This window comes from Coregonus lavaretus (genome assembly GCF_964263955.1).
Source record: "Coregonus lavaretus genome assembly, chromosome: 17".
NCBI lineage: Eukaryota > Metazoa > Chordata > Actinopteri > Salmoniformes > Salmonidae > Coregonus > Coregonus lavaretus.
This window is the reverse complement of record NC_140004.1, coordinates 14,439,975-14,544,470: the sequence shown is the minus strand read 5'-3', so window position 1 is coordinate 14,544,470 and position 104,496 is coordinate 14,439,975. Positions and strand designations below refer to the sequence as shown.

General features: G+C 43.1%; 2 protein-coding genes across 2 annotated transcripts; one reads left to right on the top strand and one right to left on the bottom strand.

Moving 5' to 3' along the window:
• Positions 1–9,705: 9,705 nt before the first annotated feature.
• On the top strand, positions 9,706–10,788 carry LOC311144701 (putative G-protein coupled receptor 21; the record flags this gene model as incomplete). The annotated part of the gene is made up of 1 exon (XM_084180799.1): positions 9,706–10,788. One exon carries the CDS (start codon positions 9,706–9,708, stop codon positions 10,786–10,788), a length of 1,083 nt encoding a protein of 360 aa, XP_084036925.1.
• A 34,936-nt stretch (positions 10,789–45,724) lies between these two features.
• On the bottom strand, positions 45,725–101,307 carry LOC311144430 (spermatid perinuclear RNA-binding protein-like). The gene is made up of 18 exons (XM_084180440.1): positions 101,192–101,307; positions 81,524–81,692; positions 80,521–80,759; positions 79,687–79,852; positions 74,862–75,006; positions 66,276–66,370; positions 65,961–66,056; positions 64,093–64,204; positions 63,805–63,902; positions 62,199–62,301; positions 62,032–62,115; positions 61,105–61,313; positions 60,612–60,773; positions 60,173–60,307; positions 53,958–54,098; positions 53,531–53,657; positions 53,373–53,423; positions 45,725–48,495 (listed from the first exon to the last, which is right to left on the bottom strand). The coding sequence occupies exons 2-18, from the start codon at positions 81,524–81,526 to the stop codon at positions 48,383–48,385; spliced, it is 2,079 nt and encodes a 692-aa protein (XP_084036566.1). The 5' UTR covers positions 81,527–81,692; positions 101,192–101,307; the 3' UTR covers positions 45,725–48,382.
• Positions 101,308–104,496: the final 3,189 nt, after the last annotated feature.

Sequence of the window (104,496 nt, the reverse complement as noted above, 5' to 3'; positions counted from 1 at the left end):
GCGCAGAAGCGACTTACAGGGATGGTAAAAACAGCTTGATTACCGTAGCAACACCAGGGAAACTGGGCAGAAGGGAGTGGTGATTCAAATACAGCAGTTCTGCAACATCTTTAATTAAGCCTCTCATTCTACTAAAGCCCCTAAATAAGATTTGGTGCAACCAATTACCTTCAGAAGTCACATAATTAGTTAAATAAAGTCCACCTGTGTGCAATCTGATCTGTCACATGATCTCAGTATATACAGTGGGGAAAAAAAGTATTTAGTCAGCCACCAATTGTGCAAGTTCTCCCACTTAAAAAGATGAGAGAGGCCTGTCATTTTCATCATAGGTACACGTCAACTATGACAGACAAATTGAGAAAAAAAATCCAGAAAATCACATTGTAGGATTTTTAATGAATTTATTTGCAAATTATGGTGGAAAATAAGTATTTGGTGACCTACAAACAAGCAATATTTCTGGCTCTCACAGACCTGTAACTTCTTCTTTAAGAGGCTCCTCTGTCCTCCACTCGTTACCTGTATTAATGGCACCTGTTTGAACTTGTTATCAGTATAAAATACACCTGTCCACAACCTCAAACAGTCACACTCCAAACTCCACTATGGCCAAGACCAAAGAGCTGTCAAAGGACACCAGAAACAAAATTGTAGACCTGCACCAGGCTGGGAAGACTGAATCTGCAATAGGTAAGCAGCTTGGTTTGAAGAAATCAACTGTGGGAGCAATTATTAGGAAATGGAAGACATACAAGACCACTGATAATCTCCCTCGATCTGGGGCTCCACGCAAGATCTCACCCCGTGGGGTCAAAATGATCACAAGAACGGTGAGCAAAAATCCCAGAACCACACGGGGGGACCTAGTGAATGAGAGCTGGGACCAAAGTAACAAAGCCTACCATCAGTAACACACTACGCCGCCAGGGACTCAAATCCTGCAGTGCCAGACGTATCCCCCTGCTTAAGCCAGTACATGTCCAGGCCCGTCTGAAGTTTGCTAGAGTGCATTTGGATGATCCAGAAGAGGATTGGGAGAATGTCATATGGTCAGATGAAACCAAAATATAACTTTTTGGTAAAAACTCAACTCGTCGTGTTTGGAGGACAAAGAATGCTGAGTTCCAAAGAACACCATACCTACTGTGAAGCATGGGGGTGGAAACATCATGCTTTGGGGCTGTTTTTCTGCAAAGGGACCAGGACGACTGATCCGTGTAAAGGAAAGAATTAATGGGGCCATGTATCGTGAGATTTTGAGTGAAAACCTCCTTCCATCAGCAAGGGCATTGAAGATGAAACGTGGCTGGGTCTTTCAGCATGACAATGATCCCAAACACACCGCCCGGGCAACGAAGGAGTGGCTTCGTAAGAAGCATTTCAAGGTCCTGGAGTGGCCTAGCCAGTCTCCAGATCTCAACCCCATAGAAAATCTTCGGAGGGAGTTGGAAGTCCGTGTTGCCCAGCAACAGCCCCAAAACATCACTGCTCTAGAGGAGATCTGCATGGAGGAATGGGCCAAAATACCAGCAACAGTGTGTGAAAACCTTGTGAAGACTTACAGAAAACGTTTGACCTGTGTCATTGCCAACAAAGGGTATATAACAAAGTATTGAGAAACTTTTGTTATTGACCAAATACTTATTTTCCACCATAATTTGCAAATAAATTCATTAAAAATCCTACAATGTGATTTTCTGGATTTTCTTTCTCATTTTGTCTGTCATAGTTGACGTGTACCTATGATGAAAATTACAGGCCTCTCTCATCTTTTTAAGTGGGAGAACTTGCACAATTGGTGGCTGACTAAATACTTTTTTCCCCCACTGTAAGTGTATGTAAACTTCCGACTTCAACTGTATATACACATGCTAATCAGGGGAAATGGGAACCAGGTGTGCGTAGTGAGACAAGACAGTCCGGGGTTGGTGACGCCTAGAATAGCGGTGACGTAGACCTCCGGAGCTGGTGAACAGAATGAGCAGCAGTACCGGGGGGATCCGTGACATTCAATCCTTGCCATATGAAGAGAAATTATAAATAAAACGTATCAGTGCTCATCGGTCATTGGACATAAACGTTACACAACAAGTTGTAAATCGCAAATTCAACAACGAGTGGTTTGGAAGGAATCAGTGGCTAACTGCAAGCGTTGCAAAGCAATCACTAGCCTGCTATTCAGTGGAGTGGGTGTGTGGTCCAAGTCTGGGTTTAAGGGTCTCTTATACAAGCTTAAAAGGATAAACATTCACATGCCATGGGCCAGAAAAGGTTGAGTACATTGGCCATTCTGTCAATTCAGCATGACTTCTGCCGCGTTCAAAACAACTGGGAAATCTCCGACTTCAGTGAGTTCAAGACAACTGGGAACTCTGGAAAAAAAAGGTGCTCCGACTGGGAAGATACGTTTTCAACGGTCATCCAAATCGGAATTCCAAGTCAGGAACTCGGGTTACTTTCTAGAGCTCCGACCTGAAGATCACTGACGTCATGATTCGACCTTGTTTTTTTCAGAGTTCCCAGTTGTCTTGAAAGCACCATAAATCCAGAGAATGACAGACTTTGATGACTAAGTTTGATGCCGCGCCACCTTCCTGTTCAAGTGAGTACAGCACAACAAGGTGAGTCCAAAAATGTCTTGTATGCTGCTGCATAAATTATGTAATATGCCAGGGAGATATGTATACTGTAGCTAAGAAAGTCCTACTAAGTGTATTTTGTGTAGTAAGCTGTTAGTAGCCCATATGCCTCACCCTAATAATTTTGTCCCTTTCCCCCTCATAACTTAGCCTACTGTTCTGACATGGTGGTGCACATGTAGCATACGTATACAGTTGAAGTTGGAAGTGTACATACACTTAGGTTGGAGTCATTAAAACTTGTTTTTCAACCACTCCACAAATGTATTGTTAACAAACTATAGATTGCACATCTACTTTGTGCATGACACAAGTCATTTTTCCAACAATTGTTTACAGAGAGATTATTTCACTGTATCACAATTCCAGTGGGTCAGAGGTTTACATACACCAAGTTCACTGTGCCTTTAAACAGCTTGGAAAATTCCAGAAAATGATGTCATGGCTTTAGAAGCTTCTGATAGGCTAATTGACATCATTTGAGTCAATTGGAGGTGTACCTGTGGATGTATTTCAAGGCCTACCTTCAAACTTTGCTTGACATCATGGGAAAATCAAAAGAAATCAGCCAAGACCTCCACAAGTCTGGTTCATCCTTGGGAGGAATATCCAAATGCCTGAAGGTACCACGTTCATCTGTACAAACAATAGTACGCAAGTATAAACACCATGGGACCACGCAGCCATCATACCGCTCAGGAAGGAGACGCGTACTGTTTGGCCATAATGACCATCGTTATGTTTGGAGGAAAAAGGGGAAGGCTTGCAAGCCAAAGAACACCATCCCAACCGTGAAGCACGGGGGTGGCAGCATCATGCTGTGGGGGTGCTTTGCTGCAGGAGGGACTGGTGCACTTCACAAAATAGATGGCATCATGAGGAAGGAAAATTATGTGGCTATATTGAAGCAACATCTCAAGACATCAGTCAGGAAGTTAAAGCTTGGTCGCAAATGGGTCTTCCAAATTAACAATGACCCCAAGCATACTTCCAAAGTTGTGCAAAATGGCTTAAGGACAACAAAGTCAAGGTATTGGAGTGGCCATCACAAAGCCTTGACCTCAAACCTATAGAACATTTGTGGGCAGAACTGAAAAAGCTTGTGCGAGCAAGGAGGCCTACAAACCTGACTCAGTTACACCAGCTCTGTCAGGAGGAATGGGACAAAATTCACCCAGCTTATTGTGGGAAGCTTGTGGAAGGCTACCCGAAACGTTTGACCCAACTTAAACAATTTAAAGGCAATGCTACCAAATACTAATTGAGTGTATGTAAACTTCTGACCCACTGGGAATGTGATGAAAGAAATAAAAGCTGAAGGATGAGTTTGCCCCATCAAGATTTACATGCTAAAATCCCCACTGCAAATGGGACGTTTGGGTAGAAATATAGCGCCCTTTGTTAAATAAGTCTTGTCTAGAAATGGCTCCAAATGTCTTGTTTTAGCACAGAACATCATCTATTTCATATCATTAGTCTCCCAGTGGAAGCTCTCAGAGTTCCTTTTGTTCTCTACTGGACATCTTAAGAATTTTTAAGAGGCTGTTTGTCTCACAGGATATGTGAATAATTAAAAATAATTAAAGAGCAGCAGTAAAATAAAATAACAGTAGGGAAGCTATATACAGGGGGGGTACCGGTACAGAGTCAATGTGCGAGGGCACAGGTTAGTCGAGGTAACTGAGGTAATATGTACATGTGGATAGAGTTAAAGTGGCTATGCATAGATAATAAACAGAGAGTAGCAGCAGCATAAAAGAGGGGGTGGGGTGGGGGGGGACAATTCAAATAGTCCGTGTAGCCATGATTAGCTGTTCAGGAGTCTTATGGCTTAGGGGGTAGAAGCTGTTAAGAAGCATTTTGGACCTAGACTTGGCGCTCCGGTACCGCATGCCGTGCGGTAGCAGAGAGAACAGTCTATGACTAGGCTGGCTGGGCCGTATGCACTACCCTCTGTAGTGCCTTGCGGTCAGAGGCCGAGCAGTTGCCATACCAGGCAGTGATGCAACCAGTCAGGATGCTCTCGATGGTGCAGCTGTATAACGTTTTGAGGATCGGAGGACCCATTTCAAATCTTTTCAGACTCCTAAGGGGGAATAGGCTTTGTCGTGCCCTCTTCATGACTGTCTTGGTGTGTTTGGACCATGATAGTTTGTTGGTGATGTGGACACCAAGGAACTTGATGCTCTCAACCTGTTCCACTACCACCCGGTCAATGAGAATGGGGTGTGCTCAGTCCTCTTTTTTTTCCCTGTAGTCCATAATCATCTCCTTTGTCTTGATCACGTTGAAGGAGAGGTTGTTATCCTGGCACCACACGGCCAGGTCTCTGACCTCCTCCCTATAGGCTGTCTCATCGTTGTCGGTGATCAGGCCTACCACTCACTGTTGTGTCGTCGGCAAACTTAATGATGGTGTTGGAGTCGTGCTTGGCCATGCAGTCATGGGTGAACAAGGAGTACATGAGGGGACTAAGCACGCACCCCTGAGAGGCCCCTGTATTGAGGATCAGCATGACAGATGTGTTGTTACCTACCCTTACCACCTGGGGGTGGCCCGTCAGGAAGTCCACACACCCAGCCCTGCTAAATTACGACTTCCATTTCCTACTCCTATAACTCTCACTTATTGTTCTAAATCAGAACCTTGAGATGAATTAAAAATGCTCCAGAATTTAATTAAAAGGATTAAAAAAATAACCCTTGTCTGCCAGCTGTGGCATTTAGTGTAGCTTACAGCCGGGGGGTTCCAGCCACAGTGTGTGTGTGTGTGCGCGCACACGTGTGTGCATTCAAGAATGCATGTGTGTATGCTTATGTGTGTGCATGCGTGCGGGTGTGCTTGTGTGTGTGTGTGTGCGAGCATGCATGTGTGCAGTATATATACAGTATGTTTGTGTCCTGCCTCTGTTTGATGTGGATAGCAGCACAATAAGACAAGTCACAGACCTTCAGGCTTAGTTCTTGGTAAGAAGCTGTTTGGGGAATTCTGAGTTAAAATTCCCCATGCTGAAAGATTGTTTATGTCACAGGGAGTAATCTAATCTAAAGCATACCTTTCTTTCACTCTAGCATAATGGACATTGATCCTTTTTGACATACGTAGATGAGTTCTGTTATACATGATCAAAAATGATGGTTCAAGTCTCCTCTTTCTTTAGCCTGTGTGTGTGTCTGCGTGTGTCTGTGTGGAGAGAGAGCTTGCCCTTAGAAAAAAAATCACATGAAAAAAATCACATGTGCTTTTCAGACAGGTGTGAACACCTGTGAACAAATCATGTGAACATTTTCAATGACATTTTATTTGTATTTTTTTAGACACTTATTTTTCGGACACGAGAAGTTTAACATGTTAACAAATCATGTGAAAATATTCAAGTGACATTTTATTTTAATTTCCATTTTTTTCACATCTTTATTTTCCACCACTTTCAGCTACATCTGGTCTCCCATCCAGGGACCGACCAGAGCCAACCCTGCATAGCTTCAGAGGCAAACCAGCAGTGGGATACAGGGTGCTATGTTGCTGGAAAGAATGTGCCAAAACAGCAACTGGGAAAAGGCAGCAAAAGCAAAGGCCATGGTAACATAATAAAAGACAGGGGAAATTGCAGGAAAGAGGGAGGCGTTTATTTAATCGCATTATCATAGAAAAAAATCACTGAAAATTTTTGTTTTCCATCCATGTACATTTCATTTATTCTCGCATTTCAAAATTATTTCCTTGCAATATTTTGTTTTGCTATTAATACTTTTGGGTTCATGTTTTGCTTTCAATATCATTCTTTTTGTTTGCAATACTAAGAATTTTGTTCTCGACTTCAGAAGATTTGCTTGATATTAATGGCACAAAAGTAACTCAGTCACTAGAGGACTGCACCATATAATAACACTATTACTCTATTAAAGGTGTTGAAAGCGGCAATCCTTAATTGAAACATTAACAAAGTGTCTCCCTGCCACAGTTTCAGTAGAAAGCTGAGGGATAGGGTTGGAGAAATGTAACCACTATTGATATTGATGCAAGGACTGACCATCCATGATATCAAAATTATAGTTTTAAACATGTTTTTAGGCTATAGAGTGGTTGTTTACATTTACTTTGTTTACAAACGTTGGAGTAAAACAAGCTTATATTGTGGGTTCTGATGGGCTCATCAGGCATTTATACTTTATATTCTTCAAGAATCAATGGGTACAAATGTAGGATTGCCCCTTTAACAGGCAGTGACCGTCATACATATGGAATTATTTTAAGATGGTCATACCAAGGAACATTTAGCTATTTGATTTTGAATTTTAAGACCCCTTAAGGTGTCAAAAAAAGATCCCAAAAAATGTTGGGATAAAACATTGAATTTGGCATTACTCCTATTAGCCAAAACAAATGCATTTAATAACAGATACACTACATGGAACAACAGATAGTCCAAAAAACAATAGAAAGGAAGTTTGTTCTGAAGTGTCTGTCCTATATCTGAGAGATATAAGAAAGACCAGGAAACTACTAATCCCCTTACTTTAGGCACTAAACTATCTCCATATATATACTTAACAAAAATAGAAATGCAACATGCAACAATTTCAATGATTTTAATGAGTTACATTCCATATAAGGAAATCAGTCTATTGAAATAAATTCATTAGGCCCTAATCTTTAGATTTGACCCATGGCAGGAGCGCAGCCATGGGTCGGCATGGGAGGGCATAGGCCTACCCACTTGGGAGCCAGACCCACCCACTGCGGAGCCAGGCCCAGCCAATGAGAAGGAGTTTTTTCTCCACAAATGGGCTTTATTACAGACAGAAATACTCCTCAGTTTCATCAGCTGTCCGGGTGGCTGGTCTCAGACGATCCCGCAAGTGAAGAAGCCGTATGTGGAGGTCCTGGGCTGGCATGGTTACACGTGGTCTGTGGTTGTGAGGCCCGTTGGACGTACTGCCAAATTCACTAAAACGACATTGGAGGCGGCTTATGGTAGATAAATGAACATTCAATTCTCTGGCAACAGCTTTGGTGGATATTCCTGCAGTCAGCATGTCAATTGCACTCCCCCTCAAAACTTGAGACATCTGTGGCATTGTGTTGTGTGATAAAACTGCACATTTTAGAGTGGCCTTTTATTGTCCCCAGCACAAGGTGCACCTGTGTAATGATCATGTTGTTTAATCTTGATATGGCACACCTGTCAGGTGGATGGATTATCTTGGCAAAAGAGAAATGCTCACTAACAGGGATGTAAACAAATTTGTGCACCAAATTTGTGAGAAATAATCTTTGTGTGCTTCTGGAAAATTTCTGGGATCTTTTATTTCAGCTCATGAAACATTGGACCAACACTTACATGTTGTGTTTATGTTTTTGTTCAGTGTACTTCCATTAATTTTTTCTACTGGTCCGGGGGCCCTTCAAACAGTCTTGTGCTACAGACAGAAGTTGGCAGAAGAGGCTGTACCGACTTCAGACTAGTCTGTGGGCGTCCTAGAGCAAACGCATCTTTCGATAGAGTGGTCATAATACTTTGTAGACCAAACTGTTCGGACGCTACAGACGTTTTTGTGAGAATGGTCTGACAAACACCGCTCTAGCTCTGCCACCTTTCACTGCAGATGTGGAAGGGCGATATCATCGGATGTGGTGGATTGAGACGCAGCCCATGCAAAAAAACAGATGGCTTAAACAGACAGATTTTGATGGGGATTTTTGTATGATGCTAATTGGATTTCCGCGGGGGCAGGTTAACATGTGAACTCTAAATTGAATTCATGTGAAAATATGGTTTCACGTGTGAAATTGAAGATCAACATGCGAAAACAGCTATTTCAAATGTGAAAATGTGATTTCACATGTGAAAATGTGATTTCCACATTTGAAAATGCAAATTTGACATGTTTTTTTGTAAGGGTCTACCCGGCTACTCACTGGCTGGGTTCGCAGACAGGGAGGAGCTCTTCCTCTCTGGTTGTTGATGCTGCAGGCATAGTGAAGGAAACAGACAGAGGGAGAGAGCGAGAGAGAGAGAGAGAGAGCGAGCGAATAAGGGGGAGGAGAGGACAGTACCATCGCTGCATCAGTGCCACAGCAGAGTGGAGCAGTAAAGGACTCTCGTGTCCTCCCTGTTCTTCTACTCTAAACACTCACTGGCTCAGCCTCACAAGAATCAGAGACTGGAGCTCCATGTGACATATCCATCACAGCTGAATGCTCTACTATCCTCTTATCCTCCTACTCTCTTGTCTGTGGAAGCTGTGGGATTTTGGATATTGAATACGTCTTTCTTTGCATCTCTCCTGCTAGACTCTGCTGCTGCTGCTACTTTTAGAGGTTTAAGACTGTTTTGGTTGGAATGTGTTTCTGGCTGCTGGTGACAGTTTTTGTCAGTGAAACCTCTTTCTATACTGGTTGTATTTTCACAGAGGAGTTATAGATCTAGACCTTTTGATGGCCTCCGGGACTCCTTGAACTCCACCTGCTGGTAATGTACAGGGCATGCACAGAAGTTGACATCCAGAGATTGTGTTTGTGTGCAAGCTCAGCTTTTCTCACCTCTGCAGCTTAATGGTAAAGAGAAAGGAATAGAGGTGGAACTGACACAAGTAGCGAGACAGACTCTACTGCAGCCCCTGTGTACTGTACACACCAGAGCATGCATCTGCTAGGTTAGCCCACCAGAAGGCTGGCCGGTACCAACACAAGACTCAAGCACGTACCCACACACACCCAGAGACACACACTCATACACAGCAACATCCTCTGCTCTTCTCATGGCGCAACAGAGGATTACATTTGCCGTAAGACCGCATTGCACTCTGGGGCCAGAAAAGTGAAAGAAGAGACGAGAAGAAAAGGAGCAGCAGAGAAGAGGAGGGGAAGAAAACGACCATCTGGTAGCAGCTCACCTCCATGGGGAAACTGAAGGCGAGGAGCACGGATTGATGAACTGACAGTTTGTTGAAAGAAAGAGAGAACGACCATTGGAGAGAGCACAGCTAAACTGACGGTCTGTCTAAAGAAAGAGATAACTGACGGTCTGTTTAAAGAGAGAGATAAAGACTGTAGTGAGATGAGAGCAGAACTGAACATGAACTCTTCGTCGTCCGATGTGAACCAAAGCGGATCTCCTTTCTGCCTGCTGGGCCTGGGCTACACCCACACCTTTAACACTTGCGTGCTGGAGGCGGCCGTCATTCTCTTCCTCACTATCCTCATCATCAGCGGCAACCTGGTGGTGATCTTCGTGTTTCACTGTGCTCCACTGCTCCACCGCCACACCACCAGCCACTTCATCCAGACCATGGCCTATGCAGACCTCCTGGTGGGGGTGAGCTGCCTGGTGCCCTCCCTGTCCCTGCTCCACTACCTCAAGGGGTTGGACGAGGAGCTCACCTGTCAGGTGTTCGGCTACCTGGTGTCTGTGCTGAAGAGCGTGTCCATGGCGTCTCTTGCGTGTATTAGTGTTGACCGCTACATCGCCATCACACAGCCGTTCTCCTACGCTACACTGGTCACACCATGCCGCCTGCGCGTCTGCATTGGCCTCATCTGGCTCTACTCCGCCCTCATCTTTCTGCCCTCCATCTTTGGCTGGGGGAAGCCCGGCTACCACGGGGACATATTTCGCTGGTGTGCGACCTCATGGCAGACAGATCCGGGCTTTAGCTCGTTCATCGTGGCTCTGCTGTATGCGCCGGCCGCCCTCACTGTGTGTTTCACCTATGGGAGTATCTTCCGTATCTGCCGTCAGCACACCCGGGAGATCACCCAGCGCCATGCACGCTTCGGCCCCCCGGAGAGCGAGAGGGGCGAGCGTTGTGAAGGGTGCCCGGATAAGCGCTATGCAATGGTGCTTTTCCGTATCACCAGTGTGTTCTACGTGCTCTGGATGCCCTACATCCTCTACTTCCTGCTGGAGAGCACCGGACTCTACCACCACCTGGTTGCCTCCTTTCTCACCACATGGCTAGCCATCAGCAACAGCTTCTGCAACTGCCTCATCTATAGTCTCTCCAACAGCATGTTCCGGAAGGGCCTGGGCCATCTGTTCAGGCAACTCTGGTCCCCCTTTCTGGGACTGGGCTGCTACATGGAGGGGAAAAAGGGTCCCGCTCTACCCAGGCCGCGCCCAGCCCCAGCCTGCCATGTGTAACAATCTCCTACAGACACTGTCTAGTTGGTTAGCTACCCACTGGGCACAGATGTCAATTCAACGTCTATTACACATTGGTTCAATGTCATTTCATTGAAATGACGTGGAAACAACGTTGATTCAACCATTTTGTGCCCAGTGGGTACAGTAAACTTTGGCCTTGGGTTTGGCTTCAGCCCCTGGTGAGTGCAGTGTATTACTACATTGCATGTGACAGGGTCTCTTGCTACATTAGTAGTACATAGAGACCCCTGTGGCCAGGCCAGAGGGGTGGTTTGCAGGCAGGAGCTGGAAGGGTCTTCTTCTGGAGTGTTCTCCCAAGAGGGGTTGCCTGTTTCTGGCTGGGTGGATCACCACCACGTGTGGAGGAGAACGTTTGTGGTAGTATATATGGATATCGGAATGGATCTGAGGAAAAAAGAGGCACACAGCTCTCTGTGGGTTTTGAAGAGAAGAAACTCCAATCTTACAGTTTTGGTGCCATGTTTAGGTGTCTTTGTTCTTTCAGGGTAGACATTAGTGATGCATAACAAGTATTTAGAAACATAAAAGCACTTGAAATATACTGTTATTCTTCCCTTAAATTGCGACAAAATCATCTGATAATGATGTTGTGCACTACAGTAAGCTGTAGCATACAGAGAGGACTAGCAGTGTGAAAAGGACTGGTTACAGTTGGTTTCCCAGAAAAATACTTGAGGATTATTCAGTAGCTTGTGTGTATTTTATGAAAGGGATTATTCTCGTTTGAAGTTGGGTGTTAGAAGTGAGATCCAAGAACGTTCATGTAGTGTTTAGTTTCACACAGGAATGTTGATGTATGAATTAGCAGATTTTTGCAAGATGGCATTCTGGTTTATCATTCTCAGCAATGAGACAAGTTGATTTATTTGAGAATTGTATTCTCTGTCCATGTTTCCTCAGGTCAAACGTCAGTTGTTTGTTTACCCTTAATGGCTGATGCATTTAGACTGGTCTTGAGACTGCAAATGCACGATTTACTCATCATAATCTGACAGCAATAACATAAGCAAGATTTTTTATAGATTGGAATTGCAGCATGTTAAGCATGCTACTGATCCAGATGCAAAACACAAAAGAGAGACACAATCATTACCGTGTGTGTATTCTTACTGTTGAGCTACTCACTCACTCTGTGCTCCTAATACAGTGGCTTGCGAAAGTATTCACCCCCCTTGGCATTTTTCCTATTTTGTTGCCTTACAACCTGGAATTAAAATTGATTTTTGTGGGGTTTGTATCATTTGATTTACACAACATGCCTACCACTTTGAAGATGCAAAATATTTTTTATTGTGAAACAAACAAGAATTAAGACAAAAAAACAGAAAACTTGAGCGTGCATAACTATTCACCCCCCCCAAAGTCATTACTTTGTAGAGCCACCTTTTGTGGCAATTACAGCTGCAAGTCTCTTGGGGTATGTCTCTATAAGCTTGGCACATCTAGCCACTGGGATTTTTGCCCATTCTTCAAGGCAAAACTGCTCCAGCTCCTTCAAGTCGGATGGGTTCCGCTGGTGTACAGCAATCTTTAAGTCATACCACAGATTCTCAATTGGATTGAGGTCTGGGCTTTGACTAGGCCATTCCAAGACATTTAAATGTTTCCCCTTAAACCACTCAAGTGTTGCTTTAGCAGTATGCTTAGGGTCATTGTCCTGCTGGAAGGTGAACCTCCGTCCCAGTCTCAAATCTCTGGAAGACAGAAACAGGTTTCCCTCAAGAATTTCCCTCTATTTAGCGCCATCCATCATTCCTTCAATTCTGACCAGTTTCCCAGTCCCTGCCGATGAAAAACATCCCCACACCATGCTTCACTGTGGGGAAGGTGTTCTCGGGTTGATGAGAGGTGTTGGGTTTGCGCCAGACATAGCGTTTTCCTTGATGGCCAAAAAGCTCAATTTTAGTCTCATCTGACCAGAGTACCTTCTTCCATATGTTTGGGGAGTCTCCCACATGCCTTTTGGCGAACACCAAACGTGTTTGCTTATTTTTTCGTTAAGCAATGGCTTTTTTCTAGCCACTCTTCCATAAAGCCCAGCTCTGTGGAGTGTACGGCTTAAAGTGGTCCTATGGACAGATACTCCAATCTCCGCTGTGGAGCTTTGCAGCTCCTTCAGGGTTATCTTTGGTCTCTTTGTTGCCTCTCTGATTAATGCCCTCCTTGCCTGGTCCGTGAGTTTTGGTGGGCGGCCCTCTCTTTGCAGGTTTGTTGTGGTGCCATATTCTTTCAAATTTTTTAATAATGGATTTAATGGTGCTCCGTGGGATGTTCAAAGTTTCTGATATTTTTTTATAACCCAACCCTGATCTGTACTTCTCCACAATTGTGTCCCTGACCTGTTTGGAGAGCTCCTTGGTCTTCATGGTGCCGCTTGCTTGGTGGTGCCCTTTGCTTAGTGGTGCTGCAGACCTTTCAGAACAGGTGTATAAATACTGAGATCATGTGACAGATCATGTGACACTTAGATTGCACACAGGTGGACTTTATTTAACTAATTATGTGACTTCTGAAGGTAATTGGTTGCATCAGATTTTATTTAGGGGCTTCATAGTAAAGGGGGTGAATACATATGCACGCACCACTTTTCCGTTATTCATTTTAAATCCTTTTTTTAAACCAATTTGGACTATTTTGTGTATGTCCATTACATGAAATCCAAATAAAAATCCATTTAAATTACAGGTTGTAATGCAACAAAATAGGGGATGAATACTTTTGCAAGACACTGTAGCTGTACAGATGAGCTGAGTGGCAGAGTAGCACATGTAGGCTCCCAGAGGGCCAGATTGTCTTTCTAGAAGGCAGAGGGGTCATTAAGACAATGTGTTTCTAAGGGTTTCATGCAAAGTAGGTTTATGTGGAACTACTCTGGGTCTCGAAGGCATTTATGGAAAGTAGACTTGTGGATTGCTAATAGGTTTTTATGTGAACTAGGTTTATGTGCAAATATATGTAAATATATGTAGGATAGGAGACAAAGACCTTGGACAGTGTACACTTCACTGAAACATCATTACAATAAAAGGTGCAGAGGTGATTGTACTGTATGTGAAGGAGTCTTATATGACAAACCTATATTTTATATTTTATTTATTTTACCTTTATTTAACTTGGCAAGTCAGTTAAGAACAAATTCTTATTTACAGTGACGGCCTACACCGGCCAAACCCAGACGACGCTTGGCCAATTGTGCGCCGCCCTATGGGACTCCCAATCACGGCCGGTTGTGATACAGCCTGGAATCGAACCAGGGGGTCTGTACACAGTCATAGACAATCACTCCATCACACACACAGTAGAGCAAGCAAGGGTCAACCTACTGTGGCAATTAAGCAAGGAGAATATGAGATGGGTCTGCACTGCAGCACTCTGTATTCTTATTCCCAGGAGTGATTGCATTCCATTCGAGGAATATTCTAGAATCACAAGCACAGCATGACAGCATCTTTGCACTATAGTGTGTATACAGCTCTTATATACAACATTTGTATGTTTTTTTTAAATATCTGTTGCAAGAATAGTGCTTAACTGTGGTGTTATGACTTGATACCCCAGGATAATCTAGAATAATGATTGGGTTTTTTACAAGATTATTTCAGAAATTGTATATGCATGATGGTATTTCAGCCAGTGAGAGGTGGGTGAGATGATCAATACTAATTTTAGGATAATGCTCCTGAAAGCAGTTTTTTTGCCTATAGCCTACACAATTTTCTTAACATTATAACCATTGATGATGTTGTGTAAATAGCAGATTATATTTCCTTTAGGTCATATTTTCATTAATTTCACCTTTCCGGGAAAGACCTTAGTACACTCTAAAAGTAAAAGGTTTCTGGAGTATCCTTTAGGGGTTCTTCAAATTGAAACTGTGGAGGAACCCCTTTAAGTTCTTCAAATAACCAATTTTAATGGATCCTCAAAGGATCTATTATTATTATTATTATTATTAATACACATAACAATAAAACAATATTTTAGTTGTCAGTGTTTATTATGATTTTAGTGGCAAAGCAGAATTAACACATCTAAATATGAGGTAAACTCCCAGCAGAGCCCTAAGTCCAATGGGTATATCCTCTGGCGTGTTGATGTTCTCTGTATCCATAGCCAGAATTATTTTGCAGTGCATGGTGATCGAACAGGTTTCTTGTTATATTCATCAGAGGTGTAGGGAGGGTGAAGTCTGTGAAGCCACAAAATTGTAATTATACAGATGCTTAACAAAACATGCACACGACAGTATTCATATTCTGGTTTTTGTGGTAAATGTGAATTTAAAAAATTGTTTTGATAATGGTTTCATACACATACCTTGTCCATAATGTAGAGGCCGGTGAAATTTTCATTGAAGAGGTAAGGGAGGAGGATAGTACATGGGATCTGCACAACATACCATTACTAATTGCATACCTTTGTATGCCTCCTCGTCTGTATACCTGCAGACACAGACACAAAAGTGAGCAGTTCAGTCATCTGCACCCAATACAGCTAGCCTTCAACATATTCTTATACCATACACATTCTTACCTCTTTGATGATTGATATCCATAGAATTGTGTCCATTTTCTGTTTTAGAAAGTTTGCACATATGAAAAGATAGATGGTATCATCATAAAACAATATCAATTTAGATCATATAAGGGACAAACCTTACCTTAAATTGAGGAAATGTTTACATTGTTCAGTTGAGTGCCTGTACCTGCTGTCCTTTCAAATTGAAATCCAAATGTTTCAGTTGGGCAGTTAGGTTCCTGCAAGAACCCCCACCAACTAAGGAGGTTCCTCGATGAACCCCACCTCCTATGGGGTTCTTGGAAGAACCTTTTGGGGGCAGTTTTCCGTGCCAAGGTTCTTCGAAGAACTCTTGAGGATCTTAGAAGAAGCCTTGTTGAACCCCTAATTTTTAGAGTGTAGTTCAAGAGAACAGATATATTTTTTTATTGGTCTCTATGTTAGAAACCTTTTAAAGAGTGTGAATTTATTCTGACTTTTAGGAATATTTGGAAAGGTCTGTTTTTCCTCAGGGGGGCTGCTTGTAGGGCTTGTTTCCCTCTCCAGTCTCCACATGCTGCTGTCTGTCTGTCTCTCTGTCTGTCTGTGCAATACAAGTCTGTCCTCTCCCAACTATTCTCAAGACAATGAAAACATATCAGTAGTGGTATTACAAAAGGGCTCTTCTTGGTTATCTGACACAAGCCCATTGGTAAACTGCATTATGTGCATGTGATATCTATCTGTATCTGATTGGAGAGTAGTTGTCGTTTATTTGGCCCACATGACTGTTCTAGAATGTGAGCGTGAAGTGTGTCTTCTATTGCGCTCACATGACCATAAACATGAGTGTTTGTTTTATTTTGAGATAACATGAATGCCCTTCAAATGGGAGAGTACAGTACTCAATGTACTTTATCTTTTTGTGTAATCAGCCATGCAGAGAAGTCTCACATTTTGCACTTGTCCAAGACGTTAGCAGCATGTTGCAAGTCTCTTGGAATTGCTGAAGATACTGTATGTTTGAAATCGCAATGGTTAATGTTGAGGATGACCTTGCATATTGATTTCCAAGTGACCCTTCCTAACTTGTGCATTATGGCATACTGTATGTCCTCCTCTCATATTTTGTTGAGCACGTTCCTTAATGCGCCACAATCAGCACATTATATAGTTCAGGTTCCCACTCACGTAAGTTCCTTTAGGCTTTGATATTGTAAAACAAAACATGTTATGTCAAAGAGCATGTTTTTTCCTGTGGGAAAATAGTAGTGTTGTCAGAATCGGATCAGAATCAAAAGCTACAGCGGTGATCTCAGGGGACCTGGTGTTTCACGGAGACCCGAACCGCAGTGCCAAATTTGGAGCAGTATTTGGGAGGAGGGGTCGGGTGGGGGTTGAGGGTTGGGGTGGGGGGTTGTAATGTATTTTGATTGGAACAGCAAGACTCTCCTTTGCTCCCCCCTCAATCCAACATTGACCAACACCACAATGGCAACTATTGTTTGCATTCTGACAAGGGATTTATGATGATTCATTCTGAAGAGTACAGAGGAGAGATAATGATCAAACTTCATGAAATATACAATTTTCCCTGGGGTTGTGTTTTTAATGAACATGTAACTGAACAACTAGTTCATTATGCATTTATTGAAAAGGAATGAGACTTTCGCTTTACTGCCACCATTAGAACCACCACAACTGATGTTTAATTGCACATTTTAACTAAAATATATTTCCCAATGTGAAAAGCAATCTCAGCTCTTCAACAAATATTCTGTACCTCACGTGTTGGGGACTGTACCTCATGTGATGATAAGTATTGTATGTATTTGCTGACAATTGCTGATTACCATTTTGATTGTGATTGTATTCTGCAACCATTGATTAAATGTGAAGTTACCTACTGGAGTGTATTTTGACCAAAAAAAATTGTATTTTCTTTAGCATTGTGGACAATGAGTCAAACGCTTTTCTTAAATCTTCACGCTATAACCCTATAATTAAAATCTCGACCTCGGAGCCAGTTCCACTGCTTTTTTTTCCATTCTTCCCCTCTAATCAGGGACTGATTTATACATGGGAAACCAGGTGGGTGCAATTAATTATCACATAGAACAGATAACCAGCAGTACTCTGGACCACCAGGGTAGGATTTGAATACCCCTGCCCTATAACATCACTGGATCAAGTTTCACCAAATTTTCCTTCATGGTCTTAGTCTGACTGTCACACAGGCACAATATCCGATGGAGAATACATACTCCCTCAAGAGTAATTACTCCAAACAATTCTTCGTTCATTTCTGATTAAAGCATTTCAGTATGAATGATGCTTTAAAGCTGCAATATGTAACTTTTTGGGTGACCCCGACCAAATTCACATATAAATTTGTGTTATAGAGCTGTCATTCTCATGGAAAGCAAGTCTAAAATGGTAAATCTGTTCTATGTGCGCAATTTCTATGCTTCACGTTCTTAAGTTTAGTTTTTGAGTCTTTTACTTTTGGATTTGTACACCAGCTTCAAACAGCTGAAAATACAATATGTTTGGTTATGGAAAATATATTTCACAGATGGTACAATGATTCACTACACTACACTTGCTTTTCCTGTCACATAAACTGAAATTAAGCAAACTATTAGAATTTTAGCAACCAGGAAATGGGCGATCGATTTCTGCATAGTGCATCTTTAAACTTAGCGTGGGAATTATCTTGGCTTGGGTTCTACTGGGGTTGTGTGGCCGTATAGTACAGGAAGTGAGATAGCATCACTAAGTACAGCTATCCCTGGAACCTGGGTGATGTGAAGGAGGGAGGAAATGCTTTTTTCATGCTGATAGTTATTCTTGGCTATTGCCCGGAAATGTAGCTGGTGCCAGAGCTGGAGCAATCTATATTGATCCTGACCTGACATGGCAGGGGCTCTGACCACACACACATACAGCTACCTGGAGTGTTTCTCTCTTACACGCACACAGTGTGTTGATATAGAGGTACAGTGGTGCACTAATCGTTGTGAGGTAACTATGTTGGAGTGTCTGTCAGGCCCTGATAACCCAGGCCAGAAACAGACGGAACATAAACATTGATGATTATCATGGCCAAAGAACACTGGCAGGCTGGCTGGATCGCTGGAAGCCACCAACCTGATCCATGCCTGAGCCACGGCCCATGGAAGGGACGGGCTGTGGTTGGTGGGAACCTCCAATATGGAAAATGTGAATTCCTTCAGCAGTACAGGCAGTTCTTTGTTTATTACCCTTTCTTCCTGTCATTCTTTTCTTGCTTTCTTTCTTGTTGGTTTGACCCTTTATCTAATCTAGAAGGGAACTGAGGTTCTGGCAGCTGTGTGTGTGTGTGTGAGTGAGTGTGAGTGAGTGAGTGAGTGAGTGAGTGAGTGAGTGAGTGAGTGAGTGAGTGAGTGAGTGAGTGAGAGAGAGAGAGAGAGACGCAATCTAGGGTAAGTTTGTCTTTTATGCCCACTTAATGTGGAGGTTCCCTCAGTACACAGGAATAGCCAACAGGGTTTTCAACTTCAATAGCCAACAGGGATTTCGTCTCTGATGTGAACCTGCTGCAGCCAGGCAGTACAGTGCATTCTGCCGGAGGCTACATGACTACATGCTAACTACAGTTACTATAGCCCTCCCACTGCAGGCTGACCCCTATACACAGTGTCTTATTAATGTGGAATGACCGGGCAAAATCACGACATTTCTTTTTACAGTTCTGAAGACACGTGCTATGGCAAAGAAGCATGTTAGGTGCAATGTAGGGGGTCGATTATTGAGTGAAGGTGTCCTTGAGATTAAATGAAAATGAATAGAAAAGTAGAATAACATTATTATAAACGCTCGCACACATCGCACCGAATGTGTCTCTAGCGTTCGTCTGCTGATCGTTTAGAGCGCAGTGTTTTAGGGACCACCCGCTGTAGATGTATTAGATGTATGACTGCTGACATTTTTCACGCTGATTCAACATGCACACTCGGTTCTCAAATTACGTTCAGAGGTGCTAAGTACTCTCGGCCAGTAAGCACGATTGTTGTGTCTCTCAGCCCAGTCTGCCAGCCCTCATCCACTTCCTCAGTACTTTCAGGGAACCCTGCCAAACAAGACGGTTTTATCTCCCAAATGCAAACAGACACGGATTTAAAATAAAACAATTTTAAAGACAAGGAATTCCTCCTTAAGCCGAAAAATAAATATGACGTGAAGTCTGAGTGTAGGATAAGAATTGAGCTGAGAAGTGTTGAGCTTTAGACTTAACACTCTGGATCCTCTCCACTTGCTTTGATCAACCCAGAGTTGCTGCACAAGATGGAGCCAGCCCCATCTATTATTCAAAGATGTGTTGCTGGTCCACATAAACAGAACATCAATAAAGGAGCAACAGGTAGTCATTGAAAAGAGCAGGATTGTAATCTATGTGACACTATTGTAGATGGTAGGATACGTGGGTGTGGGCGCCGGAAGACAGGCTACTGTAATATTTCATCAGCTCATCTCCCTCCCACATCACATGTCATGATGGATTCATGCTGTGGGAGCCTATGGAAATGCTATGGATTGCCATTACCCAAGACATTATCCTTTACTGTAGACCAGACTATAACATATGGCAGGCAATGCAGTTCTTCTGAAGCCTTGGTGCTGTAACTCAATAGAGTAGAGTGAGATGAGAACAGGGATTTATCATAGTAAACATGTAGACATCCAGTAAGAGGAACTCACTCTCAGGGAACAGTAGCCTAAATACAGTAAGTGTACAAAACATTAAGGACACCTGCTCTTTCCATGACATACACTAACCAGGTGACTTCAGTTCAAAGCTATGATCCTGTATTGATGTCACTTAAATACACTTCAATCAGTGTAGATGAAGGGGAGGGGACAGGTTAAATAATGATTTAAGGTTAAATAAGGATTTTTAAGCCTTGAAACTATTTAGAAGTGGATTGTGTATGTGTGCCATTCAGAGGGTGAATGGCAAGACAAAATATTTAAGTGCCTTTCAACGGGGTATGGTAGTAGGTGCCAGGAACGCTGCTGGGTTTTTCACGCTCAACAGTTTCCCATGTGTATCAAGAATGATCCACCACCCAAAGGACATCCAGTCAACTTGACACAACTGTGGGAAGCATTGGAGTCATCATGAGCCAGCATCCCTGTGGAACTCTTTAGACACCTTGTAGAGTACATGCCCCGACGAATTGAGGCTGTTCTGAGGGCAAAAGGGGGGGGGGGGGGTGTAACTCAAAATTAGGAAGGTGTTCCTAATGTTTGGTATATTGTTTGGTAGTCGAATTCATGTGTGGAATGGAACATGATTCATGCATGCGTGCCCGCACATAAATACATATATACCGGTACATACTAGTGATGAGCGTGGTCAGCTGTTTGTTCACCCGCACCCGCCCGCAATTGCTAATAACCCATTCGCAACCACCCTACTTTATGTGGTAAAGTGAAAATCTGATGCCCGCACCTGACCCTAACCTGCAAATATAGAAAATGTGCTTTACAGTCAGATATGCCGTAACGATTTTTGGGGGGATGCAGGATTCTTTAAAAAAAATTCTAGATAGGCCAGTTTCTGTTTATAATTTCTGACACTGTTGGTTGGCTATTTCTTAGTCAACTTGTCTATAATTACATACATGCAGCTTCTTTTCTCTTCTGTCATTACTTGTTGCCCTAGAACAGTGTTTCCAACTCCAGTCCTTGAGTACCCCCCAACAGTACACATTTAAATGTATGTCCTGGACAACTAATCATCAATCCCTCGGTGAGTTGAATCAGGTGTTTTTCCGGGGCTAAAACAAAATGTGTGCTGTTGGGTACTGGAGGAGGGAAACACTGCCCTAAAATACTAAATAAACCCTTGCTCACCAGAAAATGTGTCGTACATCAATACAATGAATGCTTCAATCTAGTTGACATCGGTAAAGTCTTCTCTGTCATCTCTGCTTTTCTCACGCAGTAAAGATGTTTAGGGACTGAGGAGAAAATGCAATTACTCAGGAAAAGGTTTCACCGGTTTTAAGGTTATGAACAGTCAAAATCCTGTTTGTCATTAAATTTGATGAAATTTGAAGGAAACCAGATCAAAGAATGATGACCAAAGTATGAAAAATGACTGTTGCTTCTACAGTGCCTTCAGAAAGCATTCATACCCATTGACTTATTCCACATTTTGTGGCGTTACAGCCTAAATTCAAAATGGATTAAATAAATACAAATCTCACCCATAACACACAATACCCCATAGTGACAAAGTGAAAATATGTTTTTAGAAATGTATTGAAAATGAAATGCAGAAATATCTCATTTACATACACTACATGACCAAAGGTATGTGGACACCTGCTCATCGAACATCTCATTCTAAAATCATTAACATGGAGTTGGTCCCCCCTTTGCTGATATAAAAGCCACCACTCTTCTGGGAAGGCTTTCCACTAGATGTTGGAACATTGCTGCAGGGATTTTCTTCCATTCAGCCACGAGCATTAGTGAGGTCGGGCACTGATGTTGGGCGACGAGGCCTTGCTCGCAGTCGGCGTTCCAATTCATCCCAAAGGTGTTCGATGGGGTTGAGGTCAGGGCTCTGTGCAGGCCAGTCAAGTTCTTCCACAACGATATCAACAAACCATTTCTGTATGGACCTCGCTTTGTGCACAGTGGCATTGTCATTCTGAAACAGGAAAGGGCCTTCCCCAAACTGTTGCCACAAAGTTGGAAGCAAAGAATCGTCTAGAATGTCATTGTATGCTGTAGCGTTAAGATTTCCCTTCACTGGAACTAAGGGGCCTAGCCCGAACCATGAGAGACAGCCCCAGACAGACCTTTATTCCTCCTCCACCAAACTTTACAGTTGGCACTATGCATTCGGGTAGGTAGCGTTCTCCTGGCATCCGCCAAACCCAGATGGTGAAGCATGATTCATCACTCCAGAGAACGCGTTTCCACTGCTCCAAAGTCCAATTGCAGCGAGCTTTACACCACTCCAGCCGACGCTTGTCATTGCGCATGGTGATTTTAGGCTTGTGTGCGGCTGCTTGGCCATGGAAATCAATTTCATGAAGCTCCCAACAAACAGTTATTGTGCTGACGTTGCTTCCAGAGGCAGTTTGGAACTCGGTAGTGAGTGTTGCAACCAAGGACAGACAATGTTTACTCGCTACGCGCTTCAGCACTCGGCGGTCCCGTTCTGTGAGCTTGTGTGGCCTACCACTTCGTGGCTTTGCCGTTGTTGCTCCGAGACTTTTCCACTTCACAATAACAGCACTTAAGAGTTGACTGGGGCAGCTCTAGCAGGGCAGAAATTTGACGGACTGACTTGTTGGAAAGGTCGCATCCTATGAAAGTGCCACATTGAAAGTCACTGAGCTCTTGTTGCAAACAGGATGCATGTTTTGGAATATTCTTATTCCTTCTTTTCACTCTGTCATTTAGCTTAGTATTTTGGAGTAACTACAATGTTGTTGATCCTTCCTCAGTTTTCTCAAATCACAACCATTCAACTCTGTAACTGTTTTAAAAATCACCATTGGGCTCATGGTGAAATCCCTGAGCAGTTTCCTTCCACTCCGGCAACTGAGTTTGGAATAACGCCTTTATCTTTGTAGTGACTGGGTGTATTGATACACCATCCAAAGCATAATGAATAACTTTACCATGCTCAAAGGGATATTCAGCGTCTGCTTTATTTTTTATTTTTCTCATCAATCTACACACAATACCCCATTATGACAAAGAAAAAACATGTTTTTAGACATGTTTGCAAATGTATTACAAATAAAAAACTGAAATATCACATCTACATAAGTATTCAGTCCCTTTACTCCCTTTGGCAGTGATTACATGATCGAGTCTTCTTGGGTATGACGCTACAAGCTTGGCAAACCTGTATTTAAGGAGTTTCTCCCATTCTTCTCTGCATATCCTCTCAAGCTCTGTCATGTTGGATAGGGAGCGTTGCTGCACAGCTATTTCCAAATCAAATCAAATGTTATTTGTCACATACACATGTTTAGCAGATGTTATTGCGGGTGTAGCGAAATGCTTGTACTTCTAGCTCCGACAGTGCAATAATATCTAACAAGTAATATCTAACAATTTCACAACATATACCCAATACACACAAATCTAGTAAGGAATGGAATATAAGAATATATACATATATGGACAAGCAATGACAGAGCGGCATGGACCAAGATACAGTAGAATATTATAGAATAGAATACAGTATATACATATGAGATGAGTAGTGCAAGTTCCGTAAACATTATTAAAGTGACTAGTGTTCCATTTCTTAAAGTGGCCAGTGATTTCATTAGGCAGCAGCAGCCTCTAATGTGCTAGTGATGGCTATTTAACAGTCTGATGGCTTTGAGATAGAAGCTGTTTTTCATTCTCTCGGTACCAGCTTTGATGCACCTGTACTGACCTCGCCTTCTGGATGATAGCGGGGGTGAACAGGCAGTGGCTCGGGTGGTTGATGTCCTTGATGATCTTTTTGGCCTTCCTGTGACATCGGGTGTTGTAGGTGTCTTGGAGGGCGGTTAGTTTGCCCCCGGTAATGCGTTCGGCAAACCGCACCACCCTCTAGAGAGCCCTGGGGTTGCAGACGGTGCAGTTGCCGTACCAGGCGGTGATACAGCCCGACAGGATGCTCTCAATTGTGCATCTGTAAAAGTTTGTGAGGGTTTTAGGTGCCAAGACACATTTCTTCAGCCTCCTGAAGTTGAAGAGGCTCTGTTGCGCCTTCTTCACCACACTGTCTGCGTTGGTGGACCATTTCAGTTTGTCAGTGATCTGAACACCAAGGAACTTGAAGCTTTCCACCTTCTCCACTGCGGTCCCGTCGATGTGGATAGGGGGGTGCACCCTCTGCTGTTTCCTGAGGTCCATGATCATCTCCTTTGTTTTGTTGACGTTTATTGAGAGGTTATTTTCCTGGCACCACACTCCCAGAGCCCTCACCACCTCCCTATAGGCGGTCTCGTCATTGTTGGTAATCAAGCCTACTACTGTTGTGTCGTCTGCAAACTTGATGATTGAGTTGGAGGCGTGCTTGGCCACGCAGTCATGGGTGAACAGGGAGTACAGGAGGGGGCTGAGCACACACCGTTGTGGGGCCCCAGTGTTGAGGATCAGTGTTGTTTCCTACCTTCACCAACTGGGGGCAGCCCGTCAGGAAGTCCAGGACCCAGTTGCACAGGTTGGGGTTCAGACCCAGGGCCTCGAGCTTAATGATGAGCTTGGAGGGTACTATGGTGTTGAATGCTGAGCTACAGTCGATGAACAGCAATCTTACATACAGTGAGGGAAAAAAGTATTTGATCCCCTGCTGATTTTGTACGTTTGCCCACTGACAAAGAAATGATCAGTATATAATTTTAATGGTAGGTTTATTTGAACAGTGAGACAGAATAACAACAAAAAAATCCAGAAAAACACATGCCAAAAATGTTATAAATTGATTTGCATTTTAATGAGGGAAATAAGTATTTGACCCCCTCTCAATCAGAAAGATTTCTGGCTCCCAGGTGTCTTTTATACAGGTAACGAGCTGAGATTAGGAGCACACTCTTAAAGGGAGTGCTCCTAATCTCAGCTTGTTACCTGTATAAAAGCACCTGTCCACAGAAGCAATCAATCAATCAGATTCCAAACTCTCCACCATGGCCAAGACCAAAGAGCACTCCAAGGATGTCAGGGACAAGATTGTAGACCTACACAAGGCTGGAATGGGCTACAAGACCATCACCAAGCAGCCTGGTGAGAAGGTGACAACAGTTGGTGCGATTATTCGTAAATGGAAGAAACACAAAAGACCTGTCAATCTCCCTCGGCCTGGGGCTCTATGCAAGATCTCACCTCGTGGAGTTGCAATGATCATGAGAACGGTGAGGAATCAGCCCAGAACTACACGGGAGGATCTTGTCAATTATCTCAAGGCAGCTGGGACCATAGTCACCAAGAAAACAATTGGTAACACACTACGCCGTGAAGGACTGAAATCCTGCAGCGCCCGCAAGGTCCCCCTGCTCAAGAAAGCACATATACAGGACCGTCTGAAGTTTGCCAATTAACATCTGAATGATTCAGAGGAGAACTGGGTGAAAGTGTTGTAGTCAGATGAGACCAAAATCGAGCTCTTTGGCATCAACTCAACTCGCCGTGTTTGGAGGAGGAGGAATGCTGCCTATGACCCCAAGAATACCATCCCCACCGTCAAACATGGAGGTGGAAACATTATGCTTTGGGGGTGTTTTTCTGCTAAGGGGACAGGACAGTCTCCAGACCTTAATCCCATAGAAAATCTGTGGAGGGAGCTGAAGGTTCGAGTTGCCAAACGTCAGCCTCGAAACCTTAATGACTTGGAGAAGATCTGTAAAGAGGAGTGGGACAAAATCCCTCCTGAGATGTGTGCAAACCTGGTGGCCAACTACAAGAAACGTCTGACCTCTGTGATTGCCAACAAGGGTTTTGCCACCAAGTACTAAGTCATGTTTTGCAGAGGGGTCAAATACTTATTTCCCTCATTAAAATGCAAATCAATTTATAACATTTTTGACATGCGTTTTTCTGGATTTTGTTGTTGTTATTCTATCTCTCACTGTTCAAATAAACCTACCATTAAAATTATAGACTGATCATGTCTTTGTCAGTGGGCAAATGTACAAAATCAGCAGGGGATCAAATACTTTTTCCCCTCACTGTAGGTATTCCTCTTGTCCAGATGTGATAGGGCAGTGTGCAGTGTGATGGCGATTGCATCATCTGTGGATCTGTTGGGGCGGTAAGCAAATTGAAGTGGGTCTAGGGTGACAGGTAAGGTAGAGTTGATATGATCCTTGACTAGTCTCTCAAAGCACTTCATGATGACAGAGGTGAGTGCTACGGGGCGATAGTCATTTAGTCGAGTTACCTTTGCTTTCTTGGGTACAGGAACAATGGTGGCCATCTTGAAGCATGTGGGAACAGCAGACTGGGAAAGGGAGAGATTGAACGTGTCCGTAAACACACCAGCCAGCTGGTCTGCGCATGCTCTGAGGACGCGGATAGGGATGCCGTCTGGGGGTTAACATACTTAAATGTCTTACTCACATCGGCCACGGAGAAGGAGAGGCCACAGTCCTTGGTAGTGGGCCTCGTCGGTGGCACTGTGTTATCCTCAAAGCGGGCGAAGTCGGTGTCGGCGATGTGGCTGGTTTTCCTTTTGTAGTCTGTGATTGTCTGTAGACCCTGCCACATACGTCTCGTGTCTGAGCCGTTGAATTGCGACTCCACTTTGTCTCTATACTGATGTTTTGCCAGTTTAATTGCCTTGCGGAGTGAGTAGCTACACTGTTTGTATTCTGACATATTCCCAGTCACCTAGCCATGGTTAAATGCGGTGGTTCGTGCTTTCAGTTTCGCACCAATACTGCCATCTATCCACGGTTTCTGGTTAGGGTAGGTTTTAATAGTCACAGTAGGGTAGGTTTTAATAGTCACAGTGCGAGTACAACAGTCGATATGTTGATAGAACTTCGGCAGCCTAGTCCTCAAATTTGCTTTGTTAAAATCCCCGGCTACAATAAATGCAGCCTCAGGATATGTGGTTTCCAGTTTGCATAGTCCAGTGAAGTTCTTTGAGGGCCATCGTGGTATCGGCTTGAGGGGGGATATACATGGCCGTGACTATAACCGAATAATATTCTCTTGAGAGATAATACGGTCGGCATTTGATTGTGAGGTATTCTAGGTCGGGTGAACACACACCTCAGCCCTTCTGCGGTGAGATAATTATTCCTGTCTGCACGATGAACTGAGAACCCATCTTGCTGGACCGATTTCGACAGAATATCCCGAGAGAGCCATGTTTCCGTGAAACAAAGTATGTTACAGGCCTTGATGTCTCTCTGGAAAGAAATCCTTGCCCTGAGCTCGTCGAGCTTGTTAACCAGAGACTTAACATTAGCGAGTGTGTAATGTGATGTAATGTCATAGAAATGATTATTTTTATAGCTAACGTTGCACCTGACAATAAGATTTTATAGGATGTAACATTAGCCAGCTTGCTATCGATATGGTTTCAACTCGAACTTGCTAGGTAAAAAGATCCCTCCTAGCTAACTAGCCAATTCATTTAAACTCGGACAAAGATATTGATAACTAACATGGATTTGCAAGTTAGGTAGCTATCTACTTTTATGAGAACGGGCATGTTGTTTTGGTTAGCACTTGCTCTTGATAACTCAGGCTTGACGGCATTCTGCCTTTACTGTAATGGAACTGGGAGTCATGATATAGAATGGTGCTGGAGGGAATAACACCAGTTTTACGGGCTCCTGACCTATTGTTTTGCGCGGATCTTAACTTTTTCTGTATATAATGTTTCTGCCATAATTTCCTATGACTGAAAAGAGCTTCTGGACATCTGAACCTCGATTTGATGAGGATTTCTACTTCAATGAGTCGGCGGGAAAGGACATACTGCTCATCTCGGACCAGGCCCAAATCCCTGATACTCGAAAAAGGAAGAGGCGCCATTATAGAGGCCGGCGTGCGGGATACCTGATGAGACTACATCGGCGAGTGGATAAACGGCCTCGATCCTCCGTTCTATTGGCGAACGTGCAATCACTGGAGAATAAACTGGACGAGCTCCATTCAAGACTATCCTATCAACGTGATCTGAAGAACTTTAATATCCTATGTTTATTAGAGTGGATGAACAAGGACATGGAAAATATAAATCTAGCTGTTTTTTCTATACATCAGCAGGACAGAACTGCAGCGTCAGGTAAACTCAAGGGAGGTGGTGTGTGTCTCTTTAACAACAGCTGGTGCGCAATCTCAAATATTAAGGAAGTCTCAAGGTTCTGCTCGCCTGTGTTAGAGTACCTCATGATAAGCTGTAGACCATGCTATTTACTAAGAGTTTTCATCTATATTTTTACTAGCTGTTAATTTACCACAACAAACTGATGCTGGCACTAAGGCCTCACTCAACGAGCTGTATAGTGCCATAAGCAAACAAGGAAATGCTCGCCCAGAGTCGGCACTCCTAGTGGCCAGTGATTTTAATGCAGGAAAATTGAAATCAGTCAAACCTAATTTCTACCAGCATGTCACCTGTGCAACTAGAGGTGAAAAAACTCTAGATCACCTTTACCACACACAGAGACACATACAAAGCTCTCCCTCGCCCTCCATTTGGCAAATCTGACCATAACTCTATCCTCCTGATTCCTGCTTACAAGCAAAAACTCGAAGTACCAGTGATGCGATCAATACGGAACAGGTCCGATGAAGCGGATGCTAAGCTACAGGACTGTATGGAATATGTTATTGGATTCATCTGATGGCATTGAGGAGTTTACCACATTCATTAATAAGTGCATTGACAACATCGTCCCCACAGTGACCGTACGTACATATCCCAACCAGAAGCCATGGATTACAGACAACATCCGCTATAAAGGCTGGATCTGCTGCTTTCAAGGAGCGGGACACTAATCCGGGCGCTTTTAAGAAATCCCGCTACGCCCTCCGAAGAATCATCAAACAGGCAAAGCATCAATATAGGACTGTTGATCGAATCCTACTACACCGGCTTGTCGGATGTGGCAGGGCTTGCAAACTATCATGGATTACAAAGGGGAAACCAAGCCGCGAGCTGCGCAGTGATGCTTACCTACCAGACGAGCTAAATGCCTTCTATTCTTGCTTTGAGGCAAGCAACACTGAACCATGCATGAGAGCACCAGCGGATCCAGACGACTATGTGATCACGCTCTCCGTAGCCGATGTGAGTAAGACCTTTAAACAGGTTAACATTTACAAGGCTGCAGGGCCAGACGGATTACCAGGATGCGTACTCAGAGCATGCGCTGACCAACTGACAAGTGTCTTCACTAACATTTTCAAACTCTCCCTGACCCAGTCTGTAATACCTACATGTTTCAAGCAGACCACTATAGTCCCTGTGCCCAAGAACGCCAAGGTAACCTATCTAAATCACATCTGTAGCCATATGAAATGCATTGAAAGGCTGGTCATCCACAAATTAACTTTTAAGAAGGCACACATGTTAATTGGAATGCGTTCCAGGTGACTCCCTCATGAAGCTGGTTGAGAGAATGCCAAGAGTGTGCAAAGGGTGGCTATTTGAATAATTTAAAATATAAAATATATTTTGATTTCTTTAACACTTTTTTGGTTACTACATGATTCCATATGTGTTATTTCATAGTTTTGATGTCTTCACTATTATTCTACAATGTAGAAAATAGTAAAAATAAAGAAAAGCAGTTGAATGAGTAGGTGTTCTAAAACTTTTGACCAGTAGTCTAATAAAAAAGTCCATCAAAATCTGTCAGTTTAAGCTAGAGATATGTTTTTTTGCATGGGCTGCGTCTCAATCCACAACTGATGCTGTGTTTGTCAGACCATAAGACATCCCGAAAATCGGTCTTCTCACAAAAACGTCTATAGCGTCCGAATGGTTTGGCCTACAAACGATTACTAACATGATGGTGTTCTCCGTTTTGCTCTATGAGTCCCACAAGTGTCACATGACTCGTCTGAAGTCAGTTCCGTCAATGTGCCAACATCTCTTTGTAGAGTCCGAACCGTTTGGCCTACAAACTAATGTGACCCCACTGTGGAAAGGGGAGATTCTCTCTATTTTGCTCTACGACCACCAGAAGTGCACAAGTCTCACAGGACTCGTCTGAAGGTAACCGGTACTGGTAAAAAAAAAAAAATTATGGAGGTAGTTTTGTGCCTACCCAAAAAGGGCCAAAATACAGTGGGGAGAACAAGTATTTGATACACTGCCGATTTTGCAGGTTTTCCTACTTACAAAGCATGTAGAGGTCTGTAATTTTTATCATAGGTACACTTCAACTGTGAGAGACGGAAAATCACATTGTATGATTTTTAAGTAATTAATTTGCATTTTATTGCATGACATAAGTATTTGATCACCTACCAACCAGTAAGAATTCCAGCTCTCACAGACCTGTTAGTTTTTCTTTAAGAAGCCCTCCTGTTCTCCACTCATTACCTGTATTAACTGCACCTGTTTGAACTCGTTACCTGTATAAAAGACACCTGTCCACACACTCAATCAAACAGACTCCAACCTCTCCACAATGGCCAAGACCAGAGAGCTGTGTAAGGACATCAGGGATAAAATTGTAGATCTGCACAAGGCTGGGATGGGCTACAGGACAATAGGCAAGCAGCTTGGTGAGAAGGCAACAACTGTTGGCGCAATTATTAGAAAATGGAAGATGTTCAAGATGACGGTCAAACACCCTCGGTCTGGGGCTCCATGCAATATCTCACCTCGTGGGGCATCAATGATCATGAGGAAGGTGAGGGATCAGCCCAGAACTACACGGCAGGACCTGGTCAATGACCTGAAGAGAGCTGGGACCACAGTCTCAAAGAAAACCATTAGTAACACACTACGCCGTCATGGATTAAAATCCTGCAGCGCACGCAATGTCCCCCTGCTCAAGCCAGCGCATGTCCAGGCCCGTCTGAAGTTTGCCAATGACCATCTGGATGATCCAGAGGAGGAATGGGAGAAGGTCATGTGGTCTGATGAGACAAAAATAGAGCTTTTTGGTCTAAACTCCACTCGCCGTGTTTGGAGGAAGAAGAAGGATGAGTACAACCCCAAGAACACCATCGCAACCGTGAAGCATGGAGGTGGAAACATCATTCTTTGGGGATGCTTTTCTGCAAAGGGGACAGGACGACTGCACCATATTGAGGGGAGGATGGATGGGGCCATGTATCGCGAGATCTTGGCCAACAACTTCCTTCCCTCAGTAAGAGCATTGAAGATGGGTCGTGGCTGGGTCTTCCAGCATGACAACGACCCGAAACACACAGCCAGGGCAACTAAGGAGTGGCTCCGTAAGAAGCATCTCAAGGTCCTGGAGTGGCCTAGCCAGTCTCCAGACCTGAACCCAATAGAAAATCTTTGGAGGGAGCTGAAAGTCCGTATTGCCCAGTGACAGCCCCGAAACCTGAAGGATCTGGAGAAGGTCTGTATGGAGGAGTGGGCCAAAATCCCTGCTGCAGTGTGTGCAAACCTGGTCAAGACCTACAGGAAACGCATGATCTCTGTAATTGCAAACAAAGGTTTCTGTACCAAATATTAAGTTCTGCTTTTCTGATGTATCAAATACTTATGTCATGCAATAAAATGCAAATTAATTACTTAAAAATCATACAATGTGATTTTCTGTATTTTTGTACCTATGATAAAAATTATAGACCTCTACATGCTTTGTAAGTAGGAAAACCTGCAAAATCGGCAGTGTATCAAATACTTGTTCTCCCCACTGTATGTGTAAAAAAAAAAAATATATATATATATGCAGCCCATGCATATTTCCTGAGCTTCTTATATCTCCTAGATATAGGGCAGACAATTCAAAACTTTGTTCATGATGATTAATATTTTGGCTGTCTTTTTTCCCCATTTATGAATGTGTTATTCAATGCGTTTTTATGGGCTATAGTAGTAAAGGCCAAATTAAATATATTTTTTGGGGATACCTAAAGGGGTCCTACATTTTTTATCAAACATGATCCATAGTATGACCATCTTAAAACAATTCCATATGTCAGCTTAGTGACACTTTGTTTGCTTAGCTAGCTAGCTACATGCCAAATGGATAGGCTACCTATCGCGCATCTGACAGTACATATACAGTGGGGGAAAAAAGTATTTAGTCAGCCACCAATTGTGCAAGTTCTCCCACTTAAAAAGATGAGAGAGGCCTGTAATTTTCATCATAGGTACACGTCAACTATGACAGACAAAATGAGAAAAGAAAATCCAGAAAATCACATTGTAGGATTTTTAATGAATTTATTTGCAAATTATGGTGGAAAATAAGTATTTGGTCACCTACAAACAAGCAAGATTTCTGGCTCTCACAGACCTGTAACTTCTTCTTTAAGAGGCTCCTCTGTCCTCCACTCGTTACCTGTATTAATGGCACCTGTTTGAACTTGTTATCAGTATAAAAGACACCTGTCCACAACCTCAAACAGTCACACTCCAAACTCCACTATGGCCAAGACCAAAGAGCTGTCAAAGGACACCAGAAACAAAATTGTAGACCTGCACCAGGCTGGGAAGACTGAATCTGCAATAGGTAAGCAGCTTGGTTTGAAGAAATCAACTGTGGGAGCAATTATTAGGTAATGGAAGACATACAAGACCACTGATAATCTCCCTCGATCTGGGGCTCCACGCAAGATCTAACCCCGTGGGGTCAAAATGATCACAAGAACGGTGAGCAAAAATCCCAGAACCACACGGGGGGACCTAGTGAATGACCTGCAGAGAGCTGGGACCAAAGTAACAAAGCCTACCATCAGTAACACACTACGCCGCCAGGGACTCAAATCCTGCAGTGCCAGACGTGTCCCCCCTGCTTAAGCCAGTACATGTCCAGGCCCGTCTGAAGTTTGCTAGAGTGCATTTGGATGATCCAGAAGAGGATTGGGAGAATGTCATATGGTCAGATGAAACCAAAATAGAACTTTTTGGTAAAAACTCAACTCGTCGTGTTTGGAGGACAAAGAATGCTGAGTTGAATCCAAAGAACACCATACCTACTGTGAAGCATGGGGGTGGGAACATCATGCTTTGGGGCTGTTTTTCTGCAAAGGGACCAGGACGACTGATCCGTGTAAAGGAAAGAATGAATGGGGCCATGTATCGTGAGATTTTGAGTGAAAACCTCCTTCCATCAGCAAGGGCATTGAAGATGAAACGTGGCTGGGTCTTTCAGCATGACAATGATCCCAAACACACCGCCCGGGCAACGAAGGAGTGGCTTCGTAAGAAGCATTTCAAGGTCCTGGAGTGGCCTAGCCAGTCTCCAGATCTCAACCCCATAGAAAATCTTTGGAGGGAGTTGAAAGTCCGTGTTGCCCAGCGACAGCCCCAAAACATCACTGCTCTAGAGGAGATCTGCATGGAGGAATGGGCCAAAATACCAGCAACAGTGTGTGAAAACCTTGTGAAGACTTACAGAAAACGTTTGACCTGTGTCATTGCCAACAAAGGGTATATAACAAAGTATTGAGAAACTTTTGTTATTGACCAAATACTTATTTTCCACCATAATTTGCAAATAAATTCATTAAAAATCCTACAATGTGATTTTCTGGAAAAAAAATCTCATTTTGTCTGTCATAGTTGACGTGTACCTATGATGAAAATTACAGGCCTCTCTCATCTTTTTAAGTGGGAGAACTTGCACAATTGGTGGCTGACTAAATACTTTTTTCCCCCACTGTATATCCCAACAAAAAGCCATTGATTACAGGCAACATCCACACTGAGCTAAAGGCTAGAGTTGCCGCTTTCAAGGAGCGGGACACAAATCCGTACGCTTATAAGAAATCCTGCTACGACCTCCGACGAGCCATCAAGTGTCAGTACAAGACTAAGATTGAATCCTACTACACCGGATCGTCGGCTGTGGCAGGGCTTGCAAACTATCACGGATTACAAAGGGAAACCTAGCCGCGAGCTGCCCAGTGACGCGAGCCTACCAGACGAGCTAAATGCCTTCTATGCTCTCTTCGAGGCAAGCAACACTGAACCATGCATGATACCGCCTATAGAGAGGAGGTCAGTGACCTGGCAGTGTGGTGCCAGGACAACAACCTCTCCCTCAATGTCAGAAAGACAAAGGAGCTGATCGTGGACTGTAGGAAATGGAGGGCCGAGCACGCCCCAATCCACATTGACGGGGGTGTAGTATAGCGGGTCGAGAGCTTAAAGTTCCTCAGTGTCCACATCACTAAGGAATTAACATGGTCCACAAACACCAACACAGTTGTGAAGAAGGCACAACAATGCCTCTTCCTACTCAGGAGGCTGAAAAGATTTGGCATGGGCTCTCAGATCCTCATAAAGTTCTACAGCTGCACCATTGAGAGCCTCTTGACTGGCTGCATCACCGTTGGTATGGCAACTGCTTGGCATCCGACCGCAAGGCGCTGCAGAGGGTAGTGCGTAAGGCCCAGTACACCACTGGGGCCGAGCTCTCTGCCATCCATAACCTCTATACCAGGTGGTGTCAGAGGAATGGCCTAAAAGTTGTCAAAGACTCCAGCCACCCAAGTCACAGACTGTTCTCTCTGCTACGCACGGCAAGTGATGCCGATGCACCAAGTCTGGAACCAACAGGACCCTGAACAGCTTCTATCCCTGAGCCACAAATAGCTCTTTGCAACTCTTTTGACTCATTACATACGCTGCTGCTACTGTTTTATCTTTCCTGTTCCCTGGTCACTTTACCCTTACCAATATGTACATATCTACCTCAATTGACTACACATTGACTCGGTACTGGTACCCTGTGTATCCAGTGCCTTCGGAAAGTATTCAGACCCCTTGACTTTTCCACATTTTGTTACGTTAGTCTTATTCTAAAATTGATGAAATAAATACAGATCCTCAGCAATCTACACACAATACCCCATAATGACAAAAGCAAAAACAGAAATACCTTATTTACATAAGTGTTCAGACCCTTTGCTATGAGACTCGAAATTGAGCTCAGGTGCATCCTGTTTCCATTGATCATCCTTGAGATGTTTCTACAACTTGATTGGAGTCCACCTGTGGTAAATTCAATTGATTGGACATAATTTGGAAAGGCACACACCTGTCTATATAAGGTCCCACAGTTGACAGTGCATGTCAGAGCAAAAACCAAGCCATGAGGTCGAAGGAATTGTCTGTAGAGCCACGAGACAGGATTGTGTCGAAGCACTGATCTGCGGAAGGGTAGAAAAAATGTCTGCAGCATTGAAGGTCCACAAGAACACAATGGCCTCCATCATTCTTAAATGGAAGACATTTAGAACCACCACGACTCTTTATAGAGCTGGCCGCACGGCCAAACTGAGCAATCGGGGGAGAAGTGCCTTGGTCAGGGAGGTGACCAAGAACCCAATGGTCACTCGGACAGAGCTCTAGAGTTTCTCTGTGGAGATGGGAGAAACTTCCTGAAGGACAACCATCTCTGCAGCACTCCACCAATCAGGCCTTTATGGTAGAGTGGCCAGACGGAAGCCATTCCTCAGTAAAAGGCACATGACAGCCCGCTTGGAGTTTGCCTAAAGGCACTTAAAGGACTCTCAGAACATGAGAAACAAGATTCTCCGGTCTGATGAAACCAAGATTGAGCTCTTTGGCCTGAATGCCAAGTGTCACGTCTGGAAGAAACCTGGCACCATCACTACGGTGAAGCATGGTGGTGGCAGCATCATGCTGTGGGGATGTTTGTCAGTGGCAGGGACTGGGAGACTAGTCAGGATCGAGGAAAAGATGAGCGGAGTAAATACAGAGAGATCCTTGATGAAAACCTGCTCCAGAGTGCTCAGGAACTCAGACTGGGGTGAAGGTTCACCTTCCAACAGGACAACGACCCTAAGCACACAGCCAAGACAATGCAGGAGTGGCTTCGGGACAAGTCTCTGAATGTCTTTGAGTGGCCCAGCCAGAGACCGGACTTGAACCCGATCTAACATCTCTGGAGAGACCTGAAACCTAATAGTTTGTAGGCGCCGACGAGGATGGCGGCCTCGTGACTAACTCTTAGGAAACTTTGTGGTATTTTGTTTTTTTATGTATAATTTTTTTTACATTATTAGCTCAGAAAGTGTTTTGTATCATTACATACAGCCGGGAAAAACTATTGCATATCAGAATGGCGGTAACTCACCAGCATTACGACCAGGAATACGACTTTCCCGAAGCAGATCCTTTGTTTAATCTCCCCAGGGCAATTGAACTGATTCCAGCGGCTGACCCAAAACATTGCCCGCGGAGGAGAGGCACTCGGAGCGGCCTGCTGGTTCGACTTAGGAGGCGTGCACACCACCCTCCGCTTCCAAGTATATTACTCGCTAATGTTCAGTTTCTGGTAAACAAGCTCGATGAGCTCAGGGCAAGGATTTCTTTCCAGAGAGACATCAAGGCCTGTAACATACTTTGTTTCACGGAAACATGGCTCTCTCGGGATATTCTGTCGAAATCGGTCCAGCCAGATGGGTTCTCAGTTCATCGTGCAGACAGGAATAAATATCTCACCGCAGAAGGGCAGAGGTGTGTGTTTCATGATTTACGACTCATGGTGTAATTGTAGTAACATACAGGAATTCAAGTCCTTTTGTTCACCCGACCTAGAATACCTCACAATCAAATGCCGACCGTATTATCTCTCAAGAGAATATTCTTCGGTTATAGTCACGGCCGTGTATATCCCTCCTCAAGCCGATACCATGATGGCCCTCAAAGAACTTCACTGGACTATGCAAACTGGAAACCACATATCCTGAGGCTGCATTTATTGTAGCCGGGGATTTTAACAAAGCAAATTTGAGGACTAGGCTGCCGAAGTTCTATCAACATATCGACTGTTGTACTCGCACTGCTAAAATCCTTGACCATTGCCATTCGAACTTCCGGGATGGTTATAAGGCCCTCCCCCGCCCTCCTTTCGGCAAATCTAACCACGACTAAATTTTTCTCCTCCCTTCCTATAGGCAGAAACTCAAAACAGGAAGTACCCGTGCTAAGGACTATTCAATGCTGGTCTGACCAATCGGAATCCACACTTCAAGATTGTTTTGATCACGCGGACTGGGATATGTTCCGGGTAGCTTGCGAAAATAATTTAGACGAATACACTGAAACGGTGACTGAGTTTATCAGGAAGTGTATAGGTGATGTTGTGCTAACTGTGACTATTAAAACCTACCCTGACCAGAAACCGTGGATAGATGGCAGCATTCGCGCGAACCACAAACATTTAACCATGGCAAGGTGACTGGGAATATGGTAGAATACAAACAGTGTAGCTACTCACTCCGCAAGGCATGTAAACTGGCAAAACATCAGTATAGAGAAAGTGGAGTCGCAATTCAACGGCTCAGACACGAGATGTATGTGGCAGGGTCTACAGACAATCACGGACTACAAAAGGAAAACCAGCCACGTCGCCGACACCGACGTCTCGCTTCCAGACAAGCTAAACACTTTCTTCGCCCGCTTTGAGGATAACACAGTGCCACCGACGAGGCCCACTACCAAGGACTGTGGCCTCTCCATCTCCGTGGCCGACGTGAGTAAGACATTTAAGCATGTTAACCCCCGCGAGGCTGCCGGCCCAGACGGCATCCCTAGCCGTGTCCTCAGAGCATGCGCAGACCAGCTGGCTGGTGTGTTTACGGACACATTCAATCTCTCCCTTTCCCAGTCTGCTGTTCCCACATGCTTCAAGATGGCCACCATTGTTCCTGTACCCAAGAAAGCAAAGGTAACTGAACTAAATGTCTATCGCCCCGTAGCACTCACCTCTGTCATCATGAAGTGCTTTGAGAGACTAGTCAAGGATCATATCACCTCTACCTTACCTGTCACCCTGGACCCACTTCAATTTGCTTACCGACCCAACAGATCCACAGACGATGCAATCGCCATCACACTGCACACTGCCCTATCACATCTGGACAAGAGGAATACCTACGTAAGAATGCTGTTCATTGACTATAGCTCAGCATTCAACACCATAGTACCCTCCAAGCTCATCATTAAGCTCGAGGCCCTGGGTCTGAACCCCGCCCTGTGCAGCTGGGTCCTGGACTTCCTGACGGGCCGCCCCCAGGTGGTGAAGGTAGGAAACAACATCTCCACTTCGCTGATCCTCAACACTGGGGCCCCACAAGGGTTGTTCTCAGCCCCTTGCTGTACTTCCTGTTCATCCATGACTGCGTGGCCAAGCACGCCTCCAACTCAATCATCAAGTTTGCAGACGACACAAAAGTAGTAGGCTTGATTACCAACAATGACGAGACCGCCTACAGGGAGGAGGTGAGGGCTCTCGGAGTGTGCTGCCAGGAAAATAACCTCTCACTCAACGTCAACAAAACAAAGGAGATGATCGTGGACTTCAGGACACAGCAGAGGGTGCACCCCCATATCCACATCGACAGGACCGCAGTGGAGAAGGTGGAAAGCTTCAAGTTCCTTGGCGTACACATCACTGACAAACTGAAATGGTCCACCCACGCAGACAATGTGGTGAAGAGGGCGCAACAGAGCCTCTTCATCTTCAGGAGGCTGAAGAAATGTGGCTTGGCACCTAAAACCCTCACAAACTTTTACAGATGCACAATTGAGAGCATCCTGTTGGGCTGTATCACCGCCTGGTACGGCAACTGCACCGCCCGCAACCGCAGGGCTCTCCAGAGGGTGGTGCGGTCTGCCGAACGCATTACCGGGGGCAAACTACCCGCCCTCCAAGACACCTACAGCACCGGATGTCACAGGAAGGCCAAAAAGATCATCAAGGACCACCCGAGCCACTACCTGTTCACCCCCGCTATCATCCAGAAGGCGAGGTCAGTACAGGTGCATCAAAGCTGGTACCGAGTGAATGAAAAACAGCTTCTATCTCAAGGCCATCAGACTGTTAAATAGCCATCACTAGCACATTAGAGGCTGCTGCTGCCTATTGAAATCACTGGCCACTTTAAGAAATGGAACACTAGTCACTTTAATAATGTTTACATATCTTGCACTACTCATCTCATATGTATATACTGTATTCTATTCTATAATATTTTACTGTATCTTAGTCCATGCCGCTCTGTCATTGCTTGTCCATATATGTATATATTCTTAAATTCCATTCCTTACTAGATTTGTGTGTATTGGGTATAAATTGTGAAATTGTTAGATATTACTTGTTAGATATTACTGCACTGTCAGAGCTAGAAGCACAAGCATTTCGCTACACCCGCAAAAACATCTGCTAAACACGTATATGTGACAAAGAAAATTTGATTTGGATTTGATTTGATTTAGGGAGAGGCTATGTATTTAGCTAGTTACATCACAGTATCATAGCTAGCTAGCCGCTCACCACACACCAGTCACAGCCATCATGTCGTACGTTTGTTGTATGTAATCCATTCCTTGCCATCTTGAGCAATATTGTGAATGCATTAGATGTTTGCACAAACTTTATGGAGCCCATTTTCACTCCTATGCTGAGCAAGTGTGCGTGCATTCCAGACTTGACAACATGTCCACAACACATGGCAGCTGAGGGCGGACCACACCTTGTCTCTGGGCAATTGGACATCATTGGCAAAAGTGGCCATGTAAGTAATCCATACCGAACCCATCAATACCCGTCGTGATACACTCACTTCCAAATCTCGTTTTGGACGAGACAGACTTCATGACCAAAATTATCCTATTTACACTTTGTAGTTAATTTGGACACTAGAATGAATGTTTCTGACTCAAATCGATGCCATATAGGCCATTTATAACCAGAGAAGTTGGTTCTAGGAGGCAGTTCCCATTTAAAGGTGCAAAATGCAGAAATCGCTCTGCCATTTCCTGGTTGCTAAAATTGTAACAGTTCGCCTAATTTCAGTTTGTGACAAACCAAGCAATACAAGCAAAAAGTGTAGAGAAACATTGTACCATCTAAACCGCTGTAAAATATATTTTCAATAACCAAATGTATTGTATTTTCAGCTGTTTGAAGCTGGTATACAAAACCGAAAGGAAAAGACGCAAAAACTAAACTTCAGAACGGGAAGCATAGAAATACCGCACATAGAACGGATCTACCACGTTAGACTGGCTTTCAATGAGAATAACAGATCTATAACTGACATTTCTATGTGAATTTGGTCAGGTCGCCCAAAAAGTTACATATTTCGCAGCTTCTTTCTACAATTTATGCTTTGGCCACAATTAATATAATATTTTCATATATAATAAGTGTAGGATGAGTCAACAACATTATTTGGGTATGTGTTAACATAATATGAAAAGTGAGATTTTCACTGGACAGTTATAAAAGGACTTCTTATAAACTCAACACAGTGCTAGTGATTTATAGTGCAAAACAAAGCAGCCCATTCACTCACTGCTGACTTTATATTACTACAGTAACATTAATCAGAGTAAGATGTTAATAGACTTTGTATGCTATCCATTGAAATGGGGGTGATAGGATCATGTATTGTACTGTGTATCGTACCTACTCAATGTTATAATGGATGTCTCAATACATTAAAAAACAGTTAAACATTTAAATAGTTAAACTGGAGAAAACCAGAGCCATCTAGTGGATGTGATGTATTACTGTACATTTTCAGGATACAATGAGGTGAATCCTATACTTCCAAGTTTTTGTTTTACTAGATACCAAAAGAAAACTGAAAACATTATCACACATTATGCATATTTCCAGTATGCACTACTGTGCAGTTTGTGTCTTGGTATGCAGCCCACCTCCAGTAAAATGATATGCACATTTTGATTTATTTATTTCATTCTCGCAGTCAACAAGACTGAATTATGCAGAATGCAAAGTTACATTTAGACAGTCTTTAAAAAACAGAAGATACTACATCTGCCCACTGCTCTCTGACTGTTACCAATACTAAATCAAAATGATTTGCACTGTTACCCTAGCCCAGTGTGACAAGGGGAGGATACTGGCCTTAAAACTACCTACCTACCAGCCTGCCAGAGAAACCTAAACTGGTACCTCCACTGACGACCCTGATCATGTATTGAGGCTGAAGGCCAGTAGAGGGGGCTGCTGACACACTCTACATCCAAACATAATTTTGGAACAGTGCTTTTCCCAGGTGTGCAGGCATTGGGTCCAGCAGAGCACTATAACATTCTCCTGCCTACCCAAAACTCCTTGCTCCAGCCAGTCGCTACGCCACACCCATGGACGTTAGTTTCTTCTCCGCAATGAGTCTGGATCTGAGTACATCCCCAACGATTTCTAGAACGCAAACACATTCTAATAGTTCTGATTGGTCCCAGAAACTGATGGGGTGGGCCAGAGCCATAAAACACGTGGGTAAAGCAGCGTTTTGAAAATGCGTCATAGGCTTTGATACTCTGATCGGTTAGAGATTATCCAATCAATTACGACATTGTTTTGTACAACATCCCTCATTTTAACGTCACTACAAACGACTTCAACGATGGCAGTCTCAGACTGAAGTATGTAGCAAACAGAGCAGCAGATGAATTCAGTTTATCGTCAAGCCCTTGACAAGTAGTTGACATTAGTTGAATCGGGTGTGTTGCTGTGCTAATAAATGGAGATTGAATGCAAATTGTTTAGGTAATCTCTGAGGTTATGTTTGTAATTACTAATTAAACTCTGCTGATGGGGTCCTGAGGGTTCTCATGAGAGCTGTTAGGTGGAGTGGAGACCACTGCTGGTCTGGACTGGAACCATATGACAAGTCTTGTTACTCTCTCTGCCTCTCAACAGTAGAAATCAATGCGTGGGCCTGTACACACTCTATGGGCCACTTTCCCAGACCAAGATTAATCTATTGAGAACAATTTAATCCAGGACTAGGGTTAATCTGGGTCCAGGATGCATTGGGATTAATTGACTGCGGTCGGCCATTTTGGCAGAAAAAAAGACCAACCAAAAAGGTAACTATGTGATCATAGAGTTGTAAGGGGATGGAGACGCTGACTGTGCCACAACTCATAAGGATTGTTCCCAAACCATCCCTTCTGGGCTCATTCAGTTCTCCGTTCTCAATGGTTTGGAGCAGAGTGTATATTTACAAAACACTGTTAAAAGGCTTTGCCTTGGGAGTGCTATTTCACATGCACATTTTTTTATTTGAACAGAGCCTTGCCCTTCAGGATGTTAGGATCCTGTTACACTTAGGGCCACTGGCCAACAGGAGGATTGCGATGATGCCCCCGAGAAACTGACAGCCCAGCATCTCCTTCATTGACCTGTGACTCCAGACAGGATGATCCTAGCTGCAAGGAGAGGCTGAAAGCATTTAAACTGGTAAACATTCTCAATAGGCCTATTCAATAATGACTTCCTTACAGTATCTAGTCTCCACTAGAGCCATAGACAGTACACATATGTATGTACACTACCGTTCAAAAGTTTGGGGTCACTTAGAAATGTCCTTGTTTGAAAGAAAAGCAAATTTTTTGTCCATTAAAATAACATCAAATTGATCAGAAATACAGTGTTGACATTGTTAATGTTGTAAATGGCTATTGTAGCTGGAAACGGCTGATTTTTAATGGAATATCTACATAGGCGTACAGAGGCCCATTATCAGCAACCATCAGTCCTGTGTTCCAATGGCACATTGTGTTTGCTAATAGGTTTATCATTTGAAAAGGTTAATTGATCATTAGAAAACCCTTTTGCAATTATGTTAGCACAGCTGAAAACTGTTGTGCTGATTAAAGAAGCAATTAAACTGGCCTTCTTGAGACTAGTTGAGTATCTGGAGCATCAGCAATTGTGGGTTTGATTACAGGCCCAAAATGGCCAGAAACAAATCGCTTTCTTCTGAAACTCGTCAGTCTATTCTTGTTCTGAGAAATGAAGGCTCTTACATGCGAGAAATTGCCAAGAAACTGAAGATCTCGTACAACGTTGTGTACTACTCCCTTCACAGAACAGCGCAAACTGGCTCTAACCAGAATAGAAAGAGGAGTGGGAGGCCCCGGTGCACAACTGAGCAAGAGGACAAATACATCAGAGAGTGTCTAGTTTGAGAAACAGACGCCTCACAGGTCTTCAACTGGCAGATTCATTAAATAGTACCTGCAAAACACCAGTCTCAACATCAACAGTGAAGAGGTGACTCCGGGATACTGACCTTCTAGGCAAAGTTGCAAAGAAAAAGCCATATTTCAGACTGGCCAATAAAAATAAAAGATTAAGATGGGCAAAAGAACACAGACACTGGACAGAGGAAGATTGGAAAAAAGTGTTATGGACAGACGAATCGAAGTTTGAGGTGTTCGGATCACAAAGAAGAACATTTGTGAGACGCAGACCAAATGAAAAGATGCTGGAGGAGTGCTTGATGCCATCTGTCAAGCATGATGGGGGCAATGTGATGGTCTGGGGGTGCTTTGGTGGTGGTAAAGTGGGAGATTTGTAGAGGGTAAAAGGGTTCTTGAAGAAGGAATGCTATCACTCCATTTTGCAACGCCATGACATACCCTGGGGACGGCGCTTGATTGGAGCCAATTTCCTCCTACAACAGGACAATGACCCAAAGCACAGCTCCAAACTATGCAAGAACTATTTAGGGAAGAAGCAGTCAGCTGGTATTCTGTCTATAATGGAGTGGCCAGCACAGTCACCGGATCTCAACCCTATTGAGCTGTTGTGGTTGCAGCTTGACCGTATGGTACGTAAGAAGTGCCCATCAAGCCAATCCAACTTGTGGGAGGTGCTTCAGGAAGCATGGGGTGAAATCTCTTCACATTTCCTTAACAAATGGACAACTAGAATGCCAAAAGGTATGCAAGGCTGTATTTGCTGCAAATGGTGGATTGTTTGACGAAAGCAAAGTTTGAAGGACACAATTATTATTTCAATAAAAAAAAATTATTCCTAACCTTGTCAATGAGAACATTTCCTATGCATTTTGCAATATTTCCTATTCAAACTCATTTCATGTATGTTTTCATGGAAAACAAGGACATTTCTAAGTGACCCCAAACTTTTGAACGGTAGTGTATATACAGTGCATTCGGAAAGTACACAGAACCCTTTACTTTTTTCACATTTTGTTACGTTACAGCCTTATTCTAAAATTGATTCAATACATTTTTGTTCTCATCAATCTACACACACAATACCCCATAATGACGAAGCGAAAATAGATTTTTAGAAAGTTTTGCAAATGTATTAAAAATAAGAAACAGAAATACCTTATTTACATAAGTATTCAGACCCTTTGCTATGAGACTCGAAATTGAGCTCAGGTGCATCCTGTTTCCATTGATCATCCTTATATATATTTCTACAACTTGATTGGAGTCCACCTGTGGTAAATTCAATTGATTGGACATGATTTGGAAAGGCACACACCTGTCTATATAAGATCCCACAGTTGACAGTGCATGTCAGAGCAAAAACCAAGCCATGAGGTCGAAGGAATTGTCTGTAGAGCACCGAGACAGGATCGTGTCAAGGCACAGATCTGGGGAAGGGTACCAAAAAACTGCCAAACTGAGCAATCGGGGGAGAAGGGCCTTGGTCAGGGAGGTGACCAAGAACCCGATGGTCACTGACAGAGCTCCACAGTTCCTCTGTGGAGATGGGAGAACCTTCCAGAAGGACAACCATCTCTGCAGCACTCCACCAATCAGGCCTTTATGGTAGAGTGGCAGACGGAAGCCACTCCTCAGTAAAAGCAAGACAGCCCACTTGGAATTTGTCAAAAGCCACCTAGACTCTCAGACCATGAGAAACAAGATTCTCTGGTCTGATGAAACCAAAATTGAACTCTTTGGCCTGAATGCCAAGCGTCACGTCAGGAGGAAACCTGGGACCATCCCTACGGTGAAGCATGGTGGTGGCAGCATCATGCTGTGGGAGTGGCTTCGGGACAAGTCTCTGAATGTCCTTGAGAGGCCCAGCCAGAGCCCGGACTTGAAACCGATCGAACATCTCTGGAGAGACCTGAAAATAGCTGTGCAGCGATGCTCCCCATCCAAACTGACAGAACTTGAGAGGATCTGCAGGGAAGAATGGGAGAAACTCCAAATACAGGTGTGCCAAGCTTGAAGCGTCATACCCAAGTAGACTCGAGGCTGTAATCGCTGCCAAAGGTGCTTCAACAAAGTACTGAGTAAAGGGTCTGAATACTTGTAAATGTGATATTTTTGCTTCCTCATTATGGGGTATTGTGTGTATATTGAGGAAGAAAAAAAACAATAATCCATTTTAGAATAAGGCTGTAACGTAACTAAATGTGTAAAAAGTCAAGGGGTCTGAATACTTTCCGAATGCACTGTATATACTGTATTCTAGTCATTGAACACTGGTCACTTTAATAAGGTTTACATACTGTATTCTAGTCATTGAACACTGGTCACTTTAATAATGTTTACATACTGTATTCTAGTCATTGAACACTGGTCACTTTAATAATGTTTACATACTGTATTCTAGTCATGGCTCATCCTATATAACTACTGCTGTGTAAATCTTTTCTATTCATATACTGTCTTTACACACCATTATATGTATATATATTTACATACATCAGTGGAGGCTGCTGAGGGGAGGACGGGTCATAATAATGGCTGGAATGGAGTGAATGGAATGACATCTGAACACCATGTTTTTGATACCATTCCATTTACTCCATTCCATCCATTATTATGAGCCGGTCTCCTCTCAGCAGCCTCCACTGATATACACTATATATATACACAGTGAGGGAAAAAAGTATTTGATCCCCTGCTGATTTTGTACGTTTGCCCACTGACAAAGAAATGATGCGTTTATCTGGATTTTTTTGTTGTTATTTTGTCTCTCACTGTTCAAATAAACCTACCATTAAAATTCTAGACTGATCATGTCTTTGTCAGTGGGCAAACGTACAAAATCAGCAGGGGATCAAATACTTTTTTCCCCTCACTGTACATACATACATACATACATACATACATACATACATACTGCTATGTATATATTATATACAAAGGTACTTGATATAAATGTATTTACAATGTGGTAAAATATGCATTAATTGACATGAATCATAAATAAATACAAATCATACCCTAATTGGGTTAAACATACTCAAAAAACACACACACACATAATTACCCTGTGTAGCTCAGTTGGTAGAGCAAGGCGCTTGCAACACCAGGGTTGTGGGTTCGATTCCCACGGGGGGCCAGTATGAAAAAAATATATTTGTATGCACTCACTAACTAAGTCGCTCTGGATAAGAGCGTCTGGTCAATGACTAAAAAAGAAAAAAATTATACTGTTGTGCTGATTAAAGAAGCAATAAAACTGGCCTTTTTGAGACTAGTTGAGTATCTGGAGCATCAGCAATTGTGGGTTCGATTATCTGGATTTTTTTGTTGTTATTCTGTCTCTCACTGTTCAAATAAACCTACTATAAAAATTATAGACTGATCATGTCTTTGTCAGTGGGAAAACGTCATTGATGTCACTTGTTAAATCCACTTCAAATCAGTGTAGATGAAGGGGAGGAGACAGGTTAAAGAAGGATTTTCAAGCCTTGAGACATGGATTGTGTATGTGTGCCATTCAGAGGGTAATTGGGCAAGACAAAATATTTAAGTGCCTTCGAACAGGGTATGGTAGTAGGTGCCAGGAGCACCGGTTTGTGTCAAGAACTGCAACACTGCTGGGTTTTTCACACTCAACAGTTTCCCGTGTGTATCAAGAAATGGTCCACCACCCAAAGGACATCCAGCCAAATTTGACAACTGTGGGAAGCATTGGAGTCAACATAGGCCAGCATCCCTGTGGAATGCTTTCGACACCTTGCAGAGTCCATGCCCTGACGAATTGAGGCTGTTCTGAGGGCAAAAGGCTAGGGTGCAACTCAATATTAGGAAGGTGTGCTTAATATTTGGTATACTCAGTGTATATCACATGAATATTGCAGTGTTGTGCCAATCCATTTCCACTATTTCCAAGTAGATTTGAAGTTTGCAAGTATTGCAACACATTGGGAAATAATTCCAACTCTGATGATGTATTGCTTCTTCTTCTTCTTCTTGGATTGATGTCTGCTCAGAGAGATGGGTCCCAATTTTCCACCCTAGTGTGCACTTGCACAATTCGTGAGAAGGGTGGAGGTGGAGAATCTGGACACAGTCTTAAAGTGATACGTTGGGATTTTGGCAATGAGGCCCTTTATCAACTTCCCCAGAGTCAGATACACTCGTGGATACCATGTTTATGTCTCTGTGTCCAGTATGAAGGAAGTTAGAGGTTGTTTCAAGTATGGGTAGCTGCATCCCAATATGGCGACCAGAGTATGGGCGAGTGGGTGGTGTGTCGAAAGGAGTGGGTGTATGGAAAGCGAATCAGCTAATTGGGCAGATTTGTTGCCACTCAAGACCGTTCTGCGTAGCTGATTGGGATGCACTACGAGTCGCTACTAAGCCAACCACTGCTCCGGTGGTTTGCCTGCCGACTTGAAGTGCTTCCTCCTGGGTATCATGGTCTTGTTGCCTGCGGTAACTACGTGGCCATTTTCTTTCTCTCACGTGATTTTATTTCAAGTATGATAGCAGCCTACACAATAAATAATTAATATTGATAACCATATAGATGTCACCTTGATACATACAGTCTACTACTCAATGGGGAGGGCATGAACGGCAACAACACCGGGACACAATGCCCCTTCGCTCCCGCTTGACAAGCACTACTATCCGGCAACGCGTGGGAAGTAGCTACCTATAAGCCAATATCAGAGTGACAGTCACAGTAACTAAGCACATGCATACAACGCATGAAACTGTACACCCATCATCAATACTTTTAACTAAAAATAAACTATCTTCAGTTTTATAAGAAAGTGTACAATTATTTGAAATACGACTCAGACTCATCCTCTGGCTTAAAAACAGAAGTCCAAGTACGGTAGCTCAATGTATGGTAGTTGCATGGTAAAAAAACAACAACAGCTAAATCAAAACCATCTAAACTATAGCAAAGCGCTTTCTACACATGCACTCCTTTCCACACACCCACCACTTTCCTTTTGACACCAACCTGGTCTCAGAGCATTTTGTATTATTCTGTACGTAAATCCGAGATCATGTTGATTATTCTCTACGTAAATCCGGGACACTCCTTTAAGTGGATGTCCATCACCCATCACCCATGAATTACAATTCGTACTATACTGAACAAAAATACACGCAACATTCAACAATTTCAACGATTTTACTGAGTTACAGTTCATATAAGGAAATCAGTCAATTGAAATAAATAAATTTGGCCCTAATCTATGGATTTCACATTACTGGGCAGGGGCGCAGCCATGGTTGGGCATAGGCCCACCCACTTGGGAGCCAGGCCCACTCACTGCAGAGCCAGGCATAGGCAATCAGAATGAGTTTTTATCCACAAAAGGGCTTTATTACAGACAGAAATACTCCTCAGTTTCATCAGCTGTCCGGGTGGCTGGTCTCAGATGAACCCGCAGGTGAAGAAGCCGTATGTGGAGGTCCTGGACTGGCGTGGTTACACGTAGTCTGCGGTTGTGAGGCCCGTTGGACGGCTTATGGTAGAGAAATTAAAATTACATTATCTGGCAACCGCTCAGGTGGACATTCCTGCAGTCAGCATGCCAATTGCACGCTCCCTCTAAACTTGAGACATCTGTGGCATTGTGGTGTGTATGACAAAACTGCAAATTTTAGAGTGGCCTATTATTGTCCCTAGCACAAGGTGCACCTGTGTAATGATCATGCTGTTTAATCAGATATGCCACACCTGTCAGGTGGACGGATTATCTTGGCAAAGGAGAAATGCTCACTAACAGGGATGTAAACAAATTTGTGCACAACATTTGAGAGAAATACGTTTTTTGTGTGTATGGAAAATGTCTGGGATCTTTTATTTCAGCTCATGAAACATGGGACCAACACTACCTGTTGCGTTTATGTTTTTGTTCAGTGTATATGTTACAAATTTGCTAAACGTATAAAATGTTACGAATCTGCAAAATGTGTTATAAGTCAAACATAGCAAAAACGTACAATATGTTACGAATTTGTAAAACATTTGATATGTTACGAATTCGTGCTAGGTGGCTAATGTTAGCTAGCTCGCTAACATTAGCTAGGCTAGGGGTTAGGGTTAAGGTTAAGTTTAAGAGTTAGGTTAAAAGGTTAGGGGAAGGGTTAGCTAAAAGGGATAAGGTTAGGGTTAGGGAAAGGGTTAGCTAACATGCTAATTAGCTAAAATGCTAAAGTTGTTTGTGATGAGATTTTAACTCGCAAGCTTTGTGTCTAGTATGAACGTCTAGTAACCCAGAGACATAAAAATGGTATCCACGAAGTACATAAAGGGCCTCATTGCAAAAATCCCAAAGTATCCCTTTAATAAGGCAATGAGAGCCTGGTCAGACAGGAAACTGGAAGCTAAGTCAAAACGCCAAGTCATGCCCTGAAGGCTCTGGAGGGCAGAGGTCAAAAGAGATCCCCTGCTGGCTGTGGAAGTCAGAAGAGATCCTGAGGACCCAGGTGAATTATAATAGGAGTGGCAATAGTCTGCGGCTGGTAAAAGGCACTGTCAATGTACAAACCGCCTACAGAGAGAGCGGGAGAAAGAAGGGGAGGGAGCAGAGAAAGACTGTGGTTACAGTGCCACGGCCTGTAGGAGGTAGTGTTACACAGTCGACAAGGCACATTTTGGTAATGGTAATGTGGTTTGATTATGGAGTGATTGTGTGTTTGATTAGGTGAAGAATGGTAGAGGATTGCAGTGGATATGAAAAAGTCGTGACATGGGGCTAGCTGTGAATTTCAGAATGCTTTGCAAGTCAAGAAGTACTGGTACTCAACTGATGAATAATATATACACAGTACCAGTCAAAAGTTTGGACACCTACTCATTCAAGGGTTTTTCTTAATTTTTTACTATTTTCTACATTGTAGAATAACTTTGAAATAACACATATGGAATCATGTAGTAACCAAAAAAGTGTTAAACAAATCAAAATATATTTTATATTTGAATTTCTTCAAATAGCCACCCTTTGCCTTGATGACAGCTTTGCACATCCTTGGCATTCTCTCAACCAGCTTCACCTGGAATGCTTTTCCAACAGTCTTGAAGGAGTTCCCACATATGCTGAGCACTTGTTGGCTGCTTTTCCTTCACTCTGCCGTCTGACTCATCCCAAACCATCTCAATTGCGTTGAGGTCGGGGGATTGTGGAGGCCGGGTCATCTGATGCAGCACTCCATCACTCTCCTTCTTGGTCAAATAGCCCTTACACAGCCTGGAGGTGTGTTGGGTCATTGTCCTGTTGAAAAACAAATGATAGTCCCACTAAGCCCAAACCAGATGGGATTGCGTATCGCTGCAGAATGTTGTGGTAGCCATGCTGGTTAAGTGTGCCTTGAATTCTAAACAAATCACAGACAGTGTCACCAGCAAAGCACCCCCACACCATAATACATTTACATTTTAGTCATTTAGCAGACGCTCTTATCCAGAGCGACTTACAGTTAGTGCATACATTATTTTTTTATTTTTTTCATACTGGCCCCCCATGGGAATCGAACCCACAACCCTGGCGTTGCAAACACCATGCTCTACCAACTGAGCTACATCCCTGCCGGCCATTCCCTCCCCTACCCTGGACGACGCTGGGCCAATTGTGCGCCGCCCCATGGGTCTCCCGGTCGCGGCCGGCTACGACGGAGCCTGGATTCGAACCAGGATCTCTAGTGGCACAGCTAGCACTGCGATGCAGTGCCTTAGACCACTGCGCCACCCTCCTCCATGCTTTACGGTGGGAAATACACATGCAGAGATCATCCGTTCACCCACACCGCGTCTCAGAAAGACACGCGGTTGGAACCAAAAATCTCAAATTTGGACTCCAGACCAAAGGAGAAATTTCCACAGGTCTAATGTCCATTGCTCATGTTTCTTGGCCCAAGCAAGTCTCTTCTTATTATTGGTGTCCTTTAGTAGTGGTTTATTTGCAGCAATTCGACCATGAAGGCCTGATTCACAGTCTCCTCTGAACAGTTGATGTTGAGATGTGTCTGTTACTTGAACTCTGAAGCATTTATTTCGGCTGCAATTTCTGAGGCTGGTAACTCTAATGAACTTATCCTCTGCAGCAGAGGTAACTCTGGGTCTTCCATTCCTGTGGCGGTCCTCATGAGAGCCAGTTTCATCATAGCACTTGATGCTTTTTGTGACTGCACTTGAAGAAGCTTTTAAAGTTCTTGAAATGGGGCTATCCCCCCCCCCCCCTGTCACAACACAACTGATTGGCTCAAACTCATTAAGAAGGAAATACATTCCACAAATTAACTTTTAGGAGGGCACACCTGTTAATTGAAATGCATTCCAGGTGACTACCTCATGAAGCTGGTTGAGAGAATACCAAGAGTGTGCAAAGCTGTCATCAAGGCAAAGGGTGGCTACTTTGAAGAATCTAAAATATATTTGTTTAACACTTTTTTGGTTACTACATGTTTACATATGTGTTATTTCATAGTTTTGATGTCTTCACTATTATTCTGCAATGTAAAAACTGGTAAAAATAAAGAAAAATCCTTGAATGAGTAGGTGTGTCCAAACTTTTGACAAGTGTATTTCTAAACAAACATTACCAGTCAAAAGTTTGGACACACCTACTCATTCCAGGGTTTTTACTATTTTACTCATGACAGGGATTACGAGAGAGAAAACCTACAAAGAAAATAACCAAATTGTACAGTCCATCTATTCAAATTAAACTTAGAACATGTATCACTATCACTAAAGTATGGATATAAAACGTGCTGATACAGTGCCTTCAGAAAGTATTCACACCTTTGGACTTTTTCCACATTTTGTTGTGTTACAGCCTGAATTTAAAATTGACAATACCCCATAATGTCAAAGTGGAATTATGTTTTTAGAATTTTGTACAAATTAATAAAAAATGAAAAGCTGAAATGTCTTGAGTCAATAACCACTTAGTTAACGCAAGCCTAAATAACTCCAGGAGTAAAAATGTGCTTAAAAAGTCAGATAGTAAGTTGCATGGACTAACTCTGTGTGCAATAATGGTGTTAAACATTAATTTTGAATGACTACCCCATCGCTGTACCCCACAAGTACAATTTTCTGTAAGGTCCCTCAGTTGAGCAGTGAATTTGAAGCACAGATTCAACGACAAAGACCAGGGAGTTTTTCAATGCCTCGCAAATAGGGGAACCTATTGGTAGATGGGTAAAGTTATTAATTACACTTTGGATGGTGTATCAATACACCCAGTCACTTCAAAGATACAGGTGTCCTTCCTAACTCAGTTAACGGGGAGGAAGGAAACCGCTCACGAATTTCACCATGATACCAATGGTGATTTTAAAACAGTTACATAGTTAAATAGCTGCGATAGTTTTATCCTGAGGATGGATCAACAATATTGTAGTTACTCCACAATACTAACCTAAATGACAAAGTGAAAAGAAGGAAGCCTGTACAGAATACAAAATATTCCAAAATGTGCATCCTGTTTGCAATAAGGCACTAAAGTAATACTGCAAAAAAACGTGGCAAAGAAATGAACTTTTTGTCCTGAATACAAAGCATTATGTTTGGGGCAAATCCAACTCAACACATCACGGAGTACCACTCATCATATTTTCAAGCATGGTGGTGGCTGCATCATGTTATGGGTATGCTTGTCATCGGCAAGGACTAGGGAGTTTTTTTAGGATAAAAAGAAAAGGACTAGAGTTAAGCACAGGAAAAGTCCTAGAGGAAAACCTGGTTCAGTCTGCTTTCTAACAGACACTGGGAGACAAATCCACCTTTCAGCAGGACAATAACCTAAAACAGAAGGCCAATTATACACTGGAGTTACCTACCAAGACAACATTGAATGTTCCCGAGTGGCCTAGTTACAGTTTTGACAAATCGTCTTGAAGATCTTTGGGAAGGTTTGAAAATGATAAACAACCAACTTGACAGAGCTTGAAGAATTTTAAAAATAATAAATAGGCAAATATTGTACAATCCAGGTTTGCAAAGCTCTTAGAGACCCAGAAAGACTCACAGCTGTAATCGCTGCCAAAAGGTGATTCTAACATGTATTGACTCAGTGGTTGAATACTTATCTAGAAGTTTTTATTTAATTTTTTATTATTCCACAGTGACATTAGAGTATTTTATGTAAATCGTTGACAGAAAAAATCTAATTACATCCATTTTAATCCCACTTTGTAACATAACAAAATGTGGAAAAAGTAAAGGGGTGTGAATACTTTCTGAAGGCACTCACATTTGACTGTTCGGAGTCTGAGCACCCTCAGAAATCAGGAAAGCAGAATATGGCAAGGTGAGGTGGAAAAGCAAGCGCATGCATGCGTGACACTGTCCAGTAGCTGCTGGTCCTGGCTCTGGTATGAACAGTATGCTTACCATAGGCAGGGAAGGGAGCTGCAGTACCATAACCATATGGAGCTCCATAGCCTGAAAACAGAGGTCAGGGAACTTTAGTTACAGGCGCAGTGCTTACATAGCGACAACCTAACGAACACACCCATTTACACACACACACACCAAGCCCCGGGTCTTACCTGTTGGGAGGTAGCCATGGGTGGGGGGAGCGCTGATGTAGGGTGCTCTATGCATCACTGGCCTCGTTCTAGGCCTGGAATGGGCATGGGCTGGGATAGACACGGTTGACGACACAGTTCTCTTCACCTGCAAACAAACACACACTCATTACATTCTAGTCATTTAGCAGACGCTCTTATCCAGAGCGACTTACAGTTAGTGAGTGCATACATTTTCATACTGGCCCCCCGTGGGAAACGAACCCACAACCCTGGCGTTGCAAGCGCCATGCTCTACCAACTGAGCTACAGGGGACAATTACAGGGGACAATTACGGTTCTAGCGTCACCTTTCCATACATTTCTATACTTTCGGACGTATGCTGCACGACTAATAATGATAGGCTCATTTGAATTCTATGGATGACAGTGAGGTTTGTCCACCCACCGGTGTGGTGGGTCTCCTCTTCTTGTTGCGGGGGTCTTTGGAGTCAGAGAAGAGTCTCTTCAGAGCAGCCAGGGCGGCGCTAGCCTTTGCTGCTTTCTTATTGGGCCCCAAGCCTCTGAACTTCTGTTTATCAACCTCCACCTACAGTACAGTACAGACCAGACACTCAATCATTCAGAACTATACTGGGGCCATTTGTCCTGACCTACTGACCCGCTCAGTGGAAACACTGGGCTCTAGTTTAGTTTATCTTGGTCAGGTCAAAAGACTATAAGAAAAGTCAAGCAGATGCTAGGCTGCTGGGAGTGTGTGCACGTGTGTGTATGTCTGTGTATGTGCGAAGCACCGCTACAAATAGTTATATTTTATAGCAAATGCTGCAGAAGCAAACTCCTTCGTAGGCGACTCTTTCATCTGCACACACACGCACGCACACACACGGCTGGCGCGCCCCAACTGTCTGTTGCGCCGCGCCCGCACACACAGCTGGCGGTGTAAACCCGCCTGAAAACAGCCTATACTATATCTTTGTCTATAAAACATCATCTGTGCTGCATGCGACTGAACAAGTCACAGGAAGCATGCACTCCTTTTGTTACCTTCCTTGTTAGAATAAAACAGGGTTGGGCGGATTACTTGAAAAATGTACTACCTAATCTGTTAGCCTACTAATACATGTATTGATAAATAAAAAATGTGCACATATTCAATAGCCTAGAAGAAACAAATAAACCAAAATCAAAGTTATTTTAACCTGGTAATAATAAACTGTTCTTTCAATTTGCTCCAGAATCTATTTATCAATAATAAAACTAGGCCTACAATATTTCCTTGAAACGTTGACTCAAACAGCATATGTTGGAAAGGAATTGCCTTTATTAGAGATTCTGCACAGCGGCTTGTTCTGGCCGATCCCCTCGATCTTATCAGCAGCACACATAATCTCTCCATCGATTGGAGGAGTATCAGGCTACTAGTGAATGGCACCAATATGTAAAGTCTGACTATAGCCTATTAATAGGCTAACAGTTTAATTGTTTCTATATGAAAAGAACGAATGTGACTGACCTGCACAGGTAGGAAAGTGTCCAGATGATTGTGTGCTGATTGACTAGTACACTAGATGTGAATGTTCTGAAAGATTCATTCTAATCAATCTGAATAATTTAACAGCCCCATTCAACAGCCAACGGGCCATCAGCAGAACAATAATTATTGCTTAGTCTATGAGAGTTTTGCTGTATCCACATTGGATTCAATAGCACCTTTGGCAGTGATTACAGCCTTGATTCTTCTTGGGTATGACGCTACAAGCTTGGCACACCTGTATTTGGGGAGTTTCTCCCATTCTTCTCTGCAGATCCTCTCAAGCTTTGTCAGGTTGGATGGGGAGCGTTGCTGCACAGCTATTTTCAGGTCTCTCCAGAGATGTTCGATCGGGTTCAAGTGCGGGCTCTGGCTGGACCACTCAAGGACATTCAGAGACTTGTCCCGAAGCCACTCCTGCGTTATCTTGGCTATGTGCTTAGGGTCATTGTCCAGTTGGAAGGTGAACCTTCACCCCAGTCGGAGGTCCTGAGCGCTCTGGAGCAGGTTTTCATCAAGGATCTCTCTGTACTTTGTTCCGTTCATCTTTGCCTTGATCCTGACTAGTCTCCCAGTCCCTGCCGCTGAAAAACATCCCCACAGCATGATGCTGCCACCACCATGCTTCACCGTAGGGATGGTGCCAGGTTTCCTCCAGACGTGACGCTTGGCATTCAGGCCAAAGAGTTCAATCTTGGTTTCATCAGACCAGAGAATCTTGTTTCTCATGGTCTGAGAGTCTTTAGGTGCCTTTTGGCAAACTCCAAGCAGTCTGTCGTGTGCCTTTTACTGAGGACTGGCTTCCGTCTGGTCACTACCACAAATGCCTGATTGGTGGAGTGCTGCAGAGATGGTTGTCCTTCTGGAAGGTTCTCCCATCTCCACAGAGGAACTCTAGAGCTCTGTCAGAGTGACAATAAGGTTCTTGGTCACCTCCCTGACCAAGGCCCTTCTCCCCCGATTGGTCAGTTTGGCCGGGCGGCCAGCTCTAGGAAGAGTCTTGGTGGTTCCAAACTTCTTCCATTTAAGAATGGCCACTGTGTTCTTGGGGACCTTCAATGCTGCAGACATTTTTTGGTACCCTTCCCCAGTTCTGTTCCTCGACACAATCCTGTCTCTAACCTCTACGGACAATTTCTTCGACCTCATGGCTTGGTTTTTGCTCTGACATGCACTGTCAACTGTGGGACCTTATATAGACAGGTGTGTGCCTTTCCAAATCATGTCTAATCAATTGAATTTACCACAGGTGGACTCCAATCAAGTTGTAGAAACATCTTAAGGATGATCAATGGAAACAAGATGCACCTGAGCTCAATTTCGAGTCTCATAGCGCAAAGGGTCTGAATACTTATGTAAATAAGGTATCTGTTTTCTGTTTTTAGTCAATTTGCAAACATTTCTAAAAACCTGTTTTTGCTTTGTCATTATGGGGTATTGTGTGTAGATTGCTGACGATTTGTTTTCATGTAATCCATTTTAGAATAAGGCTGTAACGTAACAGAATGTGGAAAAAGTCAAGGGGTCTGAATACTTTCCGAAGGCACTGTAAATAAAAAGTATTGATCATTATAATCATATTAAGAGTTAAGAAAAGTAATACATTTAGTATGTAAAGGAAAATAAACAAAAATAAGTGAGCCAACCTCCCATCCCGTTCCCTAACCCCACCCATCCATGTCTCCATCCATCCAACCTCACCACCCTGAAACCATGTTTTCCACCCCTTCAGAGGCATATCCCTGTAATGCTTAGAGAAGATCTCATGTCAAGTGTTATTGAAGTGTGGTTGCATGTTCACCTGCCTCATCTAAAGCCTATTATTTTAGGGTGTTGCTATAGGCCACCAAGTGCTAACAGTCAGTATCTAAATAATGTGTGTGAAATGCTTGATAGTGTATGTGATGTAAACAGAGAGGCCTATTTTCTTGGGGACCTGAATATTGACTAGTTTTCATCAAGCTGTCCGCTCAACTTGTAATCTGGTTCAGGTTATTACTCAACCTACCAGGGTGTTTACAAACACTACAGGAACAAGATCATCCCCATGTATTGATCAAATTTTTACTAATACTATAGAACTTTGTTCTAAAGCTGTATCCGTACCCATTGGATGCAGTGATCACAATATAGTGGCTATATCCAGGAAAGCCAAAGTTTCAAAAGCTGGGCCTAAAATATTGTATAAGAGATCATACAAAATATTTTACTGTGACTCTTATGTGGATGGTGTTCAAAATATTTGTTGGTATGATGTGATTAATAAGGAGCATCCAGAGGCTGCACTTCATGAATTTGTGAAATTGCTTCTTCCAATTATTGATAAACATGCACCTGTTAAAAAACTGACTGTTAGAACTGTTAAGGCTCCATGGATTGATGAGGAATTGAAAAACTATATGGTTGAAAGAGATGGGGCAAAGGGAGTGGGTAATAAGTCTGGCTGCACATCTGATTGGCTGACTTACTGCCAATTGAGAAATTATGTGACTAAACTCAACAAAAATAAACTGTATTATGAAGCCAAGATCAATTACATAAAGAATGATGGAAAAAAAACTTGAGTACTTTAAATGAAATTATGGGCAGAAATCAAATTAGTATTTAGAGAGCAAAATCATTTAAACATTATGACTTGCCAATAAAGAAAAAAAAAAAGTATATTGTGGGAGAGGTTGATTTTTTGGGGTTATCGATCAATAATGACAAACCTCCTGGCATAGCCACTCCCATCTGTCATATCTTTAATCTGAGTCTAGAAGAAAGGGTTTGTCCTCGGGCCTGGAGGGAAGCCAAAGTCATTGGGTGAGACATTCTTACTAATCTGCTAGAGAACCAGTTTGGATTTAAGTATAACTTTTGTATGACTGACTCCTTTAGTGAGAGGTCTAATGCTTTAATATTTCATCATTTCTGCCCTCCAAATTCATATTATATAAATAGGCCCATTAACAAGTCACTAGGTGTAGGCAAGGCCATACGCAAATAGGTAAACTGGGATATGACTAAAGAGTTAATCAGGGTGATTTTTCCACAAATAGACAGGTATTTTCCTTTCCATGGTAGCAAGATCTTATCTATTTTTGCCAACTTTCTATTAAAATGTATTGTTGTGAGATAATTTCTTTCTTTTGGGATATGAATACCGAGTATGTCCACTTCACCGTCAGACAATTTTATCTCATGAAGCTGGTTGAGAGAATGCCAAGAGTGTGCAAGGCAAAGGGTGGTTATTTAAAGAATCTCAAATATAGAATATATTTTGATTTGTTTAACACTTTTTTGGTTACTACATGATTCCATATGTGTTATTTCATAGTTTTGATCTCTTCACTATTATTCTACAATGTAGGAAATAGTCAAAATAAAGAAAAACCCTTGAATTAGTAACTTTTGACTGCCACTATACACACATACACATATATATATATACACACACAGTGGGGAGAACAAGTATTTGATACACTGCCGATTTTGCAGGTTTTCCTACTTACAAAGCATGTAGAGGTCTGTCATTTTTATCATAGGTTCACTTCAACTGTGAGAGACGGAATCTAAAACAAAAATCCAGAAAATCACATTGTATGATTTTTAAGTAATTAATTTGCATTTTATTGCATGACATAAGTATTTGATACATCAGAAAAGCAGAACTTAATATTTGGTACAGAAGCCTTTGTTTGCAATTACAGAGATCATACGTTTCCTGTAGGTCTTGACCAGGTTTGCACACACTGCAGCAGGGATTTTGGCCCACTCCCCCACTTAAAATCCTGCAGCGCACGCAAGGTCCCCCTGCTCAAGCCAGCGCATGTCCAGGCCCATCTGAAGTTTGCCAATGACCATCTGGATGATCCAGAGGAGGAATGGGAGAAGGTCATGTGGTCTGATGAGACAAAAATAGAGCTTTTTGGTCTAAACTCCACTCGCCGTGTTTGGAGGAAGAAGAAGAATGAGTACAACCCCAAGAACACCATCCCAACTGTGAAGCATGGAGGTGGAAACATCATTCTTTGGGGATGCTTTTCTGCAAAGGGGACAGGACGACTGCACCGTATTAAGGGGAGGATGGATGGGGCCATGTATCGCGAGATCTTGGCCAACAACCTCCTTCCCTCAGTAAGAGCATTGAAGATGGGTCGTCGCTGGGTCTTCCAGCATGACAACGACCCGAAACACACAGCCAGGGCAACTAAGGAGTGGCTCCGTAAGAAGCATCTCAAGGTCCTGGAGTGGCCTATCCAGTCTCCAGACCTGAACCCAATAGAAAATCTTTGGAGGGAGCTGAAAGTCCGTATTGCCCAGCGACAGCCCCGAAACCTGAAGGATCTGGAGAAGGTCTGTATGGAGGAGTGGGCCAAAATCCCTGCTGCAGTGTGTGCAAACCTGGTCAAGACCTACAGGAAACGTATGATCTCTGTAATTGCAAACAAAGGTTTCTGTACCAAATATTAAGTTATGCTTTTCTGATGTATCAAATACTTATGTCATGCAATAAAATGCAAATTAATTACTTAAAGATCATACAATGTGATTTTCTGGATTTTTGTTTTAGATTCCGTCTCTCACAGTTGAAGTGTACCTATGATAAAAATTACAGACCTCTACATGCTTTGTAAGTAGGAAAACCTGCAAAATCAGCAGTGTATCAAATACTTGTTCTCCCCACTGTATATATATATACACACACACACACACACACACACACACACACACACACACACACACATATACACACATACATACACACACAATATTCTGCCCATATGAACTAATTTAATTTATGCCAAAAAAACAGCCATACATGATTTACAGAAAATCAGCAAACATACCATTTTTTTCTTCACATTCTTTAATAACAGACTCATAAACATAAACACGCAATAGGCTACAGCTCGATTCACAGCTGTTTCCCACCGAAATTTGGGGAAACTCGAAGTATTGTAGCCTACAATGCGAGGAGGGTGAGTGCGCTGAGGGCTCTGTACGCAGAGTTCGACCCTCACCGAAGCGTTTTGCTCGACAAAAAGCAGCGCAAGCGTGTATGTTTGTATAAAGACTCCTGGAGAACAAGAGGAAGAGGAACATAAAGATATTATTTTACTATGTACTGTAAGATCAAGACTTGCCTCCATGATGAAGCGTTTGTCGTAGCTGCCGCCTGTCTCTGATAGCAGTTGGTACTTCAGGCCTCTGCGTTTCTCGTTCAGCTCCATCACTGGGTTCTTGCCCCCTGCTGTCAGGAGAGGGCCTGGGGTGCGGGACTAGGGATAATAATAAGAGGAAATCACTAACTCTGTATAATTGTAAGAGATGGGGTTCAGTCGGTGAATCACACAAAACAAATCCATTATGGATGTACACCAATTTAACAACTATCGCATATACTTAGGCAATCACAATGAAAGCCTCCGGACACAATCTGGACCTGAATCTAAAGCTTTCAAATGCTGTTAACATTTATAACAGGTTTCCATACTAGTGTGACAGTTGTGTGGTTACCTCATGTTGTTAGTGTGATGGTTGTGTGGTTAGCTAGTGTTGTTAGTGTGACGGTTGTGTGGTTACCTCGTGTGTGTCTGTAGAGGTGACTGAGTTTCTGCTGGAGATGGTGGACATTCTGTTTCTGTCACTTCTATGGTTGCGTCCCTCACCGTCAGACCTCTCGTCAGCGCTCAGGGAGTCCAGGTCCACATTGAAGACAGCTGGGTAACCTAGTGCCTGTAGGACCTGGAGAACAGGAACATAAAGATAGTAAAATAATATGTACTGTAAGATCAAGAGGAGCTGCACTTCCTTGGACACTGTGTGCTATCATGGTAGAGTGCACCCAATAGGTGTGTCATATCTGCCATGTGTCAATGTAATGTGTCACAGTTCTACAATACATGTACAGATGATTCTACATCATCTTTCTTAAAAATCTTCTTCAATCCAATCCAATTATTCTCTCATGTTACTGGCCTCTGCCTGTCCTAACTGTTAGTCCTCATCATCTCGTAACATGCATTCCTCTATTTAATCTTCCCATGCCATTTACTTAAATAGGTTTGTTGGGTACCTTAAGTGCTACTTGTAGTTTGGCCGTCTTCTTGGAGGCGCCGGAAGCCTCGTAGACAGTGCCGTGGACGTCCACAGACATGGTGAAGACTGGAGCGTGGACCGGGCCGGACTGGGACAACAGCTTGTACTGCAGCCCCGGGTGGACCTGGTTCAGTCTTATCAGGGAGTTCATGGAGTGGTTGGGGTCCATCATCTTACTGTCCAGAACTAGGAGGAGGAAACATGGAGACCATACAGGGTTTCAATGACATAAATGAAAAGTCTATGGAATAGATTGTGATTCTGAACAATTGAGTAGTTTGATTCTGTACAGTACTTTGCTCATTCTGATTCTGTACTAGGTCAGCATGGCAGGCGTCAAGGCATGTCTAATCTATATGCCCAGGCAGATGTGGAGTGATATTGAGGAAGAGAGCAGGTGTGTCAGATAGAGTGGCAGAAGGTGGTGGTGCTAATAGAAGGAGAGCGTCCTGTAGTGTAGGTAGGGTGTCCTGTGCGAGGTAGCGAGGTGTAGAAAGATAATTGTGTGCGAGACTACCTGGAGGGGGGATTAATCCCAAGTCCATTTCAACCCCCTATCTGTCAGTCACCTGCTTTGAACTGTGGGAGATCAAAGTCCTGTGGGATTGGAGTCACAGTGAGGGGGGATTTAATTACTGTGACACAGACAGCCTTACTAGCCATGAGGGGTAGGTGAGAGATGGTATGAGATAAATACCCCACTCAGAGTGCTATTTTTCGGTATTGACATTCTGGAATGTACCAGCATTCTATTATAGAGTTATTATATGGGCAATGGGTATAAGCTGATCTACAGAAAGACTATGCATCTAGATGACATCAAGTAGTTCTCCAGGCTGAATGGAGAGGAAAGGGATTTCTCTACACTCAGGAAAGATTTAGCCAGAGCAGCAGTGAATCTGACCTCTCATCAGGTTGTGTTTCATCCTCTTGAAGAGCTGTCTGTCGTCAGTGTGTCTGTCTTCGTGCTGCCTTTTACGACAGGTTCCTGTGTAATACAAAGTATGGTTTCACCTTCAGGAGAGCAGAGACAACCCGAGATCTCGCACACACACTCGCACGCACACACACCTTTGTCCGACCCGGAGAGTCTGTGTGACGGTTTGGTTGGAGTGAGAGGATTCATATTCAGGACCTTATAAAGCTTTCCAAAGGCCAGGAGGCGTAGCGCATGCTGAAACAAACAGCAGACACAGTATGAAATACCAGACAGAATGAGGGCACAAAACAAGAGTCAAAAACACCCACAAGCCCTCTAGGAAAGAGCAATTCTAGAAATACCTACTAGAATGTAATCAATGGGTGAATTAAATAGGAAACTATAGATCAATAGTATGTATTTAAAAGGACACTTCGAGATTCTGCTATTTAAGGAAGTTAGCGGTAGTTTCGCAAGCCAATGCTAGCATGCGTTAGTGCAATGACTGGAATTTTACAGGTACGGTAGCATTGCTATACCAAAATCTCACAGTACCCCTTTAAGTTATTTTATTAGATTTGTATTTTATTAGGAGCCCCAATTAGCTCTTCCTGGGGTCCAAATAGGAAACACAACACAAACAAAATACATCATATACAAAATACAAAATATATAAAAATGGCTCTATTTAATACTGTGTTTCCCAGCCTCTGTTCTGGTCCTTGGGACTGTGAAAAGACCTCTGGCTGTATGTCTTGTGTGGTACCGATGAGTGCCAACTGCTTGAACAGACAGTTTAGTACCTTTAACCCATCAACACCTCGCACAAAGACCAACAGTGATGCAGTCAATCTCTTTGAGCCAGGAGAGATTGACATGCCTACCACTGGCATTCACCCTCCGTGTACATCTAAGTGCAATAGGTGCTGCTCTGTTCCAACTGTAATTTTCCTAGATCCTTCTTTGCCGCACATGACCACACAACTGGACAGTAGTCCAGGTGCGACAAAATTTGGGCCTGTAGGACCTGCCTGGTTGATTTAGATGTCAAGAAAGCAGAGCAACGCCTTATCATGGACAGACCTCTTCCCATTTTAGCAACCATTGAGTCTACATGTTTTGACCTAACAGCTTGCTATCCAGGGTTACCCCCAGCAGTTTATTCTCCTCAACTTGCTCAATCACCACATTATTCAGTAAGAGATCTTGGAGAGAATTGTTACATTGGGAGCATATACACACTTGCAACAACCTTGACTTACTGCATACAGATCTCCTTCTGCCTGGAGCGAGAAACCGAGAGATCCTCACCTTCCTCTATCCTCCCTATAGCCTTTCATTCTGCTCAGGGCCAGGGGCAGTCTAGAACTGTTTCATGTAGTAAGCAGCAAATAGCAGTGCTGGTGCTCTGGGAGTGCTTTCCCACGCTCATTAGTGGGATAATTAGGCCTCCATCATCAGTCTCCTCTCCTCAGCTCCAAGGGGCTGTAGAGGTCGAGTCTGAGGTGCTACAGCAGCACTGATCTAACTATAGACCTGGACTGGGCCTCTGGAGTGGCCGTGGAGCCACTTTAAATAAACCTCATCATCCCATCAAAGTGAGGGAGAAGGTACTGTAACAATGAGGAGAGCAGTGTCATTTCTTTCCTGATGTATAAAAGTCTGACTTTACAGCATTGTAGGTATGTAATATATGTATTGTAGGTATGTAATTAATGTATTGTAGATATGTAATAGATGTATTGTTAAGTGTCTCACCTGTGCGTTGTGAGTGATAGCCTCAGCCTGTTGGCCTGTGATCACTGACAAGGTGTCTGTTGGCTCCTTCTCACAGGGGTCGTGAACTCCTGGACCATCTGGAACAACAGTAAAAATCAACATACATTGTACGGGCTTACTGGGCTAACTCAGCCCAAACAACCCCAGTGAATGGGCACAGTAATATTTTTATTTAACCTTTATTTAACCAGGAAGTCCCATTGAGGTCAGCAGACCTCTTTCCTAGGGGATACCTGGATATAAAACCTCCTATTCCCTGCGACTGACCTGGGAGGAGGATCCCTGAGGCGATGCACTCCATGACCCTGCGCAGGGCCTCTCCGGGCCCCAGGGGCCAGTTACAGGTGGCTATGGCCTTCTCACAGATCAGCTCTAGGGGCTGTGGGGAGAGAGTATTTTATTAGGATCCCCATTAGCTACTTCTAAAGCAGCAGCCACTCTTCCTGGGGTCCACACAAAACATTAAATAATTTATAACATTAATAGATTAATAGACAAGTACAGTGCATTCAGAAAGTATTCAGACCCCTTCACTTTTTCCTCATTTTGTTACATTACAGCCTTATTCTAAAATGGCTTAAATTGTTTTTTTTACCTCATCAATCTCCACACAATACCCCATAATGATAAAGAAAAAAGGTTTGTAGAAATGTTTTCAAATATATTACAAATAAAAAAACGGAAAAAGCACATTTACATAAGTATTCAGACTCTTTACTCAGTACTTTGTTGAAGCACCTTTGGCAGCGATTACAGCCGAGTCTTCTTGGGTATGACGCTACAAGCATGGCACACCTGTATTTGGTGAGTTTCTCCCATTCTTCTCTGCAGATCCTCTCAAGCTTTGTCAGGTTGGATGTGGAGCGTCGCTGCACAGCTATTTTCAGGTCTCTCCAGAGATGTTAGATCGGGTTAAAGTGCGGGCTCTGGCTGGGCCACTCAAGGACATTCCGAGACTTGTCCCGAAGCCACTCCTGCATTGTGTTGGCTGTGTGCTTAGGGTCGTTGTCCTGTTGGAAGGTGAACCTTCGCCCCAGTCAGAGGTCCTGAGCACTCTGGAGGAGGTTTTCATCAAGGAGCTCTCTGTACTTTGCTCCGTTCACCTTTCCCTCGATCCTGACTAGTCTCCACCATGCTTCACCGTAGGGATGGTGCCAGGTTTCCTCCAGACGTGACGTTTGGCATTCCGGCAAAAATGTTCAATCTTGGTTTCATCAGACCAGAGAATCTTGTTTCTCATGGTCTGAGAGTCCTTTAGGTGCCTTTTGGCAAACTCCAAGCAGGCTGTTATGTGCCTTTTACTGAGGAGTGGCTTCCGTCTGGCCACGCTACCATAAAGGCCTGATTGGTGGAGTGCTGCAGAGATGGTTGTCCTTCTGGAAGGTTCTCCCATCTCCACAGAGGAACTGTGGAGCTCTATCAGAGTGACCATTAGGTTCTTGGTCCCCTGCCAGACCAATATCCTTTTCCCCGGATTGTTCAGTTTAGCCGGGCGACCAGCTCTAGGAAGAGTCTTGGTGGTTCCAAACTTCTTCCATTTAAGAATAATGGAGGCCACTGTGTTCTTGGGGACCATCAATGCTGCAGAAATGTTTTGGTACCCTTCCCCAGATCTGTGTCCCGACACAATCCTGTCTCGGAGCTCTATGGACAATTCCTTCGAACTCATGGCTTGGTTTTTGCTCTGACATGCACTGTCAACTGTGGGACCTTATACAGACAGGTGTGTATCTTTCCTAATCATGTCTAATCAATTTAATTTCCCACAGGTGGACTCCAATCAAGAAGTACAAACATCTCAAGGATGATCAATGGAAACAGGATGCACCTGAGCTCAATTTCAAGTCTAATAGCAAAGGGTCTGAATACTTATGTAAATAAGCTATTTCTGTTTTGTTTTGTTTTATATATACATTTCCAAACATTTCTACAAACCTGTTTTCGCTTTGTCATTATGGGGTATTGTATGTAGATTGATGAGGATTTTATATTTATTTAATCCATTTTAAAATAAGGCTGTAACGTAACAAAATGTGGAAAAAGGGAAGGGGTCTGAATACTTTCCGAATGCACTGTACATTATGTGCTTACACAAACATACACACACCTCTTCCTACTCTCCATGGACCACTTACCCATCCTTTGAGAGGCTCCCACACAGTTAGTCTGTTGCACATATCTCTGAAAATACGCATGACGATGACACACGACTTCAGATTGGTCACTCTGGCCTACATGGGGGACAGACAAGACAATGTGAACAGACTCTCAATACGAGTCCAGTGATGATTTAAAAAACGTACAGTCCACCATCAGGATTGCTAAATTCTTCAGTCATACAAAGGATATTAAGCCATTTAATGTTCCCCAAATATCCCTCTAGGGAGCAAACGGTTCTGAATGAGGTATGAATTAAATGTCAAATTGTGAAATCAGATCAGATGTCCCACCTGGAACCATTTGGTGTGTCTGAGTGTTGCCAGGGCAGCCCGGCACCTCCACCCGTCCAGCACCTCATCAAGCTCCTCCACCTTCACGCCTTCCTCTGGAAAGAGGGACAGGATGAGGACACATGATTGTGTTGGCCTAGGGGGCCTTCAGACAGACAGCAGCACAAACACAAGCTGCATCTGAAATGGTACCCTATTCCCTATGGAGGTGGTGGTCAAAAGGAGTCCACTTTAGAGAATAGGGTGCCTATTTAGGACGTACCCACAGACACACAGGCAAGTAGGGTGGCCGGCTATAATTAGCATCCTACTGATCTGATAGAACTCAAAAATGTCCCCGCAACTCATTCAATTTTTCCCCCCATCCTGCACAGAATGTTACAGGAGTAAATGTGAGCACATGCTTCTGCTGCGGCCCTGCCAGATGGGTACTCAGTCTAGATGCAGATCAGTGGCTACTTCAATGGCCTCACCACCAGATTAGTGTTGTCAGTACAGTGCGGGACAATGAAAATGAGAGCATGGCCCCATCTCAGGTCACAGGACAGATATTTATTTTAATGGGGAGAATGGAAGGGGATAATGTCTGGAGATTAGTTCTGTAACTACTGTCTTGAGGATCTCAAGGATGTTTAGAGAAGTAGTTGGAAAGCGTTGGAATTGTGGAATTGAAAAAATGAAATTGAGTCATAATTCAATGTGTTTGTCATGTATTGTAGTAGGACACCATGCTGGTATTTTCTGTCTTGCAGGTCAATCAGATGTTTATGGTTACTAAACCACACTGGCTTCCTGTGGGATCAACCCTGCCCTGCCATGGCTGGAACTGAGCCATGGGCGAAAATAAAAAGCAACAGCAGAAAGACAGAACATAAACATCTGAGAGTGAGGACACCACCCTGGAAAGAAAGTGAAGGCTCAGTTTCTTGGGAGCAGTTAGCTAGGGGGTGATTGCTATGGGATGAGCAAACGGACCGCAGACCACACTAAAGAACTCTGGGCTTAGTAAGAGAGATATTCTCTTCATCCCCTCCAAATAATTAATGTGGCAAATTAGCAATGTAATCCACATTCAATTCCAACATCTACTGAATATAGGCCTGCAGCTAGAACCACAACCAATTCAGGCTATTTCAAAGTTACAAGAAGATCACCCCGCTCCGCACAATCAAATGCCTTTTTGGCATGAATTACATTCGCTAGTACATCTTATTTTAGAATCGGTAATTGTATTATGTGATGAATAATTGACTCCAACCGTTGGGACAGGTTTTTCACTCAAATATTTATATTAACATTGACTAATGAAATTGGATAGTAATATCCACTTATTTGTAGGTTTTAAATGTTAATTCCTGGATTGGTTTATTGAGCGAGTTGGAAATAAAATAGATTTTCTGATTTCTTCAATAGCGAATTATTGGTCTAAGATTATTAGCTTTTGAATTTAGTAGTTACACTGGCCATTTTAAGTGTAAGGTTAGTAGACATGTGCAGCAGTATACTGTATTTATGGAGGGGTTTGTAAGAGCAGTCTGTGTGGTTTTGCAGATCTTTGCCATAGAGACCGTTGTGAAAGCTGGACATTATGGAAGAGGTGGAACACAAACAAGATGAGCAAATGAAGCAATTGGGTCAACCCATGTCACACCTCCTAATGCTAGACTGAGGGCCTTCATAGTCTGCCCCAGGGGAGATCTGGGAAATATAAAGTACAGGCATCTGCTAAGGATCTTGGCCCAGGGATTGCAAGGACTTACAGTTGAAGTCGGAAGTTTACATACACTTAGGTTGGAGTCATTAAAACTAGTTTTTCAACCACTCCACATATTTCTTGTTATCAAACTATAGTTTTGGCAAGTCGGTTAGGACATCTACTTTGTGCATGACACAAGTAATTTTCCCAACAATTGTTTACAGACAGATTATTACACTTATAATTCACTGTATCACAATTCCAGTGGGTCAGAAGTTTACATACACTATGTTGACTGTGCCTTTAAACAGCTTGGACAATTCCAGAAAATGATGTCATGGCTTTAGAAGCTTCTGATAGGCTAATTGACATAATTTGAGTCAATTGGAGGAGTACCTTCAGACTCAGTGCCTCTTTGCTTGACATCATGTGAAAATCAAAAGAAATCAGCCAAGACCTCAGAGAAAAATAAAAGTAGACCTCCACAAGTCTGGTTCATCCTTGGGAGCAATTTCCAAACGCCTGAAGGTACCACGTTCATCTGTACAAACAATAGTACGCAAGTATAAACACCATGGGACCACGCAGCCAAAGAACATTTGTGTGCAGAACTGAAAAAGCGTTTGTGAGCAAGGAGGCCTACAAACCTGACTCAGTTACACCAGCTCTGTCAGGAGGAATGGGCCAAAATTCACCCAACTTATTGTGGGAAGCTTGTGGAAGGCTACCCGAAACGTTTGACCCAAGTTAAACAATTTAAAGGCAATACTACCAAATACTAATCGAGTGTATGTAAACTTCTGACCCACTGGGAATGTGATGAAATAAATAAAAGCTGAAATAAATCATTGTCTCTACTATTATTCTGACATTTCACATTCTTAAAATAAAGTGGTGATCCTAACTGACCTAAGACAGGGAATTTTTACTAAGATGAAATGTCAGGAATTGTGATAAACTGAGTTTAAAGTATTTGGCTAAGGTGTATGTAAACTTCCGACTTCAACTGTAAAAAGGACCATAAAGGCACAAAATATACACTATATCTCAGTCCCTCCAGGATTTCGCAGGGATTTTCTGTAATATTTACGGGTAAAAATTATTGATTTTGCTGCAGCAATTCCGCCATTTTGTATGGCAATATGCAATGATTTTGTCAAATTTGTCGTGAAAATGCACTGACAAGGGAAAACTTTTGTTGACATGTGGCTTGATTGAACCATATCATGCGGTAAATGTGCAGTGATTGGTTAAAATTGCAAGCCCTCTTTTTGTACTGCGGTGACGGGTCTCAGTTTCATGCAATAATATTGCAATGATTTGACTGTTTTATGCAGAAATAGTTCAGTGAGGGACTGATATTTATGGCATTATCCTTGAGTGCACTCGTTGTTCTGCCTTTCAAGTGCAACTTGAGACTTTATAAAAACTGTGCAGTTTTAATAAGACAGAATATAAAATGTTTTAAAAGTATTTTCTCAGCCAGAAATATCAGGTTGTAAACTTATGTTACGTTTTCAGTTCCTGCTAAGTTATTGCCTTTTCATTCCCCTGCAATGTTTTGATTCAGTGTCTTTGATTCACTTAAAAATACCCTTATAACACTTAACTAATTCAACAGAAGAAAAAAAAAATACGCTAAGAAAATGTGCCAGTAGGCACTGGGCAGGAATAAATTGATGAAAAGAAACCAGGCGAATGGAGCCTCATGAGCCCTTCCTATGTAGAACTGTCTCTCCAGTTTCCACCAGCTGCAGGTCATGAAGAAGCCAATCAATCATAAGGACTACATTCCAAAAAGACAACCCCAATTAGAGCTCTCTGACGTCATCAGCTTAGACTTTCATTAGTGACCAAAAAACTAAGAAAATGTATACCACGTATTAATACCACTGACTTTACAACATGAAGTTAAGGAATGTCATTCTGAGCAAATCAACAGCAAAGTTAGAGAGAGTCGTCGAATATCAATGTGCAAGGCCAACCACTCTTCAACAAAATATCAAATATGTTGAATATCGGCAATCAAGAATGCAGTTGGATACCAGTTGCCTGTCTTCTGTCGGCTCTGAATTGGACATGGACCAGAATTTCATGGTGTACAGCAGGGCTGTTCAATGTCGGTCCTGGTGGGCCAAAACATTTCTGGTTTTCATCGTCTCCTTCTACTAATTCAGACCTGGGACACCAGGTGAGTGCAATTAACTACAAAGTAGAAACAAAAAACAGATGGGTTTCGGCCCTCCAAGACCAGAATTGAACAGCCCTGGTGTAGAGTAACCCAGAGAAGAGAAGTACATTGAACAGAGGAGGGGGGGGGGGGAGCGATGTCTAGGGCTAGGCAGAGAGTGGTTTTATAGGGGAAGCCCCTTGTACCCGGGTGTCCTGCGCTGGGCCTCGTCGCTAGGCTGGCTCCCAGCCCGGCGCTTCCAGGTTTGATAATCCACAGACGCTGGGCTGGGGTGCTGTGGTAAAATAAAGACATTTGCACACTATATATAATCCCAAACATTCTATGGAGATCCGTTTCGGGGGGCAATGTGCCTTTCGCAGGGTTAAGGATGCTGTGGTAAGACAACCAGTTTTGAGTTGTGAGGTCAGATGGAACCTTAGAAATAGAATCCTAATTCTAATTCTATGAATAGAACAAACTTCAATACAGTCAGTCTGTGTTCTACTTTCATGTTGTTCACCAGAACTAGAGGTCGCAGGAGAGCTTGTGCTGGTGGCATATTGTGTTGGTTACACAATTAAAATGAAACTTCTTTGCTTGTGCTGTGCAGAGTATTTAGAGGCTGAGGACAAAATCTCTCTCCTAGCATTCATCTGCTCCAGTGTTTCACAAATAACACACTCAATGCAACATTTATGCTGCGAGGACCTTTTGTACAGAATGCTGAAAATCTTTTTTCAGTCTCCCCTAGTGGGGTTGACACACTACAATAGGTTTTACATAATTGCTGCTCTTCACGTCCTTTCATTCATTCATTCCTTTAAAAAAAAATTGTATTCCCTTTTTAAAAACCACAGAATAAGCACCCTCTGTCTCCATTGCTGCATTTTGCAGTTTCCCACAAACTGGATGTTGGAAAAGGATAGGATAAACACCCTGACTCTCTGTTAGACAAGAATGATGAGACAGAATGCTGTAAGGAGAAACCCGAGACAGATGGCTATTCACACTTTCACACCTGACCAACTCCTGTCAGCTTTCAACCCTCCTTTATCACCCTCCCTCGCCTCTTTTCTCCACACCCCATTCCTGTCATCTTTCACCTCTGCTTTTTTTTTACATCCCTCATTCCCGCAGTCTCCCTCATTCGCTCCTTCCTCCGCTTTCCTCTGCTTCCCCACCTCTCCTAATCTTCCCTCTTTTCTAACCACTTAGAATCCTGGCGCTGACGAAGATGGCGGCCTCGCGACTAGCTCTTAGGAAACTTTGCAGTATTTTGTTTTTTTAGGTATTATTTTTTACATTATTAGCTCAGAAAGTGTTTTGCATCATTACATACAGCCGGGAAAAACGATTGGATATCAGAGAGGCGGTAACTCACCAGCATTACGACCAGGAATACGACTTTCCCGAAGCAGATCCTTTTCTGCTCTCCCCAGGGCAACTGAACTGATTCCAGCGGCTGACCCAAAACATCGCCGGCGAAGGAGAGGCACTCGGAGCGGCCTGCTGGTTCGACTTAGGAGGCGCACACACCACCCACCGCTTCCAAGTATTCTACTCGCTAATGTTCAATCTTTGGTTAAAAAAGTCGACGAACTGCGGGCAAGGATTTCTTTCCAGAGAGACATCAAGGCCTGTAACATACTCTGTTTCACGGAAACACGGCTCTCTTGGGATATTCTGTCGAAATCGGTCCAGCCAGATGGGTTCTCAGTTCATCGCGCAGACAGGAATAAATATCTCTCCGAGAAGCAGAAGGGCGGAGGTGTGTGTATCATGATTAATGACTCATGGTGTAATTGTAGTAACATACAGGAACTCGAGTCCTTCTGTTCACCCGACCTAGAATATCTCACAATTAAATGCTGACCGTATTATCTCCCAAGATAATTTTCTTCGGTTATAGTCACAGCCGTGTATATCCCCCCTCAAGCCGATACCACGACAGCCCTCAAAGAACTTCACTGGAAACCACATATCCTGAGGCTGCATTTATTGTAGCCAGGAATTTTAACAAAGCAAATTTGAGGACTAGGCTGCCGAAGTTCTATCAACATATCGACTGTTGTATTCGCGCTGCTAAAATCCTCGACCATTGCTATTCAAACTTCCGGGATGGTTATAAGGCCTTCCCCCGCCCTCCTTTCGGCAAATCTGACCACGACTCCATTTTGCTTCTCCCTTCCTATAGGCAGAAACTCAAAACAGGAAGTACCCGTGCTAAGGACTATTCAACGCTGGTCTGACCAATCGGAATCCACGCTTCAAGATTGTTTTGATCACGCGGACTGGGATATGTTCCGGGTAGCTTCCGAAAATAATTTAGACGAATACACTGAAACAGTGACTGAGTTTATCAGGAAGTGTATAGGTGATTTTGTGCCCACTGTGACTATTAAAACCTACCCTAACCAGAAACCGTGGATAGACGGCAGCATTCGCGCAAATCTAAAAGCGCGAACCACCGCATTCAACAATGGCAAGGTGACTGGGAATATGGCAGAATACAAACAGTGTAGCTACTCACTCCGCAAGGCAATTAAACTGGCAAAACATCAGTATAGAGACAAAGTGGAGTCGCAATTCAATGGCTCAGACACGAGACGTATGTGGCAGGATTTAAAGACAATCACGGACTACAAAAAGAAAACCAGCCACGTCGCCGACACAGACGTCTCGCTTCCAGACAAGCTAAACACATTCTTCGCCCGCTTTGAGGATAACACAGTGCCACAGACGAGGCCCATTACCAAGGACTGTGGCCTCTCCTTCTCCATGTCCGACGTGATTAAGACATTTAAACATGTTAACCCCCGCAAGGCTGCCGGCCCAGACGGCATCCATTGCCGCGTCCTCAGAGCATGCGCAGACCAGCTGGCTGGTGTGTTTATGGACATATTCAATCTCTCCCTTTCCCAGTCTGCTGTTCCCACATGCTTCAAGAGGGCCACCATTGTTCCTGTACCCAAGAAAGCAAAGGTAACTGAACTAAATGACTATCGCCCTGTAGCACTCACCTCTGTCATCATGAAGTGCTTTGAGAGACTAGTCAAGGATCATATCACCTCTACCTTACCTGTCACCCTAGACCCACTTCAATTTGCTTACCGCCCCAATAGATCCATAGATGATGCAATCGCCATCACACTGCACTATGCCATCTGGACAAGAGGAATACCCATGTTCACTGACTATAGTTCAGCATTCAACACCATAGTACCCTCCAAGCTCATCATTAAGCACGAGGCCCTGGGTCTGAACCCCGCCCTGTGCAACTGGGTCCTGGACTTCCTGACTGGCCGCCCCCAGGTGGTGCAGGTAGGAAACAACATCTCCACTTCGCTGATCCTCAACACTGGGGTCCCACAAGAGTGCTCAGCCCCCTCCTGTACTCCCTGTTCACCCATGACTGCGTGGCCAAGCACGCCTCCAACTCAATCATCAAGTTTGCAGACGACACAACAGTAGTAGGCCTGATTACCAACAATGACGAGACCGCCTACAGGGAGGAGGTGAGGGCTCTGGGAGTGTGGTGCCAGGCAAATAACCTCTCACTCAACATCAACAAAACAAAGGAGATGATCGTGGACTTCAGGAAACAGCAGAGGGTGCACCCCCATATCCACATCGACGGGACCGCAGTGTAGAAGGTGGAAAGCTTCCTTGGCGTACACATCACCGACAAACTGAAATTGTCCACCCACGCAGACAGTGTGGTGAAGAAGGCGCAACAGAGCCTCTTCAACCTCAGGAGGCTGAAGAAATGTGGCTTAGCACCTAAAACCCTCACAAACTTTTACAGATGCACAATTGAGAGCATCCTGTCGGGCTGTATCACCGCCTGGTACGGCAACTGCACCGCCCACAACCGCAGGGCTCTCCAGAGGGTGGTGCGGTCTGCCGAACGCATTACCGGGGGCAAACTACCCGCCCTCCAAGACACATACAACACCCGATGTCACAGGAAGGCCAAAAATATCATCAAGGACATCAACCACCCGAGCCACTGCCTGTTCATCCCGCTATCATCCAGAAGGCGAGGTCAGTACAGGTGCATCAAAGCTGGGACCGAGAGAATGAAAAACAGCTTCTATCTCAAGGCCATCAGACTGTTAAATAGCCATCACTAGCACATTAGAGGCTGCTGCTGCCTATTGAAATCACTGGCCACTTTAAGAAATTGAACACTAGTCACTTAAATAATGTTTACATATCTTGCACTACTCATCTCATATGTATATACTGCATTCTATTCTATAATATTGTACTGTATCTTAGTCCATGTCGCTCTGTCATTGCTTGTCCATATATGTATATATTCTTAAATCCCATTCCTTACTAGTTTTGTGTGTATTGGGTATATGTTGTGAAATTGTTAGATATTACTGCACTGTCGGAGCTAGAAGCACAAGCATTTCGCTACACCCGCTATAACATCTGCTAAACACGTGTATGTGACAAATACAATTTTATTTGATTTTAACCCTGCCTTGTTCATTTAATGACCACAATGGAAATAAGGGTTCAGGTTTTACTGATAGATTTTAAAAGTATAAGTTGATAGATTTTAAAGGTATATTATGTTGTCTTCAGCTGGAGCAGCTTTATGTTTATTTTAATTGTCAAATAAAATCATACATTCAACTAATTAAATCCTTCAAAAGGTTAAATAAACATATTTTTCTCATTGGAGGACTGACAGAGGGGTAAATACCTTGGTCTATGGCAGTGTGTTCATCTCTCATGGCCAGTGAGGACAGGGTGACCTTCAGGGAGAATTTGGGGTCGTTGACGTTGACCACCCAGATGGCTGACTCCGACACGCTCGACCGTACCTCGTACTTGTCCTCTGTCAGCGTCTGCAAGGGCAACCAACGAGGGTTGAGGCAGATCATAAGCTAGCTGTGGCATGCACACAACATGTTCAACACATTCACATTACACACTATTATATTACTACAATTTAAATTATCAGAACATGTTTAATCTTCATAGGCATCATAACAAAACTTCCAATATCATTTTCTATGCATGGCATTTTATTGTCTTTCCAGTTTTGTAGTGATCATGTTCACAGGGAGAAAGATTCAGGTTTATTCTCTAGTCTAGTAGTTAGTTGCTTTGAAGAATGCTTCATCTCTCCCCTTCTGTGTCAACCTCACTCCACCTCCTTCGCTGAAAAGCCGAGAGGTGCAAATGGAATCGTCCCTTGATGATAACCTGCACAGCAGACTGGAGCGGTAATTAACTCGGTGATAATGAGGGAGAGAGGGAGCACAGGGAGATCATGTACAGTAGTCAGCTCTGCACTACAGAAAGCAGTGGTGGATGTAGTCTTTTCTGCACTACACTACAGAAAAGAGCTGTGGTACGCTCAGGTCTGCACAAGAGGTTGACACGGGAACAGGACTCCCGCGGGTATTGCGGGTCCCGCGGGATTCCGGCAGGAATGAGATTCAAGTTCTAGAGTCAAGTTCGGGATAGTCCAGAATCAACAGTCCACAGGAGCAGGCAGTACAGGAATAGTTATAAACTGAGGTTTGGGGGAGGGGACGGGTAGAAATACAGTACCAGTCAAAAGTTTGGACAAACCTACTCATTCAAGGGTTTTTCTTTATTTTTACAATTTTTTACATTGTTGAATAATAGTGAAGACATCAAAACTGTGAAATAATACAGTGGGGAGAACAAGTATTTGATACAATGCCGATTTTGCAGGTTTTCCTACTTACAAAGCATGTAGAAGTCTCTAATTTTTATCATAGGTACACTTCAACTGTGAGAGACGGAATCTAAAACAAAAATCCAGAAAATCACATTGTATGATTTTTAAGTAATTAATTTGCATTTTATTGCATGACATAAGTATTTGATACATCAGAAAAGCAGAACTTAATATTTGGTAGAGAAACCTTTGTTTGCAATTACAGAGATCATACGTTTCCTGTTGGTCTTGACCAGGTTTGCACACACTGCAGCAGGGATTTTGGCCCACTCCTCCATACAGACCTTCTCCAGATCCTTCAGGTTTCGGGGCTGTCGCTGGGCAATACGGACTTTCAGCTCCCTCCAAAGATTTTCTATTGGGTTCAGGTCTGGAGACTGGCTAGGCCACTCCAGGACCTTGAGATGCTTCTTATGGAGCCACTCCTTAGTTGCCCTGGCTGTGTGTTTCAAGTCGTTGTCATGCTGGAAAACCCAGCCACGACCCATCTTCAATGCTCTTACTGAGGGAAGGAGGTTGTTGGCCAAGATCTCGCGATACATGGCCCCATCCATCCTCCCCTCAATACGGTGCAGTCGTCCTGTCCCCTTTGCAGAAAAGCATCCCCAAAGAATGATGTTTCCACCTCCATGCTTCACGGTTGGGATGGTGTTCTTGGGGTTGTACTCATCCTTCTTCTTCCTCCAAACACGGCGAGTGGAGTTTAGACCAAAAAGCTCTATTTTTGTCTCATCAGACCACATGACCTTCTCCCATTCCTCCTCTGGATCATCCAGATGGTCATTGGCAAACTTCAGACGGGCCTGGACATGCACTGGCTTGAGCAGGGGGACCTTGCATGCGCTGCAGGATTTTAATCCATGACGGCGTAGTGTGTTACTAATGGTTTTCTTTGAGACTGTGGTCCCAGCTCTCTTCAGGTCATTGACCAGGTCCTGCCGTGTAGTTCTGGGCTGATCCCTCACCTTCCTCATGATCATTGATGTCCCACAAGGTGAGATCTTGCATGGAGCCCCAGACCGAGGGTGATTGACCATCATCTTGAACTTCTTCCATTTTCTAATAATTGCACCAGCAGTTGTTGCCTTCTCACCAAGCTGCTTGCCTATTGTCCTGTAGCCCATCCCAGCCTTGTGCAGGTCTACAATTTTATCCCTGATGTCCTTACACAGCTCTCTGGTCTTTGCCATTGTGGAGAGGTTGGAGTCTGTTTGATTGAGTGTGTGGACAGGTGTCTTTTATACAGGTAATGAGTTCAAACAGGTGCAGTTAATACAGGTAATGAGTGGAGAACAGGAGGGCTTCTTAAAGAAAAACGAACAGGTCTGTGAGAGCCGGAATTCTTACTGGTTGGTAGGTGATCAAATACTTATGTCATGCAATAAAATGCAAATTAATTACTTAAAAATCATACAATGTGATTTTCTGGATTTTTGTTTTAGATTCCGTCTCTCACAGTTGAAGTGTACCTATAATAAAAATTACAGACCACTACATGCTTTGTAAGTAGGAAAACCTGCAAAATCGGCAGTGTATCAAATACTTGTTCTCCCCACTGTACATATGGAATCATATAGTAACCAAAAAAGTTTTAAACAAATCAAAATATATTTTACATTTGAGATTCTTCAAATAGCCACCCTTTGCCTTGATGACAACTTTGAACACTCTTGGCATTCTCTCAACCAGCTTCCCCTGGAATGCTTTTCCAACAGTCTTGAAGGAGTTCCCACATATGCTGAGCACTTGTTGGCTGCTTTTCCTGCACTCTGCGGTCCAACTCATCCCAAACAATCTCAATTTGGTTGAGGTCGGGGGATTGTGGAGGCCAGGTCATCTGATGCAGCACTCCATCACTCTCCTTCTTGGTCAAATAGCCCTTACACAACCTGGAGGTGTGTTGGGTCATTGTCCTGTTGAGGAACAAATGATAGTCCCACTAAGCGCAAACCAGATGGGATGGCGTATCGCTGCAGAATGCTGTGGTAGGCATGCTGGTTAAGTGTGCCTTGAATTCTAAATAAATCACAGACAGTCACCAGTAAAGCACAACACACCATCACACCTCCTCCTCCATGCTTCACGGTGGGAACCACACATGCGGAGATAATCCGTTCAAGTACTCTGCGTCTCACAAAGACACAGCGGTTGGAACCAAAAATCTCATATTTGGACATATTTTGGACTTGAGATGTGTCTGTTACTTGAACTCTGTGAAGCATTTATTTGGGCTGCAATTTCTGAGGCTGGTAACTCTAATGAACTTATCCTCTGCAGCAGAGGTAACTCTGGGTCTTCCATTTCTGTGGCGGTCCTCATTAGAGCCAGTTTCATCATAGCGCTTGATGGTTTTTGCGACTGCACTTGAAGAAACTTAAAAAAGTTCTTGAAATGTTCCGTATTGACTGACCTTCATGTCTTAAAGTAATGATGGACTGTCGTTTCTCTTTTCTTATTTGAGCTGTTCTTGCCATAATATGGACTTGATCTTTTACCAAATAGGGCTATCGTCTGTATACCCCCCTACCTTGTCACAACACAACTGATTGGCTCAAACACATGAAGGAAATAAATTCCACAAATTAACTTTTAAGAAGGCACACCTGTTAATTGAAATGCATTCCAGGTGACTACCTCATGAAGCTGGTTGAGAGAATGCCAAGAGTGCGCAAAGCTGTCATCAAGGCAAAGGGTGGCTACTTTGAAGAATCTCAAATATAAAATATATTTTGATTTGTTTAACACTTTTTTGGTTACTACATGATTCCATATGTGTTATTTCATAGTTTTCACTATTATTCTGCAATGTAAACATTAAAAAAAAAAAAAAAAAAAAAAAAAAACTTGAATGAGTAGGTGTGTCCAAACTTATGACTGGTAGTGTATGTAATGTGTGGAGCATTTCATAAATATAAAAATAAAAAACTGTAGGCCTAATAAGGTTTACTTAATAAAACGAATTACAAAATAAATTGTATTTAATCCCCTCCCCCTTCCGTCAGCTCACTTTAGCACGCCTCGCTCCAGTTGTAGCCAATCACTACTTTACCTCAGATGCACGCTGAGACATACACAATTGCACATGTTTCTATCTATGAGTTTATTTATATATGAGTTCATCCGACTCTGGTAGAAGGGCTGTCTTCATTGCCAAAATCCCGTAATGTGGTTGTTATCAGCTGTGTGTGCACTGTGCAGGCAACTGTCTCGGGAGCGTGGAGCAGCAGCCAAATGGAGCAGTTGCTATGGCTACGCATTAGTGGATACTCAGACTGGTCTCAGGGCAGATCTGCCGGTTTTGACTAGCAGTGACTTTTTCTAGCAGGTTAGGAGCACTTACCCAGCATGTTAGGAGAATTAACGTGGCATGTTAGGAGAATTAGGTTAAGGTCAGGAAAAGGGTTAGGGTTAGCTAAAATTGTCCCAGACACAACTCAAACATATCTAGCTACAACCAGGCCTGCCCTGAGAACAGTCTTGGTTTCCACTTATGCAATTCTGCATGCAGAGCGGGGGACAGACAGACAAGCAGCTAACGGAGGAAGTTATTTCTGATTTCTGCGCCTACAAATGAGCACAGGACGGGAGGGATTTTTATCGGGACGAGACAGGAAAGTTCAGGGGTTATAGAACTGTTGCGGGATAAGGACAGTACGGGACAGGAATTAATTTTCACTCCCGTGTCAACCTCTAGTCTGCACTACATTACGGAAAGGAGTGATATTCGGAACTCACATTGGATAATGTGCCATCCCATTAATTTTAAAATGTTACGGTTATTTTGCTCATGTAAAATGTTTGAGTAAAAACTGACCTGTAGTTGCAAGGGCAGGTTGGCACTAACAGTGTACAGAAGTAGTTTGGTTGGTTTGTCTCTGCACATCAGGACCAGCTCCAAGTCCAAGTCTCCTTTAACCAGGAGGCCCTTAGCCACAAGACCCACCCGCATCACCCCACACAGGATCGACACACTCTGGGGCCTGTTGAAGACAGAGCAGTGCAGTAGTCAGCCACCTAACACTATACATTTACATTTACATTTACATTTTAGTCATTTAGCAGACGCTCTTATCCAGAGCGACTTACAGTTAGTGAATACATATTTTTTTATACTGGCCCCCCGTGGGAATCGAACCCACAACCCTGGCGTTGCAAACGCCATGCTCTATCAACTGAGCTACATCCCTGCCGGCCATTCCCTCCCCTACCCTGGACGACGCTGGGCCAATTGTGCGCCGCCCATGAGTCTCCCGGTCGCGGCCGGCTGCGACAGAGCCTGGATTCGAACCAGGATCTCTAGTGGCACAGTTAGCACTGCGATGCAGTGCCTTAGACCACTGCGCCACTAGTTTTTAAGGACGCCATTAACAGAGAACTGAAGAGTTATAAACTAAAATATTTTGTTTTCAGACACTCTTGTCACATGTCGAAATAACATTTATGTAGTCTACACATTTTCACCAGAACAGAGGAAGCAGTAACTGTATAACTGCTTTGTTAAAACCTACTATGTAGAGAAATGGAATCAGGTGTATATTGCTAGGCCAAAAAATTATGTGTGCACCCTTTTGGGTCCCCAGGACCAGGATTAAGAAACACTAAATATAAAGTACCTCAAGCCTTTGTGACATTGTAGAAGAGAACTCACTTTGTGCTGCCGTGGGTGCCGGTAGAGTCTCCAGCAGCATTGACGTCGGTGGTGGTGGTGGTCGGGGCCTTGCTTAGGGAGGCGTTGAGGTTGTCCATCCAGTCAGACACCTGTTTGAGGGCACATTCCACGGTGGACACCAGCTTCTGGACCGCCTCCAGCTCCTCTGGCGAAGGGTAGATGTCGGCATGCTTGGCCATGACGTGGCAGTCGTCGTTGGCAAACGATCGGATGGACCTCTGAGAGGAAGGAAAAACAAATAATGAGTCATTCAGAACATGTGATCCTTTGTCAATATTCTAAAGACAAATGAGTTGGCCAGTTGCAGTAAGGACTTTTCTTGGTGTCAGACATGCCATCTTACGCTGCACCTCCTAGCAACCAGTGCTGCTGCGAATTTCCATTTGTCCTACTTACGAAGCCAGTGTGTGCTTGCCTACAAATCAGCTGTATCAGCAAATGTGTGCCGTTTAGCAAGCCCAACTGTACACAGTACAGAGAGAGCACCATGTAGAGCTTTGAGCCCAAGGTCAGCCTCACTTTCCTTTCTCTATCTCTCTTCCCTCGTTCTCCCTCCCTCCCTCTCTGTTTGCAGTGTGTAGGCATCACTCATTACAGTGGGTTATTTATGATAGGGTTGAATAATTCATAGGCTAGTGTGTGGAGACTGAGGAGGGGAGGCTCAAGTCCTCAGAGCTGGAGGTGGGTCATTTATCACGACCTAGCTAATCTCTTTCTGTACCACCAGGGAATTCACACCTCTATATCAGAGAGAGGGGAGCGCATCAACAACCTCAACACATACAGTACACATCTCCTATATATTTCTCTTTCTCCTCTCAAACAACCCGTCTTTATTCAAGATCTGACATACAGACACATAAACAGACCCAAACATACAATATAGCCACAGACAAACAACCTACTTGGACAGACATCCTCGCACTCAGCCAGATGCTCTCTCTCTCTCTCTCTCACACACACACACACACACACACCTCACCATCTCTAGAGGAGAGGCAAGGGCCACAGACCTCTCTGGTCTAGGAGTGTGACTGGGTGTGGTCTAGGTTAGGACCAGGGGACCCTAACTCCGCCTCCTCGTGCAGTCACCTCTGACCCATCAGCTAGCTCGTGTCCCACGTGGCAGAGATACAGGTAAATCAGCACAGCTGTGGGAGGAATAAAAGGAGATGGAATAGAAATGATAAGCATTTATCACACTGGCATATGTCCAGCCATAACTACAAACAGCCAACATCAACCAAAAAAGCAGATGTATGTTATCGATTGCAACCAAATATATAGCCTAGGTATTTCTCAAAAAAGAAAGATCAAGTGAGTTATTTATTTGTTATTATGGGTAACAAAAATGTAATCATAGATATTATCTGACATTCTGACCTAACAACTAGAATACAAGCTATGCCCCTCTATTCATCAGAGCCTTCCTTGTTTTACATTTTCAATTTAGATCCGCGATCACATTATGAGTGTCATTATCTCAACCTGAATGGAGAGGCTAGGTGATTTTACAGGGATAATTAAAAGTAAGCCATACTGATGACTTTTTAATGACTTTGAAAACCTCTACAACAGCAGATGGTGAGCACAGCATGAGACAAAGGGACAGAGTCTGACACATAACCCTCTTTTTAAAAATGTAAGGTTCTGACTGAAGTTCAGAGAGTAAAAACACACTCACATAGTAAACAGGCAGGCAGTGCGACCGGAAAAGGTTTGTCATTGTTTTAGAAGTCTTCATTTAAACTTGCCAAAACTATAGACGGGTTAGCTGACAACGCAGAAGTATGTGTGTTGTTATGATTCTGGACCGTCAGATAGCTAGCAACAATGACAAGAAGCTGCCATGAGGGGAATACAGTCGTGGTCAAATGTTTTGGTCTTCACAAAGTTCGCTGCTTCAGTGTTATGAGATATTTTTGTCAGATGTTACTATGGTATACTGAAGTATAATTACAAGCATTCCATAAGTGTCAAAGGCTTTTATTGACAATTACATTAAGTTTATGCAAAGAGTCAATATTTGCAGTGTTGACCCTTCTTTTTCAAGACCTCTGCAATCCGCCCTGGCATGCTGTCAATTAACTTCTGGGCCACATCCTGACTGATGGCAGCCCATTCTTGCATAATCAATGCTTGAAGTTTGTCAGAATTTGTGGGTTTTTGTTTGTCCACCCGCCTCTTGAGGATTGACCACAAGTTCTCAATGGGATTAAGGTCTGGGGAGTTTCCTGGCCATGGACCCAAAATGTCGATGTTTTGTTCCCCGAGCCACTTAGTTATCACTTTTGCCTTATGGCAAGGTGCTCCATCATGCTGGAAAAGGCATTGTTTGTCACCAAACTGTTCTTGGATGGTTGGGAGAAGTTGCTCTCGGAGGATGTGTTGGTACCATTCTTTATTCATGGCTGTGTTCTTAGGCAAAATTGTGAGTGAGCCCACTCCCTTGGCTGAGAAGCAACCCCACAATGGTCTCAGGATGCTTTACTGTTGGCATGACACAGGACTGATGGTAGCGCTCACCTTGTCTTCTTGACAAGGTGTTTTCCGGATGCCCCAAACAATCGGAAAGGGGATTCATCAGAGAAAATGACTTTACCCCAGTACTCAGCAGTCCAATCCCTGTACCTTTTGCAGAATATCAGTCTGTCCCTGATGTATTTCCTGGAGAGAAGTGGCTTCCTCGCTGCCCTTCTTGACACCAGGCCATCCTCCAAAAGTCTTTGCCTCATTGTGCGTGCAGATGCATTCACACCTGCCTGCTGCCATTCCTGAGCAAGCTCTGCACTGGTGCTGCCCCGATCCCACAGCTGAATCAACTTTAGGAGACGGTCCTGGTGCTTGCTGGACTTTCTTGGGCGCCCTGAAGCCTTCTTCACAACAATTGAACCTCTCTCCTTGAAGTTCTTGATGATCCGATAAATGGCTGATTTAGGTGCAATCTTACTAGCAGCAATTTCCTTGCCTGTGAAGCCCTTTTTGTGCAAAGCAATGATGACGGCACGTTTCCTTGCAGGTAACCTTGGTTAACAGAGGAAGAACAATGATTTCAAGCACCACCCTCCTTTTAAAGCTTCCAGTCTGTTATTCTAACTCAATCAGCATGACAGAGTGATCTCCAGCCTTGTCCTTGTCAACACTCTCACCTGTGTTAACAAGAGAATCACTGACATGATGTCAGCTGGTCCTTTTGTGGCAGGGCTGAAATGCAGTGGAATTTTTTGGGGGGGATTAAGTTCATTTTCATGGCTAAGAGGGACTTTGCAATTAATTGCAATTCATCTGATCACTCTTCACAACATTCTGGAGTATATTGAAATTGGCATCATAAAAACTGAGGCAGCAGACTTTGTGAAAATTAATATTTGTGTCATTCTCAAAACTTTTGACCACGACTGTACACACAATACCTCATAATGACAAAGCAAAACAGGTTTTTTGAAATTATTGCTAATTTATTCAAAATAAACAACGGAAATATGACATTTACATAAGTATTCAGACCCTTTACTCAGTACTTTGTTGAAGCACATTTGCAGCGATTACAGCCTCGAGTCTTCTTGGGTATGACGCTACAAGCTTGGCACACCTCTTTTTGGGGAGTTTCTCCATTATTCTCTGCAGATCCTCTCAAGCTCTGTCAGGTTGGATGGAGAGCGTCGCTGCACAGCTATTTTCAGGTCTCTCCAGAGATGTTAGATCAGGTTCAAGTCCGAGCTCTGGCTGGGCCACTCAAGGACATTCAGAGACTTGCCCCGAAGCCAGTCCTGCGTTGTCTTGGCTGTGTGTTTAGGGTCGTTGTCTTGTTGGAAGGTGAACATTCACCCCAGTCTGAGATCCTGAGCGCTCTGGAGCAGGTTTTCATCAAGGATCTCTCTGTACTGTGCTCCGTTCATCTTTGCCTCAATCCTGACTAGTCTCCCAGTCCCTGCCGCTGAATAACATCCCAACAGCATGATGCTGCCACCACCATGCTTCACGGTAGGGATAGTGCCAGGTTTCCTCCAGACATGACGCTTGGCATTCAGGCCAAAGAGTTCAATCTTGGTTTCATCAGACCAGAAAATCTTGTTTCTCATGGTCTGAGAGTCTTTAGGTGCCTTTTGGCAGACTTCCAGTGGGCTGTCATGTGCCATTTACTGAGGAGTGGCTTCCGTCTGGCCACTCTACCACAAAGGCCTGATTGGTGGAGTGCTGCAGAGATGGTTGTCCTTCTGGAAGGTTCTCCCATCTCCACAGAGGAACTATAGAGCTCTGTCAGAGTGACCATCAGGTTCTTGGTCACCTCCTTGACCAAGGCCCTTCTCCCCCGATTTCTCAGTTTGGCCGGGCGGCCAGCTCTAGGAAGAGTCTTAGTGGTTCCAAACTTCTTCCATTTAAGAATATGGAGGCCACTGTGTTCTTGGGGATCCTCAATGCTACAGATATTTTTTGGTACCCTTCCCCAGATCTGTGCCTCGACACAATCCTGTCTCGGAGCTCTACAGACAATTCCTTCGACCTCATGGCTTGGTTTTTGCTCTGTCAACTGTGGGACCTTATATTGACAGGTGTGTGCCTGTTTTTGCTTCGTCATTATAGGGTATTGTGTGTAGATTGCTGAAAATGTTTTACATTTACATTTTACATTTACGTCATTTAGCAGACGCTCTTATCCAGAGCGACTTACAAATTGGTGCATTCACCCTATAGCCAGTGGGATAACCACTTTACAATTATTATTATTTATTTTTTTATTATTTTTTTTGGGTGGGGGGGGGGGGGGAGGGGGTAGAAGGATTACTTTATCCTATCCCAGGTATTCCTTAAAGAGGAATCAATTTTAGAATAAGGCTGTAACGTAATAAAATGTGGAATAAGTCAAGGGGTCTGAATACTTTCTGAAGGCACTGTAAGTAGCACAGATTAGCTAGCCAGCCAGCTAACATTAACTAAGTGATAATGTGATGAGGACAGGGCTGCTTGATTGAAGTGTACTATTGATTATTTACTTATTAAAATTAGGGTTGAATGGCGGGAACCCGGTTACCAAGACATGCACTGTCAACTGTGGGATCTTTTATAGAAAGGTGTGTGCCTTTCCAAATCATGTCCAATCAATTGAATTTACCACAGGTGGACTCTAAATCAAGTTGTTGAAACATCTCAAGGACGATCAATGGAAACAGGATGCACCGGAGCTCAATTTCGAGAAACATAGCAAAAGGTCTGAATACTTATGTAAATAAGGTATTTCTGTTTTTTATTTGTAATACATTTGCAAAACACGCACCTGTGCTCCACTGGCCTCTCTCTGTAGAAAAGGCTCCTTAGCTCTTGGAGTCCCATGCAGGAAAAGCTAGAGTAGAATAGCTTGCTGGACATATAGACCAATAGACTGACTATTTGAAGAGGGACGCAAGCTCTTGTTTGCTGAATGTTAAATACAGCAGCCAATAGAACTCAAGGGTACTTTGAAAGAAGAGCGAACGTGCGATGGCGGTAGGCTATAGCAGTTATTTATTCAGACCCATAACCATTCAATCCTCGTGAAGAGAAGTGAAAGCCGTCTGCATCTTATTCTACTCCTACACTGCTCAAAAAAATAAAGGGAACACTTAAACAACACAATGTAACTCGGGGCGGCAGGTAGCTTAGTGGTTAAGAGCGTTGTGCCAGTAACCGAAAGGTCGCTGGTTCTAATCCCAGAGCCGAGTAGGTGAAAAATCTGTCGATGTGCCCTTGAGCAAGGCACTTAACCCTAATTGCTCCTGTAAGTCGCTCTGGATAAGAGCGTCTGCTAAATGACAAAAAATGTAAAATGTAAATGTAACTCCAAGTCAATCACACCTCTGTGAAATCAAACTGTCCACTTAGGAAGCAACACTGATTGACAATAAATGTCACATGCTGTTGTGCAAATGGAATAGACAACAGGTGGAAATTATAGGCAATTAGCAAGACACCCCCAATAAAGGACTGGTTTTGCAGGTGGTGACCACAGACCACTTCTCAGTTCTTATGCTTCCTGGCTTTTGAATGCTGGCGGTGCTTTCATTCTAGTGGTAGCATGAGACGGAGTCTACAACCCACACAAGTGGCTCAGGTAGTGCAGCTCATCCAGGATGGCACATCAATGCGAGCTGTGGCAAGAAGGTTTGCTGTGTCTGTCAGCGTAGTGTCCAGAGCATGGAGGCGCTACCAGGAGACAGGCCAGTACATCAGGAGACGTGGAGGAGGCCGTAGGAGGGCAACAACCCAGCAGAAGGACTGCTACCTCCGCCTTTGTGCAAGGAGGAGCAGAAGGAGCACTGCCAGAGCCCTGCAAAATGACCTCCAGCAGGCCACAAATGTGCATGTGTCTGCTCAAACAGTCAGAAACAGACTCCATGAGGGTGGTATGAGGGCCCGACGTCCACAGGTGGGGGTTGTGCTTACAGCTCAACACCGTGCAGGACGTTTGGCATTTGCCAGAGAACACCAAGATTGGCAAATTCGCCACTGGCGCCCTGTGCTCTTCACAGATGAAAGCAGGTTCACACTGAGCACATGTGACAGACGTGACAGAGTCTGGAGACGTCGTGGAGAACGTTCTGCTGCCTGCAATATCCTCCAGCATGACCGGTTTGGCGGTGGGTCAGTCATGGTGTGGGGTGGCATTTCTTTGGGGAGCCGCACAGCCCTCCATGTGCTCGCCAGAGGTAGCCTGACTGCCATTAGGTACCGAGATGAGATCCTCAGACCCCTTGTGAGACCATATGCTGGTGCGGTTGGCCCTGGGTTCCTCCTAATGCAAGACAATGCTAGACCTCATGTGGCTGGAGTGTGTCAGCAGTTCCTGCAAGAGGAAGGCATTGATGCTATGGACTGGCCCGCCCGTTCCCCAGACCTGAATCCAATTGAGCACATCTGGGACATCATGTCTCGCTCCATCCACCAACGCCACGTTGCACCACAGACTGTCCAGGAGTTGGTGGATGCTTTAGTCCAGGTCTGGGAGGAGATCCCTCAAGAGACCATCCGCCACCTCATCAGGAGCATGCCCAGGCGTTGTAGGGAGGTCATACAGGCACGTGGGGGCCACACACACTACTGAGCCTCATTTTGACTTGTTTTAAGGACATTAGATCAAAGTTGGATCAGCCTGTAGTGTGGTTTTCCACTTTAATTTTGAGGGTGACTCCAAATCCAGACCTCCATGGGTTGATACATTTGATTTCCATTGATAATTTTTGTGTGATTTTGTTGTCAGCACATTCAACTATGTAAAGAAAAAAGTATTTAATAAGATTATTTCATTCATTCAGATCTAGGATGTGTTATTTTAGTGTTCCCTTTATTTTTTTGAGCAGTGTATATTATTCAAGCATGTCATTAGAATGATGAAGATAAGGAATACGAAACGTATTTCATTTAACTGTTGAAAGCAAGGAAGGAATGATGCAACACTAGAGTGAGAAAGAGGAGGTAGGCTAATAACATTAGGGGAAATATTATGACAAATTAAAATCTAATTCCCTAGCCTATACTTGTAACTTTGTAGGCTGCATGTGCTGCACCAGAATCGCATGTTCTCTCCCTGCTTTATCATGGTTTGAACATGGTGCGTAATTCCAGTCCATATAATAGAGTATAATACAATACAGTTCAAGAATACATTTCACACTCAAAAAGGTTAGCCTACTGGAACTTGTTTAATTTATTTACCCAAGAGAGCATAGCTACATCTACAGTGGGGAAAATCAGATTCCAGAAAATCACATTGTAGGATTTTTAATGAATTTATTTGCAAATTATGGTGGAAAATAAGTATTTGGTCACCTACAAACAAGCAAGATTTCTGGCTCTCACAGACCTGTAACTTCTTCTTTAAGAGGCTCCTCTGTCCTCCACTCGTTACCTGTATTAATGGCACCTGTTTGAACTTGTTATCAGTATAAAAGACACCTATCCACAACCTCAAACAGTCACACTCCAAACTCCACTATGGCCAAGACCAAAGAGCTGTCAAAGGACACCAGAAACAAAATTGTAGACCTGCACCAGGTTGGGAAGACTGAATCTGCAATAGGTAAGCAGCTTGGTTTGAAGAAATCAACTGTGGGAGCAATTATTAGGAAATGGAAGACATACAAGACCACTGATAATCTCCCTCGATCTGGGGCTCCACGCAAGATCTCACCACGTGGGGTCAAAATGATCACAAGAACGGTGATAAAAAATCCCAGAACCACACGGGGGGACCTAGTGAATGACCTGCAGAGAGCTGGGACCAAAGTAACAAAGCCTACCATCAGTAACACACTACGCCGCCAGGGACTCAAATCCTGCAGTGCCAGACGTGTCCCCCTGCTTAAGCCAGTACATGTCCAGGCCCGTCTGAAGTTTGCTAGAGTGCATTTGGATGATCCAGAAGAGGATTGGGAGAATGTCATATGGTCAGATGAAACCAAAATAACTTTTTGGTAAAAACTCAACTCGTCGTGTTTGGAGGACAAAGAATGCTGAGTTGCATCCAAAGAACACCATACCTACTGTGAAGCATGGGGGTGGAAACATCATGCTTTGGGGCTGTTTTTCTGCAAAGGGACCAGGACGACTGATCCGTGTAAAGGAAAGAATGAATGGGGCCATGTATCGTGAGATTTTGAGTGAAAACCTCCTTCCATCAGCAAGGGCATTGAAGATGAAACGTGGCTGGGTCTTTCAGCATGACAATGATCCCAAACACACCGCCCGGGCAACGAAGGAGTGGCTTCGTAAGAAGCATTTCAAGGTCCTGGAGTGGCCTAGCCAGTCTCCAGATCTCAACCCCATAGAAAATCTTTGGGGGGAGTTGAAAGTCTGTGTTGCCCAGCGACAGCCCCAAAACATCACTGCTCTAGAGGAGATCTGCATGGAGGAATGGGCCAAAATACCAGCAACAGTGTGTGAAAACCTTGTGAAGACTTACAGAAAACGTTTTACCTGTGTCATTGCCAACAAAGGGTATATAACAAAGTACTGAGAAACTTTTGTTATTGACCAAATACTTATTTTCCACCATAATTTGCAAATAAATTCATTAAAAATCATACAATGTGATTTTCTGGAGAAAAAAAATCTCACTTTGTCTGTCATAGTTGACCTGTACCTATGATGAAAATTACAGGCCTCTCTCATCTTTTTAAGTGGGAGAACTTGCACAATTGGTGGCTGACTAAATACTTTTTTTCCCCACTGTATGTGCTTTTACGTTTTTCTGTCGTGCGTAATGTGCAGTGTATCATATAGCCTATGTATTGGATAACGGCACAATGATTTTGCCTTTTTTGGGCTTGGGCTCAATATATGTCATAAAGTGTAGGGCTCATAAAATGTATTTAATCAGGCTTGAATTTTCAATCAAAGCTCTATTCAAATCCAGACATAGGCCTATTTATATGCTTTATAATGCTTCTGAATGACACTTCCGTTTTTTGCGGGAAATACCGGGTTACCCAGGAGAAAAGTGATTAATTCTCGGGATGGAACGTGTAAAATACTGTGAAAATATTCAACCCTAATTCAAATATGCTGGCTGTGGCAAGGTACTCACCGTCAAACCACCATGCCTACCCTCTCTCACATTGTGACCTAGGGCTGAATGATGTTCAATGACCAGCTCATAAAGCGCCTTTTTCAGGCAACCACTGAAAATGTCCAAAAATTACAGCAGACGTATGTTTATTCTATGTACAGTGCATTCGGAAAGTATTCAGACCAATTGACTTTTTCTACATTGTTACATTACAGCCTTATTCTAAAATGGATTAAATGCATTTTTTTTCCCTCATCAATCTACACACAATACCCCATAATGACAAAGCGAAAACAGGTTTTTAGAAATGGTGGAAAAAGTGGACACAATCTGCACAGCTTCCAAAAACCACAAACTAGTGTGTCTCTAGCCATTTAGGCTAGTAGACCTCCAGCTAGCAGCCAATTCAGATCTTCAGATTCACCATCGGTGATACTATCATCCACCCCAGGTCCATTGGACTAGCAGCAGCCCAGCCTTGGGGGATATCACTACAACAACAACTCTGGATTCTGTGTGTGTGTGTGCATGTGTGTCTAAACCACTGATCACATAGGCCTACCACTTAACTGGTACTGACGTAAAAGACTCCTTAACCACTCCTTAATCACCATTACCACCACTACCACATCTTCAACTAACTAGCCTGCAGCAACCAGCGACTACCCCAAGGGACCTAGCAAGTCCTCCTTGGGGGAGCCGAAGAATAGCTACAGTTGAAGTCAGAAGTTTACATACACTTAGATTGGAGTCATTAAAACTTGTTTTTCAACCACTCCACAAATTTCTTGTTAACAAACTATAGTTTTGGCAAGTCGGTTAGGACATCTACTTTGTGCGTGACAAGTAATTTTTCCAATAATTGTTTACAGACAGATTATTTCACTTAATCACAATTCCAGTGGGTCAGAAGTTTACATACACTAAGTTGACTGTGCCTTTAAACAGCTTGGAAAATTCCATAAAATGATGTCATGGCTATAGAAGCTTCTGATAGGCTAATTGACATAATTTGGTACCAAGTTCATCTGTACAAACAATAGTACGCAAGTATAAACACCATGGGACCACGCAGCCGTCATACCGCTCAAGAAGGAGACGCGTTCTGTCTCCTAGAGATGAACGTACTTTGGTGCGAAAAGTGCAAATCAATCCCAGAACAACAAAGGACCTTGTGAAGATGCTGGAGGAAACAGGTACAAAAGTATCTATATCCACAGTAAAACAAGTCCTATATCGACATAACCTTTAAGGCCGCTCAGCAAGGAAGAAGCCACTGCATCAAAACCGCCATAAAAAAGCCAGACTACGGTTTGCAACTGCACGTGGGGACAAAGATCGTAGTTTTTGGAGAAATGTCCTCTGGTCTGATGAAACAAAAATAGAACTGTTTGGCCATAATGACCATTGTTATGTTTGGAGGAAAAAGGGGAAGGCTTGCAAGCCGATGAACACCATCCCAACCGTGAAGCACGGGGGTGGCAGCATCATGCTGTGGGGGTGATTTGCTGCAGGAGGGACTGGTGCACTTCACAAAATAGATGGCATCATGAGGAAGGAAAATTATGTGGTATATTGAAGCAACATCTCAAGACATCAGTCAAGAAGTTAGTTTGGTCGCAAATGGGTCTTCCAAATGGACAATGACCCCAAGCATCCTTCCAAAGTTGTGGCAAAATGGCTTAAGGACAACAAAGTCAAGGTATTGGAGTGGCCATCACAAAGCCCTGACCTCAATCCTATAGAACATTTGTGGGCAGAACTGAAAAAGCGTGTGCGAGCAAGGAGGCCTACAAACCTGACTCAGTTAAACCAGCTCTGTCAGAAGGAATGGGCCAAAATTCACCCAACTTATTGTGGGAAGCTTGTGGAAGGCTACCCAAAACGTTTGACCCAAGTTAAACAATTTAAAGGCGATACTACCAAATACTAATTGAGTGTATGTAAACTTCTGACCCACTGGGAATGTGATGAAAGAAATAAAAGCTTAAATAAATAATTCTCTCTACTATTATTCTGACATTTCACATTCTTAAAATAAAGTGGTGATCCTAACTGACCTACGACAGGGCATTTTTACTAGGATTAAATGTCAGGAATTGTGAAAAACTGAGTTTAAATGTATTTGGCTAAGGTGTAGGTAAACTTCCGACTTCAACTGTAAATGTGTCTGAAAGAAGAGAGCCTCGTGATGCTTGCTCAAAATACAGTGAAAGAGGAGAATGTGGTGCCTGTTCAAAAACGCTGGCATGAATATTTCAGTGCCAGTAAAACAATCAGTAAAAAAAGCCTCTGGCTCTGATGGTCTATTTCAGTCAGGCTGAAAACTGTAAGAGGCTCACTTCAATGAGCCATACAGTGAGGGAAAAAAGTATTTGATCCCTGCTGATTTTGTACGTTTGCCCACTGACAAAGAAATGATCAGTCTATAATTTTAATGGTAGGTTTATTTGAACAGTGAGAGACAAAATAACAACAAAAAAATCCAGAAAAACGCATGTCAAAAATTTTAGAAATTGATTTGCATTTTAATGAGGGAGTGCTCCTAATCTCAGCTTGTTACCTGTATAAAAGACACCTGTCCACAGAAGCAATCAATCAGATTCCAAACTCTCCACAATGGCCAAGACCAAAGAGCTCTCCAAGGACGTCAGGGACAAGATTGTAGACCTATACAAGGCTGGAATGGGCTACAAGACCATCGCCAAGCAGCTTGGTGAGAAGGTGACAACAGTTTGTGCGATTATTCGTAAATGGAAGAAACACAAAATAACTGTCACTCTCCCTCGGCCTGGGGCTCCATGCAAGATCTCACCTCGTGGAGTTGCAATGATCATGAGAACGGTGAGGAATCAGCCCAGAACTACACGGGAGGATCTTGTCAATGATCTCAAGGCAGCTGGGACCATAGTCACAAAGAAAACAATTGGTAACACACTACGCCGTGAAGGACTGAAATCCTGCAGCGCCCACAAGGTCCCCCTGCTCAAGAAAGCACATATACATGCCCGTCTGAAGTTTGCCAATGAACATCTGAATGATTCAGAGGAGAACTGGGTGAAAGTGTTGTGGTCAGATGAGACCAAAATCGAGGTCTTTGGCATCAACTCAACTCGCCGTGTTTGGAGGAGGAGGAATGCTGCCTATGACCCCAAGAACACCATCCCCACCGTCAAACATGGAGGTGGAAACATTATGCTTTGGGGGTGTTTTTCTGCTAAGGGGACAGGACAACTTCACTGCATCAAAGGGACAATGGACGGGGCCATGTACCGTCAAATCTTGGGTGAGAACCTCCTTCCCTCAGCCAGGGCATTGAAAATGGGTCGTGGATGGGTATTCCAGCATGACAATGACCCAAAACACACGGCCAAGGCAACAAAGGAGTGGCTCAAGAAGAAGCACATTAAGGTCCTGGAGTGGCCTAGCCAGTCTCCGGACCTTAATCCCATAGAAAATCTGTGGAGGGAGCTGAAGGTTCGGGTTTGCCAAACTTCAGCCTCAAAACCTTAATGATTTGGAGAAGATCTGCAAAGAGGAGTGGGACAAAATCCCTCCTGAGATGTGTGAAAACCTGGTGGCCAACTACAAGAAACGTCTGACCTCTGTGATTGCCAACAAGGGTTTTGCCACCAAGTACTAAGTCATGTTTTGCAGAGGGGTCAAATACTTATTTCCCTCATTAAAATGCAAATCAATTTATAACATTTTTGACATGCGTTTTTCTGGATTTTTTTGTTGTTATTCTGTCTCTCACTGTTCAAATAAACCTACCATTAAAATTATAGACTGATCATGTCTTTGTCAGTGGGCAAACGTACAAAATCAGCAGGAGATCAAATACTTTTTTCCCCTCACTGTACGTAGAGTGCTGAAGAAGATAGTGTAGCAAAGAAAAGAAAAGTGTAGATAGCTGGTATTCATCTCAGGTTTGACAACACTTCAGGAGGTAGGCCTATTTACACCCACATCTGCTCCAAACCTAGCCTACCACCTAGCCTACACTAGCAACAATAGAGGGGCAATTCCACAATAACGGGATTGCGCTGAGACTCAGATTTTCACGTAAAATGTATGCCAACAAAAACCATTGATTTCAAAGTTTAACAAATCATAAAACTATGCACAGGGACTACTTTGAACAATTTACCCAGAAAATTTTAAAAAAAAAAACACATTTACTGGAAGAACTGTGCAGATGCAAAGTTTGGTAAGAGAATTTTGGTAAAATCTTCCTCAGTTTCTTGTGTCCACGTTTTCCAAAAACTCAGAATTAAGATTCAAGAATGGGGAGTCAGCTATGACATGACACATTGACTTTGAACAAATCTCTTTTGGTTATTTAACTACAGTAAGTGAAGTGGATTTACACCCGGTAACGGAATTGCAGTAATGGAATTTCATCATGGGTCCCTGATCTGTCTTACACAGAAATGAATAATTATGGATATAAATGTAATTCTCTTCATGGCAATATATCCTAAATAGGTACACAAAAGGTATAAATATGCAATATCCTCCTTTGCATATTTGGGTATTATTCTACACACTGGCTATTATTTTAATGGACTCTGCCCCCAAACAAGACCAAATTGGTTGGTCTGGACCAATCAACGTGTTTCACACGTTTGGGCATCAAAGTACAGCACAGTAGAGCTCAGTAGAGTACAGCACAGTAGAGCTCAGTATAGTACAGCGCAGTAGAGTACAGCACAGTAGAGTAGAGTTCACTACAGTAGAGTTCAGTACAGTAGAGTTCAGTAGAACAGTACCCAACTCTAGTGTGCTCTACTGTGTACTGTACAAACCTCTACTCTACAGTACTGTACTTTCCCGTACTCGACTGTACTCTACTGAACTTTTATTTTCTTTACTGTACTTCACTTTGCTGTGCTGTACTGTCCAAACCCAACTGTGGTTTGTGACTACTATGATTTCCCATTCAGGGCTTGTCTTTTTTTTTTGCCACTGGTACTTTGGACAAGTAGGACAGATTCTTTACTTGTCCAAAAGCTCAAGTCACTTGTCCCCATCTCCCAAAAAAGGTCTGTAACACAAATTGTACATTATTGTATGATGCAAGGAACCACTTTACAAAATAAAATGCATTACTATCATTTTTACCAGAGAGAATCAGAAAAAATGTTGGCTACACTCCGCCTATTGGCTTCTTTGCAAATTCAAGCCTGTCTCAAAATACAACACTGCCCCTTTAAGGCTCTCCTGCTGGATGGTTGTAATATTACAATTACAACCAAATACTTTTTAGGTCATTATAAAACAATTCGTAATTTAAGGCTTCCAGTCATCCCTGGGACGATAACAAATATGTCTATGGTTCAAAATAGACTCTGGGACAGTTTTGGTACGACAGATCCTAAATTCATACAACCACTGCACATTAAAACATTTAAAAAAGCAATAAGGCTATTGCATCAGATCAGACCGTTTAGCTTAAAATTTTGATAAAGTTTTATTTCTTCATATTATAAGCTCACCAATGCACAAATGGCTGTAGGCTATGTGCGAATGTTCCAAAATGCAATTAGCGTGAAAACATCCTTCTCAAAAGCTCACCGCATGCGCGAGCCATTTCATGTGTCATAGATGAAAATATCCATTAGAAATTAAGAAGGGGGAGATTTAAAGACGCATCAAATAGCATGGGTTACTAATATGACTAGGATTATGCCTTTGGCTGCTGGACAACGAAAGTAAATGGATTTGAAAACCAATAGAACAACGTCCAAGTTAAATAGTTTCAAAATGCTGACCGCCTCCGCTCAGATTCAAGTTGGGTGATGTGCGGTGCGCAAAAGGCAATGTCCTTAACTCTCTGGTCTTGTGACCATTTGATCTGAACAAACCATGCCTTGAGTATTGACAGAATCAAGTCTTTAGACGATAATGTTAATTACCATCATTATCAAACATGACTGGCGTTTAGCCTATATTTATGTAATTAAAAGTCTCATTAAAAAGTTTGGCTACATTTTCTGCCGCCTCCCTCGTATCAGCATCGGTTTGGACATGAGGCTGTATCCATAATGCATATCACCTACACACTTTTTATTTTCAGTACCAGTCAAAGGTTTGGATACACCTACTCATTCAAGGGTTTTTCTTTATTTTTACAATTTTCTACATTGTAGAATAATAGTGAAGACATCAAAACTATGATATAACACATATCAAATCAAAGTAGCCACCCTTTGCCTTGATGACAGCTTTGCACACTCTTGGCATTCTCTCAACCAGCTTCACTTGGAATGCTTTTCCAACAGTCTTGAAGAAGTTCCCACATATGCTGAGCATTTGTTGGCTGCTTTTCCTTCACTCTGCGGTCCAACTCATCCCAAACCATCTCAATTGGGGTGAGGTCAGATGATTGTGGAGGCCAGGTCATCTGATGCAGCACTCCATCACTCTCCTTCTTGGTCAAATAGCCCTTACACAGCCTGGAGGTGTGTTGGGTCATTGTCCTGTTGAAAAACAAATGATAGTCCCACTAAGCGCAAACCAGGTGGGATGGCTTATCGCTGCAGAATGCTGTGGTAGCCATGCTGGTTAAGTGTGCCTTGAATTCTAAATAAATCACAGACAGTCACCATTAAAGCACCCCACACCATCACACCTCCTCCTCCATGCTTCACGGTGGGAACCACACATGCGGAGATAATCCATTCAAGTACTCTGCGTCTCACAAAGACACAGCGGTTGGAACCAAAAATCTTAAATGTGGACTCATAAGACCAAAGGACAGATTTCCACCGGTCTAATGTCCATTGCTCGTGTTTCTTAGCCCAAGCAAGTCTCTTCTTCTTATTGGTGTCCTTTAGTAGTGGTTTCTTTGCAGCAATTCGACCATGAAGGCCTGATTCACGCAGTCTCCTCTGAACAGTTGATGTTGAGATGTGTCTGTTACTTGAACTCCGTGAAGCATTTATTTGGGCTACAACTTCTGAGGCTGGTATCTCCAATGAACGTATCCTCTGCAGCAGAGGTAACTCTGGGTCTTCCTTTCCTGTGGCGGTCCTCATGAGAGCCAATTTCATCATAGCGCTTGATGGTTTTTGCTACTGCACTTGAAGAACCTTTCAAAGTTCTTGAAATTTTCCAGATTGACTGACCTTCATGTCTTAAAGTAATGATGGACTGTCGTTTCTTTTGCTTATTTGAGCTGTTCTTGCCATAATATGGACTTAGTCTTTTACCAAATAGGGCTATCTTCTGTATATCACCCCTACCTTGTCACAACACAACTGATTGGCTCAGATGCATTTAGAATGAAAGAAATTCCACAAATTAACTTTTAACAAGCTGTTAATTGAAATGCATTCCAGGTGACTCCCTCATGAAGCTGCTTGAGAGAATGCCAAGAGTGTGCAAAGCTGTCATCAAGGCAAAGGGTGGCTACTTTGAAGAATCTCAAATATATTTTTATTTGTTTAACACTTTTTTGATTACTACATGATTCCATGTGTTATTTTATTCTACAATGTAGAAAATAGTAAAAATAAAGAAAACCCTGGAATGAGTAGGTGTGTCAACTTTTGACTGGTACTGTATGTACATGAAAAATACACTTAAATATTATTCCAATGTTGGCCTCTGATTCAATTCTAAGTAAGTAACTGTTTGACATTGTGATTTGTGTGATAAAAAAAAAAAAAACTACAATACGTGTAGCTCAGTTGGTAGAGCATGGCGCTTGCAATGCCAGGGTTGTGGGTTTGATTCCCACGGGGGACCAGTATGAAAAAATGTATGCACTCACTAACTGTAAATCGCTCTGGATAAGAGCGTCTGCTAAATGACTAAAAATGTAATACGTAACTTGTTGGGCAATTCACATAGAAATGTGGGTTATAGATATTTAATTCCCGTTGAAAGCAAGTCTAAGAAGCGGTAGATTTGTTCTGTGTGTGCTATTTCTATGCTTCCCATTCTGAAGTTTTGTTTCTGCGTCTTTTACTTTCGGTTTTGTACAGCAGCTTCAAACAGCTGAATATACAATATTTTTGGTTTTGGAAAATATATTTCACAGCCGTTTCGATGGTACAATGATTCTCTACACAATGACTGCTTGTTTTGTCACATAAACTGAAATTAGGCGAAGGTGAAGTATTTGAATTTTAGTAACCCGGAAATGGCGGAGCGATTTAAATCTATATTATTTTTGTCTGACTATTTGTTTTACTTGTCCCGGACAAGAGGACAAACGTTAATGTCGAGCCCTGCCATTGTAGCCAATTCAAAAGCAGAAATTTCATGACCGATTATTTCGGAAATTCCGTTACTGATTGCTAGTTTTAGTCACTTAATAATTCAAATCAAACAAAATTGATATCAGTAAAAACACTATAACTATCTGATACGTCTACCTTTACTTGTTACTTCTGTAAACTTTCATTATGCCGGAGAGAAATTTGAAAACATCTTAAAGATATGTGGGTTTCTGGTAACAGAATTACAAGCACAAGGCAATGTTTCTTAAACTTAGAGAAGGCAAATCGTTTCTACAAAACTAAATATAAGTGTTAATATTAGTTGGCAAGGGTCTTTACTTAAACATTATTGTGTTTTGATGTGTTTAATACCTTTTAAGACTTTTTCCTGGTATATGTTTTCTAAGACCCCTTTTCAATCTGTTTGAGCAGAAATCAAAGCATTTGCTTGTAGTATGGAAAATGGTTGAAAAATGTACATATGCCTTAATAAGAAAATATATATACTCTTAGCTTTCATTTGACATCCAATTTGACATGTTCCTATGAACTTCACGTTGGTGCTCATGGGTCCTTTCATATGGAAATGACCAGAGGCAAATAGAGTTATGGCCTTTATATGGAACTAATTTGGGAATTTGGTAAACAATGTGGCTACTGGCTATTAGCCTACTGTACAAACTAAGCATGATAAATGCATTGTAAACCTCTTACAGGTGCAGCAGAGAATAATCTGCCCACCCACGCTCAAACTATTTTCATAGCACATCAAATGGTTGAGGTAGAAAGAAGCACAGAGGACATTAAATTCTGCAGTCTCTCTGGGTAAAGCGTATTTATTTCAGACAATGCAAAATGTGGAAGCCTCTGGATTTGTTTCTTTCATCATCAGTGTTCTAAATGAACCTTCTCTATTCCACGGGACTGCGACACAATATGCACTTGATTCAGGCCGTCCTCCTCCCTGGTATGGCATAGAAAAGAGGGGGGTGAAATTGAGTTGAAATGAGAGGAGAGATATGGATCTGTGAGCTGATGGGAACGGGCAGGGTAATACTCAGCTGCTCATGTTTCACAGCTTTACTTCAACATTTGTTCTCAGTTACTGCACAACGCTAATGACAGCAGCTTCTTCGATTCACTGATGATAGACAATCCATTGACTGCACCATCTGCAGCTTATGGCCTAAATAATATGGTGACGTGATGGTCATATGTCTATAAGATCACATCTAGACCTGTGATCAACATTTTATGGGATACTGTGTTCGATATGACTGAGATTTAGACACCCAAGAATAAACCATGTTAATACTCTTCAAAGATTATGTGTGTGTGTGCCGTGTGTGGGTGCATGTAAGAAGTGATACAAAACAGCAATTAAGCAATAATATCCCCAGACATCTTACCCATCAAGTCTGAGAGAGAGAACATTCCAACGATTATGGCTTGATTGGATTTACTCACTGCCAAAAACACTGAGCTAAGGCAGATATGGTTCCAGCTATAACACTTATGAAGCGACTGAATTCCAAAACAACCCCCTCTGAGCATAGGAGGCTTGGTCATGGAAAACCGGAACATGTTGATAGGGAATTAATGCTTTCAAAATTCAAGGACTAGGCCTACTTTTAACAATTTCAACAGAAGATTTAACAAAAACACATTTACTTGAAGAACATTGCAGATGCAAAGTTTTGTAACAGAATGACGGTTTGGGCCATTTGTGGCATCATTCTGTTACCAAACTTTGCATCTGCACTGTTCTTCAAGTAAAACATTTTTTGTAAAATTTTCTGTGGAAATTGTTAAAAGTAGTCCTTGTGCATAGAGTTGTATGGTTTAACTATGCAATCATTGTTTTTTGTTTGACATAAATTGTTAAGTGAAAAATCTGAGTCTCATTGTCACTCTGTTAACGTGGAATTGCCCATACACAAGAGGCATAACACTAATTACAAAACAAAATGTCATACACACTTATTCCTCATTTACAAACTGCACAACCCATGCCCATCAACACTAAATTAATCTAGTCCTGGCTGGGGCAGTGGAGCCTTGGGAAATTAGGCTCCTGTTAACGTTCTCATTTACATTCCATAGACAGGGACCAGCACCTGCTACAGTCTTTGCATTCTGCTGCTTACTCTGCAGTATTGAATACAGCACACCAGACCAGTTAACCTGAAACAGCAACACCATGAGCATGTTTTCAGCTGTTGATAGTGTTTAACCAGGAAAGAGAGATTCTCCAAAGCACCTAAAATAGCCTTTATTTACCTTTGTCTGCCTTATTTTTTTATCTGACATTCACACCTGTTAAATTAGCTAGTTAGAGAAAGAAGATTTCCAATTTAAATTGATGTCATCATTAGCTGTATTTTGATATTAAATTACATTAAATGGTAAGGACCCGTAATTTAATATCAAAATACTTAGTGATGACATCAATGTAAATTGTAACTCTTCTTTGATAAGAGTACTGATACATTAAATAACCTAAAGTGAAAATATGAACTATGCGAAAGCTCGAACCAACATCAAAGTGCATGTCGTCCTCTGTTTTTCCATTTGTTTTGTGACAATCTGGGACTTTTGAATTGTGACAACATTAACTAGCTGGGTAGCTATAACGTAAACTAGCTACAGTAGAAAATAATGTCACTAGAAAATAAAACAATATAAAAAATAAAAATAAAGACTGTGCATAGTAGGGGGAAGCATGATACTTTATAATTTCCCCAACGTGCTATAAGAAAATGTTCAGATTTGCAGCTGTGTGAAGTTGCTAGCCCCACAGCTGACCAACAGTGCAGCAGGCTAGTATGTATGCATCCTTTCTTGCGCTATCTCGAGCAATTGTCATTGAGGAAATACTCACAGAGTTGCAGTACTTGAACCAAGGTAACAAATCCCAAATATGTCAAGGGTATAATTTCACTGGTAGGACTTCGTGTTTGCACAAACAACTCCGTTTTCCTCTCGGTTTGGGACAACGTGGACTCTGCACCCGCTAGCATTCGCTAGTGTTTTGATCACAATTGTAAGCGGCAGGGCAAGCGCCGTGGTAGCAATGAGTGGATTCGATTAATCTCGCCCGGACGCAAGTGTTTTGCACCGGCTGAAAATTGATTGCATTCGATTTGTAACCGGGCTACCTCCAGGGTGTGAGACAGGTGCCGCGGTCTGTCTGACCTGCGAAGTCGGCTCAAAACAAAAGTGTTCTAAGCTGACATATGGCATTGTTTTAAGATGTTCATACTATGGAATCATTTAGCTATTTGGTTTTGAATTTTAGGACCCCTTTAAGTTTAAAACAAATATATATATATATATATATATATATATATATATATAAACTCAGCAAAAAAAGAAACGTCCCTTTTTCAGGACCCTGTCTTTCAAAGATAATTCGTAAAAATCCAAATAACTTCACAGATCTTCATTGTAAAGGGATTAAACACTGTTTCCCATGCTTGTTCAATTAACCATAAACAATTAATGAACATGCACCTGTGGAACGGTCGTTAAGACACTAACAGCTTACAGATGTTAGGCAATTAAGGTCACAGTTATGAAAACTTAGGACACTAAAGAGGCCTTTCTACTGACTCTGAAAAACACCAAAAGAAAGATGCCCAGGGTCCCTGCTCATCTGCGTGAACGTGCCTTAGGCATGCTGCAAGGAGGCATGAGGACTGCAGATGTGGCCAGGGCAATAAATTGCAATGTCCGTACTGTGAGATGCCTAAGACAGCGCTACAGGGAGACAGGATGGACAGCTGATTGTCCTCGCAGTGGCAGACCATGTGTAACAACACCTGCACAGGATCGGTACATCCAAACATCACACCTGCGGGACAGGTACAGGATGGCAACAACAACTGCCCGAGTTACACCAGGAACGCACAATCCCTCCATCAGTGCTCAGACTGTCCGCAATAGGCTGAGAGAGGCTGGACTAAGGGCTTGTAGGCCTGTTGTTAGGCAGGTCCTCACCAGACATCACCGGCAACAACGTCGCCTATGGGCACAAACCCACCGTCGCTGGACCAGACAGGACTGGCAAAAGGTGCTCTTCACTGACGAGTCGCGGTTTTGTCTCACCAGGAGTGATTGTCGGATTCGCGTTTATAGTCGAAGGAATGAGTGTTACACCGAGGCCTGTACTCTGGAGCGGGATCGATTTGGAGGTGAAGGGTCCGTCATGGTCTGGGGCGGTGTGTCACAGCATCATCGGACTGAGCTTGTTGTCATTGTAGGCAATCTCAACGCTGTGCGTTACAGGGAAGACATCCTCCTCCCTCATGTGGTACCCTTCCTGCAGGCTCATTCTGACATGGCCCTCCAGCATGACAATGCCACCAGCCATACTGCTCGTTCTGTGCGTGATTTCCTGCAAGACAGGAATGTCAGTGTTCTGCCATGGCCAGCAAAGAGCCCGGATCTCAATCCCATTGAGCACGTCTGGGACCTGTTGGATCGGAGGGTGAGGGCTAGGGCCATTCCCCCCAGAAATGTCAGGGAACTTGCAGGTGCCTTGGTGGAAGAGTGGGGTAACATCTCACAGCAAGAACTGGCAAATCTGGTGCAGTCCATGATGAGGAGATGCACTGCAGTACTTAATGCAGCTGCTGGCCACACCAGCTACTCACGGTTACTTTTGATTTTGTCCCCCCCTTTGTTCAGGGACACATTATTCCATTTCTGTTAGTCACATGTCTGTGGAACTTGTTCAGTTCATGTCTCAGTTGTTGAATCTTGTTATGTTCATACAAATATTTACACATATTAAGTTTGCTGAAAATAAACGCAGTTGACAGTGAGAGGACGTTATTTTTTCTTGCTGAGTTTATATATATATATATATATATATATATATATATATATATATATATATATATTGAATTTGGCCTTTACTACTATAGCCCAGAGAAATGCATTGAATAACACATTCATAAATGGCAAAAAAGACAGTCAAAAAATTAATGATAAGAAACAAGGTTTTGAAGTGTTTGTCCTATATCTAGCAGATATAAGAAAGCTCAAGAAATATGCTTCTTTTTTTTCTTTTTTTACACATAGGCCCTACTGTATTTAACCCCTTTTTGGCGTAGGCACAAAACTACCTTCATACTTCCATTCATTTTTTAAACCAGTACTGGTTACATTCAGATGAGTCCCGTGACACGTGGGCCGAACATAGAGCAACACCATCGTGTTCGTGAGAATCTCCCCTTTCCACAGTGGGGTCACATTAGTTTGTAGCCCAAACGGTTCGGACGCTGCAAATAGAAGTTTAAGCTAGATATCTCTAGCTTCAGTTGATAGATTTTGATGGGGATTTTTTTATTATGTTACTTAGATTGACGCAGTGGTACGTCAATTGACTCTAGGGGTTTTTAAGCACGTGTAGATATGCCTCAATCAAAACAACTGGGAGGTCGGAACTCGGAAATCTCTGACTTCCGACCTCAGTGCGTTCAAAACAACTGGGAAGTCGGAAAAAAACGAGTTACGACTGGGATAAATCGATTTGAACGGTCATCCAATTCGGAATTCCAACTCGGGAACTCTGGCATCTTTCTAGAGCTCCGACTTTCTGACCTGTAGATCACTGATGTCATGATTTGACCTCGTATTTTCCCGATTTCCCAGTTGTTTTGAACGTGGCATAATATAGCCCCACAATGGAGGTGTCATAATACCCATAAATCTAGAAGTCAAACATGGAAATGGTTCAAATATTTTTTCCACCATTCATTTTTCCCATAGGGGATTATAGAAACACTTAAAATAAGAGCTGTGTTTCGTGTAGGCTTACCTTAGCATTTCATTTTGTGGGGTAAATACAGGCAAATATATTGATAAAGTCACCTCGTCCTAGAGAGGTTTACACGGTTATCAAAAAAAAAAAGCTTACACGAAAAACACTCCCCTTATTTTAAGTGTTTCTAAACTCCCCTAAATGTTAGCCCACAAAGATCTCCTCCACCGCACAGAAATATAATGTCAGTGACTCAACCCACTGAAGTAGAGTATAGCGAGAAAAGCCTGGCCCGCATGATATACCCCTCATAGGGACTGCAGGGGAGAGCACTAGTAAGCCAGTGACTCAGCCCCCGTAATAGGGTCAGAGGCAGAGAATCCCAGTGGAGAGAGGGGAGCCGGCCAGGCAGAGACTGC

What these genes read in the sequence shown, in the direction of transcription:
- LOC311144430 (XM_084180440.1), bottom strand. An exon ending in AACTACAAGTAGCACTTAAG is followed by an intron (nt 60,774 to 61,104) that starts GTACCCAACAAA and finishes CCTGTTCTCCAG; the next exon opens with GTCCTACAGGCACTAGGTTA. An exon ending in CCATGGCTACCTCCCAACAG is followed by an intron (nt 53,424 to 53,530) that starts GTAAGACCCGGG and finishes CTCTGTTTTCAG; the next exon opens with GCTATGGAGCTCCATATGGT.